Source organism: Macrosteles quadrilineatus, unplaced genomic scaffold, assembly GCF_028750875.1.
Source record: "Macrosteles quadrilineatus isolate MER2022 unplaced genomic scaffold, UCM_ALF_1.0 Scaffold_5__1_contigs__length_97177068, whole genome shotgun sequence".
Taxonomy (NCBI): domain Eukaryota; kingdom Metazoa; phylum Arthropoda; class Insecta; order Hemiptera; family Cicadellidae; genus Macrosteles; species Macrosteles quadrilineatus.
The window spans coordinates 44,369,177-44,499,819 of record NW_026542598.1 but is presented as its reverse complement, the minus strand read 5'-3'; the positions used below and the strand labels follow the sequence as shown (position 1 = coordinate 44,499,819).

The window sequence follows — 130,643 nt, the reverse complement described above, 5'->3', positions numbered from 1 at the left end:
TGAGATAAACGTTTTGGTTCACTGATACCACGCCAGACTGTGTACCAGGCACGCAGATTGCAGATAATTGCGCCCCTGGGCCTGGACCCATTAATAAAAGCAGTCCTGCTGTCTACGTGCCTGTGACGATATGTGCTCATTTGACATTGCAGTAATCATAGTGACCACCTATCTGCACTACTACCCTGTATTATTTTACCCTACATGGTTCCAGCAATGGCAAAGAACCATGCCTCCCTTTTTTTGTCCTAGGATGCTGGGCACAAGCCTGGGATTGTTTTTCACATTACTTCAGGCTAGACCTCGGGGTTGCGGCATTATCACTTTGATAGACTGGTACAGTGGCATCGTCCTGTAATCCAGCTACTAGGTCACGAATTGTGGATATTTATAGACATGCATTGTGGATGCGATACTCCTTGGTGTGGATTAATGTCCGAACTAGTGAGTACTATGACAATCCGCAGTACTATACTGATAATTAGACCAATTCGTTAATACAAAGGCAAAAATGTGGTTGGGATTCTACTATAAACTGTGGGTCCCTTAGTCGCCATTAGCTGTATGGGCTATGTGTCTAAGGAATATGTCGGCCTTAATCACTAACAAGACTACAAGATCACGCCACTCATCCTACACTCATATTTGGGTTAAAATACGCACATAGTGGTGTCCCCATTTTAAATAATTGATATGATTGATATAATTGAAATAAGGTTGGGGATCAAAAAATGAGTTAAACCACAAATATCTTAAGGAAGCATTATATTTATTTGATAAATGCTGATTTGTAGAGTTTTTTTTGTACCAGTGCTACATAAATTGACCTTTGCACTTAATTGGAGGAGGATATTTACCAGTTAGAGTCAAAATATCTTAGGGAGCCAAACATCCAGTGGCTAATAGAAGATGAATAAGATCTTTGCTTAAAGTTCATCCGGTTGTTGTAAATTACTCTTATGTGCGTCTGAAAAAGAAGCATAACATTCAAGCAACATTTACTTTTCAATTTTTATACTTTTTAACGATTTACTATGTGGTAAAATAAAATAAGTTTGTACTCTTTTAAATTGATAATTTATGTGTAGCCTAACTACTGTATTTTATACAGCAGATCTAAATAACAAGCTGGCATTATTAATTCTCACCCGCGTTCTATTCCCGTTGCAAAGCTTCTGGGTATATCAGCTTGTAAGGTGTTAACACGTCCAATGCAGGTAACGAGTAATCTTGTCACTGCTCGTGCTGACAGGCTCCTTCACTTATATTTGGGTTAAAATATGCACTTAGGTGGCGTCCCCATCTCAATGATTGATTGATAATTGATAAAAGCACCACTACAAAATGATCCTCGATCCAGCGTCGTTCCCGTCATGCACAGTTTTGTTATCTGTGTGTTAGTGTGTTATATGATGTAAGTGATGTGCAATAGTGAATGAATATGGCTAACTCTTCACAAAACTTTCACACTGAAGATGAACTAGGAGATACGGAAAAATAACCGTTCACAACTCAAGCTAGGGATTACTTTTAGTGTCACAAGCGTCAGTTCTACATGGCAACTGGACGGCGCGACATATGACAAGTATTGCCGTCACGAATGATGACATCATATCACGCCAAAAAAAATTTTGACGAAATAACATCTGATCATCATTCAAGATGACATTTGATAAGTTAATTTAAGATATCATATTTTAGCCATACGAGTGATATAGCAAATTTTGGTGCCGCATTGAACGTGTTAACTGACTACCTACAAGATTTTGGTTTGTAGACCGGGCAAACTGTTGGATTATAATAAAATAATAATAAGAGCTAAAACTTTTAATACCATTAGTTAATTAATTGCAAACTACGAGCACTTAGATAGTAGCCTACAGTATATAATACCGTGGGCCAAGCCCCCCCCCCCTTTGTACTGGAAATTGTAATTTAATAGTATATTGTGGATGGCTTGTTAAAACACATGTGACAAGTATTTTGTTTATGTTTTCCTTGTTATTTTGTTCAACCAACATTGTTACTTGGCAACCCATAAGGCCGATGAAAAATTATTGTTAATTTTTCAAATGAGTTGTTTAGCGAAATACAAATTTTCCTGAGGTAGTGGCTGTTTTCAATCACATTTTTAGGACAGAAATTATTTAGGGCCTACAACATTTGAAGGAAATCGTCAAAGCCATTTTTGAGATCTTTTTTCAAGCAAGCATACGTACAAGCAAACATTGCTCATACATTAGTATTGGATACAGAAATAAAATGTAATAACATAATGGTTCCTTTACTGCTTTAGCATTATAGGTGCTTTAGGGTAGGTACAATGTTAAAGTAATTTTACAGATTAAATTATTTTAAATTTGTAAAAAAATTGTTATTAGGATCACAAGCTTTTGTGTATGGGCCATCCTTTGTAGATGGAGAATAAAGAATTAAAGCTTAACACAAACAGAGAATTGAGGCAATTTTATTAATTTTCTTTGGACCAGAATATTGTGGCTGGGGCCCAAAAGCAGGTGAGTATGTACCAAGGGAAGAGATCAGCATCTTAGTCGAAACAATACGGTTTCAAAATCACGTGGGTAGAAGACTAGCAGAATGGCCATAGCTGAGATCTAAGACCAGATTAGCAAGGAAGAAGGGAAGAGGAGACCGCAGATCAGGAAGCCTGGAGACAGTGTTGGCCAGTTACCACCTTAGAGTAGCAGTAGATTAAGTTTTTTAAACAGGCTTACCTGGTCATGCCTCTTGCTCGTGCAACATTCTTCTTCAAACAAGTTTGGGTATATCCTTTCATCATTGCACCATTGATAATGACCAGTCATGTCTAAAATCTTCAAGTATTTGAACACACCTAGTTTCCTATTACATGAAACAAGATCTGCTAGTGTATCTTGTTTGATATTTGCTTGCTGAAGAGAAAAATACCTTAGATTCGATTGCTGAGCAAAGGATCTTATGCAAATGTCACTTATACTTCCGGCATTCGCAACAAACAGAGCTTCCAAATTATGACATTTATTAAGTTTGTTAAGAATACAGTCATTCAACAGCACACCTATGCCCAATTGTTTTAAAACCTGCTTCTTTTTTTCTAAAAAATACATCAACGCATCAGACTCCAGAGATGTACAGTATAAAATCCATAAACTGTCCAAGTGTTCACAGTTTTCACAGAGATCATACAAATTATCACTTTGAAACATTGTGTCATGACAAACTAGCCTTTTTAAATTAACAAATTTTGAGACTTCATCACATGGAAATCTGTAAAGCCCATCTGTAAACTCATTGACACCGAAACTTACTTCAGTGATACTGTTGCGATAGTTTGCTGTTAAAAACCTCACAGCTTCATATGATGTGACACCTATGCAATTGAAGAATTCTATTTTCTTAATATTTTTGCAGTTTGTATTAATAATTTCAAAAATCTCCAAGAGCAGGGAAATTGATTTGTCAAGTATCATACTTCCTTCAATGAATTTAAAGTTTTGAACTTTGGATATTTTTTCAACATCTTTTTCTCCGATCAATATTTCCTTGCCTTCCCACCTGGTATTAGTTTCATGTAGATAACTGCGACCTAAGAAGGAATCACAATCAATGACTGCTTCTATCGTCACCCAGAAAATGTAGTTTTCTTCCACAACTGATTGCCACCTGGTGCATACAAGCATAATGCTTCTGATAACAAATTTGGCATTCAACTTTGAAAATATATAACAAAGAATTTCATCTGGTAGGTCCCATATTTTAACAGATGGAGATGCCATTGTACCTGTAAGATAAAAAGTGATTGTTAGAATTAAAAAAAATATAAACAAACACCAAAGCAGCTTGATGGAGCAGCAAATATACTGTGCAAACCTGTTAGGTACACAATGAGACTCAAAAAATAATTGGTAGGTCAATACAAAATTTTTTTTATTAAATTTAACTTTTATTTTTAAAAAGATATCTGTTTTACACATCCGTGAAAAAAAACGTAACAAACCCTTATATAGCCAATTGTGTGCTCCTTAACAAAAAAAGAAACATAACAATCAAAATAAAAACAACATTAATGTAAACTTTGTAACTAACATAACCTAACCTTTGTTACAGAAAGTAGTGATGAGCGATACGTATCGTATCGGAATATCGCGATACGCGAGGGACGATACGATATTTCGATACGATATTTGAAAAACTATACGTATCGTATCGCCTAAAACTATAGGTATTTGTATTTATATCGGCACATAGAGCGATACGATTCATGTCAAAACGATATTTTTAAGCTTTTTTTGCGCAGGCTGAGCAAACTGCAAAATCTGTACTCTGTGGATGTGTAGTTTGAAATAGGAGTTTTTGACGTCTGTATTTTTGGTTTTTACTTGATAATGTACCAGTCCCATCCCAGTCCAGTCCATTTCCACTAGCGTGCTATCAAGCACTAGCAGTGCAGAGTGTGGGAACTGTCTGTGGCAATTACATTAATGTATCTGCAATCCTAAAATGCTATGGGAAGGATAGGGAAACAGGTCCAAGACGTAGGGAGTTGTGAAGGAAGTAGTAAAGGCGAGCAGTGTGGAGTGTGGAAATGGATTAGTGTATCTGCAATACTAAGACTGTTTTCAGAGTAAACTAATGATTTTCCCCGAGCAAAGCTTGGTCCCCAGGTAGGCCTACTTATATAAATTTGCCGTTTCTAGGTTAGGTAGGGGAGGGGGGAAACGATACGATGCGTATCGTTTTTCGATATTTTTGACGATACAATTCGTGTATCGCGATACAGACGCCCGATTCAATATGGCGATACGATATTTTTTTCCGATACGTATCGTATCGCTGTATCGCGATACGCGTCCGTATCTCACTAACAGAAAGTGTCAAAAATGCCCAAAGACAACCACAGAAGGATTCAGTGAGTAATAGCATGGTAATAGTTATCATTAGACATCGAACAGGAACAGGCTGCGTGGAGCAATTATCCAAGCCTTGAGCCTTAATAGCTCAGAATAAGAAAGAAAAAAATACTATTTTTTCATCCTAGTAGCCAACCCCGCTCAAAAGAGACCTAAGATTTGAGTTGAGTGATGTTTGTTTACGTTTCGATTACAGCCAGTTAAATATCTTTATTCGTTTGAAAAAGTGCATGATAATAACAGTATTTGTGCTAGGAGATTATTTATTTATTCTAATTACATGGAATATTACTTTTTACCATTCAACTTACAGTTTCATAAACTCGACGAATTACGAACACTCTATTAATTGTTAAGCTTCTACTAACCTAAAAGTAGAAAGTAAAGTACGGACGGTCGTGTGTCTTGTGGATTTCACGTTCTTTCTTGACAGAAGCAGACAAGTGCACGACGGTCCGTCAAAAAACCACAGCCTTTATGATCTCGGAATTTAATTGCTTTATAAGACATCGTACTATGTAAATTAACGATTAGGGGGTGAATTGAGTAACTGCCAAAAAAGTTATCTTTTTGCTCTTATTACATCATGACTTCGAACATCGATGCCTCAATCCCACGATTACTAGAAAAATACCGGTATGGATCATAAACATAAACAAATGACGTTTTTGGTCCGAAAATAAACAGTATTTAACATTGCTTAAATGGAACTGCCAAAACATAAAATGTTCAATGCTATTAGTATAGGATTCGGGCCAACAACGTCATTTGTTTATGTTTATGATCCATACCAGTATTTTTCTAGTATTCGTGCTCAATCCTATATTTGCGTGAAGGTCGTATTAGATTCCGTGTTTTTGTGAAGGAGCCTGATTGGATTTACACTAAAATGTCTCCTTAAAAATATCACGTGTATTCCCTATAAAGGTAAAATGTTAAATATATAAAAATTAAATTAAATTATTAAATGTTGTAAAATATTAATAGTTTAGTATGAAATGAATGCATTTTCCAAATTTGTTCAAAATATGCTCATAAACAAGCAAACTAAAATTAACAGTTTAAAATTTTCTTCATAAGAATAACATAGGAATTTTTAATTAAATTTTTTTTTGAATTTTCTCTGTAGCCATTCGGCGCATAACGCATTTGTTTTTTTTTAAGCTCGGCAAAATCATTTGTTTTTTTTAAGCTCGGCAAAATGGTTTGAAAATAAGTTGCTGTTTTGTTTGTTTTTAGGGTCAAAAATGGGAAAACCCTATTTTCACTTCATAAAACCCCGTTCCCATAGTCCGATCATGCTGGTTCGCGAACTCGTTCGAATAAATGTAGGTATGCACGTTTGTACCAAATTTCTTCAAAATCGGATCATTTTTGCCTGAGTTATTATGCTAACGGACATAATATATATATTTAAAATACCCCCGTTGCAGCAAACCTGCAGACTAAGCGAATTTCCATTTGCCTGATTAGATTTACACTATAATGCCTCCTGAAAAATATCACATTTATTCCCTATTTAAATATAATTAGTTTAACGAGTACTTAGGTTTGCTGCAACAGGGAGGGTAAAAAGGTATTTTTTGCTGTAAAATGTTCATAGTTTAGTAAAGAAATGAATGTATTTTACATATTCTATCAAAAATTGTCATTTCTCTAGTGAAAATTTCAACTTATGTGTTTGTTTATATGTGTCTCTATGGACTTATTTAAAAACCTGCTTTTCTGTCAATTTCCCAATAAGCTTTGTATAGAAGAACAGATTGTTAATAAGTTCTTGTTTGATAAGAAATTTGATTACCTGATGATCACTAACAAAACTATGTAAATACATATTTATACATTGAGAACCTATTAAAAAGCTTCCAAATTGTGAGTGGAGTCAAGTACAGTTGTGACAAGTATCGTTTTAATATTTTGCTAACTTTGAACTGAATAACCTAAGCTTTTTTTACTATCAATGAAACTTAAATATTCCTTTGAAACGTTTCCCTTAACACATATTAAATAGACAGTTGTCTCTATGGGGAATAGTAAGTAGACGACACAATTTTTAAAAATAAACACAAATATGCTTTAATATACAACAACAAACAGATATATAAATCACATTAAATAATATTTACACAGACAAGTCTAATGGATGAAAATATTTATATCAAACTCAAACTACTCTCAGTTCCTCTGTGGTTTCAGGGTGCAGGAACACCAAAGTGGGTGCTTTGGATTTCAGATAACAAAGCTAGTATTTAATTAATCACGCTGCATTATCACGAATCATCAGTTCAATTTCATACTCTTGATGGGGCAACACACTCTGAATATCACAATAAAGATTAGGCTAATCACCATTAATCAGTACAGCTGTATATTCAAGTTCTACCACAAAGACTGATACACTTTTTTCTATTGACTTAACAATTACCAAGGCTTCTTTCCTTTAGCATTCTGAAACAGTTGAAAAAACTCAGCCCCAGGCCTGTCCCAAACAGTAATGAAGTATCAGTTTCCCGTCCGTTTCGTAACAGTCATACAAGTTCCTCACTAGTTGGTCAGGCGAAGGTGCAAATGCTTGATTTACATAGAGAAACTGAAAAAAATGCATTTTTGTAAATCTTAATTCATCCAACATCTTTAACACACAAAAAGATTTTATATTGAGTATCAGAAAATAAAACTTCAGTACTTTTTCTACAACTTTTATCCATTCTACTCATTACTCAACAGCCACAACTAAAAAAATACATTCTTTCCTCCTCTCAAAACCACAAATCAACCTCAATAATAACACATCAGATTTAACCCTTAGAGTGCCAGGCGAGAAATAAAAGTAACGCTCAAAAAATGCCGATGATTTTTCCCGAAGGTCGCGCTAAAAATGCCGAGCGCGATCTGGCGATTTTTAGGTTAAAATTTCGTAAAAATCGAATTTTCGATATTTCGACCAACGAAAATCGATGTATCGCATCTAGTAACTTTCGACTCAATGTTAATATATGGGTTAAAAGAATCCGAGTATTCATTCGGTTGTTATGACAACTGTTCGATCATTACGAAACGTCCGGTCAGCCGGACGTTGGCACTTTTGGCTCGTTCTAAAAACGTCCGGTCGGCCGGACGTCGGCACTTTCGGCTCGTTTTAAAAACGTCCGGTTCCCCGGACGTTGGCACTCAAAGGGTTAAAAACAAAAACATCAAAGGTAAAGAAAAAAAAAACTACTTAAAATTAACTAGTTGCTGTGCAACGCTACACATAAAGGATTCAGAAGAGAATAAAGGTCGATTCACACGTAGTATCAGTTACAGCACAGTTCTGTCATAGACCAGTCGCAGTCGCATCTGTAATCTCTCAGTCATTTGGTTTCAGTCAGTCTTCTGTCGCTTTATTTACAGTCAATTCAAAAAAATTAAAACAAAATATTCAATCAAATTTTTACCGTCCATCTTGTTGATTATTTAAAACAGTAACTTACGTAAAATATAATTACGATCATTTAAAATATAAAAAACCCCTATTTTCTAACCTCAAACACGTCAGTCAGGTGTCCGAACAAAATTACATGTCGTACCCCAAATTCACATCACAACATAATTGTGAAACCTGCATTTATTTGTTCTTGTCATTGCTAACCTACAAAATTTTTACCAAATTATCAATTACTAGTGGCTTGTACGGGCAATGGCCCCTATATATATATATATATATATTCTAGTAATTATTTTGTACAAATTATTAGCCTCATGGGTTACCTACCTTTAATTATCGTTTAACCTTTTTGTATATTATAATATGTCTAATAGTTATTACATACCTGCATAATGCATTTTGATGTCTGCTCTGTTTAAAATAAAAATTCCAAATGACATGCAGTATGTTGTTTATAATATAAACTTTCAAATCATAATACAACTGAGGAACATTTTCCTATATAAGCCTATAGGCTACAGATTTCTTTGAAAAAAGAGAAATTCACTTAGAAAAACACAGAGGAGTGAAAATTTAAAAACGTACGTTTTCAGGAAAAGCATTTTGCAAATTCTTTTCCCCTTTTTTCAAAACTTTTATTATTATTTGTATTTCATTAACATTTGAAGTTACATAAAATGTCCATGGTAACGCAATATCTTTGTAGTTTCTTTTTAACCCTCCAAGTGTCCATAGTTTAGGCCTTAATGTCCACCTATTTTTGGCGCATTTGCAAGGTTTTATTAAAACGGATCTGAGAAGCTTAAAACAATGTTCAGGGTGTCTAGTTTATTTCCATTATAAAATTCAAGACTAATTCCAGACTTTTCAAGACTAATTCCAGATTTTTCAAGACTAGTTTTTTCAACAATTTAGTGGGTGTTGTTACCAAAATGTATCGATTCTTGATACCGATACCAATTTTTATAGCTTAAGCAAATTTTCTGAATAATACTACAACAACCCCTGCCTTTGTCATAAAGTAGTATTATGATAATGTGGTGTTTTCAAGTAAAGAAATAACGCAGCAATAAAAAATTCTAACTAGCAAATTTGGTTTTTTTTTATCATGAAATCTTCCACGTACCGTACGTTTAGACATCATCATTGACTGCAGCGGTTACAGAAACGTGATCGTCGTCGTCCACGATCACGGCAAAATCATGAACATTTCCTGCGGCCTTGTAGACATCAATGACATCATCGTCGTTTCCCGCGGTCTCAGAAACGTCATCGTCCGCGATCGCGGCAAAATCATGAACATTTCCCGCGGCCGTGTAGACATCATCGTCGTCTCCCGCGGTCACGGAAACGTCATCGTCGTCTCCTGCAATCACGGAAACGTCATCGTCATCTCCCGCGGTCACGGAAACGTCATCGTCATCTCCCGCGGTCACGGAAACGTCATCGTCGTCGTCCGCGATCGCGGCAAAATCATGAACGTTTCCCGCGGCCGTGTAGACTACATCGTCGTCTCCCGCGGTCACGGAAACGTCATCGTCATCTCCCGCAGTCACGGAAACTTCATCGTCGTCGTCCGCGATCGTGACAAAATCATGAACATTTCCCGCGGCCGAGCAGATATAATCGTCGTCTCCCGCGGTCACGGAAACGTCATCGTCGTCTCCCGCGGTCACGGAAACGCCATCGTCGTCGTCCGCGATCGCGGCAAAATCATGAACATTTCCCGCGGCTGTTTGGACATCAATGACATCATCGTCGTCTCCCGCGGTCTCAGAAACGTCATCGTCCGCGATCGCGGCAAAATCATGAACATTTCCCGCGGCCGTGTAGACATCATCGTCGTCTCCCGCGGTCACGGAAACGTCATCGTCGTCTCCCACGATCACGGAAACGTCATCGTCATCTCCCCCGGTCACGGAAACGTCATCGTCGTCGTCCGCGATCGCGGCAAAATCATCAACGTTTCCCGCGGCCGTGTAGACTACATCGTTGTCTCCCGCGGTCACGGAAACGTCATCGTCATCTCCCGCAGTCACGGAAACTTCATTGTCGTCGTCCGCGATCGTGACAAAATCATGAACATTTCCCGCGTCCGAGCAGATATCATCGTCGTCTCCCGCAGTCACGGAAACGTCATCGTCGTCTCCCGCGGTCACGGAAACGCCATCGTCGTCGTCCGCGATCGCGGAAAAATCATGAACATTTCCCGCGGCTGTTCAGACATCACCGTCATCTCCCGCGGTCACGGAAACGTTATCGTCGTCGTCCGCGATCACGGCAAAATCATGAACAATTCCCGCGGCCGTGTAGGCATCATTGTCGTCTCCCGCGGTCACGGAAACGTCATCGTCGTCTCCCGCGGTCACGGAAACGTCATCGTAGTCTCCCACTGTCACAAAAACGTTATCGTCGTCTCTCGTGGTTTCGGAAACGTCATCGTCGTCGTCCACTATCGCGGCAAAATCGTGAACATTTCCCGAGGCCGTGTAGACATCATCATTGGCTTTTGCTGTTACGTAAACGCAAGACGACGATCGCAGCAAAATCATGAAAATTCCCGACTTTGAAATCAAATTTAAGACTAAATCCCGACTTTTCAAGACCATTTTGTAATTCAATACTAATTCCCGACTTTCCCGATTTTCCCGACTACTAGACACCCTGATGTTAATTCTAATGTTCTATATACCATTTTGTTTGGAAAATCATGGGCTTCAATATTATATATAAAACATAAGGAACATTTTTTCAAAAAAAAAAAAAATTTTTAGGTAAAAAAAATATAATTTCAAAAATTTTCAAAAAAAAAATAAGTTCGCGCTCAATGAAATTGTATAAATTATAGGCCTATAAATATTTGAAAATAGCCACTTTGTTCTAAATTTTATGAGGATTACAAATATATAATAATATAAGGAAGTATATTTGCAAATAAATAAGTTATGGGCAAAAAACTGATTTCAGTACATAGCGTTTAGCTAAGAATGCATAGCCTAACCATAGCTAGGAATCTGGCTGATAATTTACATCAATATCACTACCTACTTCTTCAGGATCATCAACCAGCACTTCAAAACCACTTAAATCTTCTTATAATGCACCACGTATATCACTACTTTTGATTTTTAACACTAAAACAATGATAAACGTAATAAAACACATCAGTCATCGGTCCGGGGGAACCTAGCTGTTTACAAATACACGCACGTCAGCTGTCTGCTACAATATTTTCGGAACTAAAATGAATAGCGCTTAGAGACAGACCTCTGGAGAAAGCTTAGAATATTACGGAAAGAACGATACCTAACTCGATCCAGTTCAATCCGATTCAGTCAGTCATAGAGCCTTCGCCGTAAACGATGTCTGCGTGTCGAAAAATCGACAAGTAACACTACACAAAGTGTGCTGCTTGTCGAATTTTCGTCAAGTAACACTGGGAGGGTTAAAAGAGCATCTTTAGTGGAAAAACACAAAATCCTGTCACGACCATAACGGACGTTTAAATGAATATTAAAAATAGTTAATATTATTTTTATAACTATGTTTTGCTATAAACTTATTTACTTTTATGACCATTATACAATAAAAAGGTCACTGAGCTTTTGGTATATTTGGTTTTTCTAGAAAAAAATAAAAAAACTCAAAAAATTGAAAAAAGCCAATAAAATCTTTTTAAGTTTGTATAACTCCAAAAAAACTTACCTGAAACCCGAAAAATCGTTATGTTTGTATAGAGGTGTGCTTCTTTTGTGTATAAAACATTGAAATATGACGATATTTTAATTTTTGAAATTTTTATGATAGAAATCATAAACGTGATGGTCAGGGACAAGCAGTACGGTCGTGAATTGTCTGGAATAATCTAAATCTTTCCAAACAATCCTTCAATTATCCTGTTAGTTATAATAAAAATATGTGTTTCAATTGAACTAAACTGTTCAATTTACAATTATATTAAAGTTATTGTCACGACCAAACACACTATAATCCATAAGGCTGGATTGGTCGTGAAAAAACCCGCGATGGTCGTGAAACTTTGGTCGTGAAATTACGTGTTATTTGGCTCTGTTCTGGCGGTAGCCCTGCACCTCATGTTCGAGGATACAAAGTGGACTTCTAGGTTAATCTAGCAATTGAAATATCTTATAAACAAAAATTAACACCATGTCTACTTCATCGAATGACTACATACGGTCATGGACACACCAAAATTACAAAAAACATAATCTTTCCTATATTAATCTTGTAATTCCTCCTTTCAACTCGAAACGACCGGCACTAGAATCCTGACATACACCCCGAACTAGTCTCTAAAACCAACTGACTCCATCGACGCCAGGCTTGCCACTGTCGTGCTCCAAAGTTGAAAATTTTTCCCAAATGGTCGTGACGCTAAATCGAGGGACAGACTTATTTTGTCATGGTAGTCAGTTTTTAATGACAATAAAATTATAATATGCTCCTTTTTTGTAAGTTTAATAACCATTGATGACATAAAAATTTGGCTTTATATATTTCGGCATGAATAATTAGTCTAAAAACAGCGTGAAAGTTGGAAAATGCACCCTAGGGACACGTTACGGTCGTGAATTAAGAGACTTTAAAAATACGAAAAAAATACCCAGAACCTATTTAAAACCAAATAAATGTGTGTAACATGTTGCCCCCGTCCCAAAAAATATTAAAACACACAATAATAAACTACAAATCCAGTATCTACGAAGTAAAAGGCCAGGGACATGAAAACGTACGTTTTTAAATTTTCACTCAGAGGTAATGTCATCATCCAAATTGTAAAATGCTTATTCTATGACAAAATCTCCCTGAAAACAACATTTGTTGTATGGTATCCATTTTGGTCGATTCCTTGGTCTTTATTCGGTTCTAGTACTATTTTAACATTATCTGACCGCTTCACCCGGCTGAACGCAGCATAAAGTTGACCATGGGCAAACACTGCCTTTTTAAATAAATGCCAACTTTTGTGAAGGTTCTGCCCTGCTCCACAATTTCGCCAAATTAAATTGTGCAATGCACCACAATGAATGCACCCATCGTTCATTGGTCCTACGCTGTGTTATGCAATCTTATTTAAAAGTGGCAATATATACACAGAAAGAACTTCATGTTCATCCGATGCTCATTTATTCTTCTTCCATTAATACCGTGCCAAATCTGGCGCCTGTTGTTCTCATTTCAAGGAACAATACCTCTGCGTGGCGGCCTACCTCTTCCGACATTATACATTATTACTGAGCAAAAGAACACTACATTGTAAAGTATTAAGTTAAAAAGTATCAAATTGTTTGTTCAAAAGATTTAATCTAATTTACAATTTCTGTTGTTTACTACTTCACTAACAATTTTACAATAACAAAATAATGCCCAATCAGGTGTGGTTATCATTTTTTCAATTTATATAATAACAGCTGTGTTTACACTAAATAAAAAGACATAAAATTAGATTCCCATGTTAAATGTGAACTATTTTATTCCGTAACAACCTTTTGGTGCATAATTAAGAAAAATGAACAATTTTCCCCAAAATTTCATGCCCAGACCTTTAAAATGAGACCTCTCCCAGCTTTCTACGGCCTCCCGTTCGCTCACAATTTCATTGTAAAATTTTGGGCTTACGGAATTAGATATATAGATAAATATTATAATTATATCCCTCATACATTATTCGACACCTCTAGGCATCCTGTCCTCCCAAGGGGAATAAACTGATTTCATACCTACATACAGTAGTTTCTTTCCAAACGGTTGAGGATAAGATTACTGCAGTCCCCAATAATAATGTTAACGCTAGGCCTATCTACTATTAATATTAAATAGTAAATTAAATGCTATTAATTTCCACCCACCAAGGTCTCTGCTGGATCCAGCTTCAGGTATTTCTTGATGAACTCTATAACCATACCAATCTTTTTATCTGGGTCCACAGACCACTTTTTCTTTTTCATTATTGGTGCGTTAGCTGTAGGTTTCAGGAGGATGTCAACTGTAAAAGGACATAAGTTACCGGTATAAGTTTTATTATAAATTCAATAGGATTAGACTCTTTTGATCGATGGAAATGTTACTGTTGTCTTGGAATAATTTAATAAAAACTGAGGTGGTTAAATAGTACTGTTAGAACAAAGTATTGTAAAACTGTTGAACAGCAACCCTGGGCCAAGCCTGTGACACTAGAGTAACCATTAGCTGTGGTCGGCTTTGGTTGGATTGTGATCAAACGCAGATTAACTTACCTACCTACTACAGGGTGTCCACAGAAATTGTGTCATTAATTTCCCTGACTTTCCATGACTATCCATGACCATTAACCATTGATTTCCATGACTCACGAACTTTACTCGAAAATTGTAATATACTGTAAACACACAAATAATACTGCCTAGACAGAAAATATTGAAATACGTATTAACAGATAACAATGGCGTACAACAGGTACAACAATGAACTAAATACAAACTCAAAACCCATAAACAAAGACAACTGTATAAATTGAATTGTCGTATAGCCTATTTGTGAAAAATTCTGAAAAATGCTACAATAGTTGGGGTTACGGCTGACTAGATTATTGAAAGGACCACTGAAATCCATCCATCATTGGTGATTTCCATGACTTTCCATGACTTTTTGCATATTTCCATGACTTTCAATGACCAGAATTTTTTTCCATGACTTTCCATGACTATCCCTGACTTTCCAGAATGTGGACACCCTGTACTACAACCTCACCTTATAAGTGCCTGTAGGGCAGAGATATATCTCGTTCGGTTCGTGTTATGTGTCCTAAATGTGCTGACGACTCCACCCATGGATGAGAAGGCCGTATTTTAACGTTCATGACCTGAAGATGTACTCGTTTAGCAGTACGAAACGGCCGTAGTTATTTCATAACTTAAGGATCAATTGACGCAACAGGTAAATTAAACCTTTTATATTTGCATTACCTTGATCCAGAGGCTAACCCATCAAGAGATATATCTGTCACCAAATCATTCTTAACCCTGGCCAACAACAAACACCTTTACTATTGTAAACATCTCCAGAATTGTGGTTTCTCCGTACTACACAGTAAGCAGCTGCTTTCTGTAGGCATACTTTTTTTAGCCCAGTAAGTTGTTCTTTAAAGAAAAGGACCGGTAGAGTCAGCTGGAGTAAGGGAAATTAACCAGTCAATTTTGTAATCCCCCAGGCGAAATAGGCTCGCCAAGCAGCAACAATGCTAATATATCATTGATTTTAATGTGAATCACTTTGATTGATTGACCCCATTGTGAAGATTATTGAAATTAAGTTATTTATGAATTTATTTACTACAGAATGCATGATGATTCCAAAAACAGCTATGAGTTGGAGTGAGTTATTCCATCTTTTCAAGGTAGCAAAATGATAGAAAATTAGTAAGGCTACACAATGCTTTGATTCTATGAACTGTATGCAGGCCTAATGTGGGTTGTATTTATCTTGTAAAACCAGTAAAGCCTCGTTCACACGGTGCGAGTTTACAAGCTACTCGCCAGCATGTAAGAAGCCGGCGAGTTGGCGAGTGTGCTTGTATTCGTTCACACGGAGATTGTCCACTCGCCAAAGTGTAGAAAGACGCCGTCGAGTCGGCGAGTGCGCTTGTAGTCGTTCACACGATGCTTTTTCCACTTGCTCAGTAGCTAGATTGAACCAAATCCTCCGACATCTTTGAATAACATGCGCACAAGCACAAGCAACTGTGTTCACACTGGTTACTTTACACGCCTACTCGCTCAAAAGCTGGCGAGTTGACGTGTAAAGTAGCGGCAGCGTCAACTTTTTACAAGCAGCTTTTGAGCGAGTACTTCGTTCACACTGAGCTATTTTACTAGCTGCGTGTAAAAAAGCCGGCGTGTAGCTTGTAAACTCGCCCCGTGTGAACGGGGCTTAAAACTTAGCCTAAACCATGTAGCCTAAGTTATATTTGTTCACTGAGGCAAAAAGTATCATAAACGTCTCATCTGTGACGGTGTTTACAGTTCGTTTGCATGCTCGTAAGCCTACTGTAAAAACCTACTTACTTCCTGGCGTAGTAGCATAATTTTATGCTGTATAAGTGGTTTAACTAAAATCTAATCAAATTTATAATTAGCCTAGATAGGCCTAGGCCTATTAAGTTACAGTTTTAAGGCACACCCCAGGGTGCATATTTTAAGGGAGGATGAGTCTAGGCCTATGGATGAATGTGATTACAGCTCTTTTGCTCACTTGTTCATTATCCATGACCAAAAATGCCAGCTTACGTTACTTACTTTTTTCTATTTTTGACGATTTTGAGACATCTGAAGGTTTATCTACTACATTCAAACCAGTTTCACTGATATCTTCAGGGCTAGCCTCTAAATTTTCCTTCACAGGGGATTCACACTCAGCCATGGTAATATGATAATTTTGAGGATAGGCCTATTCGTAGACGAAGAAATATATTTTTCACACTGAAAAATGATTTCTCTATTTTTGGTGTTAATTTAGGCCATACTTCATTTAAACAGCAGAGTAAAACATCCGACTGATCTGAAACTGTATGCTGATTTCAGAAAAGTATAACTTCATCTCGACGGGATTTTGAAAGTTCATAAAAATATAATATTCTATGGATTCCGTCGTGTTTTGACAGCCAATTCTCAATTGTTGGAAGTTCTAATGAAGATTCTGAAGAGGTTATTGCAGATGAAGGTTAGACATTTTGACAGTGACACTCGACTCGATGACGATGACGATGACAGTCGAAGTCAACAGTCTACAACAACAGTCTACTTCACTTCACTTTGACTCTTTGACTATTTAATTCTTTTTGTCTATGCTTTGACTTTGTGACTGACAACTTAGTTTCTTCTTCTTTTTCTATTCTAGTAGTTCGCTTAAAAGCTGGCTTGGTTAAGTTAACATGTAGCCACACTATAAGTTTCAGCATTGATTATAGTCAAGTGGTTTCAGTAATAGAGTAGGTAGTTAATATGCAAATGAAATGGGGCATGCTGGTCTAGTGGTAGAGCGTGGGATTTCGGTCCTCGAGGTCCTGAGTTTGAATCCCGTCAATCACCAATGGATTTGATCAAAGTGGATAGGATACATTTAGTTTTAGCTCGAAGTAATGTAAAAACTAAATAGTACTGTTGTATTAAGCATTGGATTTTAATAATTTATTGTCCTTACATTACATACACAAACAGAACAGTGTCATTTTTAACACGCAATATAAGTAAAATATGTAACATAATAGATAGGTTCACAACTTTGAAGTAACCCTCATCAAGCTGTTCTAGTTCTTGGTAGGTGTGTAAGGGTCCCTGATATTGTTGGGTCGAGTCAGTCGGCTAACCGTTGTCCTGATGAATCTGTTAGGGTACCGAAATAATTTTCGCCCAAAACTCAGGTTGGATAGACCCGACTCGAGCATTTATTTTACATTGAAATGGCGACCAAAGTAGGTATTTTTAAGCCAAGTATGAATGGAAATGAGTGTAGTGATAAAAAGCGCCTGTGACAATGTGCCATTGAGAATTGACAATTTATTCCTCCAACACGTGTGATGTTCACACTACATAGTCTTGTCTTACTGTGGAGACGATGATGACGTTTGCTGTGACCGAAGATGCTCACGATTTTGTCGTGACCGCGGAAGATGTTCTTGACACTTAAATTAAAAATAAATTCTGATTCCAAACTATTTTTCTGGTTGAAATTTATTTTGTAATGTTTATGAAAATAAATTATAATTTTGTTATAACTAAAAGCTTCTTAGCTAAGGCTACTTTTAAATACCGTATAAAACTCTTTATGGTTGTTTCTTATGAAATAATAAGGATTTAGGATTAATTTTAGTCAACTCCAATCCATATCAAACCTATGTGATATTATTCTACGGCTGTATAAAGGTAGCATTTGGAACACTGGTTGCCAAACTCAAATTGAGATCAAAATATTGCCAGTTTACAGATACAGTAAATGATTGTAGTTACACAAATAATTTTTGGAGAAACAAATGAATTTGAACAGTTATAACAGGATAGTTATTTATTTTATTAACAGAAAACATACAGTTTTAAGCAAGAAAGAAACAAAAAAAGTACTCAATAACAGTCAGTTCTTTAACAGTAATATCGTTCAAATCGTATGAGTACAAAATATCATAATACTATGATCAAAATTCAAAACCATGTTAGCACAATTATTTACTTGCAATATACACAGCTAATAACTCTATTGAATGTGTGACAAAGTAGATCAAAACAGTACGGGAAATGATAAACTCATTCAAGCATTTTCATACTAAATACATAGTATAGTCTATGTTTTGCTAGCTGTACCACTAACGTTTGTAATCGATTAATGGGAATCAAAACCAGAATATCATTCACATGGCCACGAATTTATTTAATAAATTTTGAATCAATATAAATTTACTATTTCATAGTTCCTTTGGACAATACTTCATTAAGAATTATTCTACTGGTGAAAATTGTCTTCTAGCTGAATCTGAAATTGTAGTAAAAAGACTCTGATGATATTGCGTCAGGTTTGAAAGGTGATGTGTAAACTTTTCATTGTTGTACAATTTTCACTATTTCTTTGAATGAAAAACTGAACACAAAAGTAAGAGACATAATTAAAGAGAATATAATTTCATACCCAGCAGTCAGTTACAGTTTTATTTTAGATTTAGTGTAGTTACAAGAAATATCTGTAACTTATAGCTTAAAACCACCCTTTCTGTTTAAAACAGATCAAAATGTAAAAACAGTGGCTAAAAATAGGTTATAAATTATTATGTTCAGTCATAGATATGTTAAATAGTTCTAAATCGGTGCAGTTTCTTATGATAAAAATATGATAGTTTCGCTTTCAAAGGGAGTTCTCGTCAAAGAAAATTCACGTAAAATATCTAACCTTTTTGATTTTCTAGAGAGGTGGACCTATATCTGGTGAATTAGGTATAGCCAAAAGCATAGACTATATATACTATATATCGGTTTGATTATAGCCTTCCATGATAAAAGTCCTTTTCTTTAACTACTAGATCAGCTCCATCTTTTTTTGCCAAAGCATTTTAATTTTTTAAACAACAAAAGCTAAATTCCTGTAGGTACACAAGAACCCCCTTTTTTCACGACAATGTCACGATTACCAACGGAGTACAAGTACCGTCTTATTAATCACATTCTAACTTACATCTGCTAAGAAAATTCCAATTGTTTTTTATTTAACTGCATGCTTAAAAAACACAGGCTACCAATACCACTTTATTTATAAAAATACACCTATAATCTTAATTTTAAGTATAAATTGCAAAATGAAACAAAATACACAACGTGAGATCAAAAATATCTTTCTTAAAAAAACAAAACTAAATAATACTATAGTATGCAAACGCAAAGTAAAATTGCACATTTCTTGAATATTAATCTTATACAAGAAAATTTATGGGTTAACTTCGAAAATGCCTATAGGGCTGCCAAAAGGACTTAACGATGTTAACCATAAGGAAGAGAATTTAAGTGACAGCTATTCAACAAGGAACCGATTATTGTAATAACAGTTATAAATTGACTTTTTAACAATATTATTGTAGTTTTCCAAACAATACTAAACGCGATTCTGACTGTCTGCGGATGTTGTTACTACAAAGACGAGAGAATTTGTATGAGGTAAAATGTGAATAAAACAGCTATGTAATCTATAAAATTTTACAAGTGGAATTTTTTAGCTCAATATACAACTTGAAAAGCAGTTAACGACTGTTTAAGTAGCTTAAAATGTCTACTTATCATACAAGGAATAACAACCTATAAACATTTAAAGGAATGTATGAACAAGTTAAAATATTCACAGACTAGACTTCAATACTAAGATGACACATCAACATCAGAAATATCGTCGTTAGTTTTCGGCATTTTAAATTACTAAATTAGTACCGTAGAAGCAATGCAATCTACAAAAAATATAGTGTAACAAAAAAAATTATATAGGCCAACTTTGATGTTTACAATAATTGGCATTTCCTGGACTAAAGAATGTATTATGGTTGACCCTATGGCCTATAATAGTCTAGAATAAAATCAAACTAGATTTTTATTTAAATGTGTTTAATAATACAATGCTTAAAAAAATATTTCTGGCACTTGGAACTTAACAAACAACCAATTAATATAAAAATGTGATATTTTCTATGACAAATTTCCATACTAAAAATAACATAGTTAAAAGCTATAAAATAAGCACAACAATACAAAATACAAAACTATCACAAAATATTTATAAAATAAAAAATGTTAAATAAGACATTCTTTTTAGAGCAATGTGGCAGATAAGAATTTTTTTTCCAAAATGAGTTCGGCTAGTTTATTTTTTGAGTCCAGGGTCTTAGTGATATTCCGTCCAAGGGAAAAATTTCTCAGATTATATTGGTGAGGAATTATGCTCCTTTCACACTATACGATTTTACTCATACGATTGTTAATCTTAAGGGCAGACCATCGTGGGTCAGTTGTTTTCACACTATCTGATTTGTAATCGAATCGGACGATTAAAAAATCAGAACCTCCCACTCCACCGGAACAGAGTTCATTGACACTTCATTGGAGAGTGTTGAGTAGTATGGATTGCGAGCAAATTATTGCTGCTTTGATAATATACTGGCGGAGGAAAAGAAAGAAACGCGCCCGTCTCCACTGGATGCATCTACCCCATGCAGGTGAGTCGGATACCTGCAGTGGTCCCCTACGGTCGCTATGCGGGTGAAAATCGTATACGATTGGTAATCTTATAACCTGAAAGAAGCCATAAGCTACAACGGTCGACTACAAATCAGATTAATAATCGTACAAGCAAAATTGTATATTGTGAAAGGAGCGTTAGTGTCATGTTATACGACAATTTGTTTGTAGCTATACTTTTGTAGGTCTAATTTTCTTAAGTAAACAAGCTAAACTATTTCACATAGAAAAAAACCTGACCACAAAATTGAATAACAAGAAGCTTAATAATGAAACTGCCTATAGATTGTATGTGACGAACCATGTGTATTCGCAAAGAGAATGGTAAAACCAGAGGTGGAGTGAAGAGTTGTGTTGATGCATCATCTGTTTGCCGAACTTGAGATCCGATGACCTTGAACTATGTTGACCTTGAGTTGTTCAACACAGACCCTCATCATACTCGTCATCACTTCCTTTCTTGGCCTGCAGATCAAAAATACATTTGGTGCTTAATCACATCTTCAACGTTTATTAGAAACAGAACAAATATTTCTGATCGATCAAAAATTAAACACTGAGTGAATAAAATCAACCCCTAGTCAAAACATTGGAAAAATGAAACCCCATTTAAGATTTCTGAAAAATAAAGATCTTTGAAGGACCTTCGTTCCGAGAGACATTAGGATAATTTGAGACATTAGGATAAATGCTCCAGTTTAATTGTAAAATTTGTAAAGTTAACTACCAATAGGATTTTAAGTTATATTTTAAAGGATAGCCAAGTGGTTGAAAAGAATTTTTTCCATGGAATTCAGCTGGCTTACCTGAGAAAGATAGAGTCCAGGGGCTACAGTAATAGATACACAAGTCACAAAGAAAATATAATTCGTTGTCAAAGGTTGCAAGTGGAGGTGAAAAAAGTGTCAGTGTGTGCCTCAAAAAGATATCCCAAAACTAGGGAATTTGGAGTCAAGACCTGACCATGGTTTGTCTGGTAATTAGCGTGGAGGGGGATGGGTTGCTATTGTTTACACACCCACTACTGTTGCTTCAAAGAATCCTATTTTTTCTCTAATTATTAGGTCTCTGGTTAAAGTCTAAGATTGTTACTGGACCTAGATACCATTTGTCATTGAACTATCACTAGGGTCCTAACAAGACCATGGTTTGGACTTTGGACTGTTCTCAAGAAATGTTTAACTAATGCTATGCTAATGTGAATTAACACAAGTAAATAAATAACAAGATTATGTTAATGGCTTTTTATACTTTTTTTAATTTGTGGAGAATGTTTGCAAGACTCCCATTAATCACATAAAGTCACCATCCCCAAAATTGAACTATAAACAAAATAATAAACATGTTTTCAGTCCGTGGTGTGTTTTTATTTCTCAGTATTTTATTTATTTAATTTATCTATTCTAGACAACCCCTGAGTCCACATAGTGTGTTAGTGAGGTTTTCCTGTACCAGACAATTTAGTGATTCACCTCCGAACTTCAATAACAAACTAATTTACCTCTTCGCCCTGGCCACCCTTAGCATTGGGGGAGACGTAGGACGGTGCAGCGCCGGGTATCACTGAAGCTTTAGGTGGCACCACGTCCGGTCCCTTGGGCAGAGACAAGTCACGTGCCAGTCGTGAATACTCCACGTCCATGTGTTTGATGAACGGAGAGTTGAGAGCTCGGAGTGCCGCTTCTGGATCCTCCTCGTCATACGCAGTCAGAAGCATCTCCAGGGTTTGTACCTACAAAAGTAACAAGTATAGTGCATAGTGTTTGGCAAGTATTTGGCCTAGGGCCGTCAGCACTCCTTAAGTGAAGTTAAGAAGTCGCTAAGCTTTTAATAATTTTATTAAAACAACATAGTAACGCTAGTCTTTATCTTAAGGTCTAGATGACTAAACAAAGTTGCTAATTTGAATCAGCTCAAAAGATCCTGACAAAATACGTTTACTTAGATGTAAAATACTTTTACCTCATCCATGTAATAATGCCACAACCTCTAGGCCAAGCCTGAAGGAATGTGAGAAACAGATCCCAGCTAGAGCCTATCGTCCTAGGATGTGAAGGTGGGACATAAAAAGATGGTTTAAAAGTAGCACATTGTTGGATAATTTTTGATACTAAATTACAGTATGGTCTAAATAATCTAGCACTCAATAATGCAGTGTTGTAGTAGTACAAGATTCCATCCCTAAAACAAGCGTGAGGTATTGGAGGAGCAAATAAAGCACATGGAAGGACTACCCAGTCTACTGTACACCCATCGAGCATTTTTCAAACAAAATGTCACCGAGTAATTTCAGTTCTCACCTCGGGTGCTTCACAGCAGTTGCCCCACTCCTTGAAAGCCTTCTCAGCGGCTACAGTGTCTCCACGGGCTAGCTGTACGAGCACCAACGCCACGGCCAGCCGGCCAATAGCTGGTAAGTGCTCGGACTGCTGGTGCAGCCCTATCTCCTGGCGAATGGCGTGGGCTGCCTTATCATACCTGTATCACCAAAGGGTCATGCTACGTTAACCTCTTTCTATGTTCAGATATATAAAATGATAACCTCATGTTGGTAATATTGGTTCGGTAAGACAGGGTGAAAAGGGTTACTACAGAGAAAAACCCAAATGGTAGTAAATGTAGATGGGTGCAATTCAAATACTTTTCAAGTGACTTAGATTACAGGTATCTCATACCAAGTAACTTCAGTACTGTAATGTAAAACATACAGAGATAAATAATTATAAAACCAGTGTTCAAATTTGAAAATGTTGTTTACTGAAGAAAAGAAAAGAGGTTTTTTACATCTTAAACTTTGAACTCTAACCTGCCAATCATTTAAGCCGAAGGGGTACGGCTACTTTTTCTATTGATTTGAAATAAGTAATAGCACTAGGGTGGAAATTGTATTTTTAACCATTACAAGCATTTCTTTAACAATTTATTTACTACAATAGTTATCTGAGACGAGACAAGTCTTGTGTTTATGTGGTACATCTAAACAAATTGAATATTAAATAGGACCACTTACAATTGCAGTTTAACAAGGATTCTGGCAGTTTTGCTTATATATTCAGCTGCCTGTCTGGTGCTATCTTCGCCCTGCGAATAAAAAAATCCATGTGTAAAAATATACCGGAATTACAAAAAAAAGCTAGGTATAACCTATTATAAAAAAATTATGATTGATTAATTACCAAATTGCTATGATAAATTTATTGTAATGAAGCTCTGCTAATATATCCTTTATCTCAAGTAAGTTTTTGAGTTTTTTTGCAATAACATGGTAGTCAATTTAAATATACATCATAGGCTACTTCAGAGTGTGATAAATTTGAAAAATAGGCTATTTAAAACGTTTTTATTAGGTCACTTTCTTGTCCGCTACAAATTTTGCAACCGATTTTATACTAACTTCCCGATGAGCTAGGGACTTGAAACTTGAAACATATCTCACAAATGGAAGACAATGCAGTATTATACAATTTAATTTTCATATTTCCCTTGGACTACGCCCCATGGGCTTGTTTTTATTAAATCGATTTCTTGCAAATTTTGATACTTCCCGATGAGCTAGAGACTTGAAATTTGAAACATAGCTCACAAATGGATGATATTACAATATTATATCATTTAATTTTCATATTTCCTTTCGGGCTACGCCCCATGGGCTTGTTTTTATTAGCTCGCTTTCCTACAAATTTTGATATCAATTTTAAACGATGTTCCCGATAAGCTAGAGACTTGAAATTTGAAACATAGCTCACAAATGCATGACAATGCAATATTCAAATTCAAAATTCAAAAAATTCAAAAATTCAAAATTCAAAATTCAAATTTATTTATTTGTGATAATACAAAATCTGGCCTCGCCAAGTTTGCAAAACTTGTCGGCGAGGTCCAATTGATTCACAAAAATGTAACAAACAAAATTTACATTTTTTTTTTCTTTTTCTTTTTACAAATATAAATATTCTAGCGCTACTAATTCCATGGCGGTTTGTGGCAGGCACCTATCTAAGCTACATAATAATGGCAGCAGAAATGTAAAATTCTAATATGGTTTGAAAAAAATTGCTGATTTATAATCAATGCTTCATTCCGAAGTCTTTGTTCTCCTAGTTCATAGACCAGGGGTTTCCAAATATTGAAGAGGCAGTGTCTAACTGGAGAAAAAAAAGTATTCGTTTGTTTGTCGTTTGTTTCTTGTTTCCTGAAAATTTGATGAATTGAGACATAACCTCTCACTAAGAAAAGTTATGCCCATGCAGGCATTTATTTATACAAAGCGGAGAAAAAATAAAAAAACTAATATGTTTGAGAAGCTTTCTTTGATATTTTCATCCCTAATAGATGTCTTTTGTACTGTGTTTCTGATGTGGTGGGTTTTGTGTGTGTTTGTAAAAATTGTACACACACAAAACCCACCACATCAGAAACACAGTACAAAAGACATCTATTAGGGATTATATCATTTAATTTTCATATTTCCCTTGGGCTACGCCCCATGGGCTTCCAAATTTTTCTTGTTTACATTTTGAAAGGATGTAAATATATCAACTAATTTAAGTCAGCTGTAAATACTCAAATTTGACAGTTCGATGAGCAGAGGTTAAGAGGTACAGGTTATGCTCCCAAGAGATTCTTTATACAAACAAACATTTCAAAATAAAGAAAAACAATCTGATTGCAGGTATCAAGGTGTTTGTAAATAATGTCAATTTTTGTTTATTTAGTATTCTATAAAGTAAACAATAAATATTTCGAGTGAATGCATTGCAGAGAAATTCCATAACAAACTATAGTTGTTAAACTTATTTTATACTGTGAGTTTTCGGATTAACGAACTGTAAACATGTAATAATATCAATTATTTGTGAATATTGCATGATAACTCATATTATGGTCAAGGAGACAGTCACCCAACACAAGCGACGCCTAGAGAAGAAGAAAAAAAAAGACTTGTACCGATTTTGTTGCAAAAGGCAACAAATCAATACAAGTTAACGCGAAGAACAGTCAGCTGTTTTGAACAATAGATCAGTATAGACCAGAATGCACCACGCACTAAAGGAGTAGAGGGGATAAGGTCTAGTCGGATGGTCATTTGCTTCCAGCAGTATCAGTTCCTCTCCAAATCTCAACGTAACTAGTTCGGTAAAACTTTCGTTTGTGCAAATTAAATTCATCTCGCGGCGTTTGGTCGGGCAATCTCAAATTTCCTTAAAGTCGTTCAGCCTATATCCCTAAGGGATATAATTGCCTCGCGATCGGAAATTAGAATTTGTGTTGTTGTCAAAAAGTGCAAAAGTTCGTTACCGGCCAAACGCGGTCCGCCATTTGAAAATTTCTCAAACGTTCACACGAGTTTCAATTGATCGCGTCTTGTAGAATACCGACTAGTTACATTTCCTCATCCTGATCCCTTTGTTTGTGTTATATTTGTGGACGTCCAAACTGTAAGTAATTTGTGTTATTTATTTGTTATATATTTAAATTTCAGTGAGTCGCATACTTTGTAAATTTTCCTGTCTTGTTTTGTTAATTCATGTAGAATAAACACATGTTCCCCGGTTCGATCCCAATTCGCTGATTTTCATATCCATTCATATTGTAACAATCCTCTTTATTTATTAGACTGTGGTAATACAATAGCATTACGAATAAATAGATGAAAATGTTTTTATAGGGTAATTCAGAGTTGCTTTGTAATATTTTTATATAGTATTTGAATTTTGCACAGAGTCATTATTAAAGGTACAATTCATCAAAGAGTGTCACAATCAGTATTTAAATTTGGGGGAATCAATTAATATCAAAGGAGGGATTAGGTAGCTGGTTCGGCTGAATCCGGAAGTGTTATCGGAGGCTGTGCCAGTTTGCATATAGATGAACCGCCAAAGTGTCAAATTAGCCATAAAACAATAAGCGACGTTCCAGTAAATATTATTACGATTAAACGCAATACTGTTTAATCAGTTGACCTTCGAGAATCAACCTTCATATTTACATCGTTGGCCAACGAACAGGACTTGCTTGGCACTGGTCATCTCAAATTAAATTAAAAACCACTCCTCCGTTGACACCTTCGAGATCGGTGTGAAACCGCGCCAAATATTCCCCTTTGATAAATCCATTCAACGTTCTCAAACAAAACAATTCAGTCTGATTGTATCACTCACGGTCATATTTTATATTACATCACACAAACAGAAATTGTCAAACCGAAATCATTGTAAATCTTAAATACTGCTTAATAAATCAAATTGTTACTCACTTTTTAGTTCTCAATAACCTTGGTAATTCAGTATATGCAATAGTATCTAATTGGTAAACAAAAGGTAATTCAGTAAATCATAAGCCACTACAAAAGATTCACCTTTTAAGTGCAACACTAAACACTAGTGTAGTAGTGAGCAAGTAAATTCAGTGTAGAATTAAGACTGGTAAATTGCTCTCATTAAAGGTATTACATTTTTGGAAGAACCATAACAGTACCAAGGGCGTCCCCTAAGGACCTTTGGGGAATATTTATATTTTGCAGGGCCCACACATATTTTTTATAACATCAAGCTTCCACTGCCAAAAGCTCTGTCTGATATTTTTATTTTCTAGAGTTCTTCCAACCTAGGGGCAACCAACATTTGTAATTAAAGAGCATTGCAAGGAGTAAATATATTTAAATACAATATTTAAATATATAAAAGTAGTAGAAAGGGGAAACCCTTTTCCTTTTTTCTTTTTTTCTTTACAGACTAGTTAAGCTTCAACAGGAATCGGAGGTTTGTAAATCGGCAAGACTACTATGTCAGCGTCAGGCCTATGCTCAGTCCACGGCTTATTGGAAGGAGACAGCCTCCCAACGCAAGCTACGGCTAGAGAAGGAGAAGAAAAAAAGACAAGTTAAGCAACATGAATCGAAGACTTGTAAGTCGGCAAGATTAGCCAAATGGCGTAAGCGAGCTACGCAGGTTTGTAAATCGGCAAGACTACTACGTCAGCGTCAGGCCTATGCTCAACGAGAAGGTGATTTCCATCTAACCAAAAACACTTTTTGTGACAAGTGTTGTGATATCTGGAAGAAAAAGTGCTACCCTAATCAGGTTATGAAACAATGTTCTATTTCACCGGAGCCATACATTTTCCACATGCCTCTGTCTTAATCTGATATAAATGCTTGAAATAGATTTAACATGCACACACATTAAAACTAAAAAGTATAAAATAATTTATAAATAAAAAACTTTTTTAAACAAAACGTTTTTAAACGCCCTAAAAAATGGAAAATAATTTACAAATAATTTATAAATATGTTGAGAGAGTATAAATCCTTGTACGATTTAAAACGAAAAACGTTGGGTGCATGCAATTAATTGATAATAATACATTAGTTCAGTAGGTGAAGGTAAACTATCTATTGCATGCACCCCACGTTTTTAGTTTTAAATCGTACAAGTATTTATACTCTCTCAACATATTTATAAATTATTTGTAAATTATTTTCCATTTTTTAGGGCGTTTAAAAACGTTTTGTTTAAAAAAGTTTTTTATTTATAAATTATTTCATAAAATTTATAAAAGTAGCAGCTGCTCTTTGTATTTTACTGTGAGACTAGTTTAATTGAATATAACCGCTGAATAATATTGCAAACAACATATTTTGTGAAATTGAGGTTTCTAAAGAGCAACAATGCAAATTAAATTCTCTACTGGTATTTTGTTTTTGAAAATACATAGGTTAGCTTGGCTAGAACTTTTTTGGTGTTTTCTGAAAAATATTGACTTTATTCACTTGCAACGTTGTTCAACAGAGCTATTAAATTGATTCAGAGACATAATTCAAGATGTTAACTTTACAAAACTAGATGCCATCTTAGTCTTCGGATAAATCCTAACTGAAGTTTCATAACCATTGTAAGATCAACGAATATAGGAAAACCCTGTATGGTGCATAATCTAAATATGTATCGAAATAATTCAATTGATCCCATCCTTTATTCACTTAAGATATTAGTACTTAGTAGTAGTTAAGATATTAGTACTTTCGAGCTCTCTCTTCCTTAGTTGAAAATGCTGTTAGTTACAGTAAAGGATATTTTTTCCCCTTTGAATATAAAACAGCTTATTCCCTCTATGGGAAATTCGCTAAAAGAGGTGGGCGGCCACTTTTAATCTTGTATTTGCCTGTCCACATAGACTATGGAACGTATCCAGCAAAGCAAGGGATGATCTGGTACAATACAGTACAAGGGTGAAGTGTACTGTTAACAAGTAGCGGTAGATACCAGGATCAAAACCTACGACATCCCTGCCTTGTGCCTGAAGTCTATGACGTTACCGACTGAGACACAGACTCACCATGCTTTGTGTATATAGTGTAAATTTGTGTGTTTTTTTGAGCCAGTTTGGACTCTTTCTCATTCAGGTAAGCCTAATAATCCTAATAACCTAGGCTCTTGTGCTCCAATTTACACCCTTATCCTTTTTTACAAGTTTGTTAAGGTTTATTATGGGAATTATAAAACATTAATTTAATCTAAAGCTTACAGTAAGACGGATACTGACCATGCAGACGTCGGCAGCTCGCTGATACAAAGCCAGAGCTGCCTCAGGCTGGGTCTGCTCCAGTATCTTGGCAGCCTTGTCCAGCACTGAAGCACCAGCGTCACACGAGCCGTGCTGCTGGTACAAGCTGCAGGCGCGCTCGGCCATCTGTGTCACCTCCCTCAGGTCTCCCACCTCCTTGCTGACCAACAGCGCCTGCTCTATACACCTGAACACAATGGGAGTGATGTGTACGTTGAAAGATTTTTGTTTGATCAGTTTTTGGAAATAAATACTGTAGATAAAATCGCCATACTATATTTTAGCCTGGTCACACAAATAATTATTTTCTTTTGTAAAGTTTAATGAGGTGATTATTCCAGGTTAAACTTAAGTTTCACTTATGGGAAATGTAAGCACCATTTGAAACATTACATTTAGTTAATATTTATTTTATTACTGAACTGAACATATGCCTTGTATTATCGTCAATAAAAAAGCAGTATCAGGTTTTGGTATCCAAAAGTTTGGTTTAGTGTGCATTTATCATAACGTCATGAATATAATCCGATCACAAAAAAATCTTGAACTGTCCCGCAATCACATACAGACCATTATCGTATCCCTTGCTTGCGAAAAAATCTTGCATATATATATATATCTTTGCGTTAATTTTCCTGTCCACAGAAATGTTATTGTCCTACAGGAAATATTCAAAACTATTTTTATGTTTTGATTTGTTTTAGAGATCTCAAGTTTTTTCAGTCTTTGATATGGGCACACATAGCATTTTGACAACTTATCAGGTCTAAGTACAGATAGGTCTATCTACATTTAAATTAGAATAGATTACTTACTTTGCTGCGTGAAACCATCTGACTTGCAAGTTAAGGAAATAAACTTATTAATTCACAGTTAGACTATCATTATGGTATAGTCAAAATCAGAATGAACAAGACTGAACATGTATAAATCAAGGGTAACGCCCAAAAAACGTTTTATTTGATTAATTGATAAACTATTGATGGTTTGATACTGGACCCAGCTGTCTTTGATCATTGGGCTTTCAATAAATGGTCCTGACTGATGCAACAGCTGATCTTAGTCAGTAACAAAGCTATACAAGGCATGACACACCATTCACTCACCCTTCACCCATATTTAAGGTTAAATACATAGGTGACGTCCCTATCTCACATGGAAATAATACTAATTGAACTTGATAATAGGTGAGATAAAGAAGCATTCACAAAGTAATGTATAGCACAAGGCAATACCAAAGAATGTTAAAGGATACGATCGATTTTGCTTGTGGCATTCGGCGGCTTTCAGCAGGCATTCCTTACACTGGTCGAAAGACTTGGCAATGCGAAAACATGTGGCTGTAACAAAACTAAGTTTAAAGGAAATGTTTTTTGAGTCAAACTTTATGTACTTTATTAATAAATTCACTAAATATTTAATTACAACAACTATTTAAGAAAAGCTGTGTGGTTGTGATTCACAACGCATATGATTGGGTCAGCCTGCATCATCGACTTATCACCAACCAATATTCATTTTAGGTGGTCCTCTTCTATCAAACTCTGCGACGGGCAGTGAACTCGTCGCCAGTTGCAAACTAGAACGCTAGAACTGACTGAAATGGAGTCAACCCTAATCTACATTGCTTTCTTGTGGCCAGGTGCTTTTTAGATCCAGGGTTACACCATTGGTTTGGGAAAAATCAGGACGACCCCCCTCCCCTCCACCTGTATTAACATGGACATAAATAACCACGGGCACAAAGGGGCCAGAATTGGGACTGTCCCGACAAAATCAGGACGGGTGGCAACCCTGCTTAGACCCCTCGGTAATTGATCGGACCAAACAGTCTACCTTTTGGCCATTGGAGATTTTTAAAAGGATTGCACTGGAAACATGTTTTGTGTAATTATATAAAACTTCCCTCGCAAAGTAAATAATTTTTGCTGAAAAGTTCCTGTTTTACTGCTTTATATTATTGATCTTTAAATTTTGGATTAGGGCCTATTTTCTCATTATTACGATTTAAGGTAAGTTAGCCTGTAATATAAAATTATCTTACCTTTTTATTTTTCCATCAAAATTTTTTTCCGGTTAAGATCAGAACTTTAATCAGGCCTAATTAATGTAAGCAATGTTGTCTTTAGCAGGTACTGTTGAAAATTAGGCCTTCATTAAACGTCTATCCTCCAACTAAGGTTAATTGTTAATTCTAAAATACTCCTCTTTTTTTAAAACGTTTTTATTAGCTCGCTTTCTTGTCCGGTACAAATTTTGCAATACATTTTATACTAACTTCCCGATGAGCTAGAGACTTGAAACATAGCTCACAAATGGAAGACAATGCATTATTATATCATTTAATTTTTATATTTCCCTTGGGCTACGCCCCACGGGCTTGTTTTTATTAACTCACTTTCTTGAAAATTGTAATACTTCCCGATGAGCTAGAGACTTGAAACTTGAAACATAGCTCACAAATGGATAACAATGCAATATTATATCATTTAATTTTCATATTTCCATTGGGCTACGCCCCATGGGCTTGTATTTATTGCATACAACATTCAATAATGTTCAGCTCTTTACTAAATCACAACACCAAACGAAGACTGAATCCTACACACATTTGTTCCCGACCTTAAAAATACATTATAAGGGGGTTGATTCACTTATTGGCCTCTTACTGAAATGATGAGCTTATTGATAATATAAAGCTTATATTTACTGTTTGAAAATTTAGATGTAAGCCCAGCAGTTAAGCATATAGTCACTTGTAATCAGTATCTAATATTATTGACCCAATACACGTTTGATTCTCACCTGCTTTGTTGTATTCCTCAGCAGCTAACTCATACTCCGGTCGCCATTTCAGCAAAGATGTCTTCAAACTAAAATTAATTTGTAATTGTTTTAATTATACTACTGCATAGTTAAATCACATCAAATACAGCTTTGAGTTCAAAGATGTACATTTCAAGAGTAAAATACACCTACAGGTAAGAGTACGGCACATAAATTTGGTAAATCGTCAAGTGGGTATTTACCAGCAGCGTTATTACCCGCAGATACAAGCCTTAAACTGTACACATAATAATGCCGTGAATTGTTGTCTGATTTAGTTTCAAATGATTAGCTATAAACTAGAGACCAAATAATTGCATGAAAAAGGATGAAGGCAGGGCCAGTTCTAGAAATTTTTTTAGAGTAATGGAATGACATTACCCCCCCCCCCCCCGTCCAGAAAAACTGACATGGTAGTGAGGATTATCTCTGGATACAAAAAAAACTAGTACTTAAATGTCCGGAGCGTGCAAACATCTGACGGACGTAACAATAGTAGATTACAGACAAGGCGTATAAGACAGTGGGTAAATTAGGCTTTCTCTGAGAAGTATGCTTTCTCCATTATGCACAACCATCACCCTTTTTAGCATTGGGGTTTAGCTTCTTATAGTGTAATCTATATATTTAATATGCTAGGCATATTTTTGTCATAAATGTTTTGGAGTGGTGGTGCTACCGATCACCATGTCCAAGGTGTCGTTAGAAAGGTCTTAGCATGTAGTTTTGCCATCAAACATAAAAACTTTGGAATTCCATCAGGGCTCTGCCCCAGTGGCCTTCAAAGTTCCCATGTTATTCTTAGGGAGGAATACAGCAAGCACCCTTCCGTGTTAGGTTTAAGCGTGCTCTCCAACAGCCGCCTGAAGATTTCACATTCAATTTAGGACCGTTGGATAATCGCTGCATAAGCTGTTGATTTTGTAAGACAAGGAAGCGGGTAGGACTACATCGGAAACAGAAGAGAGGAGATATTAGATGAGCGGCAAATGCGTTGGGAGCAGAGTGTTTTATGTTAACGTTTTAGGTAAACGTTCGGATATATACCTAACATCAGAAAGAGACTGGAACAAGATTGGGAGATGGGCCATTATGAAAGGCAGTTTGTCAAAGGACATGGAAAATTTCAAGGCGAATTTGTGGAGATTTCACCAGGTGGAAGAGAAAGTATGTAGATGTGGAGAAATAAAAACCACGAGTCACGTAGTAATAAATTGTTCACTTCAGGAGACAAATAGGAGAGAACAGGAAGAAGTCTTGGATAAGATAGGTCTAGAGATGAGAAAATAAATTATGATGAGTGAAAAGGAAACAATTGAGATGTTTAGAAAAGTAGCTAGGGAAATAGGAAAAACCAGGGATACATACAGGCGTTAAAATTTATAAAAAGAAACAAACAGGAGTGAACAAGGAACAAGGAATGAAAACTTGCCCATGAAGGGGAGAGGAAAGGTTAGAGCGAATCTCAATGATCCCTATCGCTCAGGGTGGTATGGGGAAGGGAGTCGTGCTGTTAGGCTTTTGGACACATAATGTGTCTGGAAACTTAATGCGGCTATGAGTAAGGCTATTTGTAGAAAACACTATTTAAAATAAATAAAATGTTGATTATATCGATCTGTTATGTACATCTTGAGTATTTCCATAATCTTTGAGTCAAATATTTTAAAGTCATCAGAAATTATGTCTGTTATTCGTTTTAAAATAACACCTGTATAATACTTAGCAATTGCTCGAATTCGAGCAACAGGTACACTAGTATGAATTCAATGCCTCTAGTCTTCTTCTTTGATACTGAGCATTGGAAAGCACTTAAGCATGCCCTTTTGCTTGTCTTTGTACTCTGCTTAACCCTTTAAACCGGTCCTATATAAAGGCATCAAAATAGGCATGACTACTGTAGGGTATAAATTTTGAGTAGGCCTACAGTCCACCCTTGATGTCTACGCCCTGTATAAGGGTGGCCTCCGTATAATACCAAAGTACCGGCATTTTAACCAATAATTTTTTATCAATAAAACCAAAATGCAAATAAACTTAGTAAATATTAAACATAAAGGAGTAGGCCTAATTATAAAGAATAACTTATTGGAACCTTAAATCAGATGTGACATACATTAGGCAAAAAAGTGTTGGGGGATCTCAGAAAAACTTCCCGTCAAACCGCTAACATTTTGTTAAAGGACTGTAACACATCTTAGAGTAAAGCCTAAGTTAGTCTAGGCTAACTTATAATTACAGAATTAAAATTAAGTAGGCCTTTGTAACTAGGCCTATATCATTAATACATGTACCCATCAGGCCTAGGAATTTTAAAATTATTAAGTAGGCTATGTCATGCCTAGCCTATGAAATAAAATTGTTCCCTGATGCAAGATTTCACAACAGGGCAAATTAATGAAAAAAAAAACAAATTGGATTATAAGAACTGGCAAACCTAGGACTGTAATTGAGCATATTTTGTTATGTGAATTTAAAAACAATGAAAATTACCAAAATAATTGTTTATTTCAGCAGAATTTATACGTCAGGCAGAAAATCATTACTACCATACTTACAACTTTTCTGCGGATTTAATTAGTTCTAGACCCTCTTGAAATTTCTTGTTTGTGTCCGCCATGAACGTATTATTCTAGATACATTAATCAATTATAAATCGTATCCTTGTTGGTAATAATTGATACAAAATAGACCCGATTTTACTGAGTAACTACACAACTTGACAACTTCAACGTAGCAGACGACTAGGCAAAATTTCGATAAAATACTCCCTGTTAATCCATTGATAATACCAGAAACGTGCTGCCTGAATTTAATCGCCTTTTATGTGATTTATACTTGTCATATAGTAAGAACACAAAACAGACTTTATATTTGGAGAAACGTATGGATGATTCCATTATCAGCATGAGAACATGAGAACATTTCAAAGAAGCTATGAATTTAATAATCATACAATATTTGTGAATATTTAATCAATGCTATAGTACTGTTTTCATGGTAGGACCTTCCAATCCGGGAGAATACGAATATACCCAAAAGTAAACGCTATGGTTTAGTTTATGATGTAGGCCTCTGTAAAAATAGAAATTTGGCGTATCTTTTGAAAGCATAAAAGTCTTCTCAAGTCAAAATTGTGTGATTTAAGTCACCCAACTATCTACCTTTCCTCTTTAACCTGATCTTTTAAAACCCTATAATAGCTGTTCAAGATTTCCTAATGACCATAGTGTCCTAGTTATATTTTCTATTTCAAAAGATGAGTTTAGCAGCCTCTTTATTTGATGTCCAATTCACCCGTCCAAATTCTGTTTTACTTACTTCCCCTCGTGTGGAGAAACTACCCCTTTGTTTTCGTCACCAATTCCGAGAGTGAGTTTTGAGTAAAAAATTAAAATTTACTTTTTAGGTCCCCCTGAATTCTAAAAAATGGTTATCTTCCGAAGTGACGTCTGTGGTTTACAGAGGAAGTGGTCAAACTTCAATGAAATTTGGTATGTGGGTACTTATTAAAAACAGGGGTGCCCAGAAGGGGGGGGGCTGCGCCATCGAGATTTTTTTAGTGGTGGAGCATGATTTTTTGGGTGGGATTTTGTGTTTTTGTAAGGGACTTTATGGAAACAAAAATTACAAAAATAAATTATTAGAATCATACACAACAGTAAAAATTTAAAAAATTCATAGTGAATCAAGGTGTTGATTATTTGTTTGAAATTGTGGTTTTTAATGGTGACTTCCCTGTTAAAACTCATAAAATTAAAGCTAAGAAAATGTGAATTAAAAAAAAACTGCTATTAATAATTTTGATTAAAATCATGTATGTTATTATACTCCTAACCCAAAACAAAATTGCACAATTCCCATCAAAATACAATATAGGCTTCATGTTGTTAGCCTCCGGATCACTGGTAAAGTAATAAATAATGGTTTAAATACCTTATACTGTCAAAAGTGATCCTTTGTAGCCTTAGGCTACTGCAGTTTCATTCCCGGGGGAACTTCATCAGGCTTAATGACATCAAAACTTCATTCCATAGGAAATCGTCATGGTAAAAATCCATCAAGGTCATATATACATAAAACACGGACGAACACACGAACATAACACATAAACATTACGAAACACGGTACCGGGAAGCACGTTACGCACGGAGGGCAGAGGGCGTAACGTGCTTCCCGGTACCGTGTTTCGTAATGTTTATGTGTTATGTTCGTGTGTTCGTCCGTGTTTTATGTATATATGACCTTGATGGATTTTTACCATGACGATTTCCTATGGAATGAAGTTTTGATGTCATTAAGCCTGATGAAGTTCCCCCGGGAATGAAACTCAGGGGCGGACTGGGTACTCTATTAGGGCGTAAACCTTGACCAGCCCGAAGGCGCCAACCGGGGGGTCTTGGGGGTATGGAATACCCCCCTGTACAGAGGGGGGTCCGGGGGTCCTCCCCCGGGGCATTTTTTAAAAATTATACCTGTAAACTCGCATTTTTAGGCAATCTAGAGGCATTAACAGTGGAAAATCAGAAATCTGATAACTGACACTATTGATCAATGTTTGGTTTACAAAATTTAGACTATTTACCCACACGACTTGGTGCTATTCTGACAGTAAATAACTTATCCTAACAAAAATATAAATACAAATGATTTTCTTAGGTTCTTTCGTATTATATTTGTGTATTTTCTTTGTTTTCCCTTGCATGGCTTGGCTGCATGCATACAATATAAATCATTTGCTTCCTGTTTACAGCCTGAACTTGCAACTGTTGTATTTTTTGGCACTGTAAATAACAGAAGTTATATATTTTAGATTTCTATGAAATTATTTTAACACAAACAATATGCTTTCACTGTGAACAAAACCAATTTATTGACTTAAACTTTTTAGCATTACATTAAGTCAAAACTGTAACCCTAAAGTAGGCCTACCTAACCTATTTCTACAAATGAAATAGCCTAGAGAGAACTACGAAGGTATTTTAGACTGGCTATCTGTAAGTAAAATAGGAAAGTTGACAAAATTAGTGCCGTAGTGCATATTGAAATAATTAATTAATAGGCTGTAGCCACATATTAAAATACTGTTTACTGTTTAACCTTTACTGTGTAATGGTTAAGTTAACAAATACACTGTCACTAAATCTATTTACAATTTGGAAAAGTAGTGATTCTACAATAACAATACTGCTTTCGTTCATGTTTCCTGTGTAGGTAAAGAATATAAAAATAAATTGAAGCTTTCGACACAGAGACACAAATCAGACACTCACTAAAGAGGGACACATTTTAATTGGCAGCTCACACTCTTTATTTATTTATTACATGCACGGCAAACGCCATTCTACAAGAGAGTTGAGTTGATATTGATAAAAATTAAATGTGACTTAAAGTGAAATAGTTATAGTGTGAGCAATAATTAAATATTATAACAAATATGAATAATATTAAATTATCTTCACTAGTTGTTTACCACAGACGACATCGTGACACCGACCGATGTCGGATTTAGTCGCATAGTTACGAATACTAGAAAAATACCGGTATGGATCACAAACGTAAACAAATGATGTCGTTGGCCCGAATCCTATACTGAGCATTGAACATATGATTTGGCAGTTCCATTTAAGCAATGTAGGATAGGAATCTGAACTATTTTCTCATACTGATTGTGTGACTGCCAAGTTAGGATCTTCACTATTTGTTCTTCGCAGACTTTCAAAATTTATGAGCAGAGATGTTTTGCTAACTGTATATTTTGCCCTCGTATATCCACATTTGTCCTATGCCGTTGGCATTTGGGGGTCTGAAAACGTTCACACCAAACAAATCTTTAGGATGCAGACGAAAGCCATCAGAGTCCTAGGTCATCTCAAGCCAAGACAATCATGTAAGCGCTTTTTTTCTGAAACGGGTCTTCTCACCTTTCCGTGTATTTACATTTTTCATACTCTGCTTTTTCTTAAGAAAAACACTGAACTTTATCAGCATCTTATACCAAATTCAATATATAAAACAAGATCTACTAATACTTTGAACATCCCCAGACACAAAACTTCATTTTTTAAAAAGCAAATGTTTTACAATTCTGTCATTTTTTTAAATGCCCTCCCAAATGATCTCAGGAATGAAATGGACGTTCGTAAATTTAAGAGACAGCTTAAAGAGTTTTTAATTTGTAATTGTTTTATAGTGTTAAGGATTTTGTTTGTTAGTGAAACAATGCAACAATGTTTATTTTATATTGTTTACCTATTGATTGTGACGCTTGCCAATGCCTGTATTTGAGTTTAACGGCAATAAACATCATTTCATTTCATTTCATTTCAATGTTAAATAATGTTTATTTTCGGGCCAAAAACGTCATTTGTTTATGTTTATGATACATACCGGTATTTTTCTAGTACTCGTGGTCGCAGTGCAGTTTTTTCGGGTTCGGCGTAAAATGACGCTGGAAGAGGACAGCTGTTTTTAAGTAGCTCAGACCACAGAGTAAAGTAAGTGCCTTCCACTCGGAGTAGGCCTACACGTACGAGAGAGAAGAGCTGCTTTGCTCTCGCTTGTCGACAGTGTTTATTCAGGTCTCACACCCAACTTTATGTTTTGCTATTCACTGCTGAAACTTTTACTCTAAGTTTTTCCTCTAGCTTTCTAAAAAATACATCTATTTTTAATATCGTCTCATTTTTTATTTTTATGAATTTTTCCTTTAACGAGGGCGCAAATATTGGAATGTTGAGAAGGCGCATCGGCCCACTGGCCGGTGGGCCGGCGGGCCAGTCCGCCCCTGCAAACTGCAGTAGCCTACATAGACTACAAAGGATCACTTTTGACAGTATAAGGTATTTAAACCATTATTTATTACAATATAGGCCTTAAAACTTTTAAGCTTCCTTAATAGCAACGTTAAGCACTCTTTGAGCCAAATATAAGCTATAATTTATATTGAAAGTTAATTCATGAATATTTATCTATTAAAAAGATACCAACTAACCATAATAAGCATTGGCAAATGTTATAAAACAATCACTTCTACTCCAGTAGCCTATATAACTACTAGCAAACCCGCTGTAGCTTTGCTCACGAAAAATTTAATTGAATAATTAAATGATTAATCTGATAGGCCAGGCCAACTCAGTGGCGGATCTCGAACAGTCACAAGGGGGGGAGGGCGAACCGGGGGGTCTGCCCGCCCCCATGAAAAATTTGTGTAAACTAAGTCTCCAAAATGGCAATTTTATATCATCTTTTTGTCCAAAGTTAGTGTGGAAAATTATTTTACACGATGTGTATGCACATGCATGTATTACGTACGATGTATTACATGCAGTAAAAATATTATATATATATATGCCCGAGGGGGGGTGGGTCGCCCCCTACCCACTGGTCCCTCTGGATCCGCCACTAGGCCAACAAAAAATTAGAAAAGCAACATATTAGGCCTAAATCCATTTATATATCATCACTTAATTTAATTAAGCACGTGTGACTAAAGAAGTTAAAACTACGGGAAAACTTCTTCCTTTACAACATTGAACACCTCTCTACGGCTGAATTCGGATCTCAAGAGCCTTAGAGCTTAGCAAAAGCTATTTTCCATCACTAGATGAGTTTCTATGTGTACATTTCTCAATGGAAGAAAGGTGAAATAAACGTTATTTACAGTTGTTATGCAGTTAAATAACTGTAATAAATAGATGTTTACTAAACTTTACAAAACAAACAATAAAACCCTAAGTATCAAATACAAATTCCTTGTCTAGTCTAGTGATCTTTTGATTCCTGGTCAGTCTTCAAAAACTCTTTGTACTTTTCTTCGTTGAGAAGGTCTTTTAACTCATCAGGCTTGCTTAGTTGAACCTTGAATAGCCAACCTAAATCAAAACAAAAGAAATATCAGTTACCTATGTACAAACAATAAATTCATAGCAAAGTTTGACTAAAAGTTTTGTAAAAACCATTTATGATTTTTGTAATAGAATATTAAACAAGGGTCATGGCCAGAAAGAAGGATATACAGAAATAATAAGAAATAAGCTAGTCACTAATGTAAGATTTTGACTCAAGCAAACTACACACTTACTTACATGTACATTTATTTAGTTAAAGGCAACTTTAGAAGGGTCAAAAAATTTAAATTGTAACTCATTACCTAAGATAACCAGAGTAGAAACCAGAAACATTGTGGTTTTTTTTTCTTGGTAAACACTTTTTTGATAGATAGCGTCTGAACAAATCCCTTTGGACAGAGACAACCACCATTTACTAAAATCAACATAAGTATAGAAAAACTTTCTAATCCATCTGCGTGACTGAAATGAACCTGACCTGATAGCCTGAGTATAGTATCCATACCAATCATCTATGACACCTCTAAATTACACAACTCAATAAATGTGGAATTGTATGAGGATAGAAAGTAAACGTTGAGGCTTCAAGCCATAAATTCAGAATACAGGCACAGGGCCGAACTTACCTAGGGGCGGACGGGGCGAGCGCCCGGGGCCCCCGGGCCTAGGGGGGCCCCGAAAGTGGCCCCTTGCACAGTAATTTTTATTAATATCTTCAAAAATTAATCATACACTTACCGAATGGCCTTCTTTTTTAACAGCTTTATTGTCGTTATCCTATATTTAAGGTTATTGTTGAGTGAATTTTAGGTATTACTAGGATCAAAATTCTTAACTCTAAGGGACTTTTCCTCAAGGGTTGCACTGGGCCCCGCGCTTAGACCTAGTTAACACAAGCATAGCTGTTAGGTTGTGACGGACCAGTTTGAGTTTCAATGACGCCGTTCACACAAACGTACGGCCGCGGCGATCGAGTTGAAGGGGGCCCCTTCGCTTTGGGGCAAAAAATACAATAAATAATAATGAAAACTCTTGTCCTGACGTAGAATGTAACTTGTACAATTGTGTTGGGTTAAATGGAGATTCAATGGAGTTCTAATACTTTTGAAAAATAAAAACATTGCTCCGTTTATGTTTTATTAGATGTTATTCTTTTACCTCTAAGTATATGCCAATCATGATTTTAAGGGGCAGAAGTATTATATTATCCATTCAATTAAAAGGTTTTGTAAAATAGTAATTAAGTTATACGTCGAAATTTGGATCTTCAATTTAGTCGTTAAGAGTCAAAATCATACAGCGCCAGTAGGATAAAAACAGCCTATATAGACATGGGTCGTCTGATGTTAACAAATATTACATTATTTGGGAGCGGGCGAGCGTTGTCGACTGAAATCGTAAAAAAGCAACAAGCAGCTGCAACAATAAATGATAATGAGCTGATAAGGGATCCTGTCTAGTCCTGTCTGTCTAACGCATGAGCATACACATACATACAATGCCTTATCGCCTATCCAAAACAATTTAAATCACTTTACTCCCAGTGTGTTTTTGGTTGACATTGTCGTACTTTTGTGTTGTATTTTATTAATAATTCTGCAAACACTACAAAGAACAAATTAATGTTGTATTGCATGTTATGTTTGTGTTGTATTAATCTGAGATATTGAATACATTTAAACATCTTTCAGTTGCTCATATAAATGGTTAGCTTGTGATTGGTTATTAGACTTGTATTGTAACATTTTACTCGTCAAGAAAAAACTCAAACTCGTTAAAGTTCTTAATGATACTTTTCATGCTAGGACTTTAACATATTATACAAACGAGAATTCCATGCCAAAACCACTATGAAAATAAACATAAGTCATAGTTTATGGTTTTATAGTTTTAGTGCAGCCAAGAAATGTAGGAAAAGGGGGTTTTAATTGCCAGGCCAACGTGACCAACGTATCAGAGTGGGAAGTGACATTTATTTATAAGGAAAATAACTATGTTCTAAACGTTATAATGATTAATCTATAAATTTAAAGTAAACTTTAAAATTGTTTTGACTTGTATCTTATAAACTTAGTAAAAGGGTTGTTAGTAAAATTATAGTAAGTTATAAAATATATTAAAGCTTTAAAAGTTTATTAGTCCAGTCAATGAATGATCCAAAAGTAGGTGTAGAGTGCGTGAGCAGGTAACTAAGCGATTCCTTCAGAAACTTGTTCAGGGGGCTTAGGGTGTTAACATACCAAAAGTCCTGACTCCTAGGTGGTGAGCCAGTGGGTGGAGGGGGGAAAAAGGGGGGGAAAAAGGTACGCATTTTGGGTTTTTTGATTATATCTCGAAAACTATCAACTTTTTGTATACTATAGTAAATAATAAAATTGAAGAAGATTAAATTTTCTACAAGAAAAGTATATAATGTGTTTATTTTGGTTCAACAGATTACGAGTTATAACTTATTTAATTGATATCTTATTAAAATACTCCTTCCATAAGAAATACATGTAAATTAGTATGCGAAATGGGGCGAATCCTATCCGCCCAAAGGAAATATAACTGATATTCTGGAAATATTGACAAAATTTCCAGTAATTTGACACTTTAATCATGAAATTTTGTCAAAAATTAAAGCGAGGGTGAGCGTTTAAAAATGGGATGATTTAAGGATTTTTTTTTATATTTCCAATAAAAAAACACCAAAACTCGAAATTTTGTTACCTCGCCCTCGCCTTAATTTTGGATCAATTTTAATGATTAAAGTGTCAAATTACTGGAAATTTTGTCAAGATTTCCAGAATATCATTTATATTCCATTTGGGCGGATAGGATTCGCCCCATTTCGCATACTCATTTACATGTATTTCTTATGGAAGAAGATTTTAATAAGATATCAATTAAATAAGTTATAACTCGTAATCTGTTGAACCAAAATAAACACATTATATACTTTTCTTGTAGAAAATTTAATCTTCTTCAATTTTATAATTTACTATAGTATACAAAAAGTTAACAGTTTTCGAGATATAATCAAAAAACCCAAAATGCGTACCTTTCCCCCCCCCTTTTCCCCCCTCCACCCCCTGGCTCACCACCTAGGAGTCAGGACTTTTGGTATGTTAACACCCTAAGCCCCCTGAACAAGTTTCTGAAGGAATCGCTTAGTTACCTGCTCACGCACTCTACACCTCATTCCTTGACTGGACTATATGCATTATCTCTGACTTACATCACGTGTTTAAATATAATTTATTCCATTAATTAATGTTAGTTATTTTTTATTTGTGTTTTCATTCAAGCACCAAATAGAATGTGTATTACAGTAAAAAAATTAAATTAAACCTTTTACAAGTACGTGTTATTTTATTTTTATTTTATCTATAGTTTTCATTATTTGTTGCAAAAGATATTACATTTTAACGTATTGCAAAAAAATGTGTAAGGTACCTGCTAGGTATATTAAAATTTTATAAATACAATTACAACAAGAACAAATCATAACATTACACCGTACATTGTAGCTATTTTCAGACTTAAAATATTACATAAAATTATTTTATGCAAAATACAGCATACTATTCTAACAGGTTTACATATTAATTCACCTTGAAATTGCCTATTTAAAATGAGTGTGCATGTAATATGCGTTACATTGTGTACCGTATTTGTTCTCGTATAATCATACTGGGGGCCCCATCGGCAAATTCGCCCGGGGCCTCTGAAGTCCTAAGTCCGGCCCTGTACAGGCAATCAAAAAAGTACCTTTGTCGTAGCAGGATTGGTTGATGAGAGCTGGTGTGTCTTCCACTTCGGTGTTTTTCTCGACAACTGTGCCCGACACGGGAGAATATAGTTCACTGGCAGCCTTAACACTTTCTAGGGCCCCGACCTCAGCTATAACAAATATAGGCCTACGGATCAGATCAAGTGTAGATGATTTTACAGAAGAATCCTACTAGTCCTGACATCTACCTAATCTGAACCACAATAAACCCACAATCCACATAATCTAAACTGAACTCGGGGCTCATTCATTTTTACACAACTTATAAAGTGAGTCGAATAAAGAAAACTTTGTCAAATTATGCTACATTTAATTGTAAAATTAAGAAACTTATAATTTTCAAATTTTTCTGTCTAAATTAAAATTTGAAACACAGTCTTATATAATTTTCATCATTGTCTCTCATGCTCGTCCCAGCGGTGTAATCGCCCCCAGGAAGCAATTGGCGACTAAAGTCGTAAGGAAGAGCACACCAGCCACCAGGTTGCAAGAAACCCCACAGAACTATCTAGCATGAGATCTGTCTTTACCAGGAATGTATTAAACTGCTCATCCGAAAACTGCCATATCAAATCGGAACAGAGTCAAATCTGCTCAAAGACATGTACGAGTAGATGTTGGATTTATGCTTATGGTTATAGAAAACAAGAAAAGCAAAGCATTAACTTATCTAAAAAATTGAGTCACTCACTGTCCTTCCACACACAAATCTTGAATCAACTATCATATAAATTATTTTAATCCCTTAAATTAGTCATACTACTTTAAATTGCACTGTACTAAAATGTATAATTCCTAAACTGTAATCATTGATGTCCCATATACTATTAATTAGGCCTACATGAGTGATTTGATTCCACAAATTGTGGTAGGCCTAGCCTACTAATATCATAGAAAAAAAGAATTAAATATAGACTGTCAGCTATGCTGCGGTTACCATAGATTCTGGCGCACACTGCTGGGAGCGCCGTGTAGTTACAACATAAGCGCTACGTAACAACACGGCGCTCCCAACGGTGTGCGCCAGAACCTAGGGTAACCACAGCACGGCTGACAGCCTATTGTCTATTCTAATATTTACAACAGAAAAATTTAGACATACAATCTTTTTCAATCTTTTCTCCAACTTCAGGCAACTGAGCAAAGACTACGTCCCCCAGTGAATCCTGCAAACAAGAATAATTGTATGGGATCAAGAAGGCATTTAATTAGGAATACCTAAATAAATAGTAAGTAAATAGTAAGTACGGTAGTGTTTTTTTGTGTGTTTCTACAATATTTGGAAATTATTTTTAAATTTGACAACGGAAAGTGCTGCGTAATTTATGTTTGACAAGAAGAAAAAGGATTTGAAAATGACGATAAAACCCTGAAACCTGGTATCCATTAAAAACAATAGGATTAATTGACGACAACCTTATTTATGTTAAGGTAAAAAAGTGGTCAGTCTAGAATCTAAGGCAAGCACATGTAAAAGTCCTTCATCGATATCTATTTTGATATAAAATTCTCACTAAGATTAAGTAATAAGTGGAAGAAGAAAATTCATTTTTCAAATAGATCTAGGGTACCAATATTATTAGTAAAAAATTTTTTTTAAACATGAACCGACTACTGTACCGTGAAGTGAACCATTTAAGAAATTGGTAATGAAAACAACTTCACACATTGAGTTTTGACTCTTGTAGGCATTTTTTATGCCAAATCCAAAATACCTTAGGTTTTTTTAGAAACAGCTTTGACCAAACTAAACTTGGATTCGCCATCATTTACTAGTTTATAAAGTTAAGAAAAGAAACAAAACTAAGAGAAGAAATTATAATTTAGTAAAGCTGAAGGATAAAATTCAACTGATCCAATAAAACGAATGTTTGGTTACCTGAGCGTAGTGTGAAATACCAACAGTTCCCACTTCTCCATTGACTTTGATCCATTCATGTTTGGGAGTATAAAGGCAATCTGAAAATTGGATAAGATTGATAAGTCAAGCATTCTTTTCTTAACCACTGAAAAAAACAAATCAATAGACCTTTAATAAACATGTAGAAGGGGGAATAGTTCGATCTAATAACTTGATTACTTTACTGGAATCACTTGGTTTAACCACATACAGTAGAAGCTTGATAATTTGAACCCTTCCAGTAACCTGGCTCGATCCTATCTCTAAAAACAGTCATATCCTATAGGAAAAAGATTGTAACTTAGCCTATGTAATTTCATATTAAAATAGAAAACAATAGGTACTTCACTACTACAATATACTGTCAAGGGGCAAAAAATTGACAGTCGAGAATTTACACGGAATTCAAATTATGCACGTTTGAAGTGAACCCACACAGTTAAGATGGGTTTGTATTAATAAAATAGGTAACTGATAGAAAACGAATCCATTGGTCTTATAGGCCGAATTTGATAATCTCTACGAGAGCGATCCACCATTTATTTTAGGTGGAACGCCTAGGCCCATTAAGATTTTCACAGTCAGGCAGCTCTACCAGACCTGATTGAAACAAATATGTATAGGCATTTGATCTACAAAGCTGTTATTAGTGTTATTTGCTGGAGTATAACACCTTAAACCGCTCGGCCATTGATCAGAGCTTACAGTCTACATTAGCCTACTAACAATATCAAACCAAAAGACAAACTGCATTAGGGCCTAGTCCTAGTCTTAATTTCACATGTTAGGCACGGATTTCAGTAGTTTTTGTTGAGTTTGATCTAATCTTAATTCAACATTAATAGTTGCAAGTTAGTGAAGGTTTGGTTATATTTTTCTTGATGATTGACCTTTAAAATAGCTAAATTAGTGACCTAAAAATATTCCCATCCTTGGGCATGGGCTAAGTGAGTTCCTTTGTGATCAACTTTAAAGGCTAAAACTCTCGAAGGAAAGAATGGTGGGAATAAATTTAACCCAAACAAATAGTGTAAATCTGTAAAATTAGTAAACATAAACTGTATGACTACGTTTTCTAGGAGTAGGTTTCCGAATGATTAGGTAAATGAAGTTTACCTGGCTGTGTAGAATAGTTGAGGACGGTTCTGAAAAACGATCTTACACTATAAACTGTGGGATGAGAAAGTTTATTTTTATTCACACTCGAAGGTATACAGTTTAAAGAACCTTTCGTTAAACTATTAGATAAAACACAACACAACCTCAAACAAACCATCTTCGATTTTAGTCTGTTCTGTTGCAGACGACAGTGTAAATAGCCACTGCCCTTTGTATCTCGCATCACCGAATTGTCTTATGTAACACAATGTCTCGATAACCCAAGATAACCTGACCCCCTGCTGAGGGAACTGTTTTGCCGAAAACTTAATAACCTATTTTTTCAAATGGTTTATCACACATGTGATAATTTTATTGTGTTTTCAAGACGCAATAAATTTGTTTATTACAAACTAATACCAGAGTGCTATTGTTACATTGTAGCAGATAGATGTTACTAGGAATTTTAAATTGCAAACTTAATACTTACTTTATTTTTATGACCTGACTTACATTCATGCAAGTTTTTCATGTTAAATGACTTTCTTACGAGTTGCCATTTATGACCAATGAGAGGTCACGAAATCGACAAACATTTTGAGTAGACCTACACATTTATTTTTCCTTTGTCAGGTTTATTTTATGAATGTCCAGGTATATTTTTTATATAGGTATTGACCTTTGGTCAAAGGGAGTACCTATTATAGCAAAGATTTTGCGTTAGCATATGTAATCTTTGCTATTATTAATCTTTGATTGTACCATAGATAAAACATACCCCTTGTGTTGGTTAGTCTATGATTGTACATAGGTAAAAACACCATTTATTTATTTATACATGCCAACGGCTAAGCCAGTACATAGATGAAAAACAAGCTGAACAATAGTCAATAAATTCAATACTCAATACAATGAAATAGTTATTTGTGCAACTAGTGAGAAAAGTGAGCAATTGACCTACTCGAGAGAAATCCTTACTCACGAGCCGTAGGCGAGTGAGGAATATGGTTTCTCAAGTGAGGCAATTGTACTTTGAACTCGAGCTGCACATTATACTTTTCCTACAGTTACCATAAAACAAATAAATTGGTGAAGAAACATAACCTATTTTTACACAGAAGTGAGCTTTTAAGGCCGGGGCGGCGGGGCCACACTTGTAATTTTTAACCAGCGAGACTGTTTTTTCCGTTTTCACGTGCGACGCACGTGAAACAGTTTGACCGTGGCCACACTCGTCTTACGAGATAGGTTTTTTTGGCAAACCAGTGAGACAGTGAGACTGATAGAGCATGCCACACTGGCAATAAAAATCGCCCGTGTCCGTGTTCCGGCTCCCCCCTCCACGATCACTGCAGAGTAACAGACAGGTTAAAACTAGAAACGTCCGTGAAAAAAATTCAGTGAGATAAGATGAGTGTGTTCACTCCCATAAGCCGCAATGCCCCGCGACTAGTTTTACGTGCAACGCCCGTGGAATGTTAGTAGAGAATACACGTGCAATTCCGTTTGTCCGTTGACAAACGCGTTCACGGACGTTTTTACTCTAGTGTGGGGCCTGCCCCATATACCGTAATGTATCTCTCAAACCCACGGGTAACGCCCGTGGAAAAAATTCAGCGAGATAAGATGAGTGTGGCCCCGGCCTAACATAACATTTAATGAGAAGTGACTGAAGTGACAAATACAACAGTACAACAGCTGACCAGCTGATTTACAGCCAGTGCTGCCAATGTATTTCGCACGCATACGACGTTGCCTGCATGGTACGCGCTCACTATTTCGTGCCTTCACGTTGCAAATCTGGAGTGAGACAAAGTAGGTAATTAATTAGAGTGAGACAATGTTAACATTGTCTCACTGATGAGTGAATTGGCCACTTTGCTTTCTCAAATCAGTGAGAGAACATGTACAATGTTAGGTAACTGTAGGAAAAATACATAGATGAAAAAAAACAAGCTGAACAATACAATACTCAATAGAATACAATACATAATCTGACAATGAATAAGTTAACAAAGACTATAGATATAACAATAATAAACATAACAAAGAGCAAATACAAACAATAGACAATTTTTAACAAAGAATATAATATATATAACAATAGAGGCGTTGAGGCTAGTCCAACATCTCCACCAGGGTTGCTTCGGTTGTCCTCCTTATGGAAGTGTAGCTGTCGGCGAAGAAGTCGACATCACGAGCAACTCTGTTGCCCAGCCTGAGGATTCTTGCCAGAGGACTGTGAAAGTCTTAAGTGGTGCCTCTGAAGCAACGGCCGAATAGGTCCCTGGATCTTGTTATGGTAGGGATTCTTATGTCTATTTCTAATAGCAGCTCTGGACAGCATATATGGCCCCTTAGCAGCTTGTACAAGAGACCAACATCAGCAACGCTGCGCCTCATGTGTAATGGCCGGATTTTCAGCTCCTCAGCCAGAACATCGTTGGCACCTCCGGATAGGGGTATCCCTGACGCACTCCCACCAGCCTCAAAAATCTTTCCTGGATTGCTTCTAGACCAGTGCGTCCAGTCCAGATCGGGGAAGCATACTCCAGAGGACTCCAGACACTGTCTCACCATTGCACAATACAGAGTTTTCAATGCAGATGGGTTATTCATACCTTTGGTAGAATCATAATTCAATCAAATGATTTTTTTGTTTAAGTCAGCTTATGAAAGTGTCTAATTTGTCAACTTAACAAAAAATAGAGTTTCCAAAACAATAATACACAATCTTCTGTAGAAAAGATTTCTCTGATTGATAAATTTGAAACAGAGATTCTCTCATTCTACCTATATTATACTGTATCCAAATACAACTTCCATAATTTTATATTCCGATTCTTTAAAAATAAAAATAGTAAAACAGTGTCTCAGACCTTTGTGGGTGGATAATAGGCTGATCCTCAACAATTGTCTGGGTAGGTACCCAGTTGTTAATTTTTTCTTCGGTTTAGCCTAAATTTTAATTTGTTATACTTTGTGTTTAGCAGCTTGCTTCTGATAGAGCAAGAAGGATGTAATTTTATTTAATAAATTATCTTTATATGCTCACATTCAAATGTGAAGGTTGCCAGATAGATTCCAAGCAAAATCGAGATTGTTACCAGACCCTGATACCACTTGTTATCTGTTTTTAATTAATGATACCATCTAAACAAAGTATTGGTGTCACATAGTAACAACCAGTGTTCGGACTGGTCTCTTTCAAAACATAAATGTTTATAGACCACTATATACGTATAGACCACTTTCCCTTGTATGGGTTTATGATTCTTCTATCATAAAAACACATTTTGTAAAAAAAAAAATAATCTATTAGAAAATCCAGTTTTAGTCAAACGTCAATTTAGGGGCGTCATTTGGGGGGGGGGAAGGAATGCCCCCCTGGTTCCTGGGCTAGAGAAAAAAATGCTGTACTAGCTAATATACAAAATATTTTCTCCTGTCAAATCCCAAAAAAGCACAACAGACAAAAATCTTGCCTATTCTTCTACAGTAATTTGAAACAAAAATATTATTTGTTAGTGTCTCAGTAGCCCATTCTAATTAATTGAGTCAAATTATTTTATTGATAGCAAAATTTGATTTGCTTTTAAGCACTTAAATACTTGTGTTTTATTTAAAAACCAAATTAAACTGTTAAAAACTATAGGCTATGGATACAACCGTATTCATTGCTATAGGTTTAAATGTTGTACAAGAGAATTTGGTCATAAATCTAATAACAAAAATAATATTAATACATGAAACTATTGATCATGTTTCTTAGATGGCTAACTTACCAACATATTATTATGTTTCTGTCTGTTGTCAATAATTGTTAGTTTCAAAAATTTTCTGCTTACATTTAAATAAATTTTACTCATAATTTTGTTTTCATTCTAAGTGTTTTTGACAATTAAAATAAGCTTAAACCCCTCTTTTTTGTTTCAAAACTGCAAAATTTCCCCCGGATCCCCCCCCTGTATTCCGTACCCCCCAGTGTTTGCCCCCCCCAAGGATTTGGTGAAATGACGCCACTGCGTTAATTACAACCAAATACATCATCTATGATAAATATTAAACTCGTTATTGAGTATATTTTGCCACTCCTATTTTGTCTTGTTCTTTTAGTTACTTCCTGACAATTAGCCGATTTTCTGTGAAGTGAGTTCACAATTATGCGCCTGATATAAGATGAAATTTGTATTGGTGTATTGGAGCTGTAGGAAGTAGGGGGGAAGAGAAAGGATTATTTCCTTTAATATTAATAACTAATATTTTTATTTTTGCTCCTTCCAAAATTATATTTCCCGCATCCCTGTAAGTTTCAGGTTAATAAGTCAGAGCTTAAACTGTGATTTTACAGTTATTTCTGCAGAAGCAAATGTTATCAAACTGTGTTCTCCCCTATTGCAAACGCAAAGCTTGAGTATAACTGCAATAAGCATTTTATACTTATATGCCAACCCCGTACGAAGGACAGGTACTCTGCTAGTTATTACATATTATTACAGGACGTTTTTAGTTTAGGTTAAATCCAAACATTGAACGAAATGGGAAACGCTGCACCAGCTGATCGTAGTCGTAATATCTTTGAGTGCTGCCAACTTATTTTCAAGCGTACACGAATTACGTGCATAATAAAAACACGCTGTTTTGTATTTTTTTTGTTGTAATCTTGGAGTGCGGCAAAAAAAATGGTGGATCAGGACAATCGGCTATGCTGACCCTACCAACCCTCCGAGTAAATCTCATTAACCACGCCTCAGTGAATACTCCACTTAAAAGTTCAAATAGAGTGAATAGGATAATTTAAAATATAATAAATTTGTCATATCTGAAAATATTGTATTCTACAAGTCTAAAAAAAAAAAGTTTCATTACGTATAAATTAGTAAATTAATATTCTCCTCTAGTTATTAAAGGAAAATGTTTGTTTTAATACTTTAAGTTGGCCGATTTGCATGGGATGAACTTAAAAATATATGTTTTATGATAACTTTAAATATATTTTTCTCTGATACAACAATATATAATTTCTTATTACCCGTTGCACCCTCTTGGTCAGGTAGTTTGCATAAATTGAGACAGTGTAGCGCCGCACCGTGTGAAAGCTCCCATAAGAACCAATAGCCCTTCACCGAGTTGTCCGGCGTGGACAAGGCGCGGCGCTGTTGTCCGGCTGTAGGTACATCCGGCAATAAACCGCGCGCCGGACATAGTGTGAAAGGACTCATATACTCCCATAGCCCTATGCCGGATCCGGCGGGCGCCACGTCAAGTGAAAGAGGCGTAACTCGTTACATTCTAACTAGAATAATTTTACCTTACCAGTTTTTCGAAATAGTAAGAAGGTATCAAATAAGGACCAAAGTTTTTTTAACAAAATTTATGTCAGTTTTTTACAAAAGAAAAACTTAAAAAAAGCTTTTTAACTTATTATCAGGTAGACGGATTTTGTTGAGACCAGTGCCAACACTAGAGTCCGATGTTGTAAGCTCGTCCGTTGGGATTCTGGATGGGAGTGGTTATCGGAGAAGTTATTGTCCACTCGTACCAAACCTCTCTTTTGTTGTGGAGCCTCCAGAAGTGAACAACTAGGTTATCACCTGTCTTTAACGAGACGGGTTCCTAGAAAAAATAGGCAGTGAAAATTAAGGATGTAACACAATAGAACAAAAGGGACAAAGTTTTAAAGATTTTCGAGGATAACATGCTGAACAACAATGATAGAGTCCATACTGGCACAAGAAACATAAAACATTACACTACACACAAAGAATGAAAGAATATTTTCACCGACAGCATATTCAACAAAATGAGTATTGAGTTGGACAGAAGTTGTCTCCACAACTCAAAGACCAACGTTTCTGGGTGTAGTTTAAAGTTGTGTTTCTTTTGCTAGAGTCAGCATCTATATAAATAAAATTAGAGTTTTGTCTGTACATTGCTTAGAATAATGAACTTTTTGGTTATTTTTACATTTCATAGGTCAGAGAAACCGAATCAAACCTTATCTCAATTTCTGTCTGTCTGTCTGTCTGTCTGTCTGTCTGTCTATCTGTCATTCTCTTGGTAACGCTAAAATACGCACTTTATTACAACTACTCCTCAATAACTATAGCACTGTCCCGCCTGAAACTTATTTTCCAAATACTATACATATATGAGATGGTTTTAGACGTATTTCATCGAATATGAGACAGTTAGATATTTAACAGTAAACCCTTGAAAATCAAGTTTTTGTCGATTTTTGACGTGGAATTTCTGGAAGCCCATGTTAACCTTATGAGAAATGAAATTATTGAATCTTAACAGCTGTTTCAATTAAACAAGTTGGTTCTGTTCTGTGATGTTCAATAGCATTAAAGTTACAAGGATTACCAACAGGGTGCAGCACTAGCACTATTATTTCTTTTACATTTATGACAACAGCTAATTTGCAACCTGGAGGCGAGTGAGCGTAGCGAACGAGCTAACCTGAAGGCAAGTGAGCGTAGCGAACGAGCTAACCTGAAGGAAAGTGAGCGCAGCGAACGAGCTCCAACATACAGGTGAGTGAGCGTAGCGAACGAACTTCAACCAGGACGTGATTGAGCCATGCAAACGAGATCAGATAGTAAAAATAAAAGTAAGCCTACCGTTATAGGATCGACCGGCAGACACAGAGGTAATTTAACCTTTTATTGATTGTCATACCGATCCGGAACAACAAAAAACAACATAAAATGAAGCTATGTATAATAGTTTGGCCAGCATATCTTAAAATATGCAAACCAACTGCTGTTCGTTATATAAGAAGGTTTCAACTGAATATTATAAGATCCCCGTGCGTAGAACGGGTACACAGCTAGTTATCTTCTAAAATTAAAACACATTTAAAAAATAGCTTAGTTGAGTAAAGTGTAACCAGGATAAAAAATGTCTCCTGTGTATTTTTTTACTTAGAAGGTAACAAATCAAACTTTATTTCAAAATAACAGCAAAATATCATTTGAAAGCACAAGAGATACGTCAAATAACCAATTAACCCTTATCTATATATCAATAGGCAAGCATGATTCTTTAAAACCTTTTTCTCAGCTCGTGTGCACCCTAAGGAAAATCTAAGCATAGGCTACTGTTGCATATAGAAAGATATTTCAGAATCCCTTTATAAATTGAAATAGGCTCAAAGATAAGCATAAATATTAATCAAAAATTTAGAAAAATTAACATGGGCTTTATGGGTTGCCATGCTGGTAACAAAATAACAACAAAATATAAACAAAAAATGAAAACAAATGGAAGAAATTCCAATCACATGTTTTATTTACAGAGTGGGGTGAAAATAGAGAAGTCCCCACCTGATTAGGTATTTTTGGTTGAGTTTTCAACCACTGGATGGCCTCTAGTATTAGGTAATATATTTACACTTATACTGTTTACGCACAAGAAGGTAAGTACATATAAAAGATGGAAAGGGGCAGACCCAATAGGCGATATTATTATAAATGTTATTTAATGTATCTTTTGTGCTTTCAGGCAAATTAATCACATGTGCGATGCTGATCAAGAAGTTAAAATATCATTTAAACAGTAAGAAAATACAGGTAAAAATAATTAATATAAAGTATTTTAACAAAATAAAATTGAATTTTCAGTTATCTAATACCACTTTACATTTTATTTTAATCAATGGATATATGGAGTCTTATACACATATTTCCACTTCCATTCCATCGTCAGCTTGTTGGTAATAGGCCGATGACAACGTAATAACAAATAGCAGAAGGCTACAGAATCAATCCCGCTCAGACCAGATCACCAACTGTTGGTTTGGAAGGCATGCACTATTACCACTTAACTACTAAATAAAATCAAAAGTTATATTAGATACTGTGTTTGAATTTTACAGAAAGGAATTGAATTCCAATGCATTTTTCTCTAGAGGAAACTATTTTCAACAATATTTGCTGAAGAACACTAATTCTGCATATTAAAAAAAAGTTTTTGTTGAATGCAACTGTGCTGTAGCACCATTGTTTTTGGATTGGAGACAATTAGAGAGATTGCAAAGAGGTAGCAAAGTAGTTTGCAGTTTCGATACTTGAAATTGTATACTATGTTTAATATTTAATATTAATTTTGTACAACAAGAAATTCCTATACCAAACTTCTATATTATTTCTAGCTATGCCGAACTCAGTTTTAAAGGAAGAATAAGGAATTTACATACATCTTAACGATTAATAATACATTTAATTGATTACTGTACTTTGATTGGGAAGAAGATAGGAAACCACGAAACCATTCCTCTGGAGTATGTTGACGGTTCTATGCTGAGCATGACGTCTTTGTACAGGACAGTATCAAAGTAGCCTGTGAAACCGTGCAGCATGCTGTTGTTCTCAACTTTGAATGTCAGCATTTTGTACCTCGAGTTGTCAATGGTTTTATCTGTAACACGACACAATTACAGTGGACTATATCGTATAACTAAAAGTATTAGCTTCACGGATAAGGTAAATTCATTATTAGTTTTTTACGTACTATGTGAAGCAAGTGTAAAGGAAAGAGGTCTATAGCCACTTAGGAGGCTTATAGGAATGAGTTTAGCTGCAAACCTGAGCCCGTCAGCCGTGCGCACGGTGTTATAATCATAGTTTTATCGTTATTTAAATGTTTTGTACGTGTTGTGTATGTGTAATGAATGTAAAATGTGTTTGGCCTATTTATTCAATATATTGACGTTGTTGCTACAAAATCAAAGCGACATAGACACAGATTCAACCTAGTGACAGTGGAGCTGAGGATGACCTGATGGTTGAAACGTGTACTCCACAACAATTTATGGATTGATGACGTAAGTTATTTAATCCTTTGTGCTACAATCTCAACATTAAGAGGTTTATGGCTTGTACCGAAAGTGATTTCCCGGTACTTGCACCAATTATTCCTGTCCTCGGTTTCAGCTTGTATGTGAAACGAAACTCACTCTCACATGCTTGGCTTTGCCTCACACATGAAACTTGAGTGCGCACCAGAAATGTAACTTTGGGCACTTGTAACAATTTAAAGGTTTCTTAGGCATTGTGCTATGTGTCGATGTGTGTATGGACCAAGACATTTGTTGAATGTCATCGTCTCTGATTCGATGTTGGATTTGATTATGGGTTGCATGAAATGAAACTACACACTTTAATTACTTTTTAACAGACTGAAGATGAACAAGGTACACCAATCTTTATCCAACAATGTTTACTGTATGGTTCGCACCTCTGTTAGGGTGATGGTAGGTGAACAGCGGCTGCGTGGGTGCCAGAGGATACCTGTTCTGCTGATGTACCACCCACGGCATCTCAAAGTTCATTGTTTCCGACACCTTGTTCGGGTCTCGGAATCTCGCGGCCACTTCACCCCACAATCTCGGGTTCTGTACTGGGGCCAGGTACGATGTGTAACTGCACGGAATACTGATGCCATCATCTAAAAAACATTCACATTAAACTAGACAGAAGTTTTACTACATAATTATTACACATGATTAATGCCCTTCATTCAACTTTATTTCAGTTTGAGTTTTAAAATCATGACAAGTGGCATCTGAACAGTAAATCAAAATCCTGGTGGCAGTTTTGTTACCAACAGTGGGTTGGATAAAATCAGAATTATAGCATGTAAAGTTGATAAAGGTTCAAAAGGGATGAGTACATAGCTCAATGTATAAGAAGTAAAAAGAAGAGTCAAATTTGAAAAAATCTATAAAATTAAATTTCAAAAAAATCTAAGTTCTAAATAAAGACATTCATATTGTCTTGTAGTAACAACACAGTTGTGAACTTATGAACAGATATTCTTAAACATAAAACTATAAAAAAGACTTAAAATAATAATTGATGGAAACCTTTGAGGAACTTTTGAGCGCCGTCCAAGCACTCCGGGGACAGTTCGTTGTCTCCAAACGAACCCAACAGCTCAGAGACCAAGATGTCCGCTAGTTCAGGTGCTTCCCACTCCCTCATGTCACACGAGACAATGGTCACTGAGTCTCGCCAGAACTCTGTTTTGTGTGCCTGCAGTCTGCAACATCACGTAACCGTGTCAATGGGAGTGACAAGCAGGGTGTACAAGGATTCTACCCTCACCACTGTCCCTTTAGTTATCTCTACAATTGATTACCGTTGTATCAATTTAATACCACTATCGGCAAGTATTGACTTTCAAAGTTTTTGAAATATTTCTTTTCATCCCAAATGCTGCTCATTGCTTTCCTGCTTGTTCAAAGGTAGCTGCTATCCTCTTTATTACAAAACTTAAAATCCTTGCCTAAAGCTTTTCCTTGGAAAAAAGGAGGAAATATATATAATTTAAAATGTCCTCACTAAAAAATTAAACAGTATAGGCTAAATGCTACAGTTTCAGACGAGCTCTGAAGCTTGCGACTTATTGCTTGAGCTCTTATTGCGATTCGTAATAAGCCAAAAATTTTCTCACAATTGTTTAGTTGTACACTACATTGTTGGCACACTTACGTAATAACAGCGTTGGGGTTCTTCTCCACCGCGTAGACCCTGATTTTACGTTCAGCTCTCTGTGCTGCGTTGAGGGCCGCATTGACCAACGGACCGCGACCTGCTCCCACCACCATCACTATCCTGGAAACAACAACTGTTTGATAAAAAAAACAACTATTTCTCCTAAATAACAGGTTAAAGTGTTAAGGAGTAAAAGGTTTAATTCAAATTGGTATAAAGGTTGAAAAATCGTTCAAATTTTTTCTCGATTAATACAAAATTTGTTCTTTAAAATACTAGTTGCTATAACCATGAGAGAGAGTACACGGAAGAGAATTATTTGCTTCTTTAAATATACAGAATGAAATAGTTACACATATCAAAACCAATTTGAACTCTTAGTTTGATAAAATCTCTTCACTCCTCACACCATTTTAGTGTAAAATTTCATACCTACATCAGGCAAGGATTTTAATAAGTCGTGACAGCCTGACAAACACAGTCTCATTTTTTTAACAGTGCTGCTCTGCAACGGCGAGAGGACTCAGATCAAGAGAAAAATTAGGCTCTATCAGCCATTGATAAAAAAAAAAAACAATATTCAATTAATTAAATTTTACCAACTCAGTTAAACTTTTGATTCAAATGAGGGGTAAACTTCCTAAAACGAACGACACTCCATATTTTAAAATACTATAAACATAAAATTTCAAGATCACTTACTGTGTAACAGAATCTTTCTGCTCTGGGGGCACTCTGTCTAACAACGCTAAGTAGATGGCACGTTGGTACTCGCTGTACTTGACAGGGTCTTTCTCAAACACTTCGTACGTCTGGGAGTCTAAGTTGTCCATCAATGGTTGTAGAGGAATCTGCAAATAATCCTCAAACCCTTGACCATAGGACATCAGAGGATCAACTGTGCTGAGAGTCTGCCAAAAATATAGTCAAGGTTACACCACTGAAACTTTACTGATTGATTCTAAAATGATTGAATCCATTCAACTTTAACTACCATAACTACAGTCACTTCTCAATGCCAATGGTTACAATAGAATGATTCAAACCCTGGTTTTGTTACTAACTAACATTGTCTTTTTGTTACATCATAAATTGGTAGCCCGTAGACAAATAATATAATCTAGAGTCTAAAATAGATTCCACTTGTTTACAGTTTTACAGCGTACGATTATTCAAGTGACAGTGTTAGATACAATCGTAAGTTAATCAATCTAGATTACAATTATGTTTGGGTCGCTGATGTATATTTCAAAGCACTCTCAAGTTTGTTCTCAGGCGGAATTTTACCCTCGCGTATTTGTGAGTCTAATTATGAAAATAAACAGAGGGTGATAAATTAGGTTATATATTAAGCCATAAGGACAGGTGAGTCCAGTTTTGAACCAATTGGAGCTGTTCATTTTTAAAGATCGAACGGGGATCTGATTACTAGTGGAGCACTATAACCACTCACCTGCAGTCAAATGTCTCACAAAACAGTTCATGCAATACTTTATCTCCTACCATCATGTATCATATTTGGGTTAAAATATGCACATAGTGGCGTCCCCATCTTAAATGATTGGTATAATTGATGTTACTAATTTTCTTCAATTCATTGAAATTGCTAAACTCCAATTCCAACTACGATACCATCGGACGGGCAAGCACACCTGGAAGATGTGGTCAATGTATTGCGCATAGTGTTTGTACGACTCGTGTCTCAGAGATCCGCTTATGACCACTTGAACGTTGACCGCAGAGAAAGCTCGGAGGACGGCCTGATGCGCCTTGGTCAACACGGGGAAGCCTTTCTTGTTGGTCATAAACACACTAGTGGAGATCACGATGCATTTGACTGGCTCACCCAACCATCTGGCAATCTAGAGATGAGGAAAAAATTAGTTGCTAAATACATTAAAGTTTTTATTTAACAGGTGTGTGCATGTTACAAATTTAGTTATAAGGGCAGACGTCTCTATATGGACCAGCTGTAGCCAATTTTTCAAACAAAACAAAGTAAAATGAGCCAATGTAAAAATTATCTATCTATCTATCGATAATACAAAAATGTGTATGTAAAACATGCTGCTGTTTATGATAAGTTGATCTTTCAGTTTAAATTGGTTAAAAAGTTTAGGTAGTTGTCAAAAATCATTAATTTACATTAGCACACTATGTCAGTGGCTAAATTCTTTGTCAATTTTAAGTAAAAAACTGGCTACAACTATACCATGGTAATTTAATGTCTAGTTTAATCTTCTATTCATGTGGGACACAACATGGAAGGGTGGAAATTGAGTCTAGTCAAATCTTCACTAGACTAGACGTAGTGGTAAGGTAAAAATTATAAGGGGGGTAAAAAACGTAGTGTTTAGGGTAGAATACTCGTTTGTCCTACAGAAATGTTCCCAAAAGTTAGGCAAAATTGTTAAAAACACTTTTTAGCGAAGGTGGGGATGATATAGCTCCAACTGAGCGTCTGCAGGATTTCCTGAGCGCTTACAAACTCTGAGCTTTTGATTAAATTAAAATAATTAATCAGTCAAAACCGTGAACAGCTTCGTATTGTTCGGGGTCGACACCCCTGAATTTTTCTCAGCTAATTCTGAGCACTGCGGAGAAGAAATTTGAGTGTGGCTGATTCTAAGGGTAGGCCTAACCTGACCGTGTGAATACAAGTTTATTCCCCCCCCCCCTAGAATTTGACGTCACAATAGTTATAAGAGGGCGAAGCCAAATATCGATGGCCATGGGAGTAAGAGTATAATTCAGTTATGACGGTCTTACGCCCGACACATTGACTGTTGGAGCTTAAAGGATTTAAAGTGTGAATAATTCATTGAAAATCTTATTACCACGTGAAACAAAACTATAATACTCAGTGGTATAGTTGTAAACTATCTGGTTTGGAAAAGCTTTCTAATGTCTTCGAAAAAACACAGGTCGCCTATAAATTTCTATTTTTTAGAAAAAGGCTAAAACACTGTTCTTAACTTACTTGGTTTGACAATTTTACAAATATAACTCAAATGACAATATCAAAATTGTTCACCTCCTCATCGGATGGAAGATCAGTTGTCATCTCCAGCACCGCATTGATCTTCTTATCATGACGACACAGGCATCGGAACGAGTTCCACCTGAAAAACGACCCCTAGTTACAAAATGCAAGATGTGTAAATATACAATCTATGAATGCTTGAGAACTTTTGATACAATGTGTATTTTCTCGGGCTTTTACTCAACTTATTTTTCTGCAGTCTAGTAAGAGATTCACTTTAAGAATTTTTTTTTATTTAATAGTTGGCCAAACAAGTTGATTCTAATTTACAACCCTTTGCGATCGGAATGAATATTTGCCGTCATTCCTCAGCGGTCGCGCGGCCAGCTCTACTGGCCGCCGCCATTAGCGCACGGAAGTCGGATTTATTTCCACAGCAGTTGTCCTTTGCGATCGGACGGCCAGCGGTGCTGGCCAACATGAAATCCAACGAACACTCGGGCGTCCAGGAGGACTGGCCAACAACATTGTTTTCGTTTGTAATATTCCAAACTGTGTTATGATGCCTGTATAGTGCTGCAACCTAGTGAGGAATTAATAAACTAACCTATCAGCAGGTTTGCAACATTATATAGCAAAATTTGTGGTGGCGACAACAAAAATAAACACCTGTTGTTTTGGCAAAAGTGCTGTCATAACAACCGTTGTTTTGGTTCAGTTTTACAATTGAGTTTTTGGTTATTTCCTCGACAGATTTATGTTTATTTGTAGTTTTAATCTAGTTTAAAGTTTTAATGTAAATATAAGTTGATTAAAAGAACATTTGTACATATACTACGTATACGCGCTACACTTTTATAATAGTTAGGCCTACAATACAACTGTTTTATCTCTTATAAACATTTAGACGTGTGAATTGGGTTATGTTTGTTATTATTCCAAGCCTATATTTAAGTAAGTAATTATGGACGACCGTTTAAGATCAGACGAATTGAGAGATTTATTGTTTGCCGACGAAGAAGATGCTGATGATCCCGATATTTATTATGGATCCGACCACGAAAGTGACGTAAATTCAACTGATTTAGCTGCAGAGTATGAGGACTTGGTTTTTGAAGAAGTTGATGATGGATATGAAGCTCAAGAAAATTTTGAAGAGGACTATGGAAGTGATGGAGGTCAAGTAGCCTATGTGGAATTTAATGGACATTTAACCACGGAAGCAGTACACGAAAGTGGAAATAATGATGGCATGGAAGTTGAAGAGATTAATGGTGAAGGTGCCCAAGGGACAAATAATGAAGAAGGTATGGGTGTGTCGGGACAGTGGAAGGTATGGTCTGAAGGGGATAATAATTTTAATAAGTTTTCGTGGAAACATGATAGTGGTTATAAGCCACCAAATGACCAAACGCCAACAACACCTTTGGACTTTTTCCAGCTTTTTTTCACAAATGATTTAATGTTGGAGATAGTGAAAGAAACAAACCGGTATGCTGCAGAAAAGATACAGAAGAATACACCACTCCAGAAGAAATCCATCTGGCTTTCGTGGAAAGACCTTACGCTGGAAGAGTTGAAAGCTTTTTTTGGACTCATAATTAACATGGGGATGAATGAGAAACCAGAGATAGGTGACTACTTTTCAAACAATTGGGTTGACTACCAACCATTCTTCAAAGATGTGTTCAGTAAGGAAAGATTTTTACAAATCTTCTGGAATCTTCATGTCTCCCCACCTCCATCTGGCCGCGTAGCTGGGACATTAACTCGATCAGGAAAGGTAAGAAATGTTGCTGCATACCTCGATAAGAAATTTAGAGAGTATTTTGTCCCACAGCATGAAGTAAGTGTAGACGAAAGTATGATTGGGTTCAAAGGAAGGATCCTATTTAAATCCTACAACAAGGACAAACCCATTAAATGGGGAATCAAGGTTTTCGTCTTGTCAGATTCAACTACGGGCTATATTTGTGCCATTGAACCATATTTTGGTAAAACAACCACAGATCGCTTGATTAGGCCTGATTTAGGAGCTACAAGTCGTGTTGTTTTACACCTAGTGGACAAACTTAAGCAAACACTGGGAGATGTTGAAGGGCTTCACGTTTTCACTGACAGATTTTACTCCAATCTTGATTTGGCAGAGGCACTATTAGCATGGAAAGCCCATACAACCGGCACTATCATGCTACACAGAAAAGGATTGCCGGAAGAAGTGAGACCAGCTAGGCCTAAAAAGGACAAAGCGAAAAAACAAACAAACAAGAACCTGCCTAAACCTAAGTTGAAATTAAAAACTGGGGAAACAAAAATCTACAGAAAAAATGATGAAGTGTCTCTTCTGTTGTGGAAAGACAAAAACTTGGTGGCTATTTTAAGTACACTGTTCGGTGATAACTCTACCCAAACGGTTAGGCGCTACAAAAAAGGGGGAGTAGGGGAGTTAGTAAAAAAACCTACTGCAGTTTGTGAGTATAATAAACATATGGGTGGTGTGGACATCGCAGACCAGTACATTTCCTCGTACTCATTTACAAGGAAATCCCTGAAATGGTGGAGGAAAATGTTCTTTTGGCTTTTGGAAACAGCAATTGTAAATTCCTTCATTCTATACAATACCAATCAAGAAAGGAAAAATGTAGTTCGCCAAAGACGTTACAGAAAAATGTTGATTAAAGAACTGGTCGGAGAAGTAAGAAATGTCCGAAAACGAGGAAGACCATCATCTTTAGTCGAGGACGAGCGACTGAATGGAAAACTTCATCTGCCCTATCCGCTTGAGGGAGGTAAAACAAAGGACTGTGCGGTGTGTAGCGATAGAAGACCAGGAAAAGAAAGAAAAAGGTCAAAGTTTTTTTGTAAAACTTGTTCTAACAATCCCGGACTTCACATGGGTGAATGTTTCGAAAAATATCATTCAGTGAAAAAAATCCGAGACGATTAAAGAGAACTTTCAACTCATTGTTTGTATGAGTAGCCTATATACGTTCATTTTACACTTTTAGTAAATACGTAATATCAAAGAATTTTCATTTTCAAACAAATGTATGTATATATTCAATATCTCTTCTGTTTTTTTTACTTAATAAATCAGTTGTCAGTATAACATTACGATTGTTTTATTACAATTTATATCCCCTATGCTAACATTGCAGGTTTTCAGTAAAAACAATTCCGAGCTGCTGGGAGCGAGCCGCCATGATGAATGCCGAGGGGGCGTGTACTAGGACTTGGCCAGTACAGCTGGCCGCCCGACCGTTGGAACCAAGTCAGTACGGATTGAATTCCGACTGGCTGCAGACTGCGTTGTGGCCACTCCTGCTGGCCTTCCGATCGCAAAGGGTTAAAACAATGAATGGCTCCTGTGAGTTTATTTGTGTTTTAGAAACATTGGCCAAATAAAATTAAAAACTTAATCGGCTGGTTGTCAATTTTGGTTTTTAAAACACATAAGGTAACGTTTAGACTAACCTAATGGCTCACCAGCTTCCACGTGCTTAGTACTTAATACTTAAATCTGAAGTGTAATGTGTTTATCTTAAAGTATCTTTAAAGTCAAGTTTACCTAGGTGTGAAAGCGTAGCGAGAAGTTCGCTCATCTCTTGTCTTAGACAATTCAACAGTACTGTTTTCCTAAAAGCGGAGCGGACTCAGGGTGTCTACTACATTCTGGATAAAAAATTCATGGACAATTCCCGTACATTTAAGGACACTTTGCCGTAACCTTTGTCGGTGTCATTAGGCCTACCGAATAATTTTCCTGATTTGTCAAACTGTATTAATCTTGTTATTCACTGTAGTTGTACCAGAGAGAAAAGTAAATAATAATAGATAAGAGTTAAAAATAACAAAATAGAAATTTATTGAAAGTAAACAAACATAGGCCTACCTATACTTTAGGTAAAGCTTTTATAGTGTAACAGAGAAACGCAATCATTGTCTCCTGCGATAGGGACAAATATCTCCATCAGTCACGTAAACTTCATAACATAGCTTATCCGATCCAGGCCGATTAATTTGGCATGATTCGCCCTGGCACAACGTTAGGTTCTCGACTACTTTTGAAAAAAAATCTTTAATGCATATTGTTACTCAATTCTTCAAGGTTTGGTAAGCGGCTATTAATAAGCAATAAGCACAGAGTAAGATTATTGTATTTTCATTTGCAAAGTTAATATCGACACATAGCAATCATTAGTTGTTTATCTTAGGCTCAATTACATTTTCTTAATATATTTTACAGCTCTTTCAAGAATCAAAATACCCAGGCCTAGACCTAATTATTTAGGAGGGCCTATATAAACTGAGTAACAAACAATGAGGTTATAATAGCAGCAAAGTCACTATCATCATTCTAGTTCATAAGATTTTGATTGCTTAAAGCATACAACTCAATAAATAAATATATGGGAAACAAAAAAACATTGAAACCTGAATAGCCAACAATATAAGACAAAGATACAGAAAATGCAATGACATAATTTGAAACCAAGCAGGCCTACATAGTGATAAAACATTAATGCAAACAACAATGCTTGTGGTTTTGTCAATTGAAAGATAAAATGTCCATAAAAAAGGGGTTAACTTACAAAATAAGACTGTAGATTATTTACATGTTTAATATGAAACCATAAACAGTTTTATGGCACTAGGCAATCGCCGCGGCTTGCCGAAAGTACGAGTAAGGCTAGGCGCACACGAGCGATTATTTTGAGGCGACTATTTCATCGGCCAATCTGTGCATCATGTATTTGAATGGAAGCGCGCACACAGGCGATCGAGAATTGCGCCGATTTTAAAATTTGGGTTTTGCCACAGATTCGTAGGCGAGGCGACTGTCGCCCGAAAATCTGTAACGTACAGATTGTTATCAGTCCGCGCACACGGTCGACTAAAAAATCGGCCAGTCGCTTGTTGTTCTCCACAGGAGTAGTGTGAGTTGTGTTGTTTTCTTTGCTAAAAAGGCCACAGCTGTTATAATAAAAACTGAAACTTTCAACATACATTCTATAGTAATTAAAGAATTTTTTTTTACTGTCATCACGTAAAGTGTAAGTATAGTTTATAAAACTGTCGATTTTAAAGTCTCTGACTTACTATCGGATGAACCCAATATTTAAGTTGTCTTCTTTTTTTCTTTGGTCTAATTATAAGAGCACAAACACAGGTTAATTCAACAAAGTCCATTTTAGGATAGCTTAACCGCACTAAAAAAATCAATTTCTCGACTAAAAAATCGCCACGTGTGCGCCTAGACATAAATCAAGGGCGATTTATTTTTGGCCGATTTTTTAATCGGCCGATCGAAAAATTGACCGTATGCGCTAGGCCTAAGAAGTGAAATTTAACAGCCATTATAAAGCTATTATTTTCACGATAAAATATGTTTGGGATCTAATAATAATTACCCTAGTAATAAAAAAAGAAGTTGTAAAGGAATTAAAGTGATACAACTTTTATGAGCTAGCTGCTGAGTCAACAGTTCTTGGAGGTAGTTGACTTGACACTTGATTGTCCTGATAAAATATTTATGGGTTTGAGATTGTTAATGGGATTTTTATTGCATAATTACTCTAGTAATAAATTATGAAAATGTAAACAAACATCTGATAAACCTTTTATGTGCTCCCAACCAACTAGCGATCAATAAAATTATGGCCCATTAAAAATTTAAGGACATAGTCTAGCATTTAAGGACAATTCCCGTACATTTCATGGCCAGTAAAAATTTAAGTACAATTCCCGGTTTTCCCGGATTTCCCGGTTGGTAGACACCCTGGGACTGCCACTTAACAATGTCTTTAAAAGCAACTTGAAGCAAACAAGTTGAACATGAAGATTTCTGAGGTGTTGTAAATGAGAATTTAAAAAATATGAGAATCAAGAGTTTGTAGCAAACTTCCATAGGCCTAATTCATAAATAATGGATGATATTTTCTCTATAAATAAAATTAAGATTATTTTATTTCTTCATCAGAAACATAACACTTATAACTTGTACTATAGAAATCAATGAACCTCACCATTCCCAGGTGTCAGGTTCAGGTTGTTGGCTGTCACGGTTGAGGTGGAAACGAGTCTGGACCGAAGGAGCAACCATCGGAACTTGTACCCAAAGCTGAAAATTCAGAATACTTTGTAAACCCTGTCAAACAATGTCTAAATTCCTAACTCCTCAAGTTGTGATAGATCGTAGAAGAAACCAACACAATATAAAGTTGAGCTAAAAAATATAGTTAGATGAAAATTTAGTAAGGTAAAATTTTAGTTGGACTGAAGAGAAAATCCACAAAAGCCCTTAATGCCGATCTTGATAATTGTATGTCTTATATTTGGTGAGATAGCAAGTTAAATAACAGTCAGTGGTGTTTAGAAAATATAATAGATTAAAACTATACATCACAGTTAGGAAGTTAAAACCGAAAATATGAAGGCAAATTTATCTTTCAATTGAGTTCCTTTATGAAATTATTAAATTCAAAAATAATTTATTGTAGGTTATACACTGATAGCCTAATAGGGCAAACTGTAAAAAACAATATTATCTGTAGGCTTAATTTGGATTTTCTAACAATTTTCACTTTCACCCCCTGTAAAGAAGATGTATATGGAGAAAGTAATGTTTTCGTCAAAATTTTAGAGTTGGAGTTTTGAGTGGTTTTCGAAGTGATGTCTGTGTGTGTGAATGTGTACAGAGCTACAGACCACACATGTAGTCCAATTTTGATTAAATTTGGTATGTAGGTCAAATCAAATCAAATGATCATTATTCATATTTTTGTAAATACATAGCCATCTCGCTATACTTATGAAGTTAAACGGGGCAAAGCCCGTGGGTACAGCTAGTTATTCATATTTTTGTAAATACATATTTCATGAATAGTGTCAAACAATTAACACAAATAATTACATGAATAAGTAGGCTACAATCAACATGATTGGTAGGACATTATTGATCACACTGCTCCAGGTTGCTGTTTTCTGAATTTTAAGATCTATTATCTGTTCTAAGGTTAAAAAAGTCATCAAATGAATAAAGTGCCCTCTGTGCTAATATGTTATACTTTATAGGTTATAGTCTATAGCACCTTGAGAAAGTATGTTAATTGCAACTTTTGTGTTTTTTCCTTATTACACATCATAGTTACTCCCATCCCTTACCCATGATAAAGGTCGTTGACAAGCTTGAGGGAGAAAGTATGTGTCTTGTCAGATTGCTGATACTGTTTATTTTACATCTCATCTTATAAAAACTACAGTAGACACCAGATTATGAGCCTCCAGAGAAACCTAATCAAGTCAAACTTAATACCTAGAGGTTTAGGTAATAAACATTTTAAATTGAATCTACATAACTTTTAACTTTGTTTTAAGACATGTCTATTCTTTTAAACCAATAATATTGTTATATATATAATACTATTTAAAAAAGTTGTGACTCATCGATAATAGGTGAAATAAACAACGTCAACTGTCTGCTTGTGTAGTGATAGGCCTTGCTGTTGATTAAAAATAACATTTAACTTGCATAATGTAGTTAATTCACTCATGGATAAGGCAGGAGTTTACTGAATGAGTTTTATGATAGAATGTCCTTTGGAACGTCTGAATTACCAAGTAACCAAGTATTTACATTAGTTTCAAAACACATAGCCTACTCGTTTTTGCAAAAAAGTGTAAAATTTGAAAAGGTACGTAGGCTTACCGGGCTAGAATGTCCTTTGAGCATCTTGGCGTTGATGATGCGCGCCAAGTTGGTGTTGTTGGGCTTAGAGAGGGTGATGTGCGCCATCGCCACAGCCAGGTGAGAGGCATAAGTCAGCTCTTGATCCAGAATGAGCTCGCTTAGCTTCCTCCTATCCTCCATTGGACTGTCGCAGTCTATGTTCTGGCTGCACATGGCAACGATGTTGCATGACCACTCTGAAAAAATGTGACACTAGCAAAACAAAATGGACGCAGCACTCAAATGTTTATGGAGCTAATATCAACGCTGAAATATTGAATTTCCATACCAACCTGACTAGTAAAATAGGGGTATTTTAGAAGGTATGATAGGCTATCTATTTTTGGCAGAACTGTTAATTGATTTTAAGTCTATATTTTAATTTGAATGCAACAACTATGAATGACTGGAGGTCAACGGATAAATACCCTGGTAACCCAATAGACGTATATATATAAACTAGTTGTTACCCACGGGCTTCATCCCGTTTTACTTCAGTAAGTATTAATAAAACTTTTGATTGGTTAAAGTTAAGCTGAAATAAACTTAAACAGAATACAGTAATACAAACCAATAATCACACCTGATTTTAATCTTATCTTACTAATATTATAAATGTGAACATTTGTGTGTTTGTTTGTTTGTATGTATGTTTGAAGTTCAATCACGCATAAACTACTGGACGGATTGGGCTGAAATACTTTTAGTGTGGCCTTGGTGCAGCACAATAATTCTTTTTGCTTTTATAAATACAGCTAATTTGAACCATTGACTATTTGAACTAAGCAGCAACAAAAAATGGATATGCAATGAGAACTGTCAAAGTACGACTGTTTACAGTTATGTTTATGTTTTTAATTTAATGAATAATTTGTGATATTTTGCGAATTGTTAATAATTTATCTGTCTCAGTTGTTTAGGTGAAGTAGTCGAACATTTATGGCTTTGGTAGATTTGTAATACTATAGTATACCGTAAATTTTATATAGTAAACAATTTTCTTCAAATTTGTCCTCTCCCATTGCAAACACAAAGCTTGAGTAGGCCTATAACTGCAATAAGTATTTTATACTTATATGCCAACCCCGTACGAAGGACGGGTACTCTGCTAGTAAGGTAATAAATTGAAAGAATAATATACAAATAAGTACAGCTGAGGTATTTTTTACATTAGGTGTATGGAAAGTTCCCTTTGGCAAGGAATTACGATCTTAAAGGGCAATTCATGAACAAATAGATAGTTTTGCAAATAGAAGGTTTCTTGTCATGTCAAACATTTTAAGTATATGGTTTATGAGGGTGTGACTTGTAGTTTTCTCAAAATTCATGGGTACTTTTGGCTTTATATATGGATATATATATATATATATATATATATATATATATATATATATATATATATATATATATATATATTGAACTATAGGTAATATTTTAAAGGAGAGCTAAGTGGCTGATTAAAATTTGTTGTAGAAGGGGGTAGAATTTAGCTAACATAGGCCTACCTGAAACAAGTCAGAGTCTAGGGGCTAATAAGTTCTACACACATAACAAGAAACAAAACCTAACACTGAGGGAGAAGGAATAAATACGTACAACTAAGTTATCTAAGAAAAGAATTCCAGGAACACAAAACACACAAAAAAAATCACAGGTTAAATACGGGGATCAGTACTAGGTTCATGCTGAGGAACAACATCTTACCTTCAGAACTCAGAATCAAATCTGATCTTGTAAAAGGATCGTTGCTAGCAAGGCTCGGATTGAGCAGGTCTCGAAATCTTCGAGGATGACTTATTGGGGTACATATGAAGTCGTAGCTAAAACAAGAGTTCAATTCTCAAAAAATACCAAGATTAATACAAATAAGTCTTAGATTTTCAAACAAAGTTTTGGCTTTAATATCATGTCAGCAGTTTTGAAAGTAATATACAGGCACAGCCAAAAACATGATTGTTCAGTTATTACCTTGACTTCAGAAGACTAGGTATCAGTCTTAGTGGATAGAGACTCGACCTTCTACAGAGCTCCGCTCCTTGCACGATTTTTATTTTAGCAGCGGTTTTTCGATACCAACGAAATGAGAGTTTAAATAAAAACTGAAAAATGAATGGGTTTATAGTCATAACTTAACCTAACTAACCAAAATTGCTGATAATGAAAAAATCGAATGAAGGTTCATTACTAATCGAAAAAATAGTTCTGTTCATCAAATAAAATTATAAATGCCTCAAATTCTAACAAAAGATATAGGTACAGTTAAGAAATAATCACATTGTAGGCAAAATCTTTGACAAAAACTTAGTGTCCTGGTGGGATTCGATCTGGTTACCACTTGGATATAGGGCGAGGAATTTATCCACTACACCACGAACACCGATGGCTGTATCTGTATCGTTGCGGTAATGGTGTTCCCTCAAGAGAAGAGAGTGATGTCACGCCATGACAGCCAATAGAATGCTCTCCAAGTATATGCGCACACGCGAGTTGAGGATCGGAGCTCTGTAGAAGGTCTAGTGTGGATAGAGCACTGCTGGATTGCAACGGCTTTCTGCCTTGTACTTTGTGACAATGTGAGAGAAGATAAATTTTTTGTGGGTACAGTTCATACCTATCTCAAAACGGCGGTTGGTTCTCACATTTTTTGTCCATCAAACCATTCATTGGACATCCTGGACTATTAAATAATAATAATAATATATTATTCGCACAGACTTTGCAAACATAGGGTATATACTCTTGCAAAACACAGTATTAAATGCAAGATTTCCATCCTAATATTATTCTAATCCCCACCTGAAAACGGTATAGTGACAAATATTTAAGTTAGGTGTTGAACAACCCTAATTTGAAGTTGAAAATAATATTTGTCTATATGTGACAATTTGATTGTAAATAATTTACACACTTTATTGCCTGTAAACACCCAAACAATAAGTAGGTAGGCTATTTCTTATCAAACAAGTAGGCTAGGCCTAAGTTTATTCATTTTATAACTACTAAATAAATAACCTAGATGAGAATTTTATTACCAGTTGGCAGAAGCTGTTTCAAGGGTTAACTTCAAATCAGATGCAAATATAGGATTAAGACCACAGCATGCCCTCCGAGAGTTATTATTAGCTGTAGACATGATGAAGAGGAACTCTGAAACAAACCATGGGCCAAATATTGTTACCAAAGCTTTTGAAACCAAAAATACAATGAAAATACAAATAGTAGCCTAGGCTTATACAATTTTAAGGTTCAAAACTAGATCAGTAAGTTATCTACAGTGGAACGAATATCTACAAATATGTTTGATTAATATAGGCCTAACTGATTATGCTGCATAGATACAATATACAAATTGTATAGGCCTAACTTATTTATAAAACATAACCACTCTATTACACACACGTAGGCCTAATACTAAGGTGTAAGCAGTGATGGGGAAGCTACTTTTAAAATGTAGCTAGCTACAACTACTGCTACATTTCCAAAAAAGTAGCTTAGCTACAGCTACAGCTCCGAAAAAGTAGCTAGCTACAACTACAATTTTAGCTACTTACAAAGCAATTTTAGTAAATTTTCCAAAGACGTTACTTTTTATTCCACGCACATTAGGTAAATGTAAAACTAATTATTACAACTACATTTTTATTGAACAAACATAAAAAAATGTCAGTATTGTATCTAACATTACTTGGAAAACAAATTATTCCTAGATTGTATTTAATTTGTTGGCATTATAAACCTAACATTACAAAGGTCGCCGGTTCGATCCTGAGATAAGTCAGTAGCTTTTTGATGGTTCGAAACTGAACCCAGCTGTTCCTGATCATTGGGCTTTAACCCTTTGAGTGCCAACGTCCGGGGAACCGGACGTTTTTAAAACGAGCCAAAAGTGCCGACGTCCGGCCGACCGGACGTTTTTAGAACAAGCCAAAAGTGCCAACGTCCGGCTGACCGGACGTTTCGTAATGATCGAACAGTTGTCATAACAACCGAATGGATACTCGGATTCTTTTAACCCATATATTAACATTGAGTCAAAAGTTGCTAGATGCGATACATCGATTTTCGTTGGTCGAAATATCAAAAATTCGATTTTTACGAAATTTTAACCTAAAAATCGCCAGATCGCGCTCGGCATTTTTAGCGCGACCTTCGGGAAAAATCATCGGCATTTTTTGAGCGTTACTTTTATTTCTCGCCTGGCACTCTAAGGGTTAAATAAATGATCCTGGCTAATGAAACAGCTGATCTTAGTCAGTAACAAAGCTGCATAGATCATCTCACACCATTCTACACTCATTCTTCACTCATATTTGGGTTAAAATACGCACCTAAGTGGCGTCCCCATCTTAATGATTGATAATTGATAATTGACAACAGAACCAAATAGTTGGGTGTCCCATCATATTTAGTACTTATTTTTTAATATTGAATATTTTTAAGCATCTTAAATAAAAATTTCATTAAGTTCAAAGGACATACAACCAAACTATATTTTAAAAGCTCATTTTATTTCTTTAATATAGATTCAATTATAGATGTCTTATATCAACAATTAAGACCAATAAAACTGTAAAACTATTATTTAAAAATACTTTTTGTGTTACAGAGCCTAGCCTACTGAAATTGGAGTCTATTGCCTTTCTTTACTTTTAATGTTAAAAATGACATTGCTATAACTTTAAAGTGATAAGTTACTTGTTCTGTAAATAACACTTTTCAATGTAAAAAAATCGTCCCTTTATTGTCATTATGCATAGGGCAAATTGTGCTTCGACCTAGTTGGTACAGAAAACAGTATTCAGCAACTTATCCTGAAATCGGCTTTTAATTTAAACATGTTGAAATTTGTAAAGTAACATGTAGGCCTACTTGGCTTTGTAACAAGTTGGCTAATAGTAGGCTTGTTCTTGCAAGGACTAAACAGATATATTCCTAATAATTGAACTTGGAACTTGGTATTCGTCTTAAACCAAAACCATAGCATAGCCTAGGAATAGTCCTATACAAGAGCTGTTAGCAGGAGCAAACCATGCTATTTTTTCAATGTAAGTTTCATGTTATATGTATGGAGATTTTTTCGTTACAATTATAATTTAGTCTAGACATATCTTAAATCACATAAGGTAATTTCCTCTTTGTTAATTTAGTAAACCTTTGAAAAATCTTCGTAATCTAACCAAGGAAGGGTTTGTGATGATGAACCACAATCAACAGCTGAAGCAAAGGTTAATAGACCAGCTTTCTCATTATTTTAAGGTTTAGTGTTGGTTTCCATTAAAAGCCAAGTTGAAACACTATCGATATAATAAAGAAACTAAATTGATTACTAATTTCCCTGTCAATCACTTGCAAGCATTCGATAGTTTCTCTTGTCACCGGTAACGTTTAAACGTCGTCTGCATCTAGCGATTTTATTTTATCTGACAGTAATCATAGAGTAGTAAATTAAGGAAATGAGAGCCAAAAATGTGGATAACACTCATTTAATGGCCTCCATGTCCACACAACGTTATAATTCTGTAATAGGGAATGAAACGGCTGCAACCAGCTGTATGAAGCCAAGAAAGTAGGCCTAGGCCTAATTTTTTTTGAAAATCTCAGTTTGAAAGAGGTTGTTTCACGTTTAAGGGGTTGAGGTTATGATAAAAATCACTATCTCAAACAATGTTAATGTAGCGAGAAAAGTAGCTAAAATTCCGCTACAACTACTTTAAAAATGTAGCTAGCTACAGCTAAAGCTATAAAATCTTAAAAATAGCGTAGCTACAGCTGACGCTACAAAAAAAAAAAGCCTAAAAGAGTAAGTTAAACAAATCACAAATAGACTAGGTCTAGGTATTTCTTTATTCCTTAATCCTTATAATCATATTTACACAATAGGTATGATGAATACCGGATTATGAATACCGTGGGCCTAATTAGTTTGCATCACATTCTACAATTATAATAAATAATAAACAATGACAAATAAGATACCCTACATTAGTTTGTTATTCACGAGGGCCTCTCCCACCAAGCCCTGCCACATAATTATTCAAACTCTAAAGTTGCAAACCAGACTGGAGTGCAAGCTGCAAGCATAAAATTCTTCCTCACTGTCGGTGAGTCCTTAGCCCGCTCCTAGGCTTTGATCAGACATAGGCTAATGGTCTATTAAATAAAATATGACTGTTAAAGTTATCACTCTAACACAGGGTTACCGCCCGATTCTGCCTAGACAGTCCCGATTTTGATTCCTTATGCCTGCATTTAAGCCTATGTTAATCCGGGGGGATGGGAGCCATGTCCCGATTTTTCCCTAACCTAAGGTGGCAACCCTGCTCTAACAAAGCCTGCTCTCCTGGTAATTTAGTAGGGTAACATAGGCTAGGCCTAATAGTTTAAACCTAGCCTAGGCTTCATGTTTATTGCCTATGTCATTAACATTTTTCAGTTATTACGGTTGAGTTGTTTTCGCATAGTTGGTTTTAAAGTACCATATTAAATCCATTTGGGTTTTGGAGGGTTGTTTAACAAACGGGAGGCGAGAATAGGGCCAGCTTCCCGGCTTGTCAACAGGCTGTGGGCAATACGGGATATACTAGGCCAACTAAATCAGTTTGCCTCGTGAATGATTAATCAATATTACAAATTAAAATCAAAATGACTATTAATGCTTACTTTAGTGAGTAACTTACATGATGAATGATCGTCGATTCAAATTAATGTCTTTTGTTCCTAAAACATAATCTAACCAAAAGTAGTAGCTAGTGAGTGAGTAAGGTTTGAGGTTTGAGCTTGAGGTTTGAGGTTAGTGTTTAGTTTAGTTTTAGTTTAGTAGTTCTCTTGTTCTTGGCTTGGTTCTAGATCCGATCGGATCTGATCGCTGATCCTGATCTGATCTGGCTGGTCGATCTGCTGGAAAATTGGAATTGGATCGGATTGAATTTTCGAATGTAGTCGCCTTTTTCTTGAATCACAGACAAAGGGAAAGTTTTCCCTTGTTTGTGCTTGATCCTACAACAATTGATTATCGTGGGGTTGCTCCCCGCACATAACCGACATTTTACTAACTGAAAACCCGTGCTGTACCACGGCCGCCTTTAACTACAGGCCGCGGCCTGGTAGTATTGGCAACGTCGCAAGGAGGGTTGTTTAGTGTCAAACGTCCCTAATTAACATATATATATATATATATAATATATATATAGATATACTAGGTGTGCAATGCAGTCGTATGCTTGCAATATTGAGCGGAGCAAGTATGGAATGGACCTTGTTACTACTTACTACAGCCATGTTAACCGCTTAAATAGCCTATCTAGTATTAAAACTGAAATCTATCCAGTCACTACTGGTCAACGATGGATGCATGGTATAAAGGTATATTAATCATTTTTTTAAGTAAATGCTACGTCTGTTGTAAATGGAATGTCTACTTACTGTATCCAAAGTCAATGCTAAATCTAGTTTACGTAAATGAGACATCTCCTGGTCGAATCCTTATTCAATGGTACGTTTGGTTTACATAAATAATGGAATGTTTACTTGCAGAACCCAAAGGTAATGCTACATTTGTTATACGTAAAGGGGAAGTATACTTACAGTATCCAAAGTCAATGCTCCTTTTGGTTAACGTAAATGAGATGTCTCTTTGCAGTATCCAATGTCAATGGTGCATTTATATCACGTAAACGGGATGTCTAGTCTTCTTACAGTATCCGAAGTCAATGGTTCATCCGGTTCTCATAAATGAAATGTCTACTTGAAGTATCTAATGTCGATGGCACATTTGGTTCACGTAAATGAAATGTCTACTTGCAGTATCTAAAATCAATGGTTCATCTGGTTCTCATAAATTACATGTATACTTGCAGTACCTATCCAAAGTTAATGATACATTTGGTTCACGTAAATCGGATGTCTACTTGCAGTATCAAAGTCAACAGTTCATCTAGTTTACATATATTAAATGTCTACTTGAAGTATCCAAAGTCGATGTCTCTGTTTCTTGTAAATGGGATATCTATACTTCCAGTATCTAAATTCAATAATGCATCTGGTTCACGTTAATGTAATGTCTAATTGCTGTATCCAAAGTTAATGATGTATTAGGTTCACATAATTTGGAATCCCTATGTGCAGTATTCAAAGTTAATTGTACGTCTGGTTCACGTAAATGAAAAATGTCTACTTGTAACATCACAAGCCAATGGTTCATAATCCTTATTGGTTATACATTTTGTAGCAAATAATGCTCAACGGTATCAATCCGATTGTTCTTCCCTTTTGTTCTCTATTTTGCAATGTGCTAGTTTAGATGATTTATTGGTAAACACATGTTACAGCTTTTGTTTACCTTTTTATTGTTATCTTGCAATTACTGTCATGACAACCAATTAGCCCATAAGGCCCATGTTAAATTTCTAAAAGTTTAAATTCACATAGGGAAAAGCCCTGTGGTCCGATTTGTACCATTTCAGATTTATACCTTCCCATGGTTGGTTACTATGACTGTGCTAAATTTCATGCAGATCGCTTCAGCCATTCAGGAGGAGTATTTGTAAAACAAAAGCAGGAGTGTAGTATAAGAGCTTCGCTCGCTTCGCTTCGCTCCGCTCAATAATATACATATATAATAATATAATATAATATATATATATAATATACAAATATAACATATATATACATATATATTTATATATGTGTCCGTTAGCGCGATAACTCGAGCAAAATTGATCCCATTTTGATGGAATTTGGCAAAAACGTGTAAACTTACATTTATTCGAACGAGTTTGCGAACCAGCATAATCGGACCATGGGATCAGGGGTTTATGGGGGGTTTTATGGGGTAAAAATGGGTTTTTCTCATTTTTGACCTTAAAAACTTTAAATTTCTAAATTTTTCTCTAGACCATTTTGAAGAGCTTAAAAAAAAACAAATAATTTAGTATATTGAAGTGTTTTTGAATGTTCATTGACTACGGAGAAAATTAAAAAAATTGTAAATTTAAAATTCCCATGTTATTCCTATGGAGAATAAATAAACTGTTCTAGTTTGCTTGTTTATGGATATATTTTAATCAAATTTGGCAATTTGGTTTATTTCATACTAAGCTATTAATATTTCAATTGAAAAAACACACCTCAACATCTTCCCCGTAGCAGCAAACCTAACTACTCACTAAAATTAATGTTATTTAAATAGGAAATAAATCTAAAAATTTATAGGGAATATTTTAGTAGAAATCAAGCCGGGTAAATGGAAATTCGCTTACTATGCAGGTTTGCTGCGACGGGGTTTTATGTTACATCAATAGCTTAGCTAATTTCAGTGATCAAAGTAAAATCACTTTATATGCAGATGATGTAAATATAAAACTTTCCGGATACCATGCAAATGATATAGAAATATCTTCTTTTATAAAACTTAATGCAATCCAACAACATTTAGCTTATCTAAACCTTTTATTAAATAAACAAAAAACTAAATATATTAATTTTCCGCTTCAAATAGGAAAACTAAAATGGAAAAGTGGGTCTGTGGTAAAGAATGTTTGTCTTAATGATTCCTTTATTGATGAAGTTAAGGAAACAAAATTCCTTGGTTGAACTGTTGATAGACTTCTTAGTTGGAACACTCATGTATCTCAAGTTTGTAAAAAAAGTCAAAAGGTATTTTCATCCTTAGAAAATGATCACCATTTTGTGATATTAAAACCCTTAAAGCAGTTTATTTTGCTTTTGTGCACTCTCATGTCTCTTTTGGTTTGTCGGTTTATGGTAACACCTCTAATGAAAATTTAAACATGATACTACAAAAAAAAGCAATAAAAATAATAATGAAACTTAAGTGGTTTGAGTCAGCCAGAGAACATTTTTCAAATTTAGGAATAATGACAGTTTACAGCCAATTAATCTATGATCTGATTCTGTGGATCTGTGGATAAAAAAAATCAAAATAGTCATTGTATGCTAGGTTTTAACCACAGATATGAAACTAGAAATAAGTATAATTTTTGTTTTAATTGACATAAGCTAACGTTTTATGAGAAGAAGCCAACATATTCAGGCATCAAATTTTATAATTCATTACCAGACAACATAAAATGTATAACTGATTTTGGGTCCTTCAAAAAGAAATTGAAGTCATTTATTATTGTTAAACCTTTGTACAGTTTTAATGAATTTTTTTGAGCATATGTTGTCTGTAACAGTTAATTTAATTTCTTACAGTGATTATAATTTTAATTTATTATTGTATTATATATAGTTGTACTTACTAGTTTATAATAGTACTTATTGGCGCCATTCTGTTCTCTATGTGTACATAATGAATAAAGAAAATTTTGATTTGATTTGATTTGATTGTTTTGGTTTTCAATTATATATATTTTATTTTCAATCTTTTAATAAATTTATGTTCATACATTTAAATTTAAATGAATAATTCGTGAATTAATGAGCTGGTGTCACCTGTCTGCCATGTTTATTTATTTATTTATTGTTTCAACGGCTGACGCCAATGATGATTAAGGTTGTGATACAAATTTAAGGAAACAACAAGATGCAAACGTAATACAATTCAGAACAGTAACAAGCTACGAGATAACAATAAATACAACAATAATACAAATACAACAATAAATAGTAACAATAAATACAAGTTGACAACTAGGAAGAAGTTCACCATAACGATCTACTAAGATAAGAAAATTATTAGATAATATAGCATTTGAGTGCAAATCAGAAACAAAAATTATGCATGAACCAAAAACAAGCAAAGCAAAACCCAAACATAACAGAAAATCTTATCTTGTGGGACGTCATGCGCTAGACAACACCACTTGCAGTGTTGCCAATTCTACCAGGCCGTGGCTGGCCTGGACCCTAGTAGCACAAATATATATTAAATACATATGAATAAATATATTTAAAATCTATTTTATATATCTCAAGTGTGTATTAATGTCAATTTTATATAATATTTAAAATATATTAAATATATAAAAAAATATGTTGTTGAATATATTAAATATTAAAAAAATATGTTCCGATAATATATTTTAGTGAATAATATTAAAATAAAAAATGTATTTAATATCACTATCAATCATCCCATGGGGCCTAAACATAAAAACACAAAATAATATAGATTTAGTATGAAAAGCACAATTATCAGTTGAGTAAATTGATTAAATAGCTTATAAAAACAAATTTTGAAAAAAAAACTAGATATCATTTTTTTGGCCCGGATGGGTCTCGAACCTGGGTCCTTCGACTCATGAGCCTCTTACCTTACCTCTGAGCTATCTGTGACTGTTGTTAGTCTTAGTTTTCAAATGGTGAAAGAGTAGCCGACAGTTGCAATGGTTGCAATACTTGAAATATTTTTGATACTACAGTATAATATGATTCTGTTAATCTGTTTTGGCATCAAGTTGTTGAGTTGAATAGTGCTGTAGTGAATAGTGAGTAGTCCCCACAAATACAAATACTGTAATCTACAAAAATTAATTTAAATACTATGACAAATATTATGTAATTTATGACATAAGTAAATCAAATAATTATTTTTAGAACGACATATACAACAGTAATTAGTTTCTTAAAAGGTCGCCAGTCACTAGCATCCTTTTCTAGCCAATCATTCGAGATTTCTATGATCACATTCATTGTCACATACTGGAATTAAAAAATAAAACCCATCAACACTTTTTTCGTTTGACCAACATGTAGCTGTCAAACAGTATACTGCCTCATAAATATGCGTAATTTTTTCTTTAAGTGCATGATAGAGTGGCACCATTCAGAGTATGTATTACTATTTAGTTAATTTGAACGCTTTCACAATTGCAATTGTCATACAAAAAATGCATGTATATTTTATATGTATATTTTTCCTATTAAATATTTAAAAAAATTATGTGTTGAGACACTATAAAAAACAAAAAGATGCAAATTATTTAATTGCCAATTATAATAGATTATACAGGGTTATTACAAATGATGTTCATGATTTCATACATACATGAAATATAGTTTTATTTGTTATAGAAAGAAATAAAATAGTTACAACTTTTGAAAAACTCAAAAAGTTTTAACACAGATACACATAACTGTAAATGCTCGATACGGAAACCCCTTGTGGTACGACAGATGTCAATAATGTAGTCAAGCTCTTGCTAGACTTTGAAAAGTGTGTCTAGGTCTATTGTTTCGATAGCTTTGGTAATTCGTTGCTGGATCTCAAGTATGCTTGATAATGGTGATGTGTACGCCTTATCTATGATGTATCCCCACAAGAAAAAAATCAGGGGGTGATGTCCGGAGATCTTGTAGGCCAGTTCAGGGGTGTGTCATTATTCGGACCACCGAGCTCGTTCCATATCTCAGGCAGCACATTGTTAAGTTCAACCCTACTACAGGTAACATTCAAATGCAGCCATTTCTCTTAAATTTCAAGTGACACTTGCCAATATAGTGGTTACTAGGAGGATAATCGTTAAACCTGGTTCTTAAGTGTCGTTGCACACTAATAACAGATTGGTTAATGTAATATTCCAACTGGCAAAAAGCTTTCCTGCCTTCAAATTCAGCCTTTACACAACACTTACAACAATTGACTTGACAAACAGCTGATATGCACCCAAACCAATGTAAATGAAACTTTATGAGTTTTTCTTTCCAATGGTACCAATTAAAATAGTCTTGAAACAAATTAACCCAGTAATATTTATAATCAAAATCAGGAACATCATTTGTAATAACCCTGTATATATTCTACAAATTATTATTTTATCAATAAAAATATCTGACGTGTTTCAAAATATATTTATAAATACTTTAAATATATAATATAGTTCAAAAATATTTTATATATATATTTAAAATATCCTCAACACATAATTTTTTTAAATATTTAATAGGAAAAATATACATATAAAATATGTATATTATAGATTCTATACTTATTTTATCAATATATATTATGAATCTCTTTTATATATTCAAAACTTATATTTAATTGTTATTTTGCATTGCTTTTTGGTAATATTTGAAATATATATTTGAATACATCAAACTATTATTAAAGGTATATTATTTATATATTTGATTCGAGGTTCTATCAAATACGACTTTGAATATATAAAATATTTATAAAATACATATTTGTGCTACTAGGGGAGTTAAAGGTGGCCCTGGCTGTACACATTATTGACTGGGTAGGAAAATATGAACATTGTACGCCTATTTTTAACGACCTAAATAGTTGTTTTCCTACAGTCGCTTAACAAAGTTGTCTTCCTTGTACTGTTTATAGTACAGAAAGCTGCTAATTGCTGCGTATTTATACTTTGTCGTACAGTTTATACTTTGTCGTACGGTTTATACTTTGACGTACGCATCAGGATTCCAACGAAACAACATTCAGAGACCCAGTGGTATAGTGGGGAGGAAACTTGTGGAAATATGCTGTTCCAGCCAGACTTTTTCAAGAATCCCATAAATTATAATCCTATAATTTCGTACACTATGGCTTGATAGCCTAGTGGTTATAGTGCTCGTCCAACAATCAAAAGGTTTGCTGGATCGATCCTAAGAAAAGTAAGTAACATTTTGATGGTTCGAAACTGGACCCAGCTGCCCTTGATCATTTCATAAAATGATCCTGACTATGAAACAGCTGATGCAGTAAGCTATACACAGATCATCTCACACTAACCACACTCATCCCTCACTCATATTTGGGTTAAAAAACCACATATAGGTGGCATCCCCCTCTCAAAAAGATGATGATAATGATAATAATAATTTAGGTAATGGTAAGTATTCCTACATTGAAAAATTGACGAATAGACGACTGACTCCACCTCAAAATAATAATCAAGGTGAATGAAAACTTGACAGTATGACAGTCATCACAATATCAAAGATTAAAAGTAACACATATTGCAATATTATGGATGAGGTAGGCACAATTATTAGATGATATGATATACACAGTAAGTTATCTAAGTACTCAACTGATAGAAGCAGTTTAATTGTTTATGGGTTATTTTATGAATGTGGTTATCTCAGCATTCTCATAAAATTTTAGGAAGCCAAATTGTCTATGTAATAAAACAGAAAAATTTGTTCTTTGAATATTTCAGAACAAATCTTAAACTCAAATCAGCTATACCTATCAACTTGTTCGTTTGTAGATACAGAACAAATAATTTGTCAAGCAAATTGATGTTGTGTGAGAGTTATAAATAAACAAAATTGATAAATAAACCATTCTTGTTTACACAATCCTTTCTTGTATTCAACTGAAAGCCTGCATATTAATACCTTTAACCATAGACTAACCAACACAAGTAGACTTCTCATCCCATTGTAAATTTTGAAGCACGTTTTTCGTGTCTAGTTCATGTACGTGACACAAAGGCGCTAGTGTCGATGAAACTTTGTTTCCATTATTTTAGGGTTAATTTCTTGATTTGTGCTTTACTGTTTGGTTATATAACTAGGGGACAAGTTATTGTTTATGATTAGATCGTATTATTTGGTTAAACGAGGTTTTAAATGGCTGTAATAACGGGAAACAAATTGTAAACAAAACACGACCTCTACATAAACCGTACATGAACTAACAATAAAATTGTATTCAGCTGTTCCATAAGGATGAGAAATCTACTAAGGGAGTATGTTTTATCTATGCTTTAACTTTAATCTCAATTAATTGCTACATGATAGTGAATACTTTCTCAGCATACTACAAAATATTTTTCAGTTCATTCTACACTCAACCGGTGTGTGTTTTTCAGTATCAGTGTGATTTGAACATTTTACAGCCTTTTCATTTCTGACAGAAAATTTAATTTAAAATTTATTTGCTTTTTAAAAAATTGTAATAACTAAGCAATTTTGTATGTATAATAACAAAACAAACCCCTTTTTGTTTATGATTTCAAAGAATTCCTAAATTAAATTTAAGTCTTGGGTAATTTGATAGCACACATAAATTATCTTTCCAGCAATACTTGTTACTACCATAAATACAATTTAGACCCTTCTAATTTAACGATGTCAATAAGGTACCACCATAGATAAAACATACTCCCTTAGTGTTGCTTAGTCTATGGTACCACATAGACTAATAACAATGACAGATGTTTAATCATATGAAATTGCTTACGACTTAATTCTTGAGTGTGACAGCAGAAGAGATATTTTAGTTTTACATCCCAACTTATTATAGAATCCAACCAGGAAACGCACTTGGCTCTGTTGAATGGAAGTGGTAAACTGCTTGGTGGAACCACTCCCCACCCCACACTCAAGATTGTGTTTGAAGGTTAGCCAAAAGTGGTCTCAAGTGATGTCATATTGCCTTGAGTCAGTGCAGTGACAACAACTAACACCTTGGGCTTTTGGTACATTGACACAGAGGTAAATTAGTATTTTTAAATATCTCATATAGTACACAAATAGTAAAGTATGATTCTTGATTTATTCTTTGGTTCCCATTAACTTAAGAAAAATATGTAGCATTTTTGCAAAATATATCCAAAAGTGTAATTCATATAAGCAGAAGCCAACCTTGTGGATTAGACTGTCAACTTATTTAAAAAGCCAATGAAATTTCAAAGTAAATTTCAATCTATTAAACCAAATATTGTTCTCAACTCTAAATATAAAATGTCTTTTGTCCATCTTTTAGCTAAGATTGTGCAGTGAATTGTCTACATTTTTAAAATAAATATTTTCTATTTAAAAAAGAAGGTATGGAAATACTAAATAATAAAATTAAATAAATAGTAAGGTGGCATAAAGGGTTATGACTATGAAAATGTAATTATTCCACTGATTGACAGGATTTATGTATTTGTAAAGACATTTAATAAATATTAATGTCAACATGATCTCAACTCAACATAAATTTTGTGTCTCAGTTATTCACAAAATGATGTGACTGGAATATGACTGTTTACTAAGACTCTTACATTATACCAACATTGACAAGATTTATCTAAAGATGAAAGAAAGTGACGTTTAAGATCAGGGATCTCCAACCCATGACCATGACCCATGGGCCACATAGGCCCGCAAACAGATTTTTTAGAACCGCGATAATATAAAATAATTTAAAGTGAAGACCGATGATTTTCTCTCGCGGTGGCGGCAACACCTGTGGACATATTTTGCAGTCTCAGCGATATCGTGATAATCTCCCGCAATCACGATTTCATAAGAAATCAAGAGAACCAATTTTACGGTGTTGATTGGAGGTTCAGCCATATACTACTGGCAATTATTCCACAATTAAGGTAGGGTACAGTTAAAGGAATTTTTAACCATCAAATTTAACGTATAATATCCGGATTCCAGTTCAGACAACCTGTTAAAATTTGGTTTGGTTACACGTCTCTTGCTTGCCTTTTTTTTCTCGATAAGCGAAAATTACCTGCACCTATAACTTTCTGCACTGATTGATGGTATGCCAAGTAAACAAAAACCAATACGGTCAACAAGAGATGCTTAGCCATTTTTCAGTTTCAAAACTAAACTTGATTATTCAGCTTTAATTAAACTAGCTGCAACAGGGTGGGAATATAGAAGAGAATAATGTGTTTTTGAATATACACTTAACACTGTTACACACATCAGATTACAGGAAATTGAACTTATTGTTTATTTTATTTAATGAACATCTCTTTTGAATTTCCTATAAACTGTGTGTCAGAATCAAAGCCGCAGATAGGCCTTATTTTTCATTTGAACCACCTTTGTTATTTGAATTAACTATTATAACCTTATTGTTATTGCAATACAAACATTTACAATGAGGATCAGAAGTTAACCATAGATTAACCAACACAAGTAGACATGCCATTGTAAATTTTGAAGCTCGTTTTTGTGTCTAGTTCATGTCCAGTGACACTGGTGGCTAGTGACGACAAAATTTGTTTTCTATTATTTTAGAGTTCATTTCATGGTTTGTGCTCTAGGCCTACTGTTTGGTTACATAATTAGAGGATGAGTTATTGTTTATGATTATATTGTTTTATTTAAACAAAACACGGCATCTACAGTGAACTGGACAGAACTAATGATACAATTTTCTTCAGCTCATCCATTAGGATGGGAGTATGTTTTATCCATAGCTTAACAAAGGAAAAAGTAAACCTAACAATTAAAACGGCAAAAAATGTAACTGATGATTTATCTTCGGTTTTTTTAATGTGATTGATTAAAACCCTTTAAAGGAGGGTTCTACCCGGTCAATTCAAGATGGCGGCTAAACATGTTAATTTTCCTGAACATACCTCTACACTACAAGCTCTCAACATTCTAAAACTAATTTGTTTCCAATGATTGTGTGCTTGATGTGCTCTTAACATAGTAGAGCTTAGTGGGTGGAACAAAAATAGTTTTAACTATTACTTATTTAGAAGTTAAAATCGCATGTAAAAAATACTTATCTATCGATTTCCAAAATGATTTTGTAAATACTGAAAGGAACAGTTACAAAGTTTCAGTTCAGCCGGAGCCGGTACATAGTTTGGATCTTTGTGAATATTTTACAGTTTATTTCAACTCGATAAACACTTAAATAATGCCAGGAGGTTATTTTTTGTAGGACCATGTTTACATGGTAAACAGGCCCTTTTACATGGGGGAACCCGCTCTAAAATGATGTTTGTGCCCTTAGGAAAGAGTTTATTGAAAAACTGATATTTTTTGGAGAAATTTCTCATCTATGCCTTTCATTTGGCTTTTTGAAAAAAAGATTTCTCAAATTTGTGATCCTTAGCTTCATACTTAGATGACCATGACTAAAAACTCAGATGGCGTCAAGTACAAACATCTCACTCCTCCCACATCCATATTTGATTCAAACTTGGTTTGATAAAGGCACTGCCACTTTTCTATTGCTTATGCTCTTTAGATGAAAATCCCCATTGGATATTACTACTACACTACTGGTGGTACTAGGAGTATTTTATTTATAAATATGTAGCCTACCTAAAGCTTAACAGTTAAAACCTTCACATTCCTTTTTAGGTATAGATGGAGTCGTCACTTCCCGAATGGGTGACAAAAGAATTTTTTCAACAGAGTCTCCGTAAAGAAGAAGACAACAACAACATTGTGGTAACAAACTTGACCACTTCATCAGCTGTTCCTCCTGGCAACAACTACGGGAGCTTCATCATCAGAGTTGAGCTGGAGTGGAGAGTGGGCCAAGATGATTCTGTGGTGAATACTTCAAGATTCATTGTCAAAAATGAACTTACTGAAGGGCCGATGAAAGAATTAGTAACAGAACTTAATCTGTTGGAACCTTCATTCTACTATAACTTTATACCAAAAGCAAAAGAGTTCTGTGATGTTAATTTTGCTGCCAAAAGCTTCTTTTCTCCAAAATCAACTGTGACAATACTTGAAGACTTGAAAGAAAAAGGATTTGTTATGGCTGATAGAACAAAGCTGTTAGACTTTGACCACTGCCGCCTCTATATGCTTGCAGCGGCTTCATTTCACTCGGTGTCTGTTGCGGTTTTCAAAAAGCATCCTGAATTATTGCAGCCTATTAAAAAAGAAATAATGTTCTCGAATGATTCAAATATCCGAGAGCTGTTTATATCTCTAATTAATGGTGGGATGAATAGGTTAATCAGAGAAATGGAGAAACTGGTTACAATGAAGGAATTTCTCGACACAGTAAAAGACATTACACCGCATCTATGGGATATTCTGGTTGAAACACACAAACCAAGTGGAGAAGTAATTAAGACGATCAAACAAGGAGATCCATGGATAACCAACATGATGTTTAGGTACAAGAACGACACAGTGTGCGACATCAAGATCATTGACTTCCAGGGGACTTCATATGGGTCACCTATATCTGATTTGACGACGTTCCTTTGGTCTAGTGCAAATTTTGATGTGAAGAGAAACAGATTGGACGATTTGTACAGAATATATCTTGACAGTTTTAACGAAAATCTAAAGCAATTCGACTGTGATGAAAGACTAACATATGACCAGATGATGGCAGAGGTGCGAAGGTTTAGTCCATTGGCTCTGTATATCTCTAGTTCTTGGCTGCCTGGTCTTGTACACCCAGATCCGATGGATTTTTCTTTTTTCTCCTCTGAAGACCAGGAATCTAAAGTTGAGAATGTTTTTGCTAAATATTACAATGATGAATATTGTGCAATGTTTCTTCCGAAAGTGTTGGAGTCTTTGGAAATCAATGGAATTTTTAACTACCTGGTCGTTCACAGAAAGTAGTGGAGGTTTTCATCTACATTTTAATCATTTTTAACATCAATTTCAAAATGAAAAGTTTTTTTTCGAAAACCAAAATGACTTTCATCAAATTAAAATAAATGGCAATAAAAGTAATTATTTTTTTACTGTAGCTGGTAGATTTATACCTCAGTGTCCGTTAAATGTTTAATATTAGATTTGTTTAAATACGTATTACTATTTGTTAGCCTGACACAGGTAGGATTAAAAATTTATAAACGGTCTGCTTCCAATATTTTTTAAATTCTAAATTTGCCATTTGATTATTTTTTTTAAATTGCACTTACAATACTTATAATCCTTACTGAAGATCCAATCTATTCTATTGAAGACTTCAATGAAAAATGTGTCAAAATTAAAAAAATAAATTATAACGACTTTAATATTATACATAAGGTAAAAATTAATTAATTATCATGTAGATACAGACAATAAAGTATCTATATTATTAAAAGAATTTGTTGGATTTTTGTGTGCAGCAAATCGACCTCTTAATATACAGGGTTAGTAAAAAGTCTGGAGACCCCCTGTTAATTTTTTAACGGCCTATAATCCGCTGCCATTTTTGACTAGATTGAGATAGAGACCTCTAGTTTGCGTTGTTGGTTTTATATTACCAGGACCTTCAAAATGAGGGGTCACTCGATGGGTCTTACCATTTGAAAGTTTTGAGTTTTGATGTAGCACACCAAGTGGCGGTTATGCCCAAAAAGTACTTCATAACATGCCATAAAGGTGTGCTGAGTTTAGTTTTTCTAGTATGGGCCGTTAAAAAATTAACAGGGTGTCTCCAGACTTTTTACTAACCCTGTATTTCTATATGCATATTGGGTATCAAATTAAAGCTCTTATTCTCTAGATGTGTCTTTTGCGGGTTTTGATGATATCTTGTGAAAGCCCTTCGTCCCACAGGCTTTTAACATTTCAGAGTTTGTGCTGAATTCTGTTCTCAATCATCTGAACTGCTTCAAGTTTACATTTGTTTATATCAAAATAGATGGCCATAATACAATTTTGTTTACATCCATATGAAAATGGGGTTATCTGTAGTTGATGTTTCAGTGAATTCAAGTAAAATATTGTAACGCTATTTGTATAACATTTAAAGAAGAAAATGACTTACCGGTACGTTTGATTTTGTGTTATGATAGGATTTTATGTTTTCAAAGCATGTTTTATTTATAATTTAAGTAAAATATTGTAATGTCATTTGTTTAAAATGTAAGTAAGATATTTTGTGTTTTCATATAGTAGCCTGTGTTTCTTTAGTCTTTGTAATTTTACTGATATTTCTCGAAGAGATCGTGCACACAATGAAATTAATAGTGCACACAATGGAAATAATAGGGATATGATGAGAAATAATTGTTTTCACTCTTATCAACTATATTATATCAAATATATTACGGATTTTGAAGTGACGCTGGCTGCTAGTAATTATTATTATTATACAGTAGTTATGGTGCCAAAATATGTAACAAACTACCAGCTGAAATATAGAAATCAATTTCTTTGAATTCAAAGAATCTTTTAGTAATGCTCTTTGATGAGGTAATTTCAAGTTACTGTGCTTGATAGAAGAATATCTGCAGGCTGTTTAAATTTAAAAGTTTAGTTATATCATCTCGTTTGTTTGTAGATTTGTCAAGCAAATTGGTGTTGTGTGAGAGTTGCAAATAAACAAAATGAATAAAGAAACCGTTTTTATTTACTCAATCACACTTGTATTCAACTGAAAGCCTGCATATTAATACCTTTAACTTTAATCTCAATTAATTGCTACATACCAGTGAATACTTTCTCAGCATACTACGAAATATTTGTCAGTTCATTCTACACTCAACCATTGTGTGTAGTGTGTGCAAATGTGCATTATACACAAATATATAAGTACAAGTATCCCAAGTATCAGTGTGATTTGAACATTTTACAGCCTTTTATTTCTGACAGAATATCTAATTTTAAACTTATTTTCTTTTTAAAAATGGTAATACTTAAGCAACTTTGTGTCTATAATAACAAAACAAACCCCATTGGGTTTATGAAAAAAAATCTTAAATTAAATTTAAGTCTCAGTTTTGATTTGATAGCACAGATAAATTTTCTTTCCAGGAAAAATTTTACTACCATAAATACAATTTAGACCCTTCTAATATTTACCCAAGTCAAGGTACCACCTAGAATAATAACAATGACAGGTAAATCATATGAAATTCCTTAATAGTAAATTCATATTACGACTTAAACCTTGAGTGACAAGTGTGACAGCAGAAGAGATATTTTAGTTTTACATCCCAACTTATTATGGTATCCAACCAGGAAACACACTTGGCTCTGTTGAATGGAAGTGGTAAACTGCTTGGTAGAACCACTCCCCACACTAATGATTGTGTTTGAAGGTTAGCCAAAAGTGGTCTCAAGTGATGTCATATTGAGTCAGCTCAGTGACAACAACTAACACTTGGGCTGTTGATACATTGACACAAAGGTAAATTAGTAGGCATTTTTAAATATCTCATATATTACACAAATAATAAGCATGATTCTTGATTCATTCTTTGGTTCCCATCAGCTTTAAAAAAAATATGTAGCATTTACAAAATATAACCAAAAGTGTAATTCATTTAAACAGAAGCCAATTTTATGAGTTAGACTGTCAACTTATTAAAAAAGCCGATACAATTTCAAAGAAAATTTCAATCTATTAAACAAAATATTGTTCTCAACTCTCAATATGAAATGTCTTTTGTCCATCTTTTAGCTAAGATTGTGCAGAATTGTCTACATTTTTAAAATAAATACTTTCTATTAAACAAATGTTTTGAAGGTCTGGGAAAACTATAAATAATACAATTAAATAAATAATAAGGTGTCATGATAGATTGACTATGAAAATGTAATTATTCCACCGATCGACAGGATTAATGTATTTTTAAATATATTTAATAAATATTGATGTCAACATGATCTCAACATAAATGTTGTGTCTCAATGTTATTCACAAAATGATGTGACTAGACTAAGACTCTTTTACTTTGTACCAACATTGACAAAATTTATCTAAAGATTCAAGGCAAACAGTAACATTAAATTACCTAAGACAAGGGGAGTCCGCTCTCTGCGTTCCTCTCTTTGCGCTCCACTTCCGCGCCTAGAAAAACCCAGCTTTAGATGAAAATCCCCATTGAGTATTAATACTACACTACTGTCATAGATAAAACAATCTCTCTTAGTAGATTTCTCATCCTTATGAAACAGCTGAAAACAATTTATTGTTAGTTCTGTACGGTGTACTGTAGAGGTCGTGTTTTGTTTACAATTTGTTTCTTGTTATTTCGGTAATTTATAACCTTGTTTAGCCAAATAATAAAATCTAATCATAAACAGTAACCCGTCCGGTAGTTATATAACCAAACAGTAAAGTACATATCAAGAAATTAACCCTAAAATACTAGAACCAAAATTTTGTTGACACTAGCGCCCAGTGTCACCGTTCATGAACTAGACATTCAAAGATTCGAAAAACAAGCTTAACAATTTACAATGGGATGAAAAGTCTACTTGTGTTGGTTAGTCTACATTCGCCTATTGGGTCTGATGATGATTGGAGTGTCCAATCGAAATCGACTTTTGTATATTTACCGTCTTGTGAGTAACAGTATAAGCGTAAATATATGTTGTAAGTGTTATAAGACATATCTTTATTTAATAACACGTACAATGCTGATCAAGAAGTTATTTATTTTATTTATAAATATAGCCTACCTAAAGCATTACAGTTAAAACCTTGAAATTCCTTTTTAGGTACAGATGGATTCGTCACTTCCCGAATGGGTGACAAAAGTATTTTTTGAACAGAGTCTCCGTAAAGAAGAAAACAACAACAACATTGTGGTAACAAACTTGACCACTTCATCAGCTGTTCCTCCTGGCAACAACTACGGGAGCTTCATCATCAGAGTTGAGCTGGAGTGGAAAGTTGACGGAAATGATTCTGTGGTGAAGACTTCAAGATTCATTGTCAAAAATGAACTTACTGAAGGGCCGATGAAAGAATTGGCAACAGAATTCAATCTGTTGGAACCTTCATTCTACTATAACTTTATACCAAAAGCAAAAGAGTACTGTGGTGTTAATTTTGCTGCCAAAAGCTTCTTTTCTCCAAAATCAACTGTGACAATACTTGAAGACTTGAAAGAAAAAGGATTTGTTATGGCTGATAGAACAAAGCTGTTAGACTTTGACCACTGCCGCCTCTATATGCTTGCAGCGGCTTCATTTCACTCGGTGTCTGTTGCGGTTTTCAAAAAGCATCCTGAAATATTGCAGCCTATTAAAAAAGAAATAAGGTTCTCGAATGATTCAAAAGTCCGAGAGCTGTTTATATCTCTAATTAATGGTGGGATGAATAGGTTTATCAGAGAAATGGAGAAACTGGTTACAATGAAGGAATTTCTTGACACAGTAAAAGACATTACACCGCATCTATGGGATATTCTGGTTGAAACACACATACCAAGTGGTGAATTAATTAAGACGATCAAACAAGGAGATCCATGGATACCCAACATGATGTTTAGGTACGACAAGAACGACACGGTGTGCGACATCAAGATCATTGACTTCCAGGGGACATCATATGGGTCGCCTATATCTGATTTGACGACATTCCTTTGGTCTAGTGCAAATTTTGATGTGAAGAGAAACAGATTGGGCGATTTGTACAGAATATATCTTAACAGTTTTAACGAAAATCTAAAGCTATTCAACTGTGATGAAAGACTAACATATGACCAGATGATGGCAGAGGTGCGAAGGTTTAGTCCATTGGCTCTGTATATCTCTAGTTCTTGGCTGCCTGGTCTTGTACACCCAGATCCGTTGGACTTTTCTTTTTTCTTCTCTGAGGACAAGGAATCTGAAGTTGACAAATTCTTTGGAAAATATTACAATGATGAATATTGTGCAAAGTTCCTTCCAAAAGTGTTGGAGTCTTTGGAAATCAACGGAATTTTTAACAACCTAGTCGTTCACAGAAAGTAGTGGAGGTTTTCATTTACATTTTAATAATTTTTAACGTCAATTTTTAAGTTTTTTTTAAACCAAAACGACTTGTCATTAAATTAAACTTAAAAGGCAATAAAGTTAATTATTTTTTTACTGTAGCTGGTAAATTTATACCTCAGTGATTGTTAAATGTGTAATATCAGATTTTATAATAGGTATTGTATTACTATTCGTTAGCCTGACGCAGGTGGTAGGATTAAAAATGTATAAACGTTTTTCTGCTTCCATACTTTTCTATCCCAAATTTGTTATTTGATCATTTTCTTAAATTACACTTACAATACTTTATAAAAATTAAAATTGGTTGTCCACAGAGAGGTAGTTTTTGGAATTAATAGACACAACCAAATGCACCAAACAAGCAAGAGAAAACTTTAAAGTCTAAATGTACAAAAAACATGTACGAAATAATCAACAGTGATTGTGCAGCTATGGAGTTTTGACAATTGCAGTATTTTGAGATGACCTTGAGATAAGATAAACAAAAGACTGACAGATAGTGCATAGCCTTCCTCCTTCCATTACTCAGTCCATTATGGTACTCTACTCGAAGGTCACTAAAACTTGTCCACAATTGTACACCAACTCTGTTAAAATCCATGACTTGCACTATCTCAGTTGCTAACTCATTGAGTGTTTGAAACACCAAAAACAGAAGTAAACAAGAGATAACAGAAACTAACCGTTTAAACAAACTTTCCTCTTTAAAAAATTCATTTCAACAACTATGTTATTTAAACAATTATGTTCTTCATAAGGATAACATGGAAACATTCAAAGCCACTGGGGCAGAGCCCAAGGGACTTTAAACAAATTGTAAGGCCAGTTTGCAAATCTACGCGACACGCTCTTTCCAATGAGACGTCAATGGATAAAATCGGTTAAGAAATGGCGGAGAAGTTCAACCGACAAAGTTTCATGTAGCGTATTAATTATAAAAATAGGTTTATGTCATTGATTTACCATTTTTTGAAGCTATAAACTCTAACTCTAATCACATAATATCTAATTTAATTGAACAATAAATTGATCTGTCAACTTTTTGGAAATTAATTTAATTTTAAATTTAATAATTAGTGCATTAATCCTAAAAATATGAACTATAGTTATCTTTTCAAAGAAAGGTGCAAAACTATAACAGGTCATACAGAAGGCATCCTATGGATTTACTTGTCATGTTTATGATATTATATATTGTTTCAAAAGGATAAAAAAATAATTGCTCAAAAACTGATCGCTAAAGGACATGATGTTTATAGTTTGTTGTTAAAAAAAGACAAAAATTGAATGTGTCAAATTTATTGACGTTGCAAAACTTATCGTAACAAGCGACCTTCGGTTTAAGTGCCTCTGATTGCTTGAGTGGTTCAATTGGATTATGGTATACACAATGTCACATCACATCGCCAGTACATTTTGTGACTTGAGAAGATATCAAATATCAGATATCGCAAATCCATATCAGATTCAGTAAGTATACTTTATTTATACGTACAGATGATGATCATCATACCTATAAATATATTGTAGGAAATTATAAAATTTGATATGACGTTGCTCAACAACTGTAAAAAGTCAAGGACACAAACATTTGTTATTAATCTTTTACACTATAAAAGCTGAAATATCAGTATGAGTACCATAGTTAAATGTACCTGCAACAACTTTATATAGGTATCAATGGAAACAGCTGAGAATTGGCCTGTGTGCTGCAAACTGGGAGATTAGCTAAGAACTACTTGATGTTAAGGGAGTCATAGGTTAACGGAAGACGTTAAGTGTCTCCCAACTAGACCAAAAGATAACTGTATAAATAAAAATACCCCCGCTGCAGCAAACCTGCAGATTAAGCGAATTTCCATTCGCCTAATTATATTTTCACTAAAACATCTCCATAAAATATCTGATATATTCCCTATTCAAATAGCATTAGTTTCAAAAGTACATAAGTAAAAACAAATTATCCAAATTTGTTAAAAATATGTCCAGAAACAAGCAAAATAGAACAGTTTAGTTATTCTCCTAAAACATAAAAAATTTAAATTTACAGTTTTTAAAATTTTCTTCATAACCATTAGCACATAACAACGCTTCAGATGTACTAAATGATTTATTTAAGATCTACCATTGACTATATATACCTGTAGGTATATATAGTCAATGGTTCTACAAAATGATGGTTTGGAAAGAAATTGCTAAATTTTGGGTTTTTGGACATAGGGTACGGTATAGTATAAATAAATAGATGGGGTTGTATGCATGTACAGTACAAACAGGGGTTCACCTATAGTAAACCTATTAAGGTATGTTTTTTCCAGCTGTTAACGACGACTGTGTTTTCATGCACCATTTCCTCAAACAAGAGCCAGGGTACAGCCGTTTACCTATCTGCCAAATTTGGCTGTATGGGGTGTCATGAAAAACGCAGGCACCTGCGCACTTACACACTGGGGCACTTGCACGACATTCATAATACCGCTGCTGTATCTAGGAAAACCTACCTGTAATGAAAGATACATAATAGTATGTATGTATTATGTTTTAGGTGCAATGGAAGAGGCAATACCAGATTGGTTAACCAATGAATTTCTCACTCAGTGTCTCAGAGGAGAAGAGACCAAACGTGACATTGTAGTGATCAATCACAAATTGTCTCCAGTGGCTCCCCCTGGCAACAACTACGGCAGTTTCATCACCAGGGTGAGAATTGAATACAAACATTCTGCTGACAAAGAGTTGCACAGTATATCTCTGATATTAAAATCAGAACTTACACAAGGAGTAGTGAAAGAAGCGTTCGACAATCTAGGCGAACTCCAACAAAGCGAGTATGACTTTTATTACAAATTTATTCCAAAAGCAGCCAAACTACTTGACACATCTTCATTTGCACCACAGAGTTATCTCCCTCCAGTAAACGGTATCACCGTACTAGAGGATTTGAAAGCGAACGGCTTCGTAATGGCCGATAGAACAAAACAGTTGGACTACGATCACTGCAGATTGTACATGGACGCTGCAGCAAGCATGCATGCTGCATATGTAGCTGTTCACAAACAAGATCCAAATGTCATAGAATCGATAGAAAAAGAGAAAATGTTCTCGAATGAAGTAGGTGGGCATGAAATGTTCTTATCGATGATCAAAGGAGGTATGACTGTTCTGGCTGACGCTACTGAGAAAGCTGATGGGTTTCAAAAGTACGCCAGAGTGTTGAGAGATGCAATACCAGTCTTGTGGGAGGCCTTGATAGAAATCCACAAACCTTGTGATTACATCAACACCATCAACCAAGGAGACCCTTGGACCACCAATATGATGTTCAAGTATGATGATGAGGGTAACGTCACTGAAGTTAAACTCATAGACTTCCAATGTCTACGGTACGCATCACCCTTCAATGATGTAGTGTTTTTAATTTGGACGAGTGCAAATAACTATGTGCGGACACATAAGCTCAATGAACTGTACCAGAATTATCTTTATACTTTCAACAACAAACTAGAAGAAACACATTGTACCGAGAGGTTGACATACACACAGATGAAGGAGTCGTTAAGAAGGTTAAGTCCCTTAACAGTTTTCCTGGCTGCAAGCTGGTATCCTCTTCTCACCCATCAAGATGCAGTAGACTTTGGGAAATTCCTTCCAAAGGAAGGTGAAAACAGCGAAGAAGTTGTCTTGAAGTATTACCAGCATTTTTATAATGAAAAGTACTGCAAAGAAGAAGTTCCCCAACTTCTAGAACAGATTGAAAAGGAAGGGGTGTTTGAAGATTTGGAAGCTCTTCTGAACAAATGTTGAATCTTTAATAGTTCTGTGTAGAATATCTTACAATGGATTTAAAATAGCTTCATCTGTAGGTCTACAGATGTTAAACTAATTGTTATAGTTGTCTTTACATTTACAAATGATATTTAATATTGTATTGTTTCATCCCTCTGGTAAAATTAATAACATATAGTCTACGTTGATGGTTTTTTATATTGTATATTCCTATTTTCCTAATATTTGAGATTTTGCTTTATGAGAAAAATCTCAGCTTATAGTTTCTCAATCATTTTAATTATTTAGTTGAATTAATATTCAATAGGTTAATCCTTGGTAATATTATACTATTTTCTAGGACAAAAAAATTAGTAAAACCAAATTACTTTAACTGACTAATCGATATAATATTAAGTCTACATATGTATCTAAGTTTGACAAAACATTTTCGTCACATTCCGCTGTATCCTTCAAGAAATTTTAATCTAAATTATCTGAGTGGTTGATAAGCAATCCTTTCTATGGCATCCATGAATTCCTTAAAACAAAAGTTTTATTTAATTTTGATGTGTTGTATTCTCTAGACTTGTCATATTTTAATAAACCAAGTATTTTGTAAACTTTGTATGACCACAAATCATTTAATAAAATAACTTTTTTCTAACCTCAAACATGTACCTCAGGCGTCCGAACAATCCAAAAATATAAGCTGGGAAAAATCTTAAATAGACGGACACCGCCAGAGCGACTGGCCGACCGACACCGGATGAATGTAGATAGTACAATAAAAAGTCTACTGAAGAATAATTTTTTACTGTGACAAGACTGATGTGACTGAACTGTGACGTACCAGAACTGATGTGTGTGAATCGACCTTCATTCTAACAAAAACAGCTGAAAATGAACCTGACTTGTTCTGCAGCCTTTATAGACAAGCTTGGAGCTATTACACTAAAGGGTGTAAGGCTTACCTCGTGTTAGTATACCACACTGATTGTTTGATCAGAGGCTAACAGTCTAACGGTGTTGTCTCACGTTGTCTGTGGCACAGAATAGGTGGAAAAGACCCACCCAAAATAAACAACGGACAGCTCTTTTGGAAGTTAACAGAAGAGGTGAGTTCTTTGCACATCTGATCATCTTGCATTTCCACTCATCCTCAATATGGGTTTATCTATTTTGACTAGTAGTATAAGACGTGGATAAATAGGCATGGTTAAACCAATAAATATTCAATGGAGATCTAAGGCAAATTCTAAGGTGTGTATTAATAATGTAACTCTAAAACCGTAAAAAAACAAAAATCTATAATTATTCAAATTAAAAAATTCTAGAAAACTAATATAAATCTTATGTACTAAAAAAAATTTTGCAAAACTTATGTCAGCTAGCCTGACCATACTACTGGGCCGAATTACACACGTTTCGTACTAAATGAAAGAAATTTTCCTGTAGATATGCAAAATCCCTTTATAAATTAAAATAGGCTCAAAAATAAACACAACAAATGAATTTGAAATTTAAAAAAAAATGTACATGGGTCTTATGGTTTGCCATGCTGGTGACGAAATATAAACAGAAAATCAAAACAAATGTGGAAGAAATTCCAATCACATGTTTTATTTACAGCGTTGCACAATACATACTTTTGGTTGGGTTTTCGACCCCTGGGCGAGCTCTCGTGCTTAACTACTTTAACTGTTTAAACAAGCACAATAGACCTACCAAGTTTTCCAAAGGAGGACCCCCTGGTTCCACTCTTGGTGTTGGATACCCCTGGTGCGGGTAGCACCCCCTTGAGAAGGTCCTAGAATAGTGATGTGACGAGTTGAGTTGGCGAGTCGAGTTGACTCGAGTCAAGACCCGACTCGAGTCAACTCGAGGCATCTCATTCACAACTCGAGTTGGTACGAACTCGTACGGAGATTGCCGAAGCTACACGAACTTGGATTGTAACGAGTCCGACTCGCAAAACTTAAACGCTATTGGCTCACAGCCTAAAAGCGATTCAAGAAACCGAACTCATACGGAGAAAGCCGAACCTTTACGAAGTCGGGACGTAACGAGTTGACTCGCGAAACTTAAACGCTATTGGCTGAATGCGAGTTGAGCCGACTCGCCAAACTATAACCCTTTTGGCTGCGCTGCGAGTCAACCCGAACTCCACGGATGGAAGCTGAAGTTTCACGATGATACCAAATTGAGCCTGACTCGAGTTGCAACTCGAGTTGACATAGTCATGAGTCGAGTTTGACTCGAGTCAAGGAAATACTCGACTCGTTACATCACTATCCTAGAACCACCACTGACTAAGATCAGCTGTCTTATTAGCCAGATTTAAAGCCTAACGATTAAAGACAGTAGTATAACACTCATCATTGCTAATTATGATCAGACCATTGGATTCTTTCTATAACTACCATTTCAATAAAAAAAATGTAATTGCTCTTTGCTAAACAAGAGCTAGACAACTGGTATACCATTTTCAAAAAAAAATAAAAAAAAAACATTGGTGTTGGCACACAACACTGAGTTGAACAACACTTTTTATGACATTTGATTGTGTTCCCCATGGTTTACTTTTGAATAAACTTGAGTACTACGGTATCCGTGGCACAGAACTCAATCTTTTTAAGTCTTACTTATCAGACCGCAGGCAGCAGGTTGATGTTGCGGGTATATTGTCAGATGAGAGTGAGGTTTTTTGCGGAGTGCCCCAGGGCTCGGTGTTAGGCCCTGTTCTTTTCCTTATAATGATTAATGATTTGGATAAATGTATGTCCTGTACTTCTGTGATTTATGCGGATGACTCCACTTTCTTAAATAGTCAAGGTACCTTTGGTGAACTCATGGTGCTGTCCAAACTTTCCCTCAATGAAGCTAGGAACTGGTTCAGTGTCAATGGGTTTTTTATGAATCCTGAAAAGACTCAAACTATTGTTTTTAGGTTAGGTCGCACACCTGAGGAAGAAAAGAATTTTTCATCAAGTGTAAATTTATTAGGCATAGATTTGGATAGTGATTTAAGCTGGTCAACCCATTTATATAACTTAAGTAAGAAATTGTCAAGAGTTTTATTTTTAATTAGACGTCTAAGAGATTTTGTTCCTCCTTTGTATGTTAGATCTGCGTATTTTGCTTTTTTTCAAAGTCTGTTAAAGTATGGTCTGTTACTGTGGGGTAACTCCACCCACATTCTAATAATTTTAAAGCTTCAAAAAAAGGCTGTAAGACTGTTGACCAATTCAGGGTTGAGGGACCATTGTAAACCTCTTTTTAAAGCAACAGGTATCCTGACAACTGTAAATTTGTATATATTAGAGTGTGTTATTTTTGTAAAACAAAACTCACATTTCTTTAGCTCAAGAAATAATTTTCACTCATATTACACAAGGGGAAGATCTGCTTTGGATAGGCCCTACACCAGACTAACAACAGTACAGCAAAGTTTTGCTAGTATATCAGTGAAGATAGTGAATTGTTTTGCAAGTGAAATGCTTGACATTCCTTGTACTCGGCTGAAACAAAGGTTGATGGTTTGGCTTGCTGACCACCCTTTTTACAGTTTAGATGAATTTTTTGCAGAATACAATTGTAATGGTAAAATTGTTATCTAGTTCTTACTTAGTCCCTAGTCAACTGTTACCTAGTCTTTCAAACACTTGTTTAAGTACCTCACTTTTGTTTCATATATATAGTTCTGTGTTTTTCAAATGATTTTAGCTTTTATTTTCTTGTTGTCTTTGTTATATTTAAGTTTAGTGAAGATTCCATGTTATAGACCATGTTATACTATCTAGAATCTATGACCCTTTTTTTTTGTTAACGAGGTCTATTGTAACATATGTTATTTAATGACCATTAAAGATTTATGATTTATGATTTATGACACACATAAAAATTTACTAACGAAACAGATGTGTGTTTACATTTAGTCATCAAAATAAATCGGGTAAATTTGTTTGAACAACTTTAATAAGGATACAATTGGTCAAAGAACTACTTCTTGTGTTTTTGTAGATAACTGAAAACTCCATTGATCTCCAGAGACTCCACCACCTGAGGGAATATTTTCTCACAGTAATCTTTTGTGTAATACTTGTCGAAAAATTTGTCTCCCGCATCATCACTCGCATCCTTTGAAAAGAATGCAGCTAGGTCCATGGGCTCGGGATGAAGAAGGCCTGGCAATGACGAGCATGATATAAACAAAGCTAATGGCTTCAACTTTTCCACATCCTGGATCACCTGTTCATAAGTCAACTTTTCAGAACAGTTAAACTTTTTTAGATTTTTATTAAAACTATCAACGTAAATTCTGTACAGTTCGTCAAGTCTGTTCTGCTTTACTTCACTGTTTGCACTGGACCACAAGAAGAACATTAAATCAGTAACAGGTGACCCATACCCTATTCCCTGGAAGTCGATGATCTTGATGTCACAGACTTTGTTGTTCCTATCGTACTTAAACATCATGTTGGTTATCCACGGATCTCCTTGTTTGATTGTGTTTATTTGTTCACTTGGCTTGTGTGCTTCTACCATCATATCCCATAGGTGAGGTGATACATCTTTGATTGTTTTAGAATGCTTCTTGAATCTGTCTACCTTATCAATTTCTTGTACAAACCGTTTCGTACCACTTTTGATCATGAAATGAAATATGTCTCGCATTTTGGACTCATTCGAGAACATCGAGTCATTGGATGACATAAGGTCTGGATTATTTTTATAAACTGGAATAGACACTGAGTGGAATGAGGCAGCTGCAATCATGTAGAGGCGACAATGGTCGAAATCCAACTGTTTTGTTCTATCAACCATCAAAAAACCTGTTTCTTTTAAATCTTCAAGAACTGTCACGTTCGGTTTGGGAGAAAAGAAGCATTTCGGAGCAAAATTTATATCACCACACTGTTTTGCTTTAGGTATGAACTTGTAGTAGAATGAAGGTTCATACATGGCAAATTGAGCAGTCATCATTTCCTGCAAAGGACCTTCGGTAAGTTCAGCTTTGACGATGAATCTTGAAGTCTTCACCACAGAATCATCTCCGTCAACTCTCCACTCCAGCTCAACTCTGATGATGAAGCTCCCGTAGTTGTTGCCAGGAGGAACAGCTGATGAAGTGGTCAAGTTTGTTACCACAATGTTGTTGTTGTGTTCTTCTTTACGGAGACATTGTTCAAAAAACTCCTTGGTCATCCACTCTGGCAGTGAAGACCCCATATCAACCTGTACATTGAAAGTGAATTTAATATAGAGGAGTTTTGATAAGTTGCTTGATTTTGGAACTCAATATCAATTTTTTTTTTCAAACAAATCAATAAGTTACCTACTGTCCTACCATCCACACTGGATATAATCAACCAACTTTTTAGAGGTTAAGCTTACTAGCTCAACTGAGTAGTGAGCACAGTAAAATGTAAATAATAAAAAAGATAAACCTCGATTGTGTTCGAGTGGTGGAGATTAGCTCATGCTACTACGTGACATCTGTAAGCCGTGGGAAATACGTTTTTATACATTGGCTTCCAAGAGTTGGCCTGATGAACCTAGGACTTGTAAAGACAAACACCAGATATCAGGTGTTTATCTTCAAAATAAAGAGTTGTGATACGTCAATGTAAGAATAAATAACTTTACTTAGTCTAGTAAAATTATGATTTGACCTGGGCAAAATTGCTTTATAAGCCATTGAAGTGGTATTCGACTTAACAAATGTTACTTTACAACATATCAAAAATCCGACAAAATCCGACCATGGGAAAGTGTCTAAAAGTAAACATTAAAATGGTGGCTATTTTTCTTAAGAGCCATTTATTTTAAAACACCTATAGTCAGATAAATATGGGATATGGCCTTAAAACAATGCAAGAAAACATTGTACGGTTTTATTTGGTATAGTGTTAGGTGCGCAGAGTGACGTACTAAAAGTTGCCAAAAATCGGTCTACAGGAAACCCCCTCTAATGACGATTAAAAATGGCAGTTATCCCCAACATTGGACACATTAAAAAATATATCACATGCATTTTCATGCATATTTTTGATACATTCACTTATTTGTTATTTATTATTTGAGATTACCACCGATATTTATTGTGTGGTTAGTCCTTTAATATGATAGGGAACGCATTTTGGCCGCCATCTTGGATCTGCCATATTGGTTCCGCCATATTGGATATAAATATAGAATTTTAAACGTAATGATAGTGTTGTGACACATCATTATAAATTAGATTTTCACGCTGATTTCAATGCTAAAATCCGTTTTTAAATATATTTTTTCGTTTTGAAGATGTATTCAAACTAAAATTCTCCCTTATCCATTTCTTATGGACGTTACGTAGTTTGAACATTTTTTAAGATAATTTTTCTTATATCTCAAGTTTTTACTAACGCTTGCAATTTGTTCTAGCCTTAAAATATTTGGCGATAAAAGTGTTTTTATTTAAGCCATTGATCATTAAAATCGGACGTGTTATAGACAAGCTACAAACCCTTACACAATATTAAATTTAACTTTTTAAAAATAATTTTTTATTAAAAGATGTATATCTTGGGTTGCTAATATGTCACCAAGTTCTTTCTTGTCTCAAATTACTCAGTGGATGTTTAGCTTTAATTTTATGTATCACTTAATAAAATCCGACATATTTAAAATGAGTCATGAATCTTTATTTAACAGTAAATTATTCATTTTACAAAATTTGTCTTTAGTTTAGGGCATTTATCCCCAATTCTAATAACTCTCAATAAGTAATACATAGCTAAAACAGAAGTCAATAATGTTACTATTTATTTAAGACCGTAAAGATTTTTGGAAGTTATTTAGAATTGGGGATATATGTCTAAAACTGAAGACAAATTTTGAAAAACAAATAATCTACTGTTAAATAAAGACTCGTGACTCAATTAAAATTCATCAGATTTTAATAAATTGTTAATAAAATTAAAGCCAAAGATTCACTAAGTAATTTGAGACCAGAATGAACTTGGTGACATATTAACAACCCGAGATATACATCTTTTAATAAAAATGTATATCTAAAAAGTTAAATTTAATATTGTTATAGGGTTCGTAGCTCGTTTCTAAATCATCCGATTTTAATGATCAATAGCTCAAATGTAAACCCTTTTATCACAGAATATTTTAAGGCTAGAACAAACTGCAAGCGTTAATGAAATCTGGAGATATAAGAAAAATTATCTAAAAAAAATGTTCAAATTACGAAACGTTCATAAGAAATGTATTTGGGTACGACTTTTTGTTTTGTAGTCTTTTTGCATTGCCTGTTTTGATGTTGCATAGTATAGTATTCATGTTTACTGTTTCCTATAATAGTTATTTCTCACATATTTGTTCAAACGTCTGCGAATAATGTCCTTCTTGGTGCAAAAACTCGTACTACCGTACAGTATCTGAAATACCGCCAACCCTAGAGTGATTATTGAAACTGGTCCATTCTTCTTTTATAACCCATTGTGCAACTGTGGATGTAAACATAGTGGCCTGTCTTGTTCTGCTTTTTGAGGGGAGTGCCAGATCAATGAATGTAAGAACATTGAAACAAAATGATAACAGTTATTTAAATGAATAGTTTGTCCAAGAAAACCTATTAAATTTAGTTCTTTTTAAGTAACTATGGAAACTAAAATGTACATACAAATATGCCCTTGTCGTTTTAATAAAGTCTATTCTTGTAAATATTAGATATTTCAACATTCAATCTGATATTTAATTTATGTATATGTGCTTTCCGTCATCCCATACCGCCAAAAGTCCTAAAACAAATATCTCAAAAATATGAAATTTTGCCGCCATTTTGAATTTGATTTTTTAGTAATTTCCCATGGTCGGATTTTGTCGGATTTTGGATATGTTATAAAGCATTATTTTCTGTGTTGAATACCACTTCAATCGCTTGTAAAGCAATTTTGCCCAGGTTTAACGGTAATTTGTCGTATTTTTCCTGGACTATAAGTCACACTGTTCTGGCAGCTTGATTTTAATGGCTGGAAAAATCTAAAAATACATTATTTTTTAACATCAGGAATATACCATGTCTCCTTAGTACAGTACTTGTATTTCTTGTGAAAAATTGTCTTTACTTCTATACAGCCAATCAAAAAATAAAACAGTTATCACAACAAACATTAACAAAAAAATAAAAAAGAATCTGACTGATCAAAACATTGGCTTTACTATCTTGCATAAGGGGTTTGGATTTTGCAATGTAACCAATTAAACTAAACAAAATAAGATTTATGGTGAGCTTATAAAATAAATTGTTGATATCTCAACTAAGGAGAGAAAAAACCTTTTCAAAAATAGTACCATGTCACAGGTATGATAAGCAAATATGTGTAGAGAAGATGGATAAAGATATTCTAATGCTGTACAAACAAGGTTATTGATTATCAATTAATTTCACGCAATTGTATTCAAAATGTACTTAAACGTAAAGAATTTAATATGGATTACCATCAATAGTTTGTAATAATATTAAAAAAATTACTGATTACTGTTTGTTATAGCAGATACTACCTTCTTACACCATAATAAAAACCAAACACAACTTCAAGAAAAATATGCCTTCTTCTTCAACTAACAAACTTTATTGAATCGAGCATTTATAAGAACACTGATCATATTTATTTTATAAATATTTAAAGATAAAATGCTACAGTTTTTAAATTTAAAACCATTTACTGAACGCTGCAAACTTTAAAAGTTCAGTTAGTCAATGCTTTAGCTAGTTACCTTGAAGAGTGGCGTACTCCCACAATGTTGGCTGAAGGCTGACTGAACAATTTCAGTTCCCTGTTATTGAAATAATCACAAGGATTGAGCACTAGCGTCGAGGCCGTTGAGGGCTATTCACACTAATAGAAACAATAAGTACTTTCAGTGATATGTTATTTTTTGAAATGATTAAATCCACTTACAAATCAACAATAACATTGTTTGTTTAAATAATTACAAATCTGCTATGTAATGCTGTCATCAATTTGCAGGATAACAATAAGTAGTTGATGATAGATGTATTCAGGTTAATGATAGCGCAATCTTTAGTTTGTACTTGTTGAAATATTTTATGATAGGTGCAAACTGCAAAGATATACTTTTAAGTACCTGTATTTCCTGTGTCTAATCTCTGTAGCTGCAGTTTTATCATTTCTACATTTAAGTGTGAGGAGCCCATTAAGGCTAAGAGCAAGCTCTAATCGTGATGAAGTGTGCTGTAGTTCAAATATGACACCACCTCTGAGTATTTGCTCTTTCACTACTATTCTGATCACACCCCATCTATATTTGATCCTTCGTATTATTGTGGAGGCCGATACCCAATACCAACAAAACCAACACCTACCAAAGCATGAATTGATTTATGTGATTTAATTATTTTGTAAAAAGGGTCAACTTCTATTGGAACCCATCAAGGCAAGTCTAAGGAAAAAGGTGTATAGATGTGAACCAATGTGTATAAGTGTAGTGAAGGAAGTTTTGAGAAGGCTGTGTACACATTTGATTGACAAGGGCAATTGCAATAGGGGTTCATTTTCAGGCCCTCCTAAAGGTTAAGAAAATCTTCTTGCAAAGTGCCGTAAGACTCTATAATATATTTCATAGGGTCGAAATTAAGTTTTGCCGGCTCGAGATCATTTTTAAAGTTTGAGACGAAGTTGAGATTTGCAAAACCCTTTCGGGCCGTGGTACGAACGCTATTTTTCACCACACTATACAAAATTTAGAAAATATATACGATATGCACAATAACAGTCAACAAAACTGCAACTTTAAAGTTGTATGAAGAAATATTTAGAGGAATCAGCACAAATAATAAAAAATTGTTGCTAAGCAGCAGTGATAATAAAAGTAGTGTGTTGAAATACATGAATAGAACTAGTGTATTAAATATACAGTCATTAATGTTTTGAGTGAATAAGGGAACAGCCGATTTTCACCCCTATAGGGCCGCAAAAACCTTCTAAGTCCCCAAATTACAGTGACAGCTGGCATGGACAGCAATACGTAGATTTCAGCCTCTAATTAACGTTATTGCTAAAACATCGTGGTGTGGTGAAAATATTTTTTGCTATCCCAGTTTCATGAACTGGAATTATATTAGGTTTACCTTTGTTGTTGATGCCCGAGTTTATACAACACTACACTATTTTGACGAACTTCCCACACAAGGATTTTGTACAGAAAACAGCTGTTTGCCACCACCTTAGTCAAATGGGATTTCATTACGTACGTATAATTGAGCGAAGCTCTTATACGTCGACTCTTATGCATTTCGTAATATGCAAACTCCTCCAAGACGGCTGAATCAATCGTTTTCAAATTTTGCATGGTGATAAAGACCATATCGGTGAGTGCCAACATCTATATGGCCTTGAAAAACTCTCTCAGGAATCCGCCCCACTGGGTCTCAAAGTTTCAATGTAATCCTTATGGAAGCAGTATTTGACACATAAACAAAGACATATGATCAGCTGTTGACTTTTGAATGCAGTAGATAAAGAAATAGCTGTTAGCATTATTCCACAGATATTAGAACAGAAACGGTATGGATCATTAATATAATCAAATGATGACACAAGCTTGAGGTCCGTGACGTATAAAGTGGTTAAGGAAGTAGTAAAGGTGAGCAGTCTGGAGTATGGAAACTGTTTTTGACGATTAGATTAAGGTATCTGCATTCCTAAAATTCTATGGGAAGGGAGGAAAACAGGTCCGCGACGTAGGAAGTGGTGAAGGTAGTAGTAAAGGCGAGCAGTCTGGAGTGTGGAAACTGTTTATCACGATTAGATTAAGGTATCTGCAATCCTAAAATGCTAAGGAAAGGGAGGGAAAAGGTCCGCGATGTAGGAAGTGGTGAAGGAAGTAGTAAAGGCGAGTTGTTCAGAGTGTAGGATCTTTTTATGACGATTAGATTTAGGTATCTACAATCTTAAAATGCTATGGGAAGAGAGGGAAATAGATCCGCGACTTAGGAAGAGGTGAAAGAAGTAGTAAGGTGAGCAGTGTGGCGTGTGGGAACTGGAAACTGTTTGTAGCAGTTTTGATGTATCTGCAATGCTGAAATGCTATGAGAAGGGATCGAAGCACGCCCACGACATAGGGAATGGTGAAAAAAGTAGTAAAGGCTAGCAGTACAGAGTGTGGAAATGTTTGTGGCAATTAGATTAACGTATCTAAAATACTAAAATGCAATGGAAAGTGATGAATACAGGTCCACGACGTAGGAAGTGGCTTAGGAAGTAGTAAAGTATGAGCATCAGCATAGTGTGAGATCCAACTGTGGCAGTTAGATTAATGTATCCTTAATACTAAAATGCTATGAGAAGGGAAGGAAACAGGCCCCACGGCGTAAGTTGTGGTGAAGGAAGTAGTAAAGGCTGGCAGTGCAGAGTGGGGGAACCGTTTGGGCAGTTAAATAAATGAACTGTAATACTTAAATGCTATGAGAAAGGAAGGAAACAGGTCTATGACGTAGTAAATGGTGAAGGAAGTAGTAAGGCTAGCAGTGCAGAGTGTTGGAACTGTCCTAAAACCTGTCTGCAATCCTAAAATGCTATGGGAAGAGAGGGAAACAGGTCTACGACGTAGGGTGTGGTGAAGGAAGTAGTAAAGGTGAGCATAGTGTTGAGTTTGGTAAAGGATTAATGTATCTGCAATGCTAAAATGCTACGGAAAGAGAATGTATACTGTATGTTAAAATGATTACGAAGCACGAATCGATACATATTTTCTATACATGTAATCATTTACAAACGAAATTTACAACTGAGTTGACAACAGCTGATTTTTACTCCATAGAGGCTAAAAACTATTTTTACTCCCTAAATAGTAAAATGCTACTTTAGACCCGCAAAGCATGCATTAAAAACTACTGTTTTTACTGCAGTATGACAAAAACAATATAATATGAACCCTTGATGACTCCACTCCGCTCAATTTTGTGGATGCCTCTGCGAACGCCACCTAGTAAAGATTTGTACAGATTTAGTAGTATGGCGTAAACTATCGTTCGTCACTCGTCCAAAATGTGTTTACCGGACTCGTATGGTAACACTTGTACGGCAAACACTTATTTTCAGGACTATTAACGTAATATACTATTGTGTCATCCTATTCTACCTTTAAGACTATTTGTGAGATTGCTATGCTGTTAAGAGACATCTCTAAGACTACCATCGACAACAGGTAAACCTTGTTTTTTTTTCAACCCAATACACACCGGCACATCAAAGAAATTTAAGCTATCCTGCATGGTGGGACAACACACACAGGATCTGTCAGTTTGCAGATACATCCATCTGTTTTCCATCCAACACATTGAAACCCAAATATTATGCAGAGTATTTTAATTTAATGTTCATTTAATTTCATTCATAAACTATCTTTTTTCATCTGGATATATTGGTGAATTGCCACTTATCAAGCAATGCTAGTATTAATTTTTTTAACCAATGTTTGAAAATATTTGTTTGGGTCATTACAAGCTCAAAGACAATATATTGTATTGGCAACCAACAAAGGTTCAATCCTTGGCTGTTATTGGTTTCTTGACACAGACATTATTTATCATTGTGCTTTTTCAATGTTGTAAATCATCTGGCCAAACAAGATAAAAACAATAGTTTAAACGAATACCCTAGGAAACAATGGTAAAAACAACGGCTGCCACGGAACACACAAAATCAGTAATATTTTATTATAAAATCTTTAATGAGGATATGTGTTATAACAACTTAACTACCCATTGTGTTTTTCTAGAGAGCTGAAAACTCCATTGATCTCCAGAGACTCAACCACCTGAGGGAGTATTTTGTCACAGTAATCTTTAGTGTAACACTTGTCGTAAAATTTCTCTCCCGCACTCACGTCCTTGGAGACCAAAACCGCCATGTCCATGGAGTCAGGATGCACAAAACAAGGCACAAAAGAACAAGATATGAACAAAGCTAATGGCTTCAACTTTTCCACATCCCGTATCACCTGTTCATAAGTCAACTTTTCAGAACAGTTGATTTTTTTTAGATTTGAATTGAAACAATCGATGTAAATTCTGTACAGTTCTTCTAATCTGTTATTCTTGACTTCACTGTTTGCACTGGACGACAAGAAGAACATTAAATCAGTAACAGGTGACCCATATCCTGTCACCTGGAAATCAATGAGTTTTATGTCACAGACTTTGTTGTTTTTGTCGTATTTGAACATCATGTTAGTCAGCCACGGATCTCCTTGTTTGATTGTGTTTATTTGTTCACTTGGCTTGTGTGCTTCTACCATCATATCCCATAGGTGAGGTGTAATATCTTTGATTGTTTTAGAATACTTCTTGAATCTGTCTACCTTCTCAATTTCTTGTACAAACCGTTCTGCACCACTTTTAATCATGATTGGAAATATGCCTTGGGTCTTAGATTCTCTTGTGAACATTGTGTCTTTTTTTATAGGTTCCAAAAGTTCTGGATTTTTTTTATAAACTGGAATAGACAATGAGTGGAATGAGGCAGCTGCAATCATGTAGAGGCGACAATGGTCGAAATCCAACTGTTTTGTTCTATCAACCATCAAAAAACCTGTTTCTTTCAAATCTTCAAGAATAACCACATTTGATTTAGGAGTGAAGAAGCTTTTTGGAGCAAATTGCACATCGCCAAACTGAGTTGCATATGGTATATAATTGTAGTAAAATGAAGGTTCGTGCATGGCAAATTGAGTTGCCATTTCCTGCAAAGGACCTTCGGTAAGTTCAGCTTTGACGATGAATCTTGAAGTCTTCATCTCAGAATCATCTCCGTCCACTTTCCATTTCAGCTCAACTCTGATGATGAAGCTCCCATAGTTGTTGCCAGGTGGAGCTGCTGATGAAGTGGTCAAGTTTGTTACCACAATGTTGTTGTTGTCTTCTTCTTTACGGAGACATTGTTCAAAAAATTCTTTTGTCAACCACTCTGGAAGTGAAGACTCCATCTGAACATAAAAACCAACAGAAATTTTAGATTCTTGATAGATCTTGATTTTAAAACTTTAAATACTCCTGCGCATATGTGTTTGAATCAACCCACTCAGGAGAGAATTGAGGGAAAATTAGAATTGTGTCAAATAATCTGGATAAGTTCTCTAAAGCCACGTTTAGAATAACATGGGAATTTTAAATTAAAAATTTTTTGGAATTTTCTCCGTAACCATTGGGCGCATTATAACGCTTCAATATACTAAATTATTTGTTTTTTTTTTTTAGCTCTACAAAATAGTTTGGAAAGAAATTGGAAAATTTTATGATTTTTGGGTCACAAATGGGAAACACCCATTTTTACCCCATAAAACCCCGTTCCCATGATCCAATCATGCTGGTTCGCAAACTCGTTTGAATTACACGAGTATTTTGAGTAGTTGAGTTGTCGTAGGTTTACACATTTGTACCGAATTTCATAAAAATCAGATCATTTTTGCTCGAGTTATCGCGCTAACGGACACATATATATATATATACTAGCTGTACCCGCGGGCTTTGCCCCGTTTAACTTTATAAGTGAGCTCGTTCGCATGGCTCAATCACGTCCTGGTTGAAGTTTGTTCACTACGCTCACTCGCTTTTAGGTTGGAGCTGGTTCGCTGCGCTCACTTGCCTTCAGGTTAGCTCGTTCGCTACGCTAACTCGCCTCCAGAATGAGGTTCGTTCGCTACGATCACTCACCTTTTGGTTGCAAATTAGCTGTTTTTGTCATAAATGTAAAAGAAATAATAGTGCTGCACCCTGTTGGTAATCCTTGTAACTTTAATGCTATTGAACATCATAGAACACAGAACCAACTTGTTTAATTGAAACAGCTGTTAAGATTCATTAATTCCATTTAAATATGAGTACTCATAAGGTTAACATGGGAAACTCCAGAGCCACTGGGGCGGAGCCCGAGAGTCCGATCAGAATAAAAACAGCTTAGTTTTCCTATTTAATGCCTAAAGAATCAGTGTACTAAATTTCAGCCTCCTAGGTAAATGGGAAGTAAGAGAATTATAGTGATGAGTGAGTGAGTCAGTCAGTCAGTCAGTGAGTCAGTGAGGGCTTTGCCTTTTATATATATAGATAAATATATTAATATATATATATATATTAATATATATGAATTTGACCTCAAAATGAAAAAAAAAAAATCGGTCTCGGGTCCAGGTCTTACCATGAGTACTACGGTAATAGCTTATTCCCTATATGGGAAATTCGCTAACAAGACAACTTTACTAATGTGTTTGCTATTGTTTTTTTATATCATATATGGTAAAATTAAACTCAATGCAATATTAATATATTGAACCAAATTATCTATATATATAAAATCCAATGTATGTTTGTTTGTATGTATGTTTGTCCTTTATGGACTCCAAAACCGCTCGACAGATTGTAATGAAACTTTCAGGCATTATTAAGCATTCTTCAAGGATGGTTTGTGTGAATTTTGGTGTAGATCCGTCAAAAGGGCTCCGCCCCAGTGGCTCTGGAGTTTCCCATGTTAACCTTATAAGTACTCATATTTAAATTGAATTAAAGAATCTTAACAGCTGGTTCAACTAAACTATTTCATTCTGTGATGTTCAATAGCATAAAAAGTTAATAGATTTACCTACAGGGTGCAGCACTATTATTTTTTTGAATTTATGACAACAGCTAATTGCAACCAAAAGGTGAGTGAGCGTAGCGAACGAACTTCAACCTGGATGTGAGTTAGCGTATCAAACGAGCTCACCTGAAGGCAAGTGAGCGCAGCGAACGAGCTCCAACCTAAAGGTGAGTGAGCGTAGCGAACGAACTTCAACCATGACGTGATTGAGCTATGCGAACGAGCTCATCTTGAAAATGAACGAGCATTTGACATAAAACCACATTAGGACAGGGCGACGTCTGTCGGGCCAGCTAGTAATCTATAAATTATAAATATGATGTTTATTGATACTTAATCTGATAATATATCGTAAACTCTCTGCGGTACTGTACCGTTTATTATCAATCATTTAAAAGCTGAGAGGTTTTTAAATAATCAGTGTAACTAAAATTTTTATTAATCAGTATGGTATTCATTTTTTATTGTAATATAAGGTATTCTACTACCTACTGAACTATTTTGGCGCCATAAAAGAACAGATCTAAATGTAAGAAAAATATGTTTTCACCTTATTTCACAACCAACTAACTTTTGAATCAATTGAAATACTAATTGACTTACATATATGAGTGCATTTTGCATGTACACGTTGATAACAAAATCAATATTCAAGCAAAATTCAGCATATCCAACTGATACTAACACAGATACATACTGCAATAGCTAAATTTGTTTAGTCATTGAGTGATTTAGGACCAGATAGTTACCTCTAAGAGTAGAGCAGTGAAGGACACAGCCTCAATTATGGCTGAAGGCACACTAAACAATCCAGTCAACTCCCATTGACGTAATCATGCTATTTGAGTGCTGTTCCCACTCATAGGAACAACAACCACTCAAGTTCAGTTCTTATCTGTGTCATGTTGTTTTGCAACGATAAAATATTAATTTTTTAGATGTCCTAGATTTTAGCTCATATTATATTGGTCATCATCTTTTTTGCCTGAATTCAGGATATATTGTAGTTTATCACCCACAATTTGCCAGCATGTGGCATCTACAAGGGGTCTTATCTTCTTAAATCACTAGCATTAATGCAAGTAGAGTTTAATTAGTAATTTCACCATTAGTCATATTTGCAAATGGTTCTTGGATCCCTCCCTGGTTATAGTGCAGTCTCCATTATTAGCCCCTGTATTTAAATGATTGATGTAAAAGTAGATGTTTTTGAGAGACGGTTTTATGGCATTTTCTGACAATAACATGGTTTTATGCGAAGGTCATTTGCTACAGGGGAGGAATAACTAATACAGTAGCTTAAATGCAAGCCAGTATTTCACTGAAGGTTCTTAGACCAAAATATATAGGATTATATAACTATAAATGGAGAAATACAACTTAAATTAAAGTAAGAGTTCGAAAATTTATCAAATCTACGTTTTTTCGGTCGAGTAATACAGTAGATAAATATATGCCGATGCTTGATGTAACATCTATGCGTGCATACTACCAATTTGAGACATCAATCATGAAAATCGGTCGAGTAGAAGAGCCAAACAAACTCCGAAAAAAAAAAAAAATTTAACTCCCTTAAGAAATACATGGGGAGCAAATTTAGTTTACGTATAAGCCGAGTGGGACTGTAGATAAATATATACCGAAGCTTAATATGAAATCTGTGCGTGCATACCTTCAATTTGAGACCTCAATAATGAAAATCGGTCGGGTAGAAGCACCAAACCAACTCGGAAAAGAAAAACAAAATTTAACTCCCATAAGAAATACATGGGGAGAAAATGTTGTTTACGTATAAGCCGAGTGGGACTGTAGATAAATATACCCAGATGCTCGATGTGAAATCTGTGCATTAATACCATCAATTTGAGACCTCAATCATAAAAATCGATCGGGTAGAAGAGCCAAACAAACTCGAAAAAGAAAATCAATTTTTTTTAATAAATATATTCTAACTATCATTATATTTTTGTGTTTTTCCGGAACATGCTGTAATTCACAAGGGGCAAACACCTAAAACCTTAAAGTACATGTCAATACGAGCACAAAAATGTGTATTTAAAAAATTCCCACCAGGGGGGGGAGGGGGGGCATATAGACCAGCCTCCGCTCTATTTGTTTACACTTCCAGCTGCGACATTAGGCCTAGTGATTTCATTAATTGCAGCGTGAAGACCAAAACTAGATATTAGGTTTTTAAGTTCAACATCTAATGTAAACAAAGCTAAGTATAATGTACAACAAACAAACAAGTTCCTTGCTATGCCTTTTGATGAAAATAATGTAAGTGGTCCTGATGATGATTTTGTCTTTCCAAAACGTAAACTTACCTTTTCTTCCTCTGAATCTCAACCGAAACGATATGTTTGAGATTCCAGTGAACTATGTAAAGGCAATAAATATCAAATTCTGTCTGAAAATTCTTACAGTTCTAATGGTAATGGCAATGACGTGGATCAATCACACGAGATGGATGATTCTACTTTGGAAAATCAAGTAAATGACCCAAAGTTAAAAATCCCTCCTATATTTTTGCACAACGTAAACAACCACCAAGAAATAATAAAAGATGTCCGAAATATGGTAAAGGCAACTTTTTCAACTCAAGTTCGAGGGCAGTCCCTTAAAGTGAACTTGTCTAATATAGATGACTTTACAAATTTGACAGCCTTTTATGATTCTTCTAACATTAAATATCATACTTTTCAACCCCTACATGACAAAAAACTAGAAGTGATTGTCAGGAACGTCCCTACATCATTATCTGAGAATGAAATTAAAACTGAGCTAACAGATCAAAACTATCCTGTCATTAGAGTCACTAGGTTACTCAACATAAAAAGAAATGCTGTAAGGAAAAAAAGTTCCTGGACTTATTAGAAGCTGTCAGACAGGAAGTTTATGTTAAAATCACCTGTGCAAAAGAAGTCAAGTTTCACACCATGCATAGTTTAGTTGAAAAGACATCATGCAGTTTATCCAGAAATAAAGAAAAATTACCTGAGGGTGGTCTGTAGAAGTTTACGATCACTGTTTTGTACTTAACACGATGTACCTCCACTAATATACTCAAATTTAACTTATTGTAAATTATAAAGTCTAGGTTCTCATTTACAAGTATTGCAGATCCACCATGTTTAGACAATGATCTAGCAAAAGAGGTTGCAACTAAGTAGCCTCTTAGGCGTTATTAATATCATTTTGTGAGACCCAGTTCAGTAAAACAAATCACATCCACACTGTCTACTAGTGCAGTAGAAATAATTGAAAATATAGCTTAAGGTGGAACTAATTGCAACACAAATGATTCTTGCTGTGAATGGTAGGTAGTATGCTTCTAATCAACATACTAAAAATATACATCCGTACATTGGCGCAAAATACGTTTTTTTGGCCGCCATCTTGAAAAAAGGGTAACAATTTTAATATTCGTAAAAATAACTTTTTGGGTATCAAATTATAGGAAATTTAATGCTGAAAAATGTTATAATAGTGGTTAGAAGCACTCTTTCTCTTTAGAAATGTAGTACAAAATACCCCCGCCGGCCCCGCCGCAGCAAACCTGCAGACTAAACGAATTTCCATTTGTCTTAATTGATTTTCAATTAAATCTAATAATTAATTCAGTTTTAAAATCTTTGTACAACTAAATCTAGAGTTCTACTGGACCGATTTTATTAACTAATGGGTCGTTGGAAAGCTTAATTCATGTAGATTTTCAAATAATTATGAAAGTTTGATTTTTTTAAAGATTTACTAGGTGAAACCCGTCAACATAGACAGTTAGCCTACTGTTGAGGTTGCAAGCAAAATCTTTTGACTATAAATCGATATAACTCCATTTTTAAACAATTTGGGTTGTTTGTGATTTAGCAGTGTGCTTTAGGTACGTCCGATCTTAATAATGAATAATTCCAATGGAAGCTGGTATTTCACTGAAGGTTTTTAGATAACAACATATGGGATAATGTAACATCTTGAATACATCTTTAATTGAAGTAAAAATTAAAAAAAAAATCCAATTTAAATTTTTTTGTAGATTAATACATTTGATAGATTAATGATGATGCTTGAAGACAAATATGTGCTTGCATAGCTTTGAGACCGAAATTATGATCGGTCGGGTAGAAGAGTCAAACGAACTAAAAAAAACACATTTAACTCACATAAGTAATGTACAGGGAGGCAGTTTGTGCATGACTCGAAATATACGTCAAAATGAATGCCGATGCTTGATGGCAAATCTGTGGTGCGTCCATACCTTTATTTTTAAAGCCGGATTTACACTATGTAGAAAAACCTGCTACATATATAACTGCTAAAGCCTATAACATTTTTATATAACTTTTGCTATATAACATTGCTATATAACTTTTGCTGTATAAAAAATTTACAGACAATTTTAGTGATTCTGGTGCTAGTGCTATATGCTATGTAGCACAACCTCATTCGCGTTCCGTATCGAAATGTGCGCTGAAGAGCCTTGTTCGTGACAGCTATCGCGGTGATCTTGGAAGTCAGAGAGAGAGAGAGAGACGGAAGTAAAGATTTTAGCAAGTTTTAGGTTCATCCGCTTCTTGCTTCGAGAAATAAGTAGAGTGTAGCAGATTTATTACGGGACCTTAATGATGACGCATGCGCTGACAATCCATAATGAAAACGCAAAATAAGGCGACGGTAGCTTCAAAAACGTTTTACGTATGACCACAACACCGGTTGTCCACGGAACACTTCAATTAAGTTTATAATTGCATCCCGATCCTACGCCCTGTCACTTTCTGTTTCCAGTCCTTCCATTGTAAACAAAGATCGCTGAGCAAAACCGTTCGCACCCAGGATCTACAACTGTGAACTGTTTGCACTAAATGCTACATATAGCAGATGCTAGACAAAAAATATATGTATAACATTGCTACATATAGCAATGTTAGATGTAGCACGTATTTATTTTGATCTTTACCGACTCCCGATGGATAGCCCCATTTTAGCTGTATATAGCAGGATCTGCTACATATAGCAGTGTTATATAGCACTTTTGAAAAGCTACTTTTTCTACTTCTAGCAAATGTTATATAACTGTTAGATAGTTTTTATTATAGTGTTTATAGTGAGTTTAATGCAGATTTAGTATGCACTGGAACAATGATTTGGTATAATTTAATATTAATATTGATCAGCTGGATTATTGGTTTCTAAATAAATGAAATGAAAAGAACATTAGTTTTATTAGCTAATTAATTTAAACTATTAATTTTGAACATTGGTGCCGAAAACCCTTAGGAATCAACTAAATGTCAAATAAAGGAATTGTTACAAGGTCCAAAGCCAAAATGTCACTTGTAAGACAACAAGATGGTGAAGATAAATCAAGTGGTAAGTCAGTTCCTATCACAGCAAAATCTCACAAAACTAGTTCAAGTCAAAGTAGAAATAGAAGTGTTACAGAAGTTGTTGATGAGCTTATAAAGATACAGGAAGAGGAGACAGCTGTAATAATCTCTTCTGCACAAGCAAATGCTTTAGCTGAAAAGGCTATTGCTGACAGAAGACTGGCTCAAGTGCAAGAAGAAGCCAAGTTGAAGGAAATAGAAGTCAAGAAGAGGTTACTTGAAGGTCGTCTTTCACTTCTTAGCAAGGGATCGTCTAGAGGTAGCAGTAAGTCATCACGACGGACGCTCGATTCACTTCTACAAGAGCCAATATCGACTAAGGATGCTGTCGAACAGTGGATGCAGGTGAAGGAAACTGACAAATCTGATCAGAAATTTAGTTTGGAGCCTTGTGGCATGAATGAGATGAAGACTTTGAGGAAGGAAGATTTCATACAGCGACAGGATTTTCAGTCTAGTTTTTCGCCTCGAGAAGAACATTGTGCTGGACCTCGAGATGCAAAGACTGAAACACTGGAGCTAAAAGGAAAAGATAGGAAGCATATTCTTCGAGATGTTTTGTGTTCCCCTCAAGATATGCAACCTAAATCTCAAAGTTATCTTAATGACAATCAGTTTGAATCAAATAGAAATACAGTAGTAAATAAAGGATATTTAACCAACGATGAAAAGTCAAATAGAAAGAAGATGCCTGCAAGAGTTTTATCTACTCTTCCGAGCTTCAGCGGAGATCTTGACCAATGGCCCGCTTGGATAGCTGAGTACAATCGTTCGACTGAATTGAATGATTACACGGACCTAGAGAATCTTCAGAGACTACAGAAGTCCTTGTCCGGAAAAGCAAAGGAAATGATTTCAGCCCTATTGATATATCCCGAAAACGTAAAAGAAATTATCAATTTGTTGGAAAAACGTTTCGGAAGACCAGAAATCATAATTAAGAACTTAATTGCAAGTGTGAGAAGTCGCCCACCCACAAAAGATTACAAGCCTGACACTTTGGTGACTTTCAGCGACATGGTGCGAAACTTAGTGGTGACAGTGAAGTCCTTGAAGCAAGATCACTATCTGTTCAACCCCCAACTGATGGAAGAACTGACTGATAAGCTATCCACCAATATGAAACTTAATTGGGGAATGCACGTCACATCACCACAGTCTCAAATAAAACATCCTGTCGGCCTGGACACTTTTTCAATGTGGCTTTCTTCTGTGGCAGATGCAGCAACTATATGTACTCCTAGTACATCATCTTTACCTGGGAACTACAAAAGTGCAACAAGTGGGAATTCAAACCAAAACAAAAACTATGTGCTTATCCAAGAAGAAAGTGACAAAAGACCTGGAAAGCAGATGTGTCTTTGCTGTAAGAAAAAAGAACATTGTTTGGAAGACTGCAAGCAGTTCTTAGAATATGATGTGAACAAGAGATGGGACACAGTCAAGAGTTGCAGTGTGTGTTTCAATTGCCTGAAAAAGAAGCACCGAGCAGCAAAGTGCCGTAAAAGGGTTGCCTGTGGAGTGAACGGTTGTACCTACTCTCACCACAAACTGTTGCACTGCCCCAGAAAGAAAGAAGATGAGAACACAAAAGATCCTGAACCAACTGAAGTACAAACAGAGCACGTAGGGTATCAAGAGGAAACGATAGCAAGGGTTCTCTTAAGAGTTCTCTCTGTGACTTTGGTGGGAAGAAATGGAGTGAAAATTTACACGTATGCACTTATTGATGATGGTTCTACCGTTTCCATAATTGAAAAAGATTTGGCAGAAGAACTTGGAATTGAAGGTCCTGAAAAACCTATATCGTTTTCATGGACAGATGGGTCTGTTTACACTGAAGAGCAGTCTCAAACCATATCAGTGACAGTTATTGGAGAAACAGGAGAAGAGTTATTACTGGACAATGTGAGGACATTGAGAGAGTTGCAGCTACCAACACAATCAATTAGCATGGAGAAAATGAAAAGAAAATGGTCGCATCTACAAGACATCCCAGAGGAAGTTTTCAGACGTGGTCGGCCAAGACTTCTCATTGGACATGAACACATCCACCTGACAGTTCCTCTGCAAGTTGTGATCGGGCCTGCCAATGCACCTATTGCACTGAAGTCAAAGTTGGGATGGACAATTAACGGCCCCACTGGAAAAAGTATTTACCAATCTCGAGTCGATGAAGAATTTGTGATGTTTAAAAGCGAGATAAGCTCAGAGATAGAAGACCTTAATTCGATAGTCAAAAGAAGTTTCGATACAGACTTTTTTGATTGCTCAGATTACAGCTGTAAGAAGACTGAAGAGGAAGTGAGAGCAGAAACAATTTTGGAAAATACATGTTCTCAGAAAGAAGATGGATGTTGGCAAGTTGGTTTGCTTTGGAAAAAAGACAATCCTCACTTACCTGAAAGTCGGTCTGTTGCTTGGCGAAGATTAAACTATGTCGATGAAAAAATGAAAGAAAATCCAAAACTTAGCGAACAATATCATAAACAGATATTAAGCTACGCTGAAAAGGACTACGCAGAGAAGCTGAGCCCAGATAAAGCTAACAACAGGAGTGAGAAGACATGGTATCTCCCTCACTTTTCCGTGATCAACCCAAGGAAACCAGACAAGTTCCGGTTTGTGTTCGACGCAGCTTCGAAAGCTCACGGACAAAGCTTAAACAGTCATCTACTTCCTGGGCCAAACTTGTTTAACAGTTTGATTGGTATTCTGTTTCAATTTAGAAAACACAAGATTGCGTTTGCAGCAGACATAGAAGAAATGTTTCTGAGGATAAAAATAATAGCAGAAGATCAAGATGCACTACGATTTCTCTGGAGAGGAGGAAATAGAAATCTTGAAGAATGGTGTATGACATCTATGATTTTTGGAGCGGTGTGCTCACCTACTAGTGCCATCTATGTCATGAGGAAAAATGCTGAAAAATATGGAAAAGAAAACCAAGAAGCTTTGCATGCCATACAAGAACAGTTTTACATGGATGACTATCTGGACAGCAGAGAAACTATTGACGAAGCAGAAACTTTGGTAAAAGATGTAGTAAATATCTGCCAGAAAGGAGGATTCAACTTGAGGAATGTCATCAGTAATTCAGAGGAACTAATTAGTTCACTGCCCAAGTCAAAATGGTCAAGCAATTACTCGAATGAAGAATTGGGATTATCAGCCGAGGATACAGAACGAGTTCTCGGACTGCACTGGAACTTTCGTGAAGATGTCCTTGTCTTTAAAGTGAACTTCATTAAAGTAAAGAATGAAATTGTACAATTAAAGGAGTCACCAACAAAGCGACAGGTTCTGCAGGCTGTGATGTCTATTTACGATCCATTGGGATTCATTACTCCGATTACGATGAAAGGAAAAATCCTTGTACAAAACCTGTGGAAGTTAAACATTCAATGGGATGAAGTAATACCAGCCGAATTACAGAAGTTGTGGGAAAACTGGATGAAAGATGTAAAGAAGTCAGAAAACTTGAAAATACAACGGTGCTACAACCTAATTTCAAATTGCTCCTTGCAGCTGCATATATTTTGTGATGCGAGTGAAAAAGGATTTTGTTCAGTGGCCTATTTCAGAGTGGGAAAAGGAGATCAAGTTGAGGCTACATTTGTACTGGCAAGATCACGTGTTGCTCCCCTAAAGTCGTCCACCATCCCTAGACTTGAACTACAAGCAGCTGTATTAGGCAGTCAAATTGCATCTTTGATCTATCAGTTTCACAAAATGGAAATAGACCAAACATACTTTTGGACGGACTCAAGAATTGTGTGGTGCTGGATTCAAGCAACTCAAAAGCAAAAGTCAGCCTACGTTGCTAATCGTGTTGTAAAATACTGAACAACTCAGACAGAAATCAATGGAGGTGGTTACCTACGACAGAAAATGTAGCTGATGAAGCTACACGGGAATCATCAACTCCATTAACAAACGATTGCCGTTGGCTTCAAGGTCCAGCCTTCTTACTTAAAAAAGAAAAAGAATGGCCAAAAATTGAAAGCATTTCGAGAAAAGAAGACTGCAATGAAGTAGCCTTAGCAATTTTACCTGAAAACAAAGAAAATGTTATAGATATGGAGAGATTTTCAAAATACTCCAGACTCATAAGAGCAGTAGCATGGATGCAACGATTCATTTCCAATACGAGATGTAAATCTGAAAGAAATACAAATGTGAGTCTTGGTGTTGAAGAGATTCAACGAGCTGAAGAAACCTGCTTCAGACTTTCACAACTAGAATCTTTTCCCAAAGAAATGAAGAATCTTGAGGAGAACAAGCCAGTTCCTCGAGAAAGTCGACTTCATAAGCTAAGCCCTATTTTGACAGGGAACTTGTTGAAAATGAGAGGAAGGACTGAATATGGGAACCAAATCAGTCAAGACTTGAAAAATCCCATAATTTTAGATTCTAAACATCGACTTACAGTCCTATTGATCCAACATGAACATGAACAGGCAGCTCATCAAGGTCAAGAAACAGTGGCAAATAATTTGAGACAACGATTTTGGGTAATCCGGTTGAAGCGAGCAATTAAGAGCTGTTGGGCAAATTGTAAGAAGTGTCAGCTGCGCAGAAACACACCTAAAAATCCTGAGATGGCTCCTCTTCCGGCAAACAGATTGGAACCTTATGGACGTCCATTCACCTGTGTGGCTGTGGATTATTTTGGTCCTCTGGAAGTCACTATAGGTCGCAGAAGAGAAAAGCGATATGGAGTGTTGTTCACATCTCTGTCAGTGCGAGCGGTACACTTGGAGATTGCAAATTCTCTCAATACGGACTCGGCAATTCTTGCAATCAGGAGATTCGCAGCAAGACGGGGTTGTCCTTCGGAATTGATCTCAGACAATGGTACCAACTTTAAGGGCGCAGAGAAGGAATTAAGAAAAGGACTTGACTCGTTCGATAACGAACAAATTAAAACGTTCTGCGTGGGGAAGATGATGAAGTGGACGTTTCTACCTCCGGCGAGCCCTCACATGGGTGGTGCGCACGAACGTCTTATACAATCTGTGAAGAAATGTTTAAGAGTGATTTTAAACACCCAAGCTCCTAAAGAAGAAACGTTGACTACTCTATTATGTGAAGTAGAATACATAATCAACAACAGACCCTTATTTCCTGTATCAGACGACCCTAATGATGAGCTCCCTTTGACACCAAACCACTTTCTCCAGGGAGGAGCAGATAGAGTCACACCAGCTGTCATTATAACGGAGAAGCACCTGCATAGACAATGGAAGATCGCACAGGACATGGCAGACAAATTCTGGAAACGTTGGCTGAAAGAATATGTGCCTTTACTGAACAAACGCTCCAAGTGGCACACAGCACAAGTAAATCTGCAAGTTGGTAACTTGGTCCTTATAACTGATGAAAACCAAGCCAGAGGGCATTGGGCTAAGGGCAAGGTGGAGGCGGTACACCCTGGGCGAGATGGCCAAGTTAGAGTAGCGGACGTTCGTACAGCCACCGGAGTCTGGTGGAGACCTGTAACCAAACTGGTGAAGCTGATGACCTGAGAAACCCCCCTGGGAGAAATGTTAGATAGTTTTTATTATAGTGTTTATAGTGAGTTTAATGCAGATTTAGTATGCACTGGAACAATGATTTGGTATAATTTAATATTAATATTGATCAGCTGGATTATTGGTTTCTAAATAAATGAAATGAAAAGAACATTAGTTTTATTAGCTAATTAATTTAAACTATTAATTTTGAACAATAACATTGCTAGATGTTACACAAATATGCTATATAGCAGGCTTAGCTACATAGTGTAAATCCGGCTTAAGGCCAAAATTATGAAAATCGGTCGGGTAGAAGAGCTAACCCGACTCGGAAAAGAAAACCCAATTATTTTTAGAGATGGCAATAATTGATTACCCATTATGCATAATCTAATAATACGAAACACGTGTTAAAAATTTAACAGCTTACTGTTAAATTGTTATTTAATAGATTTTTCTTTGATTAAATATTGATGTTAACAATTTGCATTTGTGTTTAAAGTGTGTTCCTTATGTTAAGTGTGTGATTTTAATGTTATGTGCTTAATTTGTACCAAATATTAGTGAGTAAAGGGGTGTATGGATTTCATAACCATTATTTTACTAGAGACCGTTGTATTTAACCACAATGGGCTCTATTTAATAAATAACATTAGGTTTAACGAAACGAGTACCTAGGTTTGCTGCTACAAGGGAACTAATTAAGTGGGTTTTTAGTAAAATATCAATTATTTAGTATAAAATAAATAAATCCGCAAAGTTTTATCGAAAAATATATCCACAAACAAGCAATCTACAACATTTTACAATATTCTCCATAAGAATAACATAGGGATTTTAAATTTCCAATTTTTTAAATTTTCCCCGTTATCAATAACCGTAAAAAACACTTAGCTAAACTGTTTGTTTTTTAAGCTCTTTAAAAAGGTCTAGAGAGAAATTGAAAAACTTTATATTTTAAGGGCCAAAAATGAAAAAAAAAACAAATTTTAAAAGTAGGTATATTATACTTTTAAGTTATATAGTACCTGGGGACCGAGCTTTGCTCGGGGAAAATCTTTAGTTTACTGTGAAAGCAGTCTTAGTATTGCAGATATATAAATCCCAAACTCCAAACTGCTCGCCTTTACTACTTCCTTCAGCACTCTCTACGTCGTGGACCTGTTTCTCTCCCTTCCCATTGCATGTTAGGATTGCAGATACATTAATGTAATTACCACAGACAGTTCCCACACTCTGCACTGCTAGCCTTACTACTTCCTTCACTACTTCCTATGAAGCGGACCTGTTTCCCTCCCTTCCCATTGCATTTAAAGATCGCAGATACCTTAATCCAATCGTCATAAACAGTTCCCACACTCCGGACAGCTCGGCTTGACTACTTCCTTCACCACTTCCTACGTCGTGAGCCTGTTTTCCTCCCTCCCCATAGCACTTTAGGATTCCAGATACCTTAATCTAATCGTCACAAACAGTTCCCACACTCCGGAGAGATCGCCTTTACTACTTCCTTCACCACTTCCTATGTTGCGGACCTGTTTCCTTCCCTTCCCATAACATTTTAGGATTCCAGATACCTTAATCTAATCGTCATAAACAGTTCCCACACTCCGGACAGCTCGCCTTGACTTCTTCCTTCATCACTTCCTACGTCGCAGACCTGTTTTCTTCCCTCCCCATAGCATTTTAGAATTTCAGATACCTTAATCTAATCGTCATATTATCTAATCGTCATATATATCATGGGGAGCGAGCTGGTGTAGTGGTTAGAGCGCAGGACTTCAGTCCCTGAGGTCCCGGGTTCGATCCCCGCCAAGTCACCAATGGATTTTATCTAAGTGATAATGCCGCAACCTCTAGGTCTAGCCTGAAGTAATGTGAAAAACAATCCCAGGCTCGTGCCTAGCGTCCTAGGACAAAAAAAAAATCTAATCGTCATAAACAGTTCTCACACTCGGAATTCTCGCCTTGACTACTTCCTTCAACACTTCCTACTTCGCGGACCTGTTTTCCTCCCTTCCCATAGCATTTTAGGATTTGAAATACCTTAATCTAATCGTCACAAACAGTTCCCACACTCCGGACTACTCGCCTTGACTACTTCCATCACAACTTCCTACGTCGCGGACCTGTTTCCCTCCCTTCCCATAGCATTTTAGGATTGCCAATACCCTTATCTAATCGTCACAAACAGTTCCCACACTCCGGACAGCTCGGCTTGACTACTTCCTTCACCATTTCCTACGTCGCGGACCTGTTTCCCTCCCTTCCCATAGCATTTTAGGATTGCAGATACCCTAATCTTATCGTCATAAACAGTTCCCACACTCCGGACAACTTGCCTTTACCACTTCCTTCATCACTTCCTACGTGACGGACCTGTTTCCCTCTCTTCCCATAGCATTTTATGATTGCAAATACCTTAATCTAATCATCATAAACAGTTCCCACACTCCGGAGAGCTCGCCTTTACTACTTCCTTCACCACTTCCTATGTTGCGGACCTGTTTCCTTCCCTTCCCATAACATTTTAGGATTCCAGATACCTTAATCTAATCGTCATAAACAGTTCCCACACTCCGGACAGCTCGCCTTGACTTCTTCCTTCATCACTTCCTACGTCGCAGACCTGTTTCCTTCCCTTTCATTAGCATTTTAGGATTGCAGATAACCTTAATCTAATCGTCATAAACAGATCCCACAGTTTGTACTGCTTGCCTTTACTAGCCTACAATGTATCGAGCAATCTTCAGTATAATCTTTGCTCAATAGTAACAAGTGATGCTTTCCCATTTGTACTGTATTTGTAATTTGCTAGTTTACTGTGGGTAGTTGCCTTATTATGAACACATGCTACAACTTCAAGTCTTTTGTTTACTTTTTCCTTGTTATTTAATTCAACCTAAATGGTTACTAAGCAACCCATAAGACTAATGTTAAACAAATGTGACTTTCAGTTTCCCTTTTCTACGTAATTAGATTTTTGTTGGCAGTTCTAACTGCATGAAACTCGTTTTTAGGCCAAAAATAAACTATTTACAAGATTTGAAGAAAATCGTCGGGGCCTTTTTCGAGATCTTTCTGCAAGCAAGCAAGCATACATACAAGCAAACATTGCTCGTATTAGAGTATAGGATAATACTTATATATATATAAGTAAGTTATGCTATTAACATAACTTATAAATAAACAACTTTTTAAATGCCACGTTTTTAAACACACTTTTTTCACCCATAGTGCATCACTGTTAACAGTATATTTTAAATTCAACCATTATATTCTTTTCCAACATGAAATTTTCAACAATTTGATACAACACCAAATTTTTAGCAATAATTGAAAATTTTACACTTTTTTTAAATGGCGGCCAAAAAACCGTATTTTGCGTAACAGTACAAATGTATATTTTTAGTATGTTTTTTATAAGTGTAGTACCTACCATTTCTAACTGGAATAATTTATGTTGCAATTAGTTCCACCTCCAACACTATTTCTACTGCACTATGCTGTCATACGCAAGCAATCGTAGGTAATCTAGTTTGTTAGTAATGGATTGAATATTCCACAGGAGGATGTTTAATTTTTTAGCTGACCTAGATAGTATTTTATTAGATGACTGCTGTAAGCAAATGTTAGAGGAGTTCCTATTGATACGTACTTGTCCAAGGCATTCTTTCTCTTGATTACTTATAAGAATAAACTTTTAAATTAATGAGAAACAAATTATATTAAAGAAAGGAATTCACACTTTTATTTTGATCACACAAACATAAACATGAACACAGCTTAATATAAAAAGTAAAACATATGATATTGAAACAATGTACATTTAAACAGTTCAGAGGCAAAATTGTCAATGTTCCAATACTCCCTTCACAATTTTGAAACTAAATGTCACAAAGTCCAATGTTTACTTTAAGCTGTGTAAACCTTACTTGATTGATGCAAGTTAATATGTTGTAGATACATGTTCAACATCAACAAGTCCTTCCAAGAAATTTTCTCTGACGAAGTTATACACTTAACTTCCCAGGACACGAGCTCCTTCTGGTTTATCCACCAAAATCCAAGTTTTATTTTCATGAATAGATTTTATTTTATCGTCCATAGCAGCCTTCCAGTCAGATGCATCATCCAACACCATTGCTTCCTTTTAAGACCTTGGAAACATCTGTGTCTCTGATTGAACCAGCATCAGATCAAAATTTCCACTGCTCATCCAACTTGGTACATTTTTCACTCGTTTTCCTTGTCGCAACACGTCTTTTGTGGTTTCATTTTTAGACAATACCACACACTCGTCTTGCTCACCTCCCTCCAAAACAGTAGGAGTTGCCACTTCCGTGGTTTCATTTTGAGAAAATACATCACACTGCTCACCTCCCTCCAAAACAATAGGAGGTGCCGCTTTGTCAGTTTCGACTTCTGTTGTTTTTGAAGTGATTTCAAAATGAACTTCATCGCTCGAAGATGGCTCATTATCAGGAGCAGTACTTCCTTGGGATATCTCAGGTTGGAATATAACATCATGGCTTATAACAGTTTGCCATTTGCTTGGTACATACACTCTGTATCCATCTCTCAAACCATGATAGCCAACAAAGATTCCTTTAATGCTTTTAGCATCCCACTTTTTCCGCTTTTGCTTAGGCTGATGTACAAAGCAGTTAGTTCCAAATACTCTGAGGTGTTGCAGACCTGGAACACTCTTACCCGACCACAATTGCAGTGGTGATTTGCCATCTACAGGACTTGGTCCTGTAAGATTAAGGAGGTAAACTGCAGTATTACAAGCCTCACCCCAAAGAAACTTCGGCAAGACTTTCCTCTGAAGCATAGAGCGAGCAGACTCCACAATCGTTCGATTGTCCCTCTCAACAGAACCATTCTGTTCAGGGCAGTAGGGAGAAGTTGTACATATCTTAATACCATACTCCTGAATGATTCTCGTAGTTTCCTTTGATAGGAATTCAGACCCGTTATCAAACAACATTTCTTTTATGATCTTTCCACCTTGTTTTGCTTCTGCAAGAAAGATGCGCATACGATCAGCTACTTCACTTTTATTCTTTATGAAAAATACTTGGCGATACTTACTGTAGTAGTCTTTAAACAATACAAAATAGCGGTTACCTCCAAGAGAAGTGACCTCCATAGGTCCGCAGACATCTGTACTGATCAGTTCACCAACCACCTCAGGACAAGTTGGACGAGAATGAAATGGACCACGATGAGATTTACCAAGAACACATCCATTACACAGACCCATGTCTCCAGTCACATTAATTCCATTTATCTTCAAAACTTGTTTAACATGGCGTTGATTCTGATGACCTAGCCATTCGTGCCATAGCTGTAAAGAATCTTTCTTACATGCAAGTTGTACAGTGGGTTGTATAGGACAAATAGCACGCATGTTAAGATAATATAAATCCCCATGCAAACGTCCAGTCAATGTAACAATACCATTTAGGGTAAATTTACATCCAAGATTGTCAGCAGAAAACACATGGTTCTTCTTCGCTGCCTTGCTGACTGACAACAGATGAGCTCTAGAATTAAGGTACATACAAAACGTTTTCTACAGTCGTTTGAATTAGCTCCTTACCAACTTTAGTTTCAATAACAATGATCCCAGATCCCTCGGCATAACACTTTTTATCAGAAGCATTATCACTGAAGCCAGACATAAGTTGTGGTTCTGAAAATTGTGAATACTCTGTAAAATAATCTTTACACCACGTTACATGATGAGTAGCACCACAATCCGCAATCCAAACGTCCCGATTTGCAAAAGTTAACTCATTCCCGCTCATAAAACTATGTTTTGCAGACACATCCTTCTTATCAGATGTAGACTTCTTTTTAAGTGGACAATCAGGAACCTTATGCCCTTTTTGTTTACACTTAAAACAAAATATCTTAGTTAGGCCTACCTGCTCTTGATTCTGATTACTCTGCCCTTGTTTTTCTGTTTTAACCCTTGTATCCATGGGTTTTGAAACATATAAAGCAGTTTTAAGTAACTCCACGTTATCACGCTGCTCTATAGTGCGAAGCTTTTCAACTAGTGTTTTAATTGTTCTATCCTTAGATGGCATAGCTTCCCATACATTTCTGAATTCACGAAAGCTTGGCCCCAAAGTAGATAAAATTCTTGGAATTAAAACTCTATCACTAAGCTTTGATTCCTTTTGTTTCTCAAGTGCATCATTTAATTCGGCAAAATGTTTTTGAAGCTTTGCAACATGGGTCCTCATTAGGATCCCGATCCCACCTAAAAAACTCTTCTAGCAAACGATCTAGCCTTTGTTCACTAGACTGTTCATACACAGATATTAAACAATCCCAAACTTCTTTAGAAGTCGAGCAAGTCAAAACCAGTGTAGATGGTTCATCGCCTAGAGATGACATAAGGTATAACATAGCAGAAGCATCTTTTCTGTCCCAATCTGCAATAGCATTTTGCTCAGATCCAGAGATGTTAGTAATAGGTCTTACTTCAGATCCCATTCCCATTATGAAACTCAACAAGCCTTGTTGTCCTAATAACAACTGGATAAGCATCTTCCATTTAGTCCAATTACTTGCATTCAAAAGTTTCTCTATACATATCTTTTCATTTGAATTTGCCATAATGTCTAACCAATTTTATACTTGTTCCAAGAAAAAAGTCAACAGTTGCAATGGCAAAACAATTAAGAAAAATATTATATAGCTTCTTTAAAAGTAATTTTAAAAAATACCTTGTTTGTAGAATAGAATAGCCCATACCTATTGATACGTACTTGTCCAAGGCATTTTTCTCGCGATTACTTATAAGAATAAACTTTTAAATTAATGAGAAACAAATTATATTAAAGAAAGGAATTCACACTTTTATTTTGATCACACAAACATAAACATTACATTACATTTACATTTGTTGTCATGAGAGCCGAAGCCCCCTGACTGCTTACCCGGTACCTATCCTTCAGGACATACCCGGGCCCCATGATGTAGGCCGAAGCTTACGCATCAACCTTTAGCACATCATGGGCGGATGACTTAAGGTCATCAGGCTCGCCGGCTGCCGAAGCAGACCCTTCGGAAAGAGGGTTGCCCCTCAATCCTAACCAGGGATTCCGGCTGCTTGTTTAAGCGTCACTCCACCTGGGTTCCACTAGGTCGGAACCTAGAGGTCCATAGTAGAGCGCCCCGACGCATTTAGTGCAAGCAACACTCGGGACCTATCTAATCCCTGACAGGCAGAACCCGCCATCAATAGCCAGGAGGAAGGGGACCATCAGCACGCTGACGGGGGGAACCCCAACCTCCCATTTACACCGCTGCCCGATCGAGGCCTGACCCATTGCTGGGAACCAGAGATATCCAGAGCGATAGATCCCCAGATACCCCTGGCGGGCTCGGACCCAGCACCCGATCTACTTCGTTTGCCCGTCAGACCCAACATCACTGCCAGGCCATCAGGGTTTCCCAAAAGGAGGCAGGTATAGAAGTGGGACCCACCCGGATGAACCTAACCACCAGAGGTGGCGACACCCTTGACTCAATTGAGGTTCCGGGAAGAACCCCCCACACTCAAGATAACCATACCGTCCGTGCTCAGAGACAGGGATAGGTTTGCATAAGTACCTACAAACCGTTGCCC

General features: G+C 35.5%; 11 protein-coding genes across 14 annotated transcripts; 4 read left to right on the top strand and 7 right to left on the bottom strand.

The window, feature by feature from the left end:
* Positions 1-795: 795 nt before the first annotated feature.
* LOC128994901 (uncharacterized) lies at positions 796-5,321 on the bottom strand. The gene is made up of 3 exons (XM_054419729.1): positions 5,279-5,321; positions 2,736-3,781; positions 796-967 (listed from the first exon to the last, which is right to left on the bottom strand). Exons 2-3 carry the CDS (start codon positions 3,774-3,776, stop codon positions 854-856), a joined length of 1,155 nt encoding a protein of 384 aa, XP_054275704.1. The 5' UTR covers positions 3,777-3,781; positions 5,279-5,321; the 3' UTR covers positions 796-853.
* Positions 5,322-6,960: 1,639 nt separating this feature from the next.
* On the bottom strand, positions 6,961-17,117 carry LOC128995190 (autophagy protein 12-like). Its single transcript, XM_054420124.1, has 3 exons — positions 16,632-17,117; positions 14,208-14,344; positions 6,961-7,500 (listed from the first exon to the last, which is right to left on the bottom strand). Exons 1-3 carry the CDS (start codon positions 16,753-16,755, stop codon positions 7,378-7,380), a joined length of 384 nt encoding a protein of 127 aa, XP_054276099.1. The 5' UTR covers positions 16,756-17,117; the 3' UTR covers positions 6,961-7,377.
* Positions 17,118-21,381: 4,264 nt separating this feature from the next.
* On the bottom strand, positions 21,382-35,238 carry LOC128995185 (gamma-soluble NSF attachment protein-like). Its single transcript, XM_054420120.1, has 9 exons — positions 35,045-35,238; positions 32,466-32,533; positions 30,916-31,000; positions 30,476-30,493; positions 29,640-29,847; positions 24,106-24,176; positions 23,396-23,573; positions 22,597-22,827; positions 21,382-21,560 (listed from the first exon to the last, which is right to left on the bottom strand). Exons 1-9 carry the CDS (start codon positions 35,104-35,106, stop codon positions 21,516-21,518), a joined length of 966 nt encoding a protein of 321 aa, XP_054276095.1. The 5' UTR covers positions 35,107-35,238; the 3' UTR covers positions 21,382-21,515.
* A 4,913-nt stretch (positions 35,239-40,151) lies between these two features.
* Positions 40,152-47,344, bottom strand: LOC128995189 (glycine cleavage system H protein, mitochondrial-like). The gene is made up of 5 exons (XM_054420123.1): positions 47,128-47,344; positions 45,991-46,070; positions 45,214-45,277; positions 44,090-44,221; positions 40,152-40,360 (listed from the first exon to the last, which is right to left on the bottom strand). The coding sequence occupies exons 1-5, from the start codon at positions 47,285-47,287 to the stop codon at positions 40,251-40,253; spliced, it is 546 nt and encodes a 181-aa protein (XP_054276098.1). The 5' UTR covers positions 47,288-47,344; the 3' UTR covers positions 40,152-40,250.
* Positions 47,345-52,474: 5,130 nt separating this feature from the next.
* On the bottom strand, positions 52,475-83,583 carry LOC128995180 (protein arginine N-methyltransferase 5-like). The gene is made up of 13 exons (XM_054420111.1): positions 83,487-83,583; positions 71,356-71,470; positions 70,028-70,143; positions 68,303-68,520; positions 66,621-66,715; positions 60,646-60,733; positions 59,264-59,473; positions 58,314-58,522; positions 57,609-57,731; positions 56,981-57,156; positions 56,353-56,562; positions 55,352-55,533; positions 52,475-52,725 (listed from the first exon to the last, which is right to left on the bottom strand). The coding sequence occupies exons 2-13, from the start codon at positions 71,454-71,456 to the stop codon at positions 52,573-52,575; spliced, it is 1,881 nt and encodes a 626-aa protein (XP_054276086.1). The 5' UTR covers positions 71,457-71,470; positions 83,487-83,583; the 3' UTR covers positions 52,475-52,572.
* Positions 83,584-83,650: 67 nt separating this feature from the next.
* On the top strand, positions 83,651-96,598 carry LOC128995181 (uncharacterized). Of its 3 annotated transcripts, none has more exons than XM_054420115.1 (2): positions 83,651-83,740; positions 86,357-89,305. In XM_054420115.1, exon 2 carries the CDS (start codon positions 86,363-86,365, stop codon positions 87,590-87,592), a length of 1,230 nt encoding a protein of 409 aa, XP_054276090.1. In that variant the 5' UTR covers positions 83,651-83,740; positions 86,357-86,362; the 3' UTR covers positions 87,593-89,305. The 3 variants fall into 3 exon arrangements, with proteins under 3 accessions (XP_054276090.1, XP_054276089.1, XP_054276087.1); XM_054420114.1 differs by lacking the exon at positions 86,357-89,305 and adding an exon at positions 95,223-96,598 and having other exon boundaries at positions 83,696-83,740; XM_054420112.1 differs by lacking the exons at positions 83,651-83,740; positions 86,357-89,305 and adding exons at positions 94,035-94,147; positions 95,223-96,598.
* Positions 90,029-92,784, top strand: LOC128995182 (uncharacterized). The gene is made up of 2 exons (XM_054420116.1): positions 90,029-90,098; positions 91,415-92,784. Exon 2 carries the CDS (start codon positions 91,421-91,423, stop codon positions 92,651-92,653), a length of 1,233 nt encoding a protein of 410 aa, XP_054276091.1. The 5' UTR covers positions 90,029-90,098; positions 91,415-91,420; the 3' UTR covers positions 92,654-92,784.
* A 3,804-nt stretch (positions 96,599-100,402) lies between the features above and the next one.
* LOC128995183 (uncharacterized) lies at positions 100,403-105,458 on the bottom strand. 2 transcript variants are annotated; one of them, XM_054420117.1, is made up of 2 exons: positions 105,212-105,458; positions 100,403-101,680 (listed from the first exon to the last, which is right to left on the bottom strand). In XM_054420117.1, the coding sequence occupies exon 2, from the start codon at positions 101,672-101,674 to the stop codon at positions 100,445-100,447; it is 1,230 nt and encodes a 409-aa protein (XP_054276092.1). In that variant the 5' UTR covers positions 101,675-101,680; positions 105,212-105,458; the 3' UTR covers positions 100,403-100,444. The 2 variants fall into 2 exon arrangements, with proteins under 2 accessions (XP_054276092.1, XP_054276093.1); XM_054420118.1 differs by lacking the exon at positions 105,212-105,458 and adding an exon at positions 104,996-105,067.
* A 3,710-nt stretch (positions 105,459-109,168) lies between these two features.
* Positions 109,169-112,913, bottom strand: LOC128995184 (uncharacterized). Its single transcript, XM_054420119.1, has 2 exons — positions 112,839-112,913; positions 109,169-110,443 (listed from the first exon to the last, which is right to left on the bottom strand). Exon 2 carries the CDS (start codon positions 110,441-110,443, stop codon positions 109,217-109,219), a length of 1,227 nt encoding a protein of 408 aa, XP_054276094.1. The 5' UTR covers positions 112,839-112,913; the 3' UTR covers positions 109,169-109,216.
* Positions 112,914-117,416: 4,503 nt separating this feature from the next.
* Positions 117,417-121,322, top strand: LOC128995563 (uncharacterized). The gene has a single exon (XM_054420581.1). It carries the CDS (start codon positions 117,417-117,419, stop codon positions 121,320-121,322), a length of 3,906 nt encoding a protein of 1,301 aa, XP_054276556.1.
* Positions 121,323-121,555: 233 nt separating this feature from the next.
* Positions 121,556-123,004, top strand: LOC128995562 (uncharacterized). Its single transcript, XM_054420580.1, has one exon. The coding sequence runs from the start codon at positions 121,556-121,558 to the stop codon at positions 123,002-123,004; it is 1,449 nt and encodes a 482-aa protein (XP_054276555.1).
* Positions 123,005-130,643: the final 7,639 nt, after the last annotated feature.

Bases quoted from the DNA above. Each gene is read 5' to 3' on its own strand.
- LOC128994901 (XM_054419729.1), bottom strand. From the start codon at position 3,776: ATGGCATCTCCATCTGTTAAAATATGGGACCTACCAGATGAAATTCTT. The intron at 968-2,735 runs GTAAGCCTGTTT...CTTCTTTTTCAG, and splicing joins CGAGCAAGAGGCATGACCAG to ACGCACATAAGAGTAATTTA.
- LOC128995190 (XM_054420124.1), bottom strand. From the start codon at position 16,755: ATGGCTGAGTGTGAATCCCCTGTGAAGGAAAATTTAGAGGCTAGCCCT. The intron at 14,345-16,631 runs GTAAGTAACGTA...GTCCTTTTACAG, and splicing joins ATCGTCAAAAATAGAAAAAA to TTGACATCCTCCTGAAACCT. The intron at 7,501-14,207 runs GTGGGTGGAAAT...CATTTTTTTCAG, and splicing joins TGGATCCAGCAGAGACCTTG to TTTCTCTATGTAAATCAAGC.
- LOC128995185 (XM_054420120.1), bottom strand. From the start codon at position 35,106: ATGGCGGACACAAACAAGAAATTTCAAGAGGGTCTAGAACTAATTAAA. The intron at 23,574-24,105 runs GTAAGTGGTCCT...TTGGTGATACAG, and splicing joins ATCCTTGTTAAACTGCAATT to GTATGATAAGGCAGCCCACG. The intron at 21,561-22,596 runs GTAAATTAGTTT...TTTGATCTGCAG, and splicing joins AGGGTGGCCAGGGCGAAGAG to GCCAAGAAAGGAAGTGATGA.
- LOC128995189 (XM_054420123.1), bottom strand. From the start codon at position 47,287: ATGGTTTGTTTGAGGTTGTGTTGTGTTTTATCTAATAGTTTAACGAAA. The intron at 46,071-47,127 runs GTAAACTTCATT...TCCAATTTTCAG, and splicing joins CAACTATTCTACACAGCCAG to ATTGCCTTTATACTCCCAAA. The intron at 45,278-45,990 runs GTAACCAAACAT...TCTTGTTTGCAG, and splicing joins GTATTTCACACTACGCTCAG to GATTCACTGGGGGACGTAGT.
- LOC128995180 (XM_054420111.1), bottom strand. From the start codon at position 71,456: ATGTCTACAGCTAATAATAACTCTCGGAGGGCATGCTGTGGTCTTAAT. The intron at 70,144-71,355 runs GTAATAAAATTC...CTCTTGTTTTAG, and splicing joins GAAACAGCTTCTGCCAACTG to CTACGACTTCATATGTACCC. The intron at 66,716-68,302 runs GTAAGCCTACGT...CTGAATTTTCAG, and splicing joins TCAAAGGACATTCTAGCCCG to CTTTGGGTACAAGTTCCGAT.
- LOC128995182 (XM_054420116.1), top strand. From the start codon at position 91,421: ATGGATTCGTCACTTCCCGAATGGGTGACAAAAGTATTTTTTGAACAG.
- LOC128995181 (XM_054420114.1), top strand. From the start codon at position 95,228: ATGGAAGAGGCAATACCAGATTGGTTAACCAATGAATTTCTCACTCAG.
- LOC128995183 (XM_054420117.1), bottom strand. From the start codon at position 101,674: ATGGGGTCTTCACTGCCAGAGTGGATGACCAAGGAGTTTTTTGAACAA.
- LOC128995184 (XM_054420119.1), bottom strand. From the start codon at position 110,443: ATGGAGTCTTCACTTCCAGAGTGGTTGACAAAAGAATTTTTTGAACAA.
- LOC128995563 (XM_054420581.1), top strand. From the start codon at position 117,417: ATGTCACTTGTAAGACAACAAGATGGTGAAGATAAATCAAGTGGTAAG.
- LOC128995562 (XM_054420580.1), top strand. From the start codon at position 121,556: ATGGAGAGATTTTCAAAATACTCCAGACTCATAAGAGCAGTAGCATGG.